Here is a 144179-nt window from a genome sequence, read left to right on the forward strand (position 1 = left end):
GTTTTAAAATAGTGATGGAAAAGGATAGACCTAAAAGTTGAAGTTCTAAATTGGAGAAAGGCCAATTTTGACGGTATTAGGCAAGAACTTTCGAAAGCTAATTGGAGGCAGATATTCGCAGATAAAGGGATGACTGGAAAATGGGAAGCCTTCAGAAATGAGAGAACAAGAATCCAGAGAAAGTATATTCCTGTCAGGGTGAAAGGAAAGGCTAGTAGGTATAGGGAATGCTGGATGACTAAAGAAATCGAGGGTTTGGTTAAGAAAAACAAGGAAGCATTTGTCAGGTATAGACAGGATAGATCGAGTGAATCCTTAGCAGAGTATAAAGAAAGTAGGAGTATACTTAAGAGGGAAATCAGGAGAGCAAAACAGGGACATGAGATAGCTTTGGCAAATAGGGTTAAGGAGAATCCAAAGGGGTTTACAAATATATTAAGGACAAAAGGGTAACTAGGGAGAGAATAGGGCCCCTCAAAGATCAGCAAGGCGGCCTTTGTGTGGAGCCACAGAAAATGGGGGAGATACTAAATGAATATTTTGCATCAGTATTTACTGTGGAAAAGGATATGGAAGATATAGACGGTAGGGAAATAGATGGTGACATCTTGCAAAATGTCCAGATTACAGAGGAGGAAGTGCTGGATGTCTTGAAATGGTTAAAGGTGGATAAATCCCCATGACCTGATCAGGTGTACCCGAGAACTCTGTGGGAAGCTAGAGAAGTGATTGCTGGGCCTCTTGGTGAGATATTTGTATCATCGATAGTCTCAGGTGAGGTGCCGGAAGACTGGAGGCTGGCAAACGTGGTGCCACTGTTTAAGAAGGGTGGTAAAGACAAGCCAGGGAACTATAGACCAGTGAGCCTGACCTCGGTGGTGGGTAAGTTGTTGGAGGGAATCCTGAGGGACAGGATGTACATGTATTTGGAAAGGCAAGGACTGATTCGGGATAGTCAACATGGCTTTGTGCATGGGAAATCATGTCTCACAAACTTGATTGAGTTTTTTGAAGAAGTAACAAAGAAGATTGATGAGGGCAAAGCAGTAGATGTGACCTATATGGACTTCAGTAAGGCGTTCGACAAGGTTCCCCATGGGAGACTGATTAGCAAGGTTAGATCTCATGGAATACAGGGAGAACTAGCCATTTGGATACAGAACTGGCTCAAAGGTGGAAGACAGAGGGTGGTGGTGGAGGGTTGTTTTTCAGACTGGAGGCCTGTGACCAGTGGAGTGCCACAAGGATCGGTGCTGGGCCCTCTACTTTTTCTCATTTACATAAATGATTTGGATGCGAGTATAAGAGGTACAGTTAGTAAGTTTGCAGATGACACCAAAATTGGAGGTGTAGTGGACAGCGAAGAGGGTTACCTCAGATTACAACAGGATCTGGACCAGATGGGCCAATGGGCTGAGAAGTGGCAGATGGAGCTTAATTCAGATAAATGTGAGGTGCTGCATTTTGGGAAAGCAAATCTTAGCAGGACTAATACACTTAATGGTAAGGTCCTAGGGAGTGTTGCTGAACAAAGACACCTTGGAGTGCAGGTTTATAGCTCCTTGAAAGTGGAGTAGCAGGTAGATAGGATGGTGAAGAAGGCATTTGGTATGCTTTCCTTTATTGGTCAGAGGTTGGGAGTTGGGAGGTCATGTTGCGGCTGTACAGGACATTGGTTAGGCCACTGTTGGAATATTGCATGCAATTCTGGTCTCCTTCCTATCGGAAAGATGTTGAGAAACTTGAAAGGGTTTAGAAAAGATATACAAGGATGTTGCCAGGGTTGGAGGATCTGAGCTACAGGGAGAGGCTGAACAGGCTGGGCTGTTTTCCCTGGAGCGTCAGAGGCTGAGTGGTGACCTTATAGAGGTTTACAAAATTATGAGGGGCATAGATAGGATAAATAGACAAAGTCTTTTCCCTGGGGTCGGGGAGTCCAGAACTGGAGGGTGTAGGTTTAGGGTGAGAGAGGAAAGATATAAAAGGGACCTAAGGGGCAACCTTTTCACGCTGAGGGTGGTACGTGTATGGAATGAGCTGCCAGAGGAAGTGGTGGAGGCTGGTACAATTGCAACATTTAAGAGGCATCTGAATGGGAAAAGAATAGGAAGGGTTTGGAGGGATATGGGCCGGGTGCTGGCAGATGGGACTAGATTGGGTTGGGATATCTGGTTGGCATGGACGGGTTGGACCGAAGGGTCTGTTTCCATGCTGTACATCTCAATGACTCTAAGAGCAGGGCAGGGGAGGGGTTCATCCCAGGAGCTGGTCCCTTTCTCATTCCTCAAGCCATAGCACTAAACCCGTCGCTGTGGTCATCGCTGTTTGGGGGAGCTTGTTTTGCACAAATTGGTCGCCATGTTCCTGACATTACAATGGTGACACTTGAACATGTAGTTTATTGGCTGAGAGGCACTTGGTGATGACCTGAGGTCAGAAAGGTGTCAGAGAAATGCAAGTCTTCCCCAGGTATACACAATGGAAGCAAGGTGAACATCAGTGATCTATTCTGGATGTCTGGTGTCACTGGGGAACCTGGATGCTGAGGTAGCCTAAGCATGATTTCAGAAGATTTCAGCAGATCAAGGGTACACAGAATCTGGGCTTCATGTTCAACTGTATCCCAAGGTTCAAAGTTTGTGAGAAGATTTGTAGCTCGGGTGCTCGTTGTTGTGGTTCTGTTCGCCGAGCTGGGAATTTGTGTTGCAGACGTTTCGTCCCCTGTCTAGGGGACATCCTCAGTGCTTGGGAGCCTCCTGTGAAGTGCTTCTGTGATCTTTCCTCCGGCATTTGCAACATCTGCAACACAAATTCCCTGTATCCCAAGGTGCTGTGAATTCTATATCCCAACTACTCATCTTCACACCTTGCAAGACTGCCACACTGTTAGGAAAATCAAGACCAGTGGCCATGCCCCTTCCTGAAGCAATGGTGTTAACTGACCACAACCAGTGCTGAAACACTGTGGAATTTCAAACCCACAACCAACTGGAAGGGCAAGGGCAGCAGATACATGGGAACACTACCCCCTGCAAGTTTCCTTCCAAGCCATTCCCCATCCTGACTTGGAAATATATTGCTGTTTCTGCAGTGTCACAGGGTCAAAATCCTAGAATTCCCTCCCTCAGGGCATTGTGGGTCTGTTTACAGCACATGGACTGCAGCGGTTCAAGAAGGCAGCTCACCCCCACCTTCTCAAGGGGCAATAAATGCTGACCCAGGCCATGATGCCCATACTCCACAGCACAGTGGCTCAGCAGTTAGCACTGCTGCCTCACAGTGCCAGGGACCTGGGTTCAATTCCCACCGCTGGCGACTGTCTGTGTGGAGATTGCAAATTCTGCCCGTGTCTGTGTGGGTTTCCTCCCACAATCCAAAGATGTGCAGGTCAGGTAAATTGGCTGTGCTAAATTGCCCACAGTGTTAGGTGCATTAGTCAGGGGTAAATATAGGTCTGGGTGGGTGACTCTTCGGAGGGTCAGAGTGGACTTGTTGGGCTGAAGGGCCTAGTTTCCATAGTGTAGGTAATCTAATCTAAAAAAAATCTGTCAATTTCAGTCTTGGGCATACTCAATGACGGTGCCTCCACAGCTCTCTTGGCTAAATCATTTTAAAAACTCAACAACCTCTGAGTGAAGAACTCCCTCCTCACCTCAGTTGGAAAAGGCCTGTGCCTTATTCTGATACTGAATCCCCTGGATCTTCGCTGATTTCCAAATGTCTGGTCCATACATGGGTCACCAATTGATGCTAATGTTGAAACGAGACATTCATAAAATACAATTTGCAAAGAGAGATTAAGAGGGGGGGCAAAATCTGTAACAAAGATGACTTTGTGTTTGTCTGGGCTGGAAGGTGGGTGCTGGAGTAATTAGAGTCATTATAGTTAATTATGAATGTTTCAAATCCAATTTTATTTTCATTTATTCAATTATTCATGGGATATGGACGTCACTGGCTGGGCATGCATTTATTGCCTGCCCCCAATTGCCTTTGAGAAGGTGGTAGTGAGCTGCCTTTTGAACCCCTGCAGTCCATGGGGTGTAAGTACATCCAAAGTGTTGTTAGGGAGGGAATTCCAGGATCTTGACCCAGCCACACTGAAGGAACAGCGTTATATTTCCAAGTCAGGATGGAGACCCTGGGGGAAGTACCTGTCAGGAACAAGTTGAATCTTTTGGAAACAGTAGAGACAGATGACACTGCCTGTCCGCAAGGCGGCCAGGTCTGTCAATCAAAAGTTGGCGTGGAGGCAGAGCGGAAGAGTCGGACATCACACAGAACCGTGGTAATAGGGGACTCCATAGTGAGAGGAACTGACCAGGGTTTTTGTGGCAGCAGGCGGGACTTAAGGATGGTGTGTTGCCTTCCTGGTGCCAGGGTTAAAGACATCACAGACAGAGTGCAGGAAATCCTGAAGGACAAAGGTGAAGAGCCAGAGGTGGTGGTACATGTCGGCACAAATGATGTCGGGAAGAAGAGGAGGAACATACTACAGCGGGACTTCGGAGAACTAGGAAGAAGACTGAAAAGCAGGACATCCAAGGTGGTTATCTCCGGTTTGCTTCCAGTTCCTCGGGCTGGTGAGGCCAGAAACAGGGAGATAATGGACTTGGACGTGTGGCTGGGGAATTGGTGCCGGAAGCAAGGATTTAAATTCTTGGATCACTGGGGTATGTTTTGTGGTAAGCATAAATTCTACAAGAGAGATGGTTTGCACCTTAATAGGTTAGGGACCAGCATTCTGGCAGGCAGGTTTGCTACTGCAACACAGCTATGTTTAAATTAAGTAGCGGGGGGGAGGGGACAAACTGGATATTTAAGAAGGAAATTGGAGGGAAAATTAGAACAAGGGAAGTCAAGAAAGACAACTGTATCAATGAGGCAGAAAACTCAGAAAGGGATCATGCTGTAAGGTTGAGTGAAATAGGAGTTGATGGGAAGGGTGAGGGCAGTAACAAATTAAAAATACTATACATGAATGCACGAAGCATTAGAAATAAGATGGATGAGCTTGAGGCTCTTTTGGAAATTGGCAGATACAATATTGTGGGGATAACTGAGACGTGGCTTCAAGTGGGCAGGGCCTGGGAAATGAATAATCAAGGCCACACGTGCTATCGTAAGGACAGACTGATGGGCAGAGAGGGTGGGGTGGCCATGTTGGTAAGGGATGATATTCAGTCCCTTGCACGGGGAGACCAGAATCAGGGGGTGTAGAGTCAGTATGGATAGAGCTGAGAAATATTAAGGGTAAAAAGACCCTCTTGGGAGTTATCTACAGGCCCCCAAACAGTAGTCTGGATGTCGGGTGTAAGTTGAATCAGGAGCTGAAATTGGCCTGTCGCAAAGATGTTACTACAGTTGTTATGGGGGATTTCAACATGCAGGTAGACTGGGAGAATCAGGATGGTATTGGACCTCAAGAAAGAGACTTTGTGGAGCGCCTCAGAGATGGATTCTTAGAACAGCTGGTGCTGGAGCCGACCAGGGAGAAGGCAATTCTGGATCTGGTATTGTGCAACGAACCAGAATTGGTCAGGGACCTCGAAGTGAAGGAGCCATTGGGAAGTAGTGACCATAATAAAATAAGCTTCAATCTGCAATTTGAGCGGGAGAGGGTACAATCGGAAGTGACAATATTTCTGTTGAATAAAGAGAACTATGGAGCTATGAGGGAGGAGCTGGCCAAAGTTCAATGGTGCAATACCTTAGCAGGGATGACAGTGGAGGAACAATGGCGGATATTTCTGTGTATAATGCAGAAGTTGCAGGATCAGTTCATTCCAAAAAGGAAGAAAGATCCTAGGAGGAGGCAGGGGTGGCCGTGGCTGACGAGGGAAGTTAAGAAACATATAAAATTAAAAGAGAAAAAGTATAACATAGCAAAGATAAATGGGAAAACGGAGGACTGGGAAGCTTTTAAAGAACAACAGAGGATTACTAAGAAGGAAATATGCAGAGAAAAAATGAGGTACAAAGGTAAACTGGCCAATAATATAAAGGAGGATAGTAAAAGCTTTTTTAAGTATGTGAAAGGCAAAAACATGGTTAAGACTAAAATTGGACCCTTGAAGACAGAAACAGGGAATATATTACGGGGAACAAAGAAATGGTAGAAGAATTGAATTGGTACTTCAGATCTGTGTTCACTGGGGAAGACACAAGCAATCTCCCGGAGGTAACAGTGGCTGAAGGACCTGAACTGAAGGGAATTTATATTTGCCAGGAATTGGTGTTGGAGAGACTGTTAGGTCTGAAGGTTGATAAGGCCTCCGCGGCCTGATGGTCTACATCCCAGGGTCCTGAAGGAGGTGTCTCAGAAATCGTGGATGCGTTGGTGATTATTTTCCAGAGTTCAATAGATTCAGGATCAGTTCTTGCGGATTGGAGTGTGGCTAATGTTGTGCAACTTTTTAAGAAAGGTGGGAGAGAGAAAGCAGGAAATTATAGACCAGTTAGTCTGAACTCAGTGGTGGGAAAGATGCTGGAGTCTATTATAAAGGATGAAATTAGGACACATCTGGATAGTAGTAACAGGATAGGTCAGAGTCAGCATGGATTTATGAAGGGGAAATCATTTTTGGCTAATCTTCTGGAATTTTTTGAGGATGTAACTGAAGATGGACGAGGGAGATCCAGTAGATGTAGTGTACCTGGACTTTCAGAAAGCTTTTGATAAAGTCCCACATAGGAGGTTAGTGAGCAAAATTAGGACGCATGGTATTGGGGGCAAAGTACTAACTTGGATTGAAAGTTGGTTGGCTGATAGGAAACAAAAAGTAGTGATAAACAGCCCCATTTTGGAATGGCAGGCGGTGACCAGTGGGGTACTGCAGAGATCAGGAGTGGGACAGCAGCTTTTTACAATATATGTTAATGATATAGAAGATGGTATTAGTAATAACATTAGCAAATTTGCTGATGATACTAAGCTGGGTGGCAGGGTGAAATGTGAGGAGGATGTTAGGAGATTACAGGGTGACCTGGACAAGTTAGGTGAGTGGTCAGATGCATGGCAGATGCAGTTTAATGTGGATAAATGTCTGGTTATCCACTTTGGTGGCAAGAACAGGAAGGCAGATTCCTACCTCAATGGAATCAATTTAGGTAAAGGGGCAGTACAGAGAGATCTGGGTGTTCTTGTACACCAGTCAATGAAGGTAAGCATGCAGGTACAGCAGGTAGTGAAAAAGGCTAATAGCATGCTGGCCTTCATAACAAGAGAGATTGAGTATAGAAGCAAAGAGGTTCTTCTGCAGCTGTACAGGGCGCTGGTGAGACCACACCTGGAGTATTGTGTGCAGTTCTGGTCTCCAAATTTGAGGAAAGACATTCTGGCTATTGAGGGAGTGTAGCGTAGGTTCACGAGGTCAATTCCTGGAATGGTGGGATTATCTTACACTGGAAGACTGGAGCGACTGGGCTTGTATACCCTTGAGTTTAGAAGACTGAGAGGGGATCTGATTGAGATATATAAGATTATTAAAGGATTGGACATTCTGGAGGTAGGAAACATGTTTCCGCTGATGGGTGAGTGCCGAACCAGAGGACACAGCTTAAAAATACGGGGTAGACCATTTAGGACAGAGATGAGGAGAAACCTCTTCACCCAGAGAATGGTGGCTGTGTGGAATGCTCTGCCCCAGAGGGCAGTGGAGGCCCAGTCTCTGGATTCATTTAAGAAAGAGTTGGATAGAGCTCTCAAGGATAGTGGAATCAAGGGTTATGGAGATAAGGCAGGGACAGGATACCGATTAAGGATGATCAGCCATGATCATATTGAATGGTGGTGCAGGCTCGAAGGGCAGAATGGCCTACTCCTGCACCTATTGTCTATTGCCTATTGGGAGTGGCTTGGAGGGGAACTTGCAAGGGGTGGTGTTCCCATGCTGGCCTTGTCCTTCTGAATGGTAGCGGTCAAGGATTTAGAAGGTACTGTTCAAGGGCCCACAGTGAATTTCTGCAGTGCACCTTGTAGATGGTACATGCTGCTTCGACTGATTGTCGGTGATGGAGGAAATGGATGCTTGTGGATATGATGCCAATCAGGGGGTTCCTTTGTCCTGGATGGTTTCGAGTTTCTTGAGTGTTGTTGGAGCTGCACCCATCCAGGCAAGTGGGGAGTATTCCATCACACTCCTGACCCATGCCTTGTCAATGGTGGAGCGGCTTTGGGGAGTCAGGAGACGAGTTGGCCATGACAGAATTCCCAGCCTCTGACCTGCTCTTGGAGCCATAGTACCAATATCATAGATTTTTAGACTCCCTACAGTGTGGAAGCAGTTCCCCATCCCTGTAACTCTGCATTTCCCCAGGCTAATCCACCTAACCTACACATCCCTGGATACTATGGGAAATTTGGCACAGCCAATCTCTCCTAACCTGCACATCCCTGGACACTATAGGACAATTTAGCATGGCCAATCCACCCGAACCTCCACATCCCTGGACACTATGGGGTAATTTAGCATAGCCAATCCACCGAGCCTACACACCCCTGGACATTATGGGCAATTTAGCATGGCCAATCCACCCTAACCTGCACTTCCCTGGACACTATGGGTAATTTAGCATGGCCAAACCAGCTAGCCTGCACGTCCCTGGACACTATAGGACAATTTAACATGGCCAATCCACCTAGCCTGCACATCCCTGGACACTATGGGCAATTTAGCATGGCCAATCCGTCGAACCTATTTGGCAAGTCCAGCTCAGTTTCTTGCAAATGGTAGCCCCCAGGACATTGATAGCGCAGGAAATCAGTGATAGCAATGCCATTGAATGTCATTTGAAGATTTCAAGGGAGATGGGAATATCTTAGGGAAAAGGCACTAAAGTAGCAGATATGCCATTGACTAGGTGCATAGTTGAGCAAGCCCTGGGGCTGAATGGCTCCTAGGAATAGAGCTGGACACCCTTGGAAACACTTTCTTTATCAAACTGTCTATTCTCAATCCGATTTTTGGCTGTGTCAGATTGATTCTAAACTGGGAAATAATCTTGAGTTCTTGTTGATGCGTCAATACCCCAAATCGCAGCAGGGTTCTTCAAGAGAAATCTGCAATGCTATTTCTCACATACATAAAGATTCTGCTGCAATCCACTTACATTTTTTAAAAAAATGACTTTGTCAGGAATTTGCCAGTTTTGAAATAAGATACCAGATAGAAGATATTATTGAAAATGTAACAAGTATTTTCAAAGCCTACATTGCTAGATATAAGGCTGTAATGCTGCTAAAGGCGTCTGATGAATTTAATAATGAGAATGAACCCAAGCGGCCAAAGTCAGTGATTACATAAGCACAAGGTATGTTTTCAGAGTTGTACCACTTTTGTTTGTCATTTATAGAAATGATTAGGATGAGAATATAAAAGCCATATTTAGTAGGTTTGCAGATGACACCAAAATTGGTGGGATAGAGTAGTGAAGAAGTTTATCTAAGATTCCAAAGAGACTTTGATCAATTGGGTCAATGGACTGAGGAGTGGCATGTGGTGTTTAATTTGGATTAAAGTGAGGTGTTGCATTTTGGTAATACAACCAAGGGTGGGAGTTATACAATTAATGGTAGGGCCTTGGGTAGTGTTGTAGAACAGGGGGACCTAGGGGTGCAACTACATAATTCTTTGAAATTTGCATCACATATTGACAGGGTAGTTAAGAAGGCATTTAGCACATTTGCCTTGATTGCTCAGTCCTTTGAGTATTGGAGTTGGGACGTCATGTTGGGGTTGTACAGGACATTGGTGAGACCTCTTCTGGAATACTGTGTCCAGTTCTGGTCGCCCTGTTATAGGAAGGATATTATTAACCTGAAGAGGGTTCACAAGAGGTTTACCAGGATGTTGTCGAGTATGGAAGGTTTCAGTTATAAAGAAAGGTTGGAACTTTTTTCACTGGAGTGTAGGAAGTTGAGGTGGTGACCTTATTAAGGTTTATAAAATCATGAGGAGTATAGATAAGGTGAATGACAAGGGTCTTTCCCTAGGGTGCGGGAGTTCAAAACTAGAGACATATTTTTAAGGTGAGAAGAGAACAATTTATAAAAGATTATGACGGATTGAAAGTAGCATGGATATTGCAGCTGCTCCTGAGTTGCAGGCTTTTAAAACTAGGTGGTGTATATTTAAGGTGAAAGGAGAAAGATTTAAAACAGACATATGGGGCAACTTTTTTACACAGAGGGTGGTTCGTGTGTGGAATGAACTGCTAGAGGAAGTGGTGGATGTGGATACAGTCACAAAGTTTAAAAGATGTTTGGATAAGTACATGAACAGGAAAGGTTTGGAGGGACATGGTTCCTGAAAGGTTTGGTCATCAAGCACCAGTGGTGTTGGGGAACAGAATAAAAATCTGCCAGGGGCTGGGCTTTTCAATTGTACTGTAAATGGCTGCTCACTAAAGGCCAAGAAACCCTTTCTCCGTTATTGCAGATACTGAAATCTTTACTGAAGACAATAAATGCTGGAGATCACAGCGGGTCAGGCAGCATCCATGGAGAGAGAGATTCTGAGTCTAGATGACCCTTCATCAGAGCTGATGGGAAGGGTGGAGGGGGCAGCATTTATGCAATAGATGGGGGGATGGGGGTGGAGTGTTGGGGAGAAAGGACGTTGACAGTTCAGATTAAGTGATGGGAATGTGAGAATGGCAGAACGGGGAGAGAGGACACAGTGACAGAGAATGGAACAGGTAAAGCTGAAAGAGAGGGGAGGAATGGGAGTGGAATGGGAGTTTGAAGGTGTTGAACTTAATATTAAGTCCAGAAGGTGACTCTATGAGTCTAAGGTTGTAAAGTGCCTAATCTGAAGATGAGTCAGTAGATGTGAGGCTGGAAAAGCACAGCGGGTCAGACAGCATCCAAGGAGCAGGAGAGTCAACATTTCAGGTCCGAGTCCTGACAAAGGGTTTCAGCCCGAAACGTTGACTTTCCTGCTCCTTGGATGCTTTCTGACCTGCTGTGCTTTTCCAGTTTCACATTTACTGACTCTGACTTGCAGTATCTACAGTCCTTACTGTCTCCCAGTCTCCTGAAGCTGAGATGTTGCTCCTCCAGTTTGTGCTGTGACTTGCTGGAGCATCGCAGGGGGCTGAGCACAGACGCATGGGCTTTCTCCGAAGCTGCCTCATCCTCAGCAGATGTTCAGGAGCCCGATGTCAGTTCAGTGCTGGTTGAAGCCACAGTGGGATTAAAAATTGGAGGCAAAAATGTTGACAGAGAGAAAGAGAGTATTAACATCCTGGGCTGTCAGGGCTCCCCTAGATTACAAGAGGTTACTGCTGTCTAACAGGAAACTGCACCTGGAATTCGACACGAGTGAAAGGTTACGAAACCTCTTGGACCTCACCAAATGTTAGTGCTGATTATCTATGAAGCAGGGTTTGGAATTCCGAGCACATCGTAAATCACCGGGGTTGTTTCCGAATGCTGACTGAAACCCAGGATGGTTAGCAGTGTTGAGAAAACATGGCTGTGTTTTTTTTTCCCCCTCTGTCTCTGTCTCTCTACTGTGGCTGCTACTCCTCAAAGCTGACTCAGCCTTGGTATCCCTCACCAGAGAGAGCAAGGCTTCACGATAGTCGTCACAACTGTGAGCTCTTGTCCTGTTCTGAAGTGCCGTCCTACTGCCAAAATTTGTCCTGGACTTGATGGAAGAAGGGCACTTTCTGTCGTTCCAAACAATAATTTGAATACCATTTATTTTCATTTTAATGCAGCCCTTTTTAAAGATTTCTTTTCATGGGACATCGCTGGCAAGACCAACATTTGTTGCGCATCCCTAATTGCCCCTTGAGCTGAGTGTTGTGCTAAAGGTATTTCAGAGGGTGGTTAACAATCAACCACATTGCTGTGGGTCTGGAGTCACAGGGAGGCCACACCAGGTAAGGATGGCAGATTTCCTTCCTGAAAGGATATGAGTGAACCAGATCGGGTTTTGAATTGATGATAATTTCATGGTTACCATCAACACGACCAGCTTTCAATTCTTGATTTTTATGAATTGATTTTAATTGGAACTAAAATTTAAATTCCACCCTGGTGGGATTTGAACCTGTGTCGCCAGATCAATAGGTTGGGGCCTCCGGATTACCACTATACTGTTATCTCTCTCATTTCTCACTAGAAAAGAGTCAAAGAGTCATCAAGATGTACAGAACAGAAACAGACCGTTCAGTCCAACTCGTTCATGCGGGCCAGACGTCTTAAATTAATCTAGTCCCATTTGCCAGCACTTGGCCCATATCCCTCCAAACCCTTCCTATTCATATACCCATCCAGATGCCTTTTAAATGTTGTCATTGTACCAGCCTCCACCACTTCCTCTGGCAGCTCATTCCATACCCGTACCACCCTCTGCGTGAAAAGGGGTGCCCCTTTGGTCCCTTTTAAATCTTTCCCCTCTCACCTTAAACCTATGCCCCCTAGTTTTGGACTCCCCTACTCTGGAAAAAAGATCTTGTCTATTTACCCTATCCATGCCCCTCATGATTTTATAAACCTCTATAAGGTCACCCCTCAGTCTCCAACACTCCAGGGAAAACAGCTCCAGCCTATTCAGCCTCTCCCTATAGCTCAAACCCTCTAACTCTAACAACATCTTTGTAAATATTTTCTGAACCCTATTAAGTTTAACAACATCCTTCCTATAGCAGGGAGATAAGACTTGTACACAGTATTCCAAAAGTGGCTTCACCAATGTCCTCTACAGCTGCAACATGATATCCTGACTCGTATACTCAACACTCCTGCCAATAAAGACAGGTGTACCAAACTCCTTCTTCACTATCCTATCTACCTGTGACTCCACTTTCAAGGAACTATTTACCTGCACCCTAAGGTCTCTCTGTTTGACAACACTCCCCAGGGCCCTACTATTAACTGTATAAGTCCTGCCTTGGTTTCAGCCTGACTGATTCTTCCCTCCTTTGTTTCAGGGCATGGAGCTGTCAAAACAAACTGACTTTCTCTGTCTCTGGGTGAGATCTGCTCATTCATTACAGATCAGAGTCAAATCTGGTGCCTTTTGACTCGCAGTGTTTTGCATGTTATATCATCTGTGCAGCATTGAGCTCCTTAAGTGTCTTTAAGTTGAAGTCACAGGCAGGTTCAAGGTTAATTGTCCTCCTCAAGCCTCTCTGCAGCCAAATGAACACACATTACCGAGTGGCGGATGACACTATTGCTGGAAGCATTGCTGAATGTTTTTTCAGCACTAAGCCAACAGCATGATGATCTTACAAACTGAAAGAACTGTGGATGCTGTAAATCAAAAAAACAAAGACAGAAGTTGCTGGAAAAGCTCAGCAGGTCTGGCAGCATCTGTGAAGAGAAATCAGAGTTAACGTTGAGAGACCCTTCCTCAGAATACTGCCAGATGCTGCCAGACCTGCTGAGCTTTTCCAGCAATGTCTGAGCACAATGATCTTGTCTACAACACTGATATTATCCCTCACAATATACACAGGACATCGCAATAACTTGTTCAAGAGTGGTCAGTGCAAAGGAGCTTTGCTTCAAGGGTCAATTACAAATGAACCAGGAAGGGCGAAGGTGAGAAATTATTTCGGTGAAGTGAGAAGCGATTGTGGAATGTGTTGCCTCCAAAGAGCAATTGTACCATTTAAACAGGAATGAAATGGATGTTTGCAAGGGAAACACAGACGTGTGTGGCGCTGTGCAAGCATGCTGTCATAGTGGCTAGTCTCTAAGATAAGAGTCACAGTACTGTAGAACAATTAAGCTCAGAAAGCGGCCATTCAGCCCTTCAAGTCTGTGCTAGCTCTCTGGAAAAGCAACTCCCCCTGCTATCTTTACCACATAGCCCTGAAAATGTTTGCTCTCTTCAGATAATTATTCCATTACCTTTTGAAACCCTTGGTTGAATTTGTTCCCACCTGGGCAGTGCACTCTACATCCTGATCCCTCACTACAGTTGGATCTTTGGCTTGCCAATGCTGTTAGCTGCTCATCCATTCTATCTTTACCTCTAGACCCACAGCGATGTGAGACGTCACACAACACCAGGTTATAGTCCAACAGGTTTATTTGAAATCACAAGACTCCCCCACCCCACCCCCTCAAACCCCACCCCCGCATCAACTACCCTCTGAAAAAGCTGCATTGAAATCCACAGAGATGCCAGTGCAGAATGGGTTTTGGGTGTAACCCTTCTTCAACCTGAAGAAAAGTTACACCTGTAATGTTGACTTTTCCACCTCCCAGTGCTGCCTGGCTTACTGTGTTCTTCCAGCCTCCTGCCTGTCTACTAGTGCAGAATGGATCCCAGTGAGAGAAGCAGACAGGCTAAGCAGCATGCTTTAAGCTGGGACAAGTGAAGGATGACTTCCTCTCAGGCTTACACACACTGAGTTCGGAAATGTGTCGTGACTGGGGTCTTATTTATTCAGGAATTGAAGGGAACAATGTTTGTTCCAATCGTGAATGAAAGCCAACTCGGGTATTCTTTGTAGCGTTGAAAAACACGGGATTGGCAGCTTTTACAACAAAAAGGCACCATAATTTCACTCAATTTCAGTTCTCTGCCTCTGAGGGGAAACACAGGCCTTCTCGAATACACTGCTCACAAAGGGGGGAATCACAACTCATAGTCTGGTGCCTCATGTCCAAAGGGGCTGGTGCTGACCGGAAGGTAACAACCTCCCCAGCTGAATGAGGAAAGGTCAAAGGCCAAGCAATAGCAGGTACCTCTCAGCCATCTATAAGGAGCAGTTTACCAAACTACGGGGGTGGACGGAGGCATTACTGGGTAGGATCTGGAATAGAGTCCCTTGCCATCAATGGTGTGTTAATGGCTGAGTACACAAGAAAATGGCTGCCAGAGAGGAAGTGAATGGGTGGGTGTACAGAATCAGCTTGGAGGATGGCACCAAATGGGGGAGTGGGTGGCTCGGATTGGCTGAACCATCATCCAATGAATGCTCAATTTCATTGCAGTCCATTGGATGATGGGCCAGCAGGACCTTCGACCATCTGCTTTGTGCCAGTTGCCCGTTGTATGTGGGAGGGAAATCTTCACCAAAGAGGGAAGACAAAGGTAAAAGACAGAGGGTGGTGGTGGAGGGTTGCTTTTCAGACTGGAGGCCTGTGACCAGTGGAGTGCCACAAGGATTGATGCTGGGTCCACTACTTTTCATGATTTATATAAATGATTTGGATCTGAACATAGGAGCTATGGGTTAATAAGTTTGCAGTTGACACCAAAATTGGACAGTGAAGGCAGTTCTCTCAGAGTACAACAGAATCTTGATCAGATGGGCCAATGGGCTGAGGAGTGGCAGATGGAGTTTAATTTAGATAACAGTGAGGTGCTGCATTTTGGAAAAGTAAATCAGGGCAAGACTTATACACTTAATGGTAAGGTCCTGGGGAGTGTTGCTGAACAAAGAGACCTTGGATACAGGTTCATAGCTCTCTAAAAGTAGAGTCGCAGGTAGATAGGATAGTGAAGAAGGCATTTGGTCCTTTATTGGTCAGAACATTGAGTATAGGAGTTGGCAGGTCAAGTTGCGGGTGCACAGGACATTGGTGAGACCACTTTTGGAATGCTGAGTGCAATTCTGGAATTCCTGCTATAGGATGTTGTGAAATTTGAAAGGGTGCAGAAAAGATTTACAAGGATCTTGCCAGGTTTGGAGGCTTTGTGCTATAGGGAGAGGCTGAATAGGCTGGGGCTATTTTATGTGGAGGGTTGGAGACTGAGGGGTGACCTTATAGAAATTTATAAAATCATGAAGGGCATGGATAGGGTGAATAGTCAAGTTCTTTTCCCTGGGGTGGAGAGTCCAAAGCTAGAGTGTATAGCTTTAAGGTAAGAGGGGAAAGATTTAAAAGGGACCTAAGGGGCAACGTTTTCACGCAGAAGGCGGTGCGTGTATGGAATGAGCTGCCAGAGTAAGTGATGGAGGCTGGTACAATTACAAATTTCAAAGGCATCCAGATGGGTATATGAATAGGAAGGGTTTAGAGGGATAAGGGCCAAATGCTGGCAAATGGGACTAGATTAACTTAGGATATCTGGTCAGCATGAATGAGTTGGACCAAAGGGTCTGTCACCGCGCTGTACATCTCTATGACTTTATTGCTCATAAGAAGGATAAAACAAGGAAAAGTAATCAGAGTAATTCTGAAGCTGGTTAATGAGGCATTAAATAAGCACATTCTTGGGTCACCCTTCTGCATTTTCTGTCCAACATTTTGTCTCCCGATTAGCAAATCAGCTAAGATCACAAAATGAAGGAATGGAAAATCATGGGTTACATGTTGGCAACCTCCTGATCTGAGTTGCAAGCACATGCCATTTAACTGTGTCCATGCATTTAAGGTAAGGCCTGCTCTATAGGGACTAGCTTTTCATATTTCCTGTACCTGTGGCATTACCATATGAAGTATGTTCCTTAAAAAGTAGCAACCTAATAAAAACATTGTAAAGCATCCAGTTAACATCTGGTATTTGTTAAAGGAAATGATTTGATCTTGTATTTAACCGTAAAAGCAGTGAGTGACAGCGATAATATATTTCATGAATACTTCTGTTTAAATGTGCCACTTACATAGCAGTAGAAAGTGAGGACTGCAGATGCTGGAGATCAGAGTCAAAAAAGTGTGATGCTGGAAAAGCACAGCCGGTCAACCAGCATCCGAGGAGCAGGAGAGTCGATGTTTCGGGCATAAGCCCTTCATTAGGAAGTAGAGCAGACTTAGTCTTACAGTCTTACAGAACAGGCTGAGAATTTCAAATTACTTGATTTCTGACTGACTTTTACTTGTATCAGTGTCCTCTAGCCTTCACTTCCCCGAGGTAAATTTGGTGGCCATCTTGTCAGGTCCCCCCTGCTATGTAGTGAGTGGGCAAAATAAAAGATGGCTGAAAAGAGGTACATATGGTTGAAACTTTTTGATCTTGTCACCCCATCAAGACCAGTGCAAGAATGCCAAATTTCAAATGCTCACAACAATTTATACCACATGTAATGTACCCGTATTAGGCAACCTCGGGACTAAAGCCATACCAGATTTCCAAATTTTGCCTCAGGCATTTTGGGCTGTGGGCAGTTCAGATCAGGTTGGGTTGGGTGGGGTCAAGGGTCTCATGAGTTAGCATGGCGTTCAAAATGGAGCGACACCACACCAATGCTCTTTGTCCAGATAGGTATGTTTCTATTTATGTTCAGTCAACATTGATGTGAAAAGTATCCAGTTTTTTGGACAGCTGGATTTGAAACCCTGTACGTGTACCCCCTATGCTGTCATACCCTCCTCCACCTTTTCACCTGCACTATAAATTGTGGTAATCATTTGAAATTTGGGATTCTTGCATTTGTCCTGATAAAGCTTCAAAAATATGCATCACTTTTCAGCAAGGTTCAAAGGTGACTGCTGTTATTAAATGATGTTGAGAGAACTAGTGTTCATTCAGCAATCTACTATCATCCACTCTCCCACCCACCCCTTGCAAAGAATGGAAGCTTAGTCTGACATATCCCATTACTTGACATTGCGACTGGGATTTTGTCAGCATTCTGAAGATGGGAAAATGGCTTAAAATGGCATCGGGGGGTTATCCCCATTGCAGTCCTGCTACTAGGCCAATCACCCAGTGACAGGAATGGCAGCAGCTTGGCCTCCCACCAACTGGAGGTGGGCTGGTAGCCATCTTGTCAGGTTTCCTGCTGTGTGGGGCCAATTTCAGCTGCAGTGAGGCAATCTGGGGAAGTGGGGCACTTTTCTTTTACAGAGGATCTGTACCTTGAGGGTAGGAGACCCATTGCTGCTGCTGAAAATGATTTGCCCTTTGATCTCCAAGACCGACTTACTTGGCCCCAGTGCAAAAACAAATGTCTTCAACTTGGCTGCTCAGCATACATACGCCTTCTCTTTTTCCCTGCAATGTCAGCAGTGGCCACCTCCAATTGGTAGTGCTGCTGAGGTAACAGATCCTAAGATTGGTTCTGCAGCTCAGCGAGGACTACCCACAGCAAATGGGGGCCTAGTTGGTAATGACACTGTTGGGAGAGGCTGAACAGGATGGGGCTGTTTTCCCTGGAGCGTGAGAGACTGAGAGGTGACCTTATAGAGGTTTATAAAATTATGAGGGGCATGGATAGGATAAAGAGACAAAGTCATTTCCCTGGGGTCGGGGAGTCCAGAACTAGAGGGCATAGGTTTAGGGTGAGAGGGGAAAGATATAAAAGAGACCTAAGGGGCGACGTTTTCACACAGTGGGTGGTATGTGTATGGAATGAGCTGCCAGAGGAAGTGATGGAGGCTGGTACAATTGCAACATTTAAGAGGCATTTGAATGGGTATATGAATAGGAAGGGTTTGGAGGGATATGGGCCAGGTGCGACTAGATTGGGTTGGGATATCTGGTCGGCATGGACAGGTTGGACCGAAGAGTCTGTTTCCATGCTGCACATCTCTATGACTCTATGACACTGCTCTGGTAAACTTGAGGCTTAGGTGAACAGTCTGGGGACATGAGTTCAAATCTCACCACATTGGTTACTCCTCACAAGATTGCGAGCCTGACACCTGTATTGATCCCTGTGACAAAAAAGTCCTGGCCAACGAGCTTTCCAGCTGCTGAATTGGCCAAATGGTCCTAGATTTCCACTCACCTCCTGAAGTCAAGGCTAGTAGTGGCTGGTAACATAACCCTAGCTATGATATGTGGTAGTTGGTGTTGAATTGAGTTGCTGCTGGGTGAATATCATTGATTTGTATCCACCGCTGCAGATATTAATTTTAGTAAGTGTTAGCTAGAGAGTCACAGAGCTGTACAGCATGGAAACAGACTCTTCGGTTCAACTCATCCATGCCGACCAGATACTCTAGATAAATCACGTCCCATTTGTCAGCACCTGGCCCACATCCCTCGAAACCCTTTGTATTCATATACCCATCTAGATGCCTTTTAAATGTTGTAATTGTACCAGCCTCCACCACTTTCTCTGGCAGCTCATTCCATACACGCACCACCCTCTGTGTGAATAAGTTGCCTTTTAAATTTTTCCCCTCTCACATTAAACCTATGCCCTCTAATTTTGGACTCCCTTATCCTGGGGAAAAGACCTTGCCTATTCAGGTGAAAGTGAAGACTGAAGATGCTGGAGATTAGAATCAAGAGTGTGCCGCTGGAAAAGCACAGCAGGTCAGGCAGCATCCGAGGAGCAGGAAAATCAACATTTCAGGCAAAAGCCCTTCATCAGGCATTCCTGATGAAGAGCTTTTGCCCGAAGTGTTGATTTTCCTGCTCCTCGGATGCTGCCTGACCTGCTGTGCTTTTGTAGCACCACACTCTCGACCTTGACTACTCACCCTATCCATGCCCCTCATGATTTTATAAACCTCTCTGAGGTCACCCCTCGGCCTCCATCACTCCAGGGAAAATAACCCCAGCCTATTCAGCCTCTCCCTATAGCTCAAACTCTCCAATCCAGTTGACAGTTCACATTTGTAAATAAATGATAACTTGCTGAGGAGCTGTATTAATTGACATGTATGAATGGTATTTAATTCCAGAGTTCAGCTTTTAAGAAAAAGCATGCAACATGGAGGTTAAACTTCAAATTAGCAAGCTCAGAATTTAACCGATTGAAAAAGATTAATTTAATATCTTGGGTGTGAATGTGCCTGAATAAATACAGGTTGGCACTGTCTCTCTTTCACTGGCAGTCTCAATGGACACAATTTACAGTCTGGTCTTTCTCTCCAATGTCAAGCAGAGCTTCATCTCACTTTTATTTTTTGCTCTGAGAGGTCACTGAGGTCAGGAATTCGAACTGTACAGAAGGGACACAGATATGCACAGTTCCCCACCAGAACACTGTCGAAATTCCTGTCTGTCAGCTAAATAACACTGGAAGCTCTCAAATTGGTGATTTTGTTTGTAAAACAGAGAGAAAAAAAATCATCTCAAGAGTCCACTAGATATTTTAAATCAAACTTTGGCAAACACAGTTCTTTAGAGTTAGTAGACACAGCACCAACAGAGGCTATTCGGCCCATCATTTCCCCTGTAGGCTTCTTGAAAGAGATTCCTTCCATTTGGCTCCACAAAGTTAATCGGTTGAAAGTAAGCATTGAATATGCCTCTTCAAGTCAGTGCATTTTCCATCAGAAGAACTTGCTAAATAAGAAAACTGGGACAATGAAATGGATTACTGCTTTCATGTCCTCTTATGTTGTGAATGTGAGTAGGAGAAATTTATATTGGCTCCAGGTTCGAGCAATGTTTGCCCTTGAATGTAACCTTCAAATGGGTTCATTTGTTACAAGTTGAGCAGGTCACAATGCCTGGTGCTCTGATGAAGTGGCAGTTCCCTCAGCGCTGTCAATGAGAAGCAAAGTGATGGACAGTAGGAAGCTCCTGCACCGGCAGGTTTTGAGAGATTAAAGGAAGAAAAGCAAGGCGGGGTGTCACAGAGGTGTGAGGACAATCAAAAGCTGCTTTGGATGCTGAGCAAATTGCAAGATTATTCAAAGGTCGGGGTTTGAGGAACACTGAGACCTTGGGAAGGTTGAGAGTTTGGAGGAGATTAAAGAAGTATAGGAGAACCAGGATGAGAGGTTTAAGACTGGGGCTTGGCTGGGAAACAGTGTAGGGTCAGTGAGCACCGGGTGAACAGGAGAGGAACACAAACACAGGGAACAGAGTTTTCTGTCGCACATCGCATGCGGGGAGGCTTTCTATGGCCAATAAAGGAGCAGCATTTGGTTCTCTGCAACCTGGAGCTTTGCACGGGAGAAAAGTGAGTGGTGCAAAACTGCAAGGACAGTTAGGCAACAGGCTCTACTGAAAAGGAGTCAAATAAAAGCAATTACTATGGATGCTGGCAATCTGAAACAAACACCAGGCTGATTCCTCGGATGGCAGGACTGAGGTCTGAAGAGAGACTGGATCAGTTAGGAATGTATTCACTGGAATTTAGAAGAATGAGGGGGATCTCATAGAACCCTATGAAATTCTAACAGGTCTAGACAGGGTAAATGCAGGAAGGATGTTACCGATGACCGGGGAGTCCAGAACCAGGGGGTCACAGTCTAAGGATCTGGGGTAGACAATTTGTGGCTGAGATGAGGAGAAATGTCTTCACCCAGAGTGTGGGAGCCTGTGGAATTCTCTGTCACAGAAAGTGTTTGAGGACAAAACATTGAATATTTTCAAGAAGGAGTTAGATAAAGTTCGTGGGGCTAAAAGGATCAAAGTGTATGGGGAGAACAGGGGACTGAGTTGGATGATCAGCCATAATCAGATTGAATGGGGGAGCAGGCTCGAAGGGCTGAATGGCCTACTCCTGCCTCAATTTCTATCTTCCTCCGACCCACTGTAACACAGAAGAGTCACACCAGACCTGAAATGTTAATTCCGTTTCTCTCACTCCACAGACCTGCTGAATATCTCCAGTGTTCTCTGTGTTCAAACTGAAAAGACAATGGGTTCAAGAGGGATTTAGGTTCCAGCAGAGGCTGGTTGTGTCCTATCCAAATTCAGAGCAACAACATCAAAATTGGGAGTCCAACCAGATTTCACTACTGCATAGTACACTTTAACCCCAGCTTATCTTCTTCAGTCTGAACCGCTGTCCTTTACCCAGTGTTGACCTCATTGAGTTACTGCAAGGTCACAGTTAATTTCAACAGAATGATACTTCTCTGTTCTTTTGTACTTTCTAAATTTCATCTACTTGCTCCCTTGTGTCTTCTACTGAAGATCCTAGCTCTGTGCCACAAAGCCATCATACCTCGGCAGTGGAATGACGTAGTATGATGAACTATTTATTCTTGTTCTGTGAAACATGGCTGCCTGGTGCCAAAACCCATCTGTCAAACATGATTAGCGTTTCTTGCTTTTTTCCTCCGACTTCTCAAATGAGGAAGATATTCCAACAAGATAAGTGCTACAGCCTTAGAGTCTTTTTGTTGGTGCATTGGAGAGATGCAGTTGCAATGACAGCCAACAATATAAGGGTATTTATTGGTGGACAAGCACTTGTCTGTTCTGGAAAGAAGCACAGCGATTGGCCAGTTGGTGACCCGACTCGCTTAACCTTATGTTAGGATTTGACCGATGCTAGATCCAAGACCAGATTCTGGATGACCAGATTCAGGCAGGTTCGCCAGACGAAGATTGATCTTTTGACTGTGAAATGGTTGAGGAGATTGAAGCCATGAGGCAGGGCTTGTTGTCATAGCAACACCATTATCCCCATAGCAACTTTTGAATGCAGTGATGGGTCCCAAGGCCCTCCACAGGAGGGTTATGGAACAAAAAGATATGACATATGGAAGAATTAGAAACAGAGGTAGACTATTTGGCCCCTCGAGCCTGCTGTGCCATTCCATGAGATTGTGGCTGGTGTGTTTGTGTTTCAGATTTGACCACCCCCCTCCATAAACCTTGTCTCACTTGTCAGAACAAGAACCTATCACTGAGCCACATAAGGAGATATCAAGCCAGGCAATCCAAGGAGCAGAAGTAGACCATTCAGCCCATCGAGTCTGCTTCGCCAATCAAAGTGATTGTGGTTGATCTGATCATTCACTTTCCTGCCTTTTCCCCATAATTCTTGATTCCCTCATAGATTTTTAATCAATCTCAGCCTTGAATATACTTAATGACCCAGCCTCGACAGCCCTCTGTGATGAAGGATTCCACACATTCACTCCCCTCTGAGAGAAAAAGATTCCTCCTCATCCATGTCCCCTTATTCTAGACTCTCCCACAAGGGGAAACAACCTATCCACATCTTCCTTGTCAAGTCCCTTAAGAAACTGGCCCTAAGGCACGTCCACCAACAGTGCAGCGACTGAAATTCAAAAAAAAAGCCTGAACTGGAGAAACAAAGTGACCTTCCCATCGGCATCACTGGGTCAAAGGTCTGAAACTCTTTCCTGAACAGCACTGTGGGTATCCCTTCACCACATCGACAGCAGCGGTTCAAAAAGGCAGATTGCCACCACTTCCTTAAAGGGACAGGCAATAAATGCCCACATAAATACCAGCAATGCCCACATCCCACGAATGAATAAAATAAAAAACAAATCTCAGAGGGTTGAAGGGCTAAACTAGTCGTGTCCTTGCTTCTGGTTTGACTTCAAGAGAAAGATCCACTTAATCTTACAATTTCCAAATAGATAAATGGTGGTGAAAACCTATGCCATGCTTTGGTACAGAAATGGAAAGAGATTGGGTACGATTTTTGTGGCAGATTCAGACAGTAAAGTCCATGTGGCACTCAGTACCATAAATGGATGAGTGGAAAAGGCTTTCATAATCTCAGCATGTTCCGGCCGGGATCAACGCCAAGGCATGTACTTTCCAATCAGACTGATGGGGCAGCGTATTGCCATAGGGTATTGGAGCTCCTGTGAACAGCACCCTCAGTTATGGTTTGCTTTTGGAGACACTTTTCAGATTTGAACCGTGCTGTCCTATTCATGATTGGATATGGGTTGTATTCTCTGTGCGCCATTCTCTCCTTCACTAGACAAATGCAGATGAGAGGAGGAGGGGCATTTTTTTTTTTAACCCCCCCCAAATTGGTCCATCCATAGCAAAAAACCGACAGTTCTCTCTGTTTGTCCTCCTCCTCCATTCCCCCCCCCCCCACCCCCACCACGAAGGGTAAGCGTGGATGCGATGGGCTGAATGGCCGGCTTCCACACTGTAAGGGATTCTACACCTTTGAACACAAATTCATCCCAGAAGCCTCAAAGAGTGTCTTTGGATCCCATCAAAACTGTTCATGTCATTGGGTCAGTTTCCTACCAATCTCTTCAGCAACTGGGTCAACTAAACATGAATGGTCAGGGGTCAAGGTTGAGCATCATGGAGTGGAGAGCTGGGCGCACGCAAACAGAAAACTTTCATTAAAGTGGTTTTCACTGTCCAAAGCCAATGAAACACTTGGAAAGTATTGGTAATGGTGGAAACATGGCAATCAACTGTTGCACAGCAATATCCCACAAATAACAATGTGACAATGACCAGATCATCTGCTTTAACTATGTCAACTGAGAGATAAACATTGATTGAGGCACAGGGGAAGAACTCCACAAATTATCTTTGAAATTGTGCCCTGGGAACTTTGGCATCCAGCTGATGGGGTGTCTGTTTAAATCTTACATCCACAGGCTAAGACCTCTCACCGTGCACCCTTCCCTGAGCATTTCACTTGGATTTTTCACATCTCTGACTCTTGCCACACTGGCAGAGGAAAAGCCAGCAAAAACCCATTCACCAGTGTGCCATAGTGCCATAGCAACCCAAGAGGCTTGCCCAGCTGCACGTACAATGGGATCCAGCAAACACTGGATGAGGGAAAAGAAGATTGTGGGTTATGACAGATTAAGGTCACAAAATTGTTTCGATTTCCTGGCCTGGTACATTCCAAGTTTTCAATGATCCTCTCAGCAGTAGGAAGAGTGAGTAGAGCAAACAGGGAGTAGTACAAAAGTCATAAATATATATTTTTAAAAATGCCCACCATTAAGAAGTGCCAATTACTACCAGAAATGCCAGAATGAGAATGAAATAAACACAATTTGTGGCATATCCTAGTTCGGATGACAAAACAAAAGTGCATTTCAATCCTTAGTTGGACAAAGAAATCAAGTACTTGCAATGGGGGAAATCTTTAAAGAGACAAAATGCAATTAAGGTCAGAAGCCAAACATTTCAGGCGCAGAACTGCTGTTCCTCCTTTCACAGACGCTAAGGCAAGTACACAGATGGAAATCATTTGTAAGCAAAATCTTCCTTGAACCAAGACCAAGACTGATGTTTGTGCATGCTTCGCATACCTTATCCTTTGTCAGCTCATTTTTAAATATCTTTCTTCTTGGGCACTGTTATCAGGTGCAAAAACACCACCACTTGTGGAAAGGGTGACAGAATCAAAGTGGGATTGTATGTTTTGTTTCAAAGATGCACAGGCTTAGAATTCCAACAAAAAAAATCCATCCCCTTCCCTCAATTTGCTTTAAGTTTCGTAGGGAGCGACCATCTTGCCTCTCTAGCCTGTTCTGCCATTCCGTGGCAATATGTCCCAATGCTAGTTGGCGCCGCCTCTCTGGGACCCTTCCTGAACTTCTAGCCCACATATAAACGGAAAAACGGACGCACACTTGCAGAAATTCCACCTGCATCCCTTTTTCCAGACTCATGATCGTCTTGGAATGGAGCCAAGTCTCACCATTGGTTCTCAGTGCCCAACAGCGCTCCAGTACCCTGTACAAGTGGCACTAGCCACACACCTGTTTAACAAGTTAAGACAGACTATTTGCCCAATTTTATCTAATGCTCACACACATTTCGTGCAAAATGGCACGAATTCCTGGCTGTCTCAGGAATGAAGGAGGTGCTATTTTGGCAACCGGTATCACAACTCCCTCTGACCATTAGATTATAAATTTGAATAAGATTTCGGTGGCATATCCAGAGTACAAGGAGGCTGGAAGATAAGAGAGATTCAGAAAATGTCAGTAAAGGCATAGTGGTATGGCATTATATTACAGGATCAGGAAGATCCCAAAATGATTTAAATCCAGCGAATCCCTTTGAAATCCTCTTACCGTACTCCTGACAAAGACAAATAAATCAGTGAGTGGTTTGAGAGTGTTATGTGAGGTTGCAATTCCATATGGGCAAATTCAGCAGGAAATAACTGTTACTCCTTTTGGATTTAGGATTGTTGAAAGCAAAGGGTGGCATCACCTTCAAATCCCAACTAGGCCCTTCCATAAAGAGGTCATGAAAAGGGAGCTGAAATCTAGAACATTCTTTTAAAAAGCTGCACAGGCTCAAGATCAATTAACAATTTCCAAACCAGATAGTCAAAGATTTTGGTCAGACACGGGCACTAATGATTACTTGATTTAATTTATTATAGTCACGTACATTTTGTTACAAACACAGCCTTCGACAGTCTCCAGCGCCATCTTGAAACGCCAAAAATAACCCAAGACATGGCAAGTAAAGAAATGCTCAATTTAGCTGAAGAGTTTAGCCATGGGCCTGGATCCGATCTCTTCCATTCCGATATTGAGACCAATACAAGCACGAAGCTGGCGGCCATCCTCGCGTCCCTTCGCCGCGCTGCCGGAACAGAGTCGCCATTCTTCGACGCCATGTTGCCTCCATCGATACCGGAACCACCATGATTCGTCGCTGGGCCGACCTCGCCGATGCCACCACGTCTTCAGGTCCGCATTGGGCCCAAAAACTCTCCACACGTTCGCGTTGGAGCAACATCACCACCACCGATACCACCACTCTTAATAAGTAAGCTTTTCTAAAAAAAACGAAGGAAAGGAGAACAAAGACAAGTGGACAGGCCTACCTACTCCGCCGCCATCTTGAATGAGTCCATCATGAAACCTAGGTAGAGTTAAACGGTTTTTTTAAAAATCGCAGGATATGCGTCACTGGCTAGACCAGCACTTATTGCCTATCCCTAACGCAACCGAATGGCTTCAGCAGAGCATCATCCACGTCACTGTGGGACTGGAGTCACCTGTGGCCTAGACAGACTACCAAAGTACTAGCTCGGGGTTCTGGATTCCTAACCCAGTGACAATACCACAACACTCCACCTTCCTTCAATCAGACGAGGTTGGCATAAAGGTTTTATTTGGGAGTGACCTCTCCCAGTGTTAACGGGACTGCAATTTATTGGTGCTGAAAATGTGTTGCTGGAAAAGCGCAGCAGGTCAGGCAGCATCCAAGGAGCAGGAGAATCGACGTTTCGGGCATCAGCCCTTCTTCAGGAATGAGGAAAGTGTGCCAAGTAGGCTAAGATTAAAGGAAGGGAGGAGGGGCGTTGGAAATGCGATAGGTGGAAGGAGGTTAAGGTGAGGGTGATAGGCCGGAGAGGGAGTGGGGGCGGAGAGTTCAGGAAGAAGATTGCAGGTTAGGAAGGCGGTGCTGAGTTCGAGGGATTTGACTGAGACAAGCTGGGGGGAGGGGAAATGAGTAAACTGGAGAAATCTGAGTTCATCCCTTGTGGTTGGAGGGTTCCTAGGCGGAAGATGAGGCGCTCTTCTTCCAACCGTCGTGTTGCTATGGTCTGGCGATGGAGGAGGCCAAGGACCTGCATGTCCTTGGTGGAGTGGGAGGGGGAGTTGAAGTGTTGAGCCACGGGGTGGTTGGGTTGGTTGGTCCGGGTGTCCCAGAGGTGTTCTCTGAAACGTTCCGCAAGTAGGCGGCCTGTCTCCCCAATATTGAGGAGGCCACATCGGGTGCAGCGGATGCAGTAAATGATGTGTGTGGAGGTGCAGATGAATTTGTGGCGGATATGGAAGGATCCCATTGGGCCTTGGAGGGAAGTAAGGGGGGAGGTGTGGGCACAAGTTTTGCATTTCTTGCGGTTGCAGGGGAAGGTGCCGGGAGTGGAGGTTGGATTGGTGGGGGGTGTGGACCTGACGAGGGAGTCACGGGAGGGAATGGTCTTTTTGGGATGCTGATAGGGGAGGGGAGGGAAATATATCCCTGGTGGTGGGGTCCGTTTGGAGGTGGCAGAAATGACGACAGATGATACGATGTATATGGAGGTTGGTGGGGTGGTAGGTGAGGACCAGTGGGGTTCTGTCCTGGTGGCGATTGGAGGGGCGGGGCTCAAGGGCGGAGGAGCGGGAACTGGAGGAGATGCGGTGGAGAGCATCGTTGACCACGTCTGGGGGGAAATTGCGGTCTTTGAAGAAAGAGGCCATCTGGATTGAACTTACACAATTAATAGTAGGGCCTTGGGGAGTGTTGTCAAGCAGATGAACATTGGGGTTCAGGGGTATAATTGTTTGAAATTTGCATCATGTATGGACACAGTGGTTAAGAAGGTGTTTAGCACCATTGCCTACATTGCTCAGTCCTTTGAGTATAGGACTTCGGATGTCATGTTGAGGTTTTACAGGACATTAAGGCCTCTTCTGGAATAATGTGTCCAGTTCTGTTATAGAAAAGATATTATTAACCTGGAGAGGAAATCAAAAGAGATTTACAAGGATGTTGCCGGGTATGGGAAGGTTTAAGCTATAAAGAAAGGCTGGACAGGCTGGGACTTTTTTCACTGGAGCATAGGATGTTGAGAGGTGACCTTATAGAGGTTTATAAAATCATGAGGGGCATAGATAGAGGTAATGAAAGTTGTCTTTTCCCTTGGATGGGGGATTTCAAGACTGGGGGCACATTTTTAAAGTGAGAGGAGAAAGATTTTAAAGAGAACATGAGGGGCAAAGAGGGTGGTATGCATGTGGAATGAACTTTCTGAGGAAGTGGTGGATGCAGGGACAGTTACAATGTTTTAAAAGACATTTGGATAAGTACACGAATAGGAAAGGTGTGGAGGGATATGGGCCAGGAGCAGGTGGGACTAGTTTAGTTTGGGATCATGTTCGGCATGGAGTAGTTGGACCGAAGGGTCTGTTTCTGTGGTGTACAACTCTATGAAGCAGCTAAATCACCTCATTACATAATTTTTAAGAAGTCCAAGCTGATGCACCAACAATGAATAGCCTCTTGGTGTGCGGTGTACGATGCAACCTGAAACATTTGGAAATCCTGGCCCAGTAATCCAGTCGGGATGGAGAATGATGGCCTAATGGGTGAGATGAAATATGCTGGGATAAGGCTCAGGTGGAGCATGAAGGACAGATCAGTTGGGCTGAATGGCCTGTTATTTCTATATGTAAAAGGATAAAACAGCAATGGGAAGGTTAGTAGGCACTTTGTTGATTAGAAGTGTTTTATCACTAGTTACTTTAGCAAAAACCTTCATCATATTGGAGAGCTAAACATATTACTCTATAACCTTCTACAACATTGCTTTCGCACAGAGAAATAATATATCTTACCTGGAATAAATCTGTTGTCGTTGGCATTTATTGAGAGGGGAATCACATATAAGATTATGGAAGTTATTTTATCATTGTACGTGGTTTGTTGAGACCACATTGCGAGTCTTAGAGATTTACAGTGCTGACAAAGGTCCTTTAACCCATTGGGTCTATGCCAATTGTGTACAGTCTTGGTCTCCTTATTTACAAGGGATATATTTGAAGCGGTTTATTGAAGGTTCTCCGGTAAGGTCCTAGGGAGTGTTGCTGAACAAAGCGACCTTGGAGTGCAGGTTCATAGCTCCTTGAAATGGAGTCGCAGGTAGATAGGATAGTGAAGGCGGCGTTTGGTATGCTTTCTTTTATTGGACAGAATATTGAGTACAGGAGTTGGGAGGTCATGTTGTGGCTGTACAGGACATTGATTAGGCCATTGGTGGAATATTGCGTGCAATTCTGGTCTCCTTCCTATCGGAAAGATGTTGTGAAACTTGAAAGGGTTCAGAAAAGATTTACAAGGATATTGCCGGGGTTGGAGGATTTGGGCTATAGGGAGAGGCTGAACATACTGGGGCTGTTTTCCCTGGAGCGTTGGAGGCTGAGGGGTGACCTTATAGAGGTTTACAAAATTATGAGGGGCATGGATAGGGTAAATAGACAAAGTCTTTTCCCTGGGGTCGGGGAGTCCAGAACTAGAGGGCATAGGTTTATGGTGAGAGGGAAAAGATATAAAAGAGACCTAATGGGGCAACATTTTCATGCTGAGGGTGGTACGTCTATGGAATGAGCTGCCAGAGGAAGTGGTGGAGGCTGGATTGCAATATTTAAGAGGCATTTGGATGGGTATATGAATAGGAAGGGTTTGGAGGGATATGGGCTGGGTGCTGGCAGGTGGGACTAGATTGGGTTGGGATATCTGGTCGGCATGGACGGGTTGGACCAAAGGGTCTGTTTCCATGCTGTACATCTCTATGACTCTATGATGCTTGGGATGAAACGGTTAGCCTATGAAGAAAACTTGGGCAAGTTGAGTACATGCCTCTTCGAATTGAGAAAGATGAGAGATTGTCTGATTAAAGATCTTGAGGGGAATTTGACAAGGCAGTTGATGAGAGGAGATTTTCCCTTATGGATGAGGCGAGAACAAGACAACACAATTCAGAGGGCAGCCCTCCCCTTTGGGCTGGATGCTGTGTGGTTCAGTTCAACTCCAAGGACGTGAATGTAAAACGCTGAACTCGGGGAGTGTTGCACAGACCCTAAACCAAGGCCTGGACTTCTCTGTCAGTTAGCTGTAAAAAGATCCTGTGGCACTTTTTCAAAGCACAGGGGATTTCTCCCGGATCAAACATATTGTATTCGCCAAACACTGTGAAAGCACGGGTTATCTGGGCATTATCAAGTTGCTGCTTGTGAGACATGCTGACTTTAAAACCTTTCAAAAAGTATTTCATTGGCTGTGATGGAGGATGGGAAAGGTGCGAAAGAAACAGAAACTTACATTTGTTGACTTCTTATGTAAATATGTCTTTTGCTTTGGTGAAGTAAGATTTGTGCCACACAAATGCCAGGCAATAACCATCACCAACAAAAGACAATCTAAGAAACACTCCTTGACATTCAATGGTGTTGCCATTACTGAATCCCCCACTGTCAACATCCTGAAGGTTATCGTTGACCAGAAACTCAACGGGACTAGCCATATGCACACAGTGGCTACAAGAGCAGGTCAGAGGCCAGGAATACTGTGGTGAGTAACTCCCCTCCTGACTCCCCAAAGCCTGTCCACCATCTACAGGGCACAAGTCAGGAGTGTGATGGATTCCTCCCCGCTTGCTTGGATGGGTGCAGCTCCAACAACACTCCAGAAGCTTGACACCATCCAGGATAAAACAGCTCGCTTGATTAGCACCACGTCCACAAACATCCACTCCCTGGCTCAAAGGTAGAAGACAGAGGGTGGTGGTGGAGGGTTGTTTTTCAAACTGGAGGCCTGTGACCAGTGGAGTGCCACAAGAATCGGTGCTGGGCCCTCTACTTTTTGTCATTTACATAAATGATTTGGATGCGAGCATAAGAGGTACAGTTAGTAAGTTTGCAGATGACACCAAAATTGGAGGCGTAGTGGACAGCGAAGAGGGTTACCTCAGATTACAACAGGATCTGGACCAGATGGGCCAATGGGCTGGGAAGTGGTTGATGGAGCTTAATTCAGATAAATGAGAGATGCTGTATTTTGGGAAAGCAAATCTTAGCAGGACAAAAACACTTAATGGTAAGGTCCTAGGGAGTGTTGCTGAACAAAGAGACCTTGGAGTGCAGGTTCATAGCTCCTTGAAAGTGGAGTCGCAGGTAGATAGGATAGTGAAGAAGGCATTTGGTATGCTTTCCTTTATTGGTCAGCGTATTGAGTACAGGAGTTGGGATGTCATGTTGCGGCTGTACAGGACATTGGTTAGGCCACTGTTGGAATATTGCGTGCAGTTCTGGTCTCCTTCCTATTGGAAAGATGTTGTGAAACTTGAAAGGGTTCAGAAAAGATTTACAAGGATGTTGCCTGGGTTGGAGGATCTGAGCTACAGGGAGAGGCTGAACAGGCTGGAGCGTCAGAGGCTGAGGGGTGACCTTATAGAGGTTTACAAAATTATGAGGGGCATGGATAGGATAAATAGACAAAGTCTTTTCCCTGGGGTCGGGCAGTCCAGAACTAGAGGACATAGGTTTATGGTGAGAGGGGAAAGATATAAAAGAGGCCTAAGGGGCAACTTTTTCGCGCAGAGGGTCGTACGTGTATGGAATGAGCTGCCAGAGGATGTGGTGGAGGCTGGTACAATTGCAACATTTAAGAGGCAACTAAATGGGTATATGAATAGGAAGGGTTTGGAGGGATATGGGTCGGGCGCTGGCAGGTGGGACTGGATTGGGTTGGGACGTCTGGTCGGGATGGACCGAAGGGTCTGTTTCCATGCTGTGCATCTCTATGACTCTATGACTCCAACACCGACGCTCAGTAGCAGCAGTGTGTACCTCCTACCAGATGTACTGCAGAAATTCATCACAGATCCTTAGACAGCACCTGCCAATCCATGCCCACTTCCAGGTCCCCTGAAGGGGCAGCGCTCTGAAAGCTTGTGATTTCATATAAATCTGTTGGACTGTAACCTGGTGTCGCGTGACTTCTGACCTTGTCCATCCCAATCCAATCCGGCACCTCTACATTTAACGCAGTTGGATTAAAATCCTGGAATTTCCTTCCCTAAGGGCGTTGTGGGTCTACCTACAGCACATGGACTGCAGCAGTTCAAGAAGGCAGCTCACCCCCACCTTCTCAAGGGGCAACTAGGGACGGGGCAATAAATACTGGTCCAGCTAGTGACGCCGACATACCACAAGTGAATAAAGAAAAAGTTGTGTGGCTTGAATAATGTGGCCAAAAACCAGAACAGACTGATTGAGGAGGGCAGCTTTTTTTTCCACTCAGTGGGTGGTGGTAGCTTTAAAGAGAGTAGGAGGAGAGGAGGGTATTTTGGGAAACTGGGTTGATGAGAATCATGAAAGTGGATGTGGCCAAGCGACCATTTTGTCGAGAGGGAGGTCCTTTGTTCGATGCTGAAAGAGGGAAAGAAAAGGGCTCATTCTCCTGCCAGATCTCAACCTTGATGAACAGAATATTCGCTTAACTTTATAAATATTAAAATCTGACAAAAGTTAATTTGTTGTTTGGAACTTTATCCCTCAGCTATGCAGTACCTGGGAATCTGAATCGACCATTTGCCTTTCTTCTTTGTCCAGGAGCCTTCATCATTAAGCACTCACAAACAACTCCTGGGCCCATTGCGCAAAGCTCACAACATGCTAATCGCTTACATGTAAAAGGAGGCAAATAAATGAACAGGCCATCCTGACCCTATAGGAGGTTTGAGTAAAGCCCCAGGGCTTTCAGTGTGCTTTGTTTGTCAGCCTGATGAAGTTTGCCTTGCGTTTTCTGTTTGTAAAAGATACCATGTCATGTGTCTACCAGATTCGTTAACAGGAAAACTTGACTCCCTCCCTGTGCAACAGAAGGATGTGGATTGGATATAGTCCCCAGGGTAAAGGGATCAAAGGGTATGGGGAGAAAGTGGGAACAGGGGACTGTGTTGGATTGAATGGGGGGGCAGGCTCGAAGGGCTGAGTGGCCTAATCCTGCTGCTATGCTCTGACCTCTCTGCGCCAGTTAAGCTACCTTTCTCATTTAACTCAAATCATGCAAATGTTTGCACAGTGCCCCCTCAATTGCACTGATGCTATCCAATTTACTACCTGTCGCAACAAGTTCCACATTCCCACCATTCTCCAGGTAAAGAGGCTTTTCCTGAATTTCTATCGAATATTGCTGGGGGAGTTTCGTTTATCGATGGCCTTGAGTTCTGTTCTTCCCCTCAGTTTCTCTGTGTGCCCACTCTAACCTTTCACAATTTGGACGGTTCTCCGTTAGATCACTCCTTGTCTGAATAATAAAATATAAGAGAGAGACCAGCCTGCCAATCTGCTCTCGTTCCAACTTGCATTTCTTTTGCGTCCTCTCGGTTGCCTGTATATCTTTTGAGAATATGATGACCAGAGATGCACACAGTATGTGGTGTAATGGAGGCACAATCACATTGACAAAAAAGAATGAGAAGGGCATAGATTTAAAGTGATGTGCCAATGAAGCAAGGGTGATGTGAGGAAAAGCATTTTCACCCAGCGAGCAGTTAGGGTCTGGAATGCACTGCCTGGGAATGTGGGGGAGGCAGTTTCAGCTGAGGCATCCTAGAGGGGCATTGGATGGCTATTTGGATAGGAATTGAGTGCAGGGTAAAGGCAGGAGATTGGCACTCGGGGATGGAACCAGCAAAGGGCTGAGTGGCCTCTTTCTGCACCGTAACAATTCTATTCAAGTCTGAGACAGATTTTTAATCAGGAAGGAAATCAAGGCTTAAAGAGAAAAGGCAGGAAAGCAGAGTTGAATGGTGGAGCAGACTCAATGGGCCGAATGGCCTACGTCTGTTCCTATGTCTTACGCCCTTTAATTCTGTGATAACCTTCCTAATTTTTCAATTCCATCCCTCCTGAAATAAACCCCAGTGTTTTGTTTGCTTTTTCCTAGAGCCTCATTAACTTGGGGCTGCTATTTCCTTTTGCAGTTTGTACCCTTTGGCCCCCTCATCCTATACAGACTCTGTAATCTTTCTCCCATCAGAATGTTATTTTGTCATTCAAATTCCCCATCGACTTCCTGCCCCCGAACCAGAAACTGATCCCTGGTGAATCTCCTCTCTATAATAACATGACCATCTAAAGGGGTAGTCAAAATGCCACCACTCATCCTATTCTCTCACCCAGTGGTGTATGCGATAGACAAAGCACATGCTTATGTTTGCCTCTATGGCTAGGTTTCCCTGGAACACGCATTAGCCATTTGCCAGAGGATGTAACTTAAAGGGCACCACTCTGCACCTAGCCTGGCTGACTCAGAGTCCTTTATGACTTGCCATGAAGTCGAACAGAAGGATTTCCAAGTTAATCATCACCTGTTTGGGAAATGCTCCCAATGTTTGGCTTTATGCACACGTCCATGTGTTTGGGTTTATGACTGACTGGTCAAGGAGAAAGCAAAGTCTCATAGAATCCCTACAGTAGGGAAACAGACCATTCAGCCCAACAAGTCCACACCGATTCTCTGAAGAGAATCCTACCCAGACCCACCGCCCTCATCCTATCCCTGTAAGCCCCCCGGCTGATCCACCTAACCTACACATCCTGGACACTGTGGACAATTTAGCATGGCCAATGCACCTAACCTGCACGTCTTTGGAGTGTGGGAGGAAACCAGAGCACCAAGAGGAAACCCGCACAAACACGGGAGAATGTGCAAACTCCACACAGACAGTCGTCCAAGGCTGGGCCCGAACCCAGGGTCCTGTGCTCTGAGGCAGCAGCACTAACCACTGAGCTACCATACCGATCTCAGGCTTGAACTTCTTTACAACACCATTTATTAGATATTAAGAGAAAAAAAAATTACAGTAAACAGTATTCAGAGATATAGCAGACTCATCTTACTGTTACCTAATTAAAAGATTAAAAATCATACAACACCAGGTTATAGTCCAACAGGTTTAATTTGGAAGCACTAGCTTTCGGAGCGCTGCTCCTTCATCAGGTGATTGTGGAGGACACAATTGTAAGACAGAATTTATAGCAAAAGTTTATAGTGTGATGTAACTGAAATTATACATTGAAAAATACCTTGATTGTTTATTAAGTCTCTCATCTGTTAGAATGATCATGTTCATTTCACTTCTTTCATATGTAAACTGCAAAGTTTTTTTAAAAAAGTTACATTCTCAGGTGAACTTTAACAATTGGTGTCAGCCCAGATAATATGTTGAAGGTGTTAGCCCCCTGTGTGTTGCTGTCTGTGCCATAATGTTTAGACTGATTCTAATCTAAAAAATGAGTTAACAGAATCTTATGTGGATTCATGCAGTTTTTGAGCAAAGTACAATGTAACTCTGCAAGTACAAATTCACCCTACAAATGTATATGTGCATGTGTGGGGGGAGCGGGGGGGCTGGAGGGAGGGGGGGGTTTGTGAGTGTCTGTGAGAAAGAGAGAGAGTGTATATGTGTATGTGTGTGTAAGTGAGAGTGTAAAGGGGTCTAAGTCTGTGAAAGGGTGCATGTGTGAGTGAGTGAGTCCAAAAACCATTATTAAAAGACTACTCCACAACCTCTCCTGTTTAATATTAGTCAGTCTACTCCATATGCTTCCCTGAATGTGTTTCTAACTTCTTCACCTCCCCCTTTATTTTGAACCCCACTCACACTGTGCTATTTACCCAGTGAGGAGCATCTCTGTGAAATCATCTCAAGGTTACTCCTGGGTCCTAAAGCTCTCACCCAACACCCTTCCCCATGTAGAACTCTGAGCTCAAAAACTGCATGAATTTATGTAAAACTCTGTTATCTCACTTTTTAGATTAGAATCAATCTAAACATCAGGTCATAGACAGAGAACACAGGGGGCTAACACCTTCAACATATTGTCTAGCTATCACCATTGTTAACAGCTAACCCAAGAATGCAACTTTAAAAAAAGGGTTTTGTGACTTACACATGAAAGAAGTGAAACTATCACTGTATTCTAACAGATGAAAGGCTTAACAGACAATCAATTTTTCAATGTATAATTTCAGTTACATCACACTGCAAATTTTTGCTGTAAATTCTGTGTTACGATCGAGCCCTCCACTATCACCTGATGAAGGAGCGTCGCTCCGAAAGCTAGTGTGCTTCCAATTAAACCTGTTGGACTATAACCTGGTGTTGTGTGATTTTTAACTTTGTACACCCCAGTCCAACACCGGCATCTCCAAACCTTTCCCCATGGGACACATCAGTTTAGAGGCAGAGACTCTAACCCAGTGTGCCACAAGATTTCTCCAAACCATGACCATTGCTTTCTGTAACTTGATCATCAACTCTTGTACACTTACTTGTAAAAGGTAATAATTATTTCATATAAAACAAAATAAAGACAGTTATTTTTGAAAAAAATGTGAGGCGGTAGTAAATACGAACGTGAGGGCCACTCAACCCAACAAGACTCCTCCAATCTGTATCTCACTTGCTGAGTTATCAAGAGGTTTGCAAATTGTAAACATGTTTGTTAATAAACAGTCTCTTGAATTTCTTCCCACAGTTGAAACTGCACCCCCATATCTCCCAGACCCTTCTCTCTCTCTCTCTCTCTCTCTCTCTGGTTCCCACTTGAACCCACTTCTGTTCAGGTAAATGGCCTTCCTGTTAACATTCCAAGCTTCCATTATCCTCTGCTGCTGTTTAACTTCCTGAGATAAAGCAGCTGTCTCTCTTCTTAAAGGAACCCTGTCTGACAGCCATTCTGGCGGGCCCTTGCCAAACGTGTCCTTTTTCCCCAAGTGTACCTGCCGAGCAGACTTTCCCTGAGTTAGTGACGATACCAATTCGAGCTTTTGCTCACTGGATTTAGGGGCTATGTAGTACATTTACATTGTAACACCAACATTGCTGGGAGTGCCTTCCAAAGGAATTGAAGGCTTACATTTTGATAGCGCCCTCAGGATGTTTTGATCACTTCCCGGCCAACTAAACCCCTCTGAAGAGTCACCGCTGTTGCAATCTGGGAAAGGCAATCTTTTGCACAGCAAGCTCCCACAAATGTAAATGAGATAAATGACTACTTAAACTCATTATTTTATGAAGTTGGTTGAGAGAATGGGCAGCACGGTGGCTCAGTAGTTAGCAGTGCTGCCTCACAGCACCAGGTATCCAGGTTCAATTCCACCCTCTGGCATCTATGTGGAGTTTGCATTCTCCCCCTGTCTGCGTGGGTTTCCTCCCACAGACCAAAGATGTGCAGCTTGGGGTGGATTGGCCATGCTAAATTGCCCCATAGTGTCCAGGGAAATACAGGCTAGGTGGGTTAGCCATGGGGAAATGTAGGGTTATGGGGATAGGACAGGTCTGGGTGAGATGCTCTAAAGAGGTTCAGTGTGGACTCAATGGGTTGAATTACCTGCTTCCACATTGTAGGGGATTCGATAAAATAACTGACTGGATTTCGGGTGACCTCAGAGGTGATCTGTTCACACGTTCCCAGTTACCCTCTCCTTGAAGCAAGACCAGGGGCTATGACTCATGTCCAATAACAAAGTGAATAATTAACTTGTGGCCTCTAGCATTCGTGGAAGATTGCGACAGAATATTTGCACGACAAAAAATAAATCAAAGTCATTCCCCATGTGCAATTTGGAGATAATGTGTTGTGGAATAAATCACGTCAAACATCCCAACTTTCAAGCCCTGACCTTAAACATTGAGCTTTATCTCTTTTGCATGTACAGCACAGAGACAGGCCATTCAGCCCAAATGCCCCATGAACCTTTGGCCATCCTAATTCATCCCACCATAACCTTTGTCCCTTGTAAGTGTTCCCTGGAAAGTAGCCGTACGTTATAACAACAGACCAGAGCCCTGGATTAGTTATGAATTTCTTTTTGGTTTAATGAGATCCTGACACCTCACTATTGAAGGTGCTCCTTAACCCCCACTTTTTGCGTAAACCTTTCGTCACTGGTTTCTTCTTAAGATGCTCAGAGTCAAGTTTCTCCTTATTCATTCATGGGACATAGACATCGTGGGCAAGCTTTCATTGCCTGTCCCTAATTGCCCTCGAATGGGGTGGCTCGCTCTTCTCCCTCAGAGTCAACCACTTGGGTTAGGAGTCACCTGGAGACCGGGTAAGGATGGCAATTTCCTTCCCTAAAGGACATTAGTGAACCAGATGGGTTTTTACTGCAAGGATTCGATGAGTTCCATGAGGCTAACGTTTGTAAAAGAAACATTAACTCTAATTCAATTTTTACCACCTGCCACAGTAGGATTTGGTCCCATAGCCTTGGAGCATTTGCCTGGACTTGTAGCTTAAAAGCCCATTGATGTTACCACTACACCAGCTCATTGCTTAATAAAGGCCTTGTGATGGCTAAAAGGCACTATGATGCTGCACATCTTGAACTGTCTGTCTCCTTGATCACGACGAGCTCAGAACTACCATGCAGCACAGAAGCATTCTGTTATCTCCGTAGAGATTAACGCCAACGGAGCATTGAGTGTTTCAGTTTGGAGTCTGCTCCCTGCAACATGCTCCTGTGAAGATTTTTCGTGAAAGAAACTCTCGGAAGGCACGCAGTGAAATGGTGCTTCATGTTTGACAAAATGTCCCAAGGTGCTTTGTGGGAGATGGGACAATAAGCAGGAATTAGGGAAAATTCCACTGGGTGGTCACAGAAGTATGTTCAAAAGACTTATGAAGTAGAGCCACAGGGGAGAAGGAGCTAGGGAGAGGGTTTGAGATGACAGTGGGTGAGAGAACAGGGCCAAAGACTACATTGCATCATTAGAGGTGCACAAATTTGGGAAGGGCTCAGGGATTTCCATTCACTTGCAGCTATGTGTTTGGACAGGCAGAAAACTAGCTACCAGGATACATGAACATCAGCTAGCAACAAAATGACATGACCGTCTCTCACTAGTATCCTTACATACACATAAGGAAGGACACCACTTTGGGGCAACACATCCATCCTAGGACAATCCAAACCGAGATATGCACGAGAATTCCTAGAAGCATGGCATTCCAATCGGAACTCTCTCAACAAACACATCAAGTGAGACCCCATCCACCACTCCTCGAGAAAAAGATTAGGAAATGACATCACCAACCCAAAGAAACCCAAACATACAAATAGAAACCAGGAATTATCAGTATTGCTTCGCCTGAGGCCCACTGAAGATGTTACCTAGTATGGTGATGAAATGTCTGGAAATGAACCTTCCAGCTCAGTGAGCAAACCTACATCCAGAACCTTAACCTGAGCTACAAATCTTCCCAAAACCCGCTTGGACAATATGGCACATACAAATTGGAAAAATGAAAGAAACAGCAAAGGATGGATAGAATGATGCAAATCATCACCCAAACCCACCTTCTGTCCATTGGCTCCCTCTACACTTCCCACTGCCTTGGGAAGGCAGCCAACATCATCAAAGACCAGCCCTCCCCCATCCCACCCCGGTTATACTCTCTTTCAAACTCTTCCATTGGGCGATATAAAAGTTCGTATGCACATCCGAATAGATTCAAGAACTGCTTCTTTTCCGCAGTTAGCACACTTCTGAATGGACTGCTCCTATTTCAGATTTAATGTTGACCTCGCTCTCTGTGCACCTTCTCTGCAGCCATAACATTGTATTCCTCGTCTGTTCTATTACCCTCATGCACTTTGTCTGGTACGATCTGCCCTTGTACTGCATGCAAAATGAAACTTTTCACTGTATCTTGGTACAAGTGACAATAACAAATTGAATCAAACGGAGAGCGAAATCACTGGTCTGCATTGTATTGAGACCGATCTGTGTTTGCATACTGGCAAGTAGAATTCTTTTGTTTTATGAGATGTAGGCATCAGTGGCAAGGCCAAGACCAGTTGCCCTTCTCTTGGACTGAATGGTTTGCTTTGCCAATTTCAGACAGATTTCAGAGATAACCACGTCAGGTGTGTAATTATATAGAGGCCAGGCAGATAAGGAGAGCAGAATTCTTTCATTCTCATTCCTTTACATTAACAAACCAGATGGGTTTTTAAACAACTGCTCCACAGTCTGCAGATTTAGGAATTGAATTAAAACTCCACCAGCAACCTGTGCTGGAAATTTGACACACAACATTTACCCCCCCCCCCCCCCCCCCCCCCCGCCTCCCCAATCAGTCTACTACTACACTGCGATCTTCATACAATTACATGTGGAGTATGGACACGATAGAGACTTTGGAAGAAAGCTACACCAAGGGGTCTGTTCTTGACAGTGATTTTGAACACCGTGGGAGAGTTTGGCACGAGGAAAAGGGTCATAGACTTTGTGGACTAATGAGTGCAAAAAAGATTCAGTGAAAGTGTGTGTGACACCATCTTTAATGTACTTCTGTAGAAAGTTTCAGCAAGGACTTATAAAATGGAATCAAAAGCCATCATACTTTGCAAGCCACTATTTTACTTTCAACATTTTACTAAAGCCGAGACTATGTTGGGCGTGTGAACACATTAACTTCGTAGTTTGTGTTTGAAATTGCACCCAACAAAAACTTTTTGTTTAATCTCAAAAATATATTTTATTCACAAGAAAAATCTCTTTATACATAGAGATTGTCACAAATGCAGTTTGATTCTGTACAGCATACTAAGTAAATAAACACCCAGCAAAAACTGTGTAAAAAAACAGGAGCTGTTTTGGGATTTGACAGGCTCTGCTATAACTTCATAGTTGCAGCTTTCAGTCAGGCTTTTATTGTTCCTCATCGTTATCCTCCAACCTTCACTGGACAGGGTACTCTTGTGTGGGTGTCCAGCCAGCCAAGACCTATGGAAATCCCAGCGGTTGAAGCTCCATGGGGGGGGGGGGGGGGGTGGAAGCGGAAAGGAAAATGAAGAAGGTGCATTTATATAGTGCCTGACATGACCTTAAGACGTACCATCCCCCCAGGCACTTCATTGGCAATGAAATGTAGTCACGGTTGGGGAGAAGATAGTCTAGGGGTGTTATCACTGGATTATTAATCAGAGACTCAGGTAATATCCTGGGGAGACAGGTTGAAATCCTGCCATGGCAGTTGGTGAAATTTGCATTAAATAAAAATTTGGAATTAAGATCCTAATGATGACCATGAATCCATTGTCAATTGTTGGAAAACCCCATCTGATTCACTAATGTCCTTTTTAGGGAAGGAAACTGCCATCTTTACCTGGGCTGGTCTACACATGACTCCAGACCCACAGCAATGGGGTTGACTCTTAACTGCTCTCTGGGCAATTCGGGATGGGCAATAAATTTTAAAACAAGTGGAGGAAACAGAGGGAGGTCAACTCATGCACCGCAAGTTCCCACGAACAGCAACGTGACTTCGACAAAATGGTTAGTTTCAGCAATATTAGCGGAGCAATAAATATTGGCCAGATCCCTTGGATCAATTTAACATCTCAGCTGAGAGACAGGGTTTCCCATCATCCCCTCAGTAGTTGGGCTGTCAGCTTGGATTTTGGATTGCAGTCTCTGGAATGGATCTCAAACTCACAAGTTCAATTTCGGGGGTGGGACAGGAGCGGGGAGGTGGACAGAAGTGTGCCGAAAGGCCTGTTCCTGTGCTACATTGGTCTGTGTTCTATGTATTAAATGGAGACCAGTGCACACGTCAGAAACTTTGTCCTGATAGGCGGCCAGTCCGGGTAAAATGAAACTTCTCAGCTCAGTGGGAGGCCTGAGCATTAGCAAGCGACTTGCAAAGTAGTTCCAAAGTACAGTCAGACTGAAAGCAGAAGTGAACGTGAATTCAGGCGAAATGTTGACGTGTATGGAATTACAAAGCTTTACTTACAGCTTTGACAGAACACAACAGCTGGATTCCAACATGGTCTCTCTCTCTCTCTCTCTCTCTCTCTGACACACACACACACACATACAAACATTCACATACACACACGCACGCAGATATAAACACACACACTCTCTTTCAAACACACACACACTCTCACGCACAGATACACACACACATACACAGATACACTGTCACTCACTCACTGATATTTGCACAGATACACACACACACTCTCTCATACTCACCCCATAGATACATATGCACAGATACACACACGTGCAGATGCACACACAATCACAGACACACATGGACACGCACAGACACACACACAGAGCCAAGCACGGACACATACATACACAGATTGACACACTCTTACACACAGACACATACATACACAGCTTGTAATAAAAGGCAGCACGTTCTCGCACACAGCATTTGATTCAGAGGCAAACACAAATGGTCAACAAAACTTTTCAAACAAATGAAGGGCCCACAGGTCAATGGGCACTCGGGCGAGAGCTTCATTCTCATAACAAAAGAGACTTATTTATCCTGGAGCTGTGTCCACAGATTAAGAAAGCAAGTTACACTTCAGCAAAAAAATTCCTTACTCAATTCAGCCATTTCCTTCCATCTTACCGTTCCAGGTGAGGGGCTGGTCCCAATGGACCTTAATTGTCGTAACTTCTTAAAGTTATACTGCCTTACCTTCATCAGCTGGCACTTTAGAAAATGTCTTAAAGCTCTTCCCCTATCATGGAGATTGAGCTCTCAAATACTGATGGCTTACATTTGTTCGCCCCCTCACTCTTAAATTGCTTACTGAAGTTTTATCTCCTTCAGAACTTATTTTACGACTCACCCATCTCACCCTTCACTGAGACCATGTCCTATTCTGGGAAGGACAATAATCACATTGTAAAGGATTTACAAAAGGTCAGACAGTCACAGGGTTAACTTCTGTCTGAATGTCTTGGGATCAACGAAGGCAATAAAGGATTGGACAGATTCCAGGCTACTCTGCCTCTATTCCTGATGAAGGGCTTTTGCCCGAAACATCAATTTTCCTGCTCCTCGGATGCTGCCTGAGCTGCTGTGCTTTTCCAGCACCACTCTAATCCAGAATCTGGTTTCCAGCATCTGCAGTCCTTGTTTTTACCCTACAGTAGGAGTGAGACAGAAGGTTCCCAATCAGGGGCGAGCCAATCTTAGTTATGCTTCTAACTTCCTTATGGGCCATTCCTGGAGTTCTCTGATAGGATTCATTGGGTACTTGTTACTGCCTGCTTAGCAACGGATATCTGGTCAGCATGGTCGAGTTATCCAACAGACTGGGTGAGGAGAAAGGTCCTCCAATTCAATATTGGGAAGACTGAAGCCATTGTCTTCACAAACCCTACCCTTCTGCCATTGATTCCATCCCTATGTCCAGGCAACAGTCTAAGACTGAACCATTCTGTTCATAAATGAACACAAAGAACACTGGGGAAACTCAGCAGGCCTGGCAGCATCTGTGGAGAGAGAAACAGAGTTCATGTTTCAGGTCTGGTATGACTCCTTCAGAACTGTCTGTTCGTAACCTCAGTGATGGATTTGACCTTGAGAGAGGCTTCTGGTCACAAATCTGAACCACCATTTATAGTGACTACTTCTATATCTGTAACATCCGTTGTGTACCACATGTGAATCCAGTCAGGACACCAGGGCACAGTCTCATTCAGTCTTCACACAAAACCTCCACGTTTTCTCTCTGGGATCACTGCACAGTCATCAGGAAAGGGAATCCTGGCTGAGTTTCCTCCTCCCGAACCCATTGACAGACCCCAGCTTGGTCAACTCAGCAGGGACCACAGAAGGCCTCAGCAAAGACAGCTGCCATTTTAGCCCTTTTTAAGGAACAATTCACTTAATGTCACTTTTTCCAGTAACCCTGCACATTTTACCTTTTCATTTATTTGTGCATGAAGGGTGGGCGTTGCTGGCAAGACCAGCGTTTGTTTCCCATCCCTAATTTCCCCTTGCACTGGGCGTCTTGGCAGGCCCATTTCAGAGGGTGGTTAAGTGTCAACCGCATCGCTGTGGATCTGGAGTCACATGGAAGCCAGACCAGTAAGGATGGCAGATTTCTCCTCACTAATGGGGCACGTGAATTTTTACAATTGATGAGAGTTGTTATGGTCACTATTCCCGAGACAAGTTTCCAATTCCAGATTTTAAATTGCACCATCTGCCATGGTGGGATTTGAACCTCCATCCCAGGAGAATTAGCCTTAGTCTCTCGTTTACTAGTCCACTGAGATTACCAGTATGCCACCATCTCCCACAGCTAATGATTCAATTCGCTTTCAAAAGCTTCAATTAATGCTGCCTCCCCCATGAGCTCAGGCCACACAAACCACATCCTAACTACACCCTACGTGAGGTTTGTCCTCCTGCCACCATTGCCTGTCACCTTAAATCTCTGTCCCTCTCGTTCTAGATCCTCCCACCAATGGCAACAATTTCCCCTGGTTCCCTCGTGATTTTGAACTTCTCGATCAGATCTCCACTCAGCCTTCTCCAAGGGGAATAGTCCCAGCTGCTCCACGTAACTGACCTTTGGTCCCTCTGGCCTATGTAGTACAGTCATAGAATCATACAACACGGACACAGACCCTTCACTCCAACCAGTCCATTCCGACCATAATCCCAAACTAAACTAGTCTCACCCTCCTGCACTTGGCCCATATCCCTCCAAACCTTTCCTATTCATGTACTTATCCAAATGTTGTACTCACATCCACCACTCACTCAGGAAGTTCATTCTACGCATGAACCACTCTGTGTAAAAACATTTTCCCCTCATGTCTTTTTTTAAAATCTTTCTCCTCTCACCTTAAAACTATGTCCTCTAGTCTTGAAATCTCCAACCCTTTGGAAAAAGACACCTATCACTCACCTTATCTATGCCTCTCATAATTTTATAAACCTCTATAACGTCACCTCTTAACCTCCTACGCTCCAGTGAAAAAAGTCCCAGCCTATCGAGCCTCTCCTTATAATTCAAACCTTCCAAACCCAGCAACATCCTGGTAAATCATTTCTGAACCCTCTCCAGCTATAACGGGGTGATCAGAACGGGACACAGTATTCCAGAAAATGTCTCACCATCAACATGATGTCCCAACTCCTACAATCAATGGTCTGAGCAATGAAGGCAAGTGCTTTCTTAACCACCCTGTCTATATGTGACACAACTTTCAAAGAATTATGTACCTGAACCCCGAGGTCTCTCTGTTCTACAACAATATCCAAGACCGTACTTTTAATTGTGCAAATCCTCCCCTTGTTTGTTTTACCAAAATGCAATACATCGCATTTATCCAAGGAGAGTATGGAGTATGATGTCTTTGTCAAGACAGCAAAAGATCACTGTAACTGACTAAATTTTCTGGCATTATACACAGAAACATCCGCTACTTCTGCAGCAAACGTTTGTAAAATCCGCAAAGTGACTCCGAGTGCAGTCCACAAAAACCATTCACTGCACTCATTCTGTCTGTGGCCATCAACTTTAGCCAGTGCCATGAATCATGCACATTGAATTAGAACTAAAACTTGGAACCTATTCGCTTGGAAAGCAGACAGGCCGCAGAGCATTCTTGGGATGCGTTCCACTTATTCCACAAGGTTGTGTAAACCTCTTAAAAGTTTGACATGTTTTGCTTTTGATTTGCAAGTGACAGCCCTTGGAAACTAGGTATGCCAACTTCACTTTCCCACCTTGGGCATGGTCATGGGATCGAGGGTGTTCAGCTGGGGCTGTGTTCAGGTATTTGCTGAGGGTTTAATACGATCAGAAACTTGTACCTGCATCTCACAATTCACTCTTTGCTGATTTCAAGAACTATTTGCCAAGTTGCTGATCATTGGTGACCATGCCAACCAACAATGCCAACTGGTCATCACTCTCTGGCTCTTAATCACAGGAAGGATTGCAGAGGCCCGTAACTAAGGTGATTTTAAGTTTGAAAAAGCTGAAGGAAATTGGGCTGCCCTTTCCTTTTTGGGGGTTGAGAGGCAGATGAGGACAATTTGTGGGTATCGAATTGAGGCTTTGAGGTTTATGAAGGAAAGCAGCAGAAAGTGAGGACTGCAGATGCTGGAGATCAGATCAGAGCCTCATTCCTGATGAAGGGCTTATGCTCGAAATGTCGACTCTCCTGCTCCTCGGATGCTGCCTGACCGGCTGTGCTTTTCCAGCACCACAATTTTATGAAGGTAAGTAGCCCACTCAATTCCTGGTGGAATATGCAGTAGAGCAGGGGGGTAAATGGCAGGATACACAAGTGAAAAATCGGGGAGCTGGGAGTGATCCAGGGAGTCACGTGTAATGTTTACATCCAAAGGTTAATTGAGTTGTGGGAAGTGTTACTGAGAAGGACAATGAAATAGACAACAGAAATGGCATGGGGGATGGCAGCTTCGATCCTGGAAATTGTTGTGCTACTAAAGAATATTTCCTGAGTCGGCTGAGGTGAGGAAAATAGTAATTTTCTTTCAGAAACATCTTATTGAGGCTTCATCTTACCTCGAGGCTGCAAGGGCGAGTAAAACATTGTGTCACTTCCTGCAATCTTATTAGCATATCACAGACTTAACCTCTTATTGGATCTCCCTGAAATCTCTGCTTCTGTTCTTTTATACCACATCTCCCTCCAAGCCTCTGATCCAACCTGTGAAACCAGATTGATTCCCAAGCCTCATCCTACCCATGAGACCAGATTGATTCCCAAGCCTCTGATTCTATCCATCTTGTTAGAGTTCCTATTGTTGCTCATTTATAGCAAGATGGGAAATGGATATACGGCTTTGCAATGAGAAGCAAATCAAGACAGTCCTTCCCTGTGAATGTCTCTGGTTGTAGAGAAGTATTTGATATTGGATACAAAGACAAAGCAGTTTGATGAAGCTGATTTGGGGAAAAAGGAACTGTACTGGACTGATTGGGCTGAGCCATCTTCTTCAAAATCCTCCCATTTGTGCAAAGCAGTGATTCCACTCGCCCATGATGTGACTCAGCCACCCAGAGTTACTGAACTGGTAATGTTGATCAGTGTCCTGTCCGTCATGTCGCTCAGTTTCCCACTGACCCTCACCAGTCAGCAGCCTTTCAGTGGGCAGACAGTGGGATCAGCTGGCTTTGAGCCTGCAAACTGAGTTAATGCTTCTGTCAGGCTGATGGAGCTCATGGGTGGCAGATTGCATTGGAGACAGGATGCTCTATGTCCAGTCAATGCTCTAGAAGGTTGCAGTACATGGAGACATACAGCACAGAAACAGACCCTTCGCTCCAACCAGTCCCCACTAATCATAATCCCAAACTAACCTAGTCCTACCTGCCTGTTCCTGGCCCATATCCCTCCAAACCTTTCCTGTTCATGTATTTATCCAAATGTCTTTTAAACATTGTAACTGTACCCACATCCACCACTTCCTCAGGAAAATATTCACCCTTTATGTCTTTTTTAAAATCTCTTTTCCCCTCAATTTAAAAATGTGCCCCCTAGTTTTGAAATCCTCCAATCTCGGAAAACGACAACTACGATTAATCCTATCTATGCCACTCATGATTTTATAAACTTGCGAACTTCTCAACCGCCTACGCTACAGTGAAATAAGTCCCAGCCTATCCAGCCTTTCTTTGTAACTTAAGCGCTCTATTCCTGGCAACATCCTGGTAAATCTTTTCTGAACTCACTCAAGCTTAATAACATCCTTCCTGTAACAGGGCGACCAGAACTGGACGCAGTATTCCAGAAGAGGCCTCACCAATGTCCTGTACAACCCCAACATGACTTTTCTATGCCAATGATTTGGAGGTGCCAATGTTGAGTAGCGCTCTGAAAGCTAGTGCTTCCAAATAAACCAGTTGGACTATAACCTGGTGTTGTGTGATTTTTAACTTTTCTATGCCAATTTGAGTCAGAAAATAGAGACCCAGAGGCTAAAATATCAGGGATAGAGATGCTAATATTCCAATCAGTAGCCTCAATACTCAAGCCATGATTCATGAGTATGTTGTAATTATGGGGGAAACAGGCACAGGCCTTCTCTCAATCAGCTTTCAATTACAATGCACTGAATCTTTGGTGCTTTAGTCACATTATGTATGCCAACAGTAATTGTACAAATGAAAATAATTAGTGCTGGAGCTGCTTCTCACTGTGATGTTCTTCCACATCAGTCACACGCCTAGATTTTATTGGACACAAGCAGGTCTTGCACTTTGGCCTTCCCTGAGCATGCTTGGTCCAATGCTTCCCGCACTGTCTGCTGTGTGCTCTCGGACTTAAGATCTCAATGCTTCCAAAGGGTGAGCCGGTTTCAAAAGAAAAGCATTTGTCGTGGCTTTTTAAACCTAGTTTGCAAGCCATGTTTGTGTTACCTGCAAAGAAGCAGCAGTGAGGAAATAATCGTTGGACTTGAGTCCACAGTTGCTTGTTTCTGGGGGCTCCTGATGGTCTTTAAAAGGCCATCAACAGTATTCTCTTCCAAACTTACCTTGGAATGGCAGTGACATCATCAGAGTAGCTGAGGTCTGGAGGCCTGGAGTGGAATGGAGCAGAGCAGAGTGGCATGGAGTGGAGTGGAGTGGAACAGAGTGGCGTGGAGTGGAACAGAGTGAAGCGGGCTGGAGGCCCGGAGTGGAGGGGAGCGGGCTGGAGACCTGGAGTGGAGGGGAGCAGGCTGGAGGCCTGGAAAGGAGGGAAGTGGGCTGGAAGCCTAGAGAGGATCAGAGCAGGCTGAAGGTCTGGAGTGGAGGGAACAGACTGGAGGCCTGGAGTGGAGTAGAGCTGGCTGAAGATTGGGCATGGAGGGAAGCGGGCTGAAGGCCTGGAGTGGAGGAGAGCGGGCTGGAGGCTTGGAGTAGAGGGGAGCAGGTTGGAGGCTTGGAGTGGAGGGGAGCAGGCTGGAGGCCTGGAAAGGAGGGAAGTGGGCTGGAAGCCTAGAGAGGATCAGAGCAGGCTGAAGGTCTGGAGTGGAGGGAACAGACTGGAGGCCTGGAGTGGAGTAGAGCTGGCTGAAGATTGGGCATGGAGGGAAGCGGGCTGAAGGCCTGGAGTGGAGGAGAGCGGGCTGGAGGCTTGGAGTAGAGGGGAGCAGGTTGGAAGCTTGGAGTGGAGGGGAGCAGGCTGGAGGCCTGGAAAGGAGGGAAGCGGGCTGGAGGCCTGGAGTGGAGGAGAGCGGGCTGGAGGCCTGGAGTGGAGGGGAGCGGGCTGGAGGCCTGGAGTGGAGGGGAGCGGGCTGGAGGCCTGGGGTGGAGCAGAGCAGACTGGAGCCCTGGAGTGGAGGGGAGCGGGCTGGAGGCCTGGGGTGGAGCAGAGCAGGCTGGAGGCCTGGAGTGGAGCGGAGCGGGCTGGAGGCCTGGAGTGGAGCGGAGCGGGCTGAAGGTCTGGAGTGGAGGGGAGCGGAGCGGGGTGGAGGCCTGGAGTGGAGGGGAGCGGAGTGGGGTGGAGGCCTGGAGTGGAGGGGAGCGGGCTGGAGGCCTGGAGTGGAGGGGAGCGGGCTGGGGGCTTGGAGTGGAGGAGAGCGGGCTGGAGGCTTGGAGTAGAGGGGAGCAGGTTGGAGGCTTGGAGTGGAGGGGAGCAGGCTGGAGGCCAGGGGTGGAGCAGAGCAGGCTGGAGGCCTGGAGTGGAGGGGAGCAGGTTGGAGGCCTGGAGTGGAGGGGAGCGGGCTGGAGGCCTGGAGTGGAGGGGAGCGGGCTGGAGGCCTGGAGTGGAGGGGAGCGGGCTGGAGGCCTGGGGTGGAGCAGAGCAGACTGGAGCCCTGGAGTGGAGGGGAGCGGGCTGGAGGCCTGGAGTGGAGGGGAGCGGGCTGGAGGCCTGGAGTGGAGGGGAGCGGGCTGGAGGCCTGGAGTGGAGGGGAGCGGGCTGGAGGCCTGGAGTGGAGCGGAGCAGACTGGAGCCCTGGAGTGGAGCGGAGCGGGCTGGAGGCCTGGAGTGGAGGGGAGCGGGCTGGAGGCCTGGGGTGGAGCAGAGCAGACTGGAGGCCTGGAGTGGAGGGGAGCGGGCTGGAGGCCTGGAGTGGAGGGGAGCGGGCTGGAGGCCTGGAGTGGAGGGGAGCGGGCTGGAGGCCTGGAGTGGAGGGGAGCGGGCTGGAGGCCTGGAGTGGAGGGGAGCGGGCTGGAGGCCTGGAGTGGAGGGGAGCGGGCTGGAGGCCTGGAGTGGAGCGGAGCAGACTGGAGCCCTGGAGTGGAGGGGAGCGGGCTGGAGGCCTGGAGTGGAGCAGAGCGGGCTGAAGGTCTGGAGTGGAGGGGAGCGGGCTGGAGGCCTGGAGTGGAGCGGAGTGCGCTGGATGCCTGGAGCAAAGCAGAGCGGGCTGGAGGCCTGGAGTGGAGGGGAGCGGGCTGGAGGCCTGGAGTGGAGGGGAGCGGGCTGGAGGCCTGGAGTGGAGGGGAGCGGGCTGGAGGCCTGGAGTGGAGGGGAGCGGACTGGAGCCTTGGAGTGGAGGGGAGCGGGCTGGAGGCCTGGAGTGGAGCGGAGCGGGCTGAAGGTCTGGAGTGGAGGGGAGCGGGCTGGAGGCCTGGAGTGGAGGGGAGCGGGCTGGAGGCCTGGAGTGGAGGGGAGCGGGCTGGAGGCCTGGAGTGGAGGGGAGCGGGCTGGAGGCCTGGAGTGGAGGGGAGCGGGCTGGAGGCCTGGAGTGGAGCGGAGCGGGCTGGAGGCCTGGAGTGGAGGGGAGCGGGCTGGAGGCCTGGAGTGGAGGGGAGCGGGCTGGAGGCCTGGAGTGGAGGGGAGCGGGCTGGAGGCCTGGAGTGGAGGGGAGCGGGCTGGAGGCCTGGAGTGGAGGGGAGCGGGCTGGAGGCCTGGAGTGGAGGGGAGCGGGCTGGAGGCCTGGAGTGGAGGGGAGCAGACTGGAGCCCTGGAGTGGAGGGGAGCGGGCTGGAGGCCTGGAGTGGAGCGGAGCGGGCTGAAGGTCTGGAGTGGAGGGGAGCGGGCTGGAGGCCTGGAGTGGAGGGGAGCGGAGCGGGGTGGAGGTCTGGAGTGGAGGGGAGCGGAGCGGGGTGGAGGCCTGGAGTGGAGGGAAGCGGGCTGGAGGCCTGGAGTGGAGGGAAGCGGGCTGGAGGCCTGGAGTGGAGGGAAGCGGGCTGGAGGCCTGGAGTGGAGGGGAGCAGGCTGGAGGCCTGGAGGGGAGGGGAGGGGAGTGGGCTGGGGGCTTGGAGTGGAGGGGAGTGGGCTGGGGGCTTGGAGTGGAGGGGAGCGGGCTAGAGACCTGGAGTGGAGCGGAGCAGGCTGGAGGCCTGGAGTGGAGGGAAGCGAGCTGAAGGCCTGGAGTGGAGTGGAGGGGAGCAGGCTGGAGGCCTGGAGTGGAGTGGAGGAGAGCAGGCTGGAAGCCTGGAGTGGAGCGGAGCAGGCTGAAGGCCTGGAGTGGAGGGCAGCAGGCTGGAGGACTGGAGTGGAGTGGAGAGGAGCGGGCTGGGGGCCTGGAGTGGAGCGGAGCAGGCTGAAGGCCTGGAGTGGAGGGCAGCAGGCTGGAGGCCTGGGGTGGAGCAGAGCAGGCTGGAGGCCAGGGGTGGAGCAGAGCAGGTTGGAGGCCTGGAGTGGAGGGGAGCAGGTTGGAGGCCTGGAGTGGAGGGGAGCGGGCTGGAGGCCTGGAGTGGAGGGGAGCGGGCTGGAGGCCTGGAGTGGAGGGGAGCGGGCTGGAGGCCTGGAGTGGAGGGGAGCGGGCTGGAGGCCTGGGGTGGAGCAGAGCAGACTGGAGCCCTGGAGTGGAGGGGAGCGGGCTGGAGGCCTGGAGTGGAGGGGAGCGGGCTGGAGGCCTGGAGTGGAGCGGAGCAGACTGGAGCCCTGGAGTGGAGCGGAGCGGGCTGGAGGCCTGGAGTGGAGGGGAGCGGGCTGGAGGCCTGGAGTGGAGGGGAGCGGGCTGGAGGCCTGGGGTGGAGCAGAGCAGACTGGAGGCCTGGAGTGGAGGGGAGCGGGCTGGAGGCCTGGAGTGGAGCAGAGCGGGCTGAAGGTCTGGAGTGGAGGGGAGCGGAGCGGGGTGGAGGACTGGAGTGGAGGGGAGCGGAGCGGGGTGGAGGCCTGGAGTGGAGGGAAGCGGGCTGGAGGCCTGGAGTGGAGTGGGCTGGGGCCTTGGAGTGGAGGGGAGTGGGCTGGGGGCTTGGAGTGGATGGGAGCGGGCTAGAGACCTGGAGTGGAGCAGAGCAGGCTGGAGGCCTGGAGTGGAGGGGAGCGGGCTGGAGGCCTGGAGTGGAGGGGAGCGGGCTGGAGGCCTGGAGTGGAGGGGAGCGGGCTGGAGGCCTGGAGTGGAGCGGAGCAGACTGGAGCCCTGGAGTGGAGCGGAGCGGGCTGGAGGCCTGGAGTGGAGGGGAGCGGGCTGGAGGCCTGGAGTGGAGCGGAGCAGACTGGAGCCCTGGAGTGGAGGGGAGCGGGCTGGAGGCCTGGAGTGGAGCAGAGCGGGCTGAAGGTCTGGAGTGGAGGGGAGCGGAGCGGGGTGGAGGTCTGGAGTGGAGGGGAGCGGAGCGGGGTGGAGGCCTGGAGTGGAGGGAAGCGGGCTGGAGGCCTGGAGTGGAGTGGGCTGGGGCCTTGGAGTGGAGGGGAGTGGGCTGGGGGCTTGGAGTGGATGGGAGTGGGCTGGGGGCTTGGAGTGGAGGGGAGCGGGCTAGAGACCTGGAGTGGAGCGGAGCAGGCTGGAGGCCTGGAGTGGAGGGAAGCGAGCTGAAGGCCTGGAGTGGAGTGGAGGGGAGCAGGCTGGAGGCCTGGAGTGGAGTGGAGGAGAGCAGGCTGGAAGCCTGGAGTGGAGCGGAGCAGGCTGAAGGCCTGGAGTGGAGCGGAGCAGGCTGGAGGCCTGGAGTGGAGTGGAGAGGAGCGGGCTGGGGGCCTGGAGTGGAGCGGAGCAGGCTGAAGGCCTGGAGTGGAGAGCAGCAGGCTGGAGGCCTGGAGTGGAGTGAAGAGGAGCGGGCTGGGGGCCTGGAGTAGAGCGGAGCAGGCTGGAGGCCTGGAGTGGAGGAAAGTTGGCTGGGGGCCTGGAGGGGAGCAGACTGGAGGCCTGGAGTGGAGCGGAGTGCGCTGGATGCCTGGAGCAAAGCAGAGCGGGCTGGAGGCCTGGAGTGGAGGGAAGCGGGCTGGAGGCCTGGAGTGGAGGGGAGCGGGCGGGAGGCCTGGAGTGGAGGGGAGCGGGCGGGAGGCCTGGAGTGGAGGGGAGCGGGCTGGAGGCCTGGAGTGGAGGGGAGCGGGCTGGAGGCCTGGAGTGGAGGGGAGCGGGCTGGAGGCCTGGGGTGGAGCAGAGCAGACTGGAGCCCTGGAGTGGAGGGGAGCGGGCTGGAGGCCTGGAGTGGAGGGGAGCGGGCTGGAGGCCTGGAGTGGAGGGGAGCGGGCTGGAGGCCTGGAGTGGAGGGGAGCGGGCTGGAGCCCTGGAGTGGAGCGGAGCAGACTGGAGCCCTGGAGTGGAGCGGAGCGGGCTGGAGGCCTGGAGTGGAGGGGAGCGGGCTGGAGGCCTGGGGTGGAGCAGAGCAGACTGGAGGCCTGGAGTGGAGGGGAGCGGGCTGGAGGCCTGGAGTGGAGGGGAGCGGGCTGGAGGCCTGGAGTGGAGGGGAGCGGGCTGGAGGCCTGGAGTGGAGGGGAGCGGGCTGGAGGCCTGGAGTGGAGGGGAGCGGGCTGGAGGCCTGGAGTGGAGGGGAGCGGGCTGGAGGCCTGGAGTGGAGGGGAGCGGGCTGGAGGCCTGGAGTGGAGCGGAGCAGACTGGAGCCCTGGAGTGGAGGGGAGCGGGCTAGAGGCCTGGAGTGGAGCAGAGCGGGCTGAAGGTCTGGAGTGGAGGGGAGCGGGCTGGAGGCCTGGAGTGGAGGGGAGCAGACTGGAGCCCTGGAGTGGAGGGGAGCGGGCTGGAGGCCTGGAGTGGAGGGGAGCGGGCTGGAGGCCTGGAGTGGAGCAGAGCGGGCTGAAGGTCTGGAGTGGAGGGGAGCGGGCTGGAGGCCTGGAGTGGAGTGGAGCAGACTGGAGCCCTGGAGTGGAGGGGAGCGGAGCGGGGTGGAGGCCTGGAGTGGAGGGAAGCGGGCTGGAGGCCTGGAGTGGAGTGGGCTGGGGCCTTGGAGTGGAGGGGAGTGGGCTGGGGGCTTGGAGTGGAGGGGAGTGGGCTGGGGGCTTGGAGTGGAGGGGAGCGGGCTAGAGACCTGGAGTGGAGCGGAGCAGGCTGGAGGCCTGGAGTGGAGGGAAGCGAGCTGAAGGCCTGGAGTGGAGTGGAGGGGAGCAGGCTGGAGGCCTGGAGTGGAGTGGAGTGGAGGAGAGCAGGCTGGAAGCCTGGAGTGGAGCGGAGCAGGCTGAAGGCCTGGAGTGGAGGGCAGCAGGCTGGAGGCCTGGAGTGGAGTGGAGAGGAGCGGGCTGGGGGCCTGGAGTGGAGCGGAGCAGGCTGAAGGCCTGGAGTGGAGGGCAGCAGGCTGGAGGCCTGGAGTGGAGGGGAGCAGGCTGGAGGCCTGGAGTGGAGGAAAGTGGGCTGGGGGCCTGGAGCAAAGCAGAGCGGGCTGGAGGCCTGGAGTGGAGGGGAGCGGGCGGGAGGCCTGGAGTGGAGGGGAGTGCAGGGGAGGGGAGCAGACTGGAGGCCTGGAGTGGAGCGGAGTGCGCTGGATGCCTGGAGCAAAGCAGAGCGGGCTGGAGGCCTGGAGTGGAGGGGAGCGGGCTGGAGGCCTGGAGTGGAGGGGAGCGGGCGGGAGGCCTGGAGTGGAGGGGAGTGCAGGGGAGGGGAGCAGGCTGGAGGCCTGGAGTGGAGGGGAGCGGGCTGGAGCCCTGGAGTGGAGGGGAGCAGGCTGGAGGCCTGGAGTGGAGGGGAGCGGGCTGGAGGCCTGGAGTGGAGGGGAGCGGGCTGGAGGCCTGGAGTGGAGGGGAGCGGGCTGGAGGCCTGGAGTGGAGGGGAGCGGGCTGGAGGCCTGGAGTGGAGGGAAGTGGGCTGGGGGAGTGGAGGGAAGTGGGCTGGGGGCCTGGAGGGGAGCGGGTTGGGGGCCTGGAGGGGAGCGGGCTGGAGGCCTGGAGTGAAGGGAGCAGGTTGGAGGCCTGGAGTGAAGGGAGCAGGTTGGAGGCCTGGAATGGAGGGGAGCAGGTTGGAGGCCTGGAATGGAGGGGAGCAGGTTGGAGGCCTGGAATGGAGGGGAGCAGGTTGGAGGCCTGGAGTGGAGGGGAGCGGACTGGAGGCCTGGAGTGGAGGGGAGCAGGCTGGAGGCCTGGAGTGGAGGATGGAGGCCTGGAAGCCTGGAGTGACGGGAGCAAGCTGGAGGCCTGGAATGGAGGGGAGTGGGCTGGAGGCCTGGAGTGGAATGGAGCGAGCTGGAGGCCTGGAGTGGAATGGAGCGAGCTGGAGGCCTGGAGTGGAGGGAAGGGGAGTGGGCTGGAGGCCTGGAGTGGAGGGGTGTGGGCTGGAGGCCTGGAATGGAGGGGTGTGGGCTGGAGGCCTGGAATGGAGGGGAGCGGGCTGGAGGCCTGCAGTGGAGCAGAGCAGAGTGGGCTGGAGGCCTGGAGTGGAGGGGAGCGGGCTGGAGGCCTGGAGTGGAGGGGAGCGGGCTGGAGGCCTGGAGTGGAGCAGAACGGGTTGGAGGCCTGGAGCAGACGGAAGCGGGCTGGAGGCCTGGAGTGTAGGGAATGGACTGGAGGCCTGGAGCGGGCTGGAGGCCTGGAGTGGAGGAGAGCGGAGCAGGCTGCCACTCTGCTCCAGGCCTCCAGCCTGCTCCGCTCCAGGCTGCTTGGCCGTCTTGCTGATCTCCACTCCAGGCCTCCAGCCCACTCCCCTCCAGCCCAGTTTTACCTCTGCAGTTTTTCTGAGCTGTAACTTCTTGTCATTACTAGCATGTCTAATCTGGATGGCATCACCTCAGTGACAAACCCACTCCCTCACGCTCACCAAAGTCCACCAAGGACAAGAGACAACTGGCTCCGTATTTGCAGAAAGAACATAAGAACAGAAGTAGGCCATCCAGCCCATCAAATCCTCTGAAAAGGCTCAGCAATGTAATGGGGTTTGGAGGTAAGTGAGTGTGAGAGAGTGGGGGTTGGGGGGCAGTGAGTGTGAGGGAGTGGGAGTTGGGGGGCAGTGAGTGTGAGGGAGTGGGGCTTGGGGGCAATGAGTGTGAGGGAGTGGGGTTTGGGGGGAGTGGGTGTGAGGGAGTGGGGTTTGGGGTAAGTGAGTGTGAGGGAATGGGGTTTGGGGATAGTGAGTGTGAGGGAGTGGGGTTTCGGGGACAGTGAGTGTGAGGGAGTGGGGTTTGGGGGGAAGGGAGTGTGAGGGAGTGGGGTTTGGGGGGCAGTGAGTGTGAGGGAGTGGGGTTTGGGGGGCAGTGAGTGTGAGGGAGTGGGGTTTGGGGGCAATGAATGTGAGGGAGTGGGTGTGAGGGAGTGGGGTTTGGGGGCAGTGAGTGTGAGGGAGTGGGGGTTGGGGGGCAGTGAGTGTGAGGGAGTGGGGGTTGGGGGGCAGTGAGTGTGTGGGAGTGGGGGTTGGGGGGCAGTGAGTGTGTGGGAGTGGGGTTTGGGGGGCAGTGAGTGTGAGGGAGTGGGGTTTGGGGGCAATGAATGTGAGGGAGTGGGGTTTAGGGGAGTGGGTGTGAGGGAGTGGGGTTTGGGGTAAGTGAGTGTGAGGGAATGGGGTTTGGGGATAGTGAGTGTGAGGGAGTGGGGTTTCGGGGACAGTGAGTGTGAGGGAGTGGGGTTTGGGGGGAAGGGAGTGTGAGGGAGTGGGGTTTGGGGGGAAGGGAGTGTGAGGGAGTGGGGTTTGGGGGGAAGGGAGTGTGAGGGAGTGGGGTTTGGGGGGCAGTGAGTGTGAGGGAGTGGGGTTTGGGGGCAATGAATGTGAGGGAGTGGGGTTTGGGGGTGTGGGGTTTGGGGGAGTGGGTGTGAGGGAGTGGGGTTTGGGGGCAGTGAGTGTGAGGGAGTGGGGTTTTGGGGCAGTGAGTGTGAGGGAGTGGGGTCTGGGTGGCAGTGTGTGTGAGAGAGTGGGTGTGAGGGAGTGGGGTTTGGGGGGCAGTGAGTGTGAGGGAGTGGGGTTTTGGGGCAGTGAGTGTGAGGGAGTGGGGTCTGGGTGGCAGTGTGTGTGAGAGAGTGGGTGTGAGGGAGTGGGGTTTGGGGGGCAGTGAGTGTGAGGGAGTGGGGTTTGGGAGGCAGTATGAGGGAGTGGGGTTTGGGAGGCAGCGAATGTGAGGGAGGGGGGTTTGGTGGGCAGCGAGTGTGAGGGTGTGGGGTTTGGGTGGCAGTGAGTGTGAGGGAGTGGGGTTTGAGGGGAAGTGATTGTGAGGGAGTGGGGTTTGGGTGGCAATGAATGTGAGGGAGTGGGGTTTGGGGAGCAGTGAGTGTGAGGGAGTGGGGTTTGGGGAGCAGTGAGTGTGAGGGAGTGGGGTTTGGGTGGCAGTGAGTGTGAGGGAGTGGGGTTTGAGGGGAAGTGAGTGTGAGGGAGTGGGGTTTGAGGGGCAATGAGTGTGAGGGAGTCGGGTTTGGGGGGCAGTGTGTGTGAGGGAGTGGGGTTTGGAGAGTGAACGGGACACTGGGGGGGAATGTTTTTCCAGCAGTCTATTCAAATAGCGAGAAACACTATTGTCCTTTATAATCTCAATGCACCTGAACAGTGGGTAGAGTAAAACAGTAGAACGTTTTATTTCTCTCACGAGCTAAATGCCTGCTTTTCATCGGTCAATCTTGGCTGTTGCATATCACCTGATGAGAATCATCGTTTAGCCCCGTTGACAAAGATATCTTGCTGAGTGGCACATGATTTTCTGGCATCAGGTAACCGTTAAGGTGCCAGGAATTCCCATTGCCACTGGAGCTTGGGGATATTGGTATTACGGTGAGTGCAAAATGGAGATTGTTGTGTTACGATGTGGGGTAAACCCTCCTGCTTAATTTCATCCAGCAACACAGAAAAGATTTATCCTGCGCAGTAATCTATGAAAATTTGAGATACCAAGGACTACGCCAAAGTAAAAAATTAACAACTTTATTTCTTAAAGTATAACAGAGAATAATTAACGAACAACTATTTACAACTCCTTCCTCTTTTACCTTCCCTTCTATAATACCAGTCTGATAAAACCCCCTGATTTAAGATTTACCAAAAATTCAAGTTTTCAAAACCAGCCAGCTTTTGGATCTTCTATTTGGATCTTCCTGTGTCGTCGTCTTCTTAGGGATTATGCTTCACCAGTCACAGAATGATAAAGGTACCTTTAAGAGAGCTATTTTTTGGGCAGTCTTTACATGCTGGTGGCATGGCAGTTCTCCTCCCAACTGTTCAATTTTCCCTGGTCTTATACCCCAAAAGCATTGGATTGTGTCATTGGCTTTTAAGATTGTCAATATACTAAGTTCAAACTGGATTGGAGATTGTTATTTTGTTGGGGTATAATTTAAACGGATTAGATTAGATTCCCTAAAGTATGGAAGCAGGCCCTTGGGCCCAATTAGTCCACATCGACCTTCTGAAGAGTAACCCACCCGGACACATTCCCGTATATTTACCCCTGACTAGTGCACCTAACACTATGGGCAATTTAGCATGGCCAATTCACCTAACCTACACATCTTTGGATTGTGGGAGGAAACCGGAGGAATCCCATGCAAACACGGGAAGAATGTGCAAACTCGATTGGCCTAATTCAAATCTGTTTTTGTATCCAGGCAACCAGCTACCCTAACTGCTGGACCACATGTTACATTGTACCTTGTTGGGAACACTTGGTGCTGTTAGATAGTTCTACCAGCTTTTAACTTTCTTAAAGGTACAGTACACCCACATCTTCATAATAGTGGAGACCAAACTGCTCTCTCTTTCATTGGAGCTGCTCTGCTGTTTGCAGGCAGAGAAAAACGGCAAGTCAGCTTCTGAATTAGCAGCTTGCTGTCGACTGCCCCTTTTTTATGAAGCATTAGCTTCACCGCAATCAGAGTGTATGTGCTGCCTGCACTAACTTCTAGATAGCATTTGGTGGCGAACTTGATGCTCTTTTCACTCTTTTTGGGAGCAACATTGCCTTTCGGAGACACAGCTGTGACATCACGGTGACAGCACAGGCGCTGGGCTCATCAAAAGCTCCCAGACAAGAGCTGAACACGTGACCCTCTCAAACCCACGAATCGCCTGAAGCCTTGGTTTAGTGATTAGCATATACAGTTTATCTGATCACCTTGAGAGCTGTCTTGGATGTGAGCTCAGAACATCCCAAAACATGTCAAGTAAGCATGTCACTGGCGTAATGGAGGACAGCCAGCAGCTATTTGGCACACAGCAAGATTCCGCAGCTTATCTGTTCCCGTGATGCTCGCTGAGGGGGGGTGAATATTTGCCAGGGCAATTCCCCTTGTCCTCTTCAAACAGCGCAACATGATCTTTGACGTCCCCAGAGAGGGTAGATGGAGTCTCAAGTTAATGAGGTCCCATCAGAATGACAGCATTTCTGATCATCGTCAAAGGGCTTATGCCCGAAATGTCGATTCTACTGCTCCTCGAATGCTGCCTGACCAGCACCACACTCTCGACTCTAATCTCCAGCATTTGCAGTCCTCACTTTCTCCATGTAAGAGAGAGAAAGAGATAGAGCGCGCGGGAGAGGCACAATGAGAATAGGACATGATCAAGGCTGCGATCGATTGAGAGGCATTTGCTTGGCACCCTGCACATCCTCAGGTGGATTGAAGGGAGGAACCTGTAATGCCATTGCAAAATATTGCCGATGTTGGAAATTGGAAGTGAACTAATCACTAGAACTCAATAACGTAGGGGCGGAAAGCGAGTGCAAGGCAGAGACAGCCAAGTGATTTGTCCCTGAGATTTAGAAAACATTTCTGGGCTCAGAGGCTGGTCCCCCTGTGGAATTCTCACCCACAGAAGGCTGTGGAGGCCTACTCCCTGAATATATTCAAGAAAGAGAGATTTTAAAAGCATCAAGGGGTATGGGGAGAAAATAGGAATATGGCATTGACAAAAGGGATTAGCCATGATTCTATTGAATAGTGGAGCTGAATGGCCTACTCCTGCTCCTCGTTTCTATGGTTACACAGGTGTGCAAGATTGTGAGCTGTCATTCACAGATTAAATCCAAGTTGCCATTATTTTGCAGATAGCTCTCGGGATAGGGTCAATGTGGGGATTTGTCCATTATTGTTGACTAGTATTGCCATCCCTTTCCAAATCTCTTCATCTTTTCAACTCCAATAGGACCATTAGCAAATGGAAGGTATCAGTGAGGTTCCAAGGATTTGAGGGCCGGATCGTCAAGGCCAAGAGACTGCAGGCTGAGCAGTTTATTGGAAACAGGCAAGTTTACAAGCCAGGGGGAAGCAAGGTTGCTTGTAGCCTGTCCCGGTTCCTTATTTTCGAACAGGTTGGTTGAAATCCAGACATTTAACAACAACACCTTAGTGTCACAGCGGTACCGAGACTCCAGACTGCAGCTGAGGTCTTACAAGGTAACTCCCACCCTGAAGGAGACATGACCTGGTCCTGTTCCTGGCCCTGCTTTCCTTGATCTTCAGTTCCAGCCACAGGAGTAGTGATTCACTGTGAACCAGTCACCATAGGACAGAAAGATCCAGTGTCACCAGCTGGGATTTACTGGCCCCGGGAAACTGCAATGTATGTTGGGGTGTCTGCACTGCATCACGCTCCACCTGATTTCAGTTTTGATTCTTTCTTGGTTTATTCTGCTTTTCTTGCTGTCTATGCCATTACACACTTCCGTGTCCTTTTTCAATCAGGCTTGCTGCGAATTAAAAGAACAATAGGCAAATATTGCTCAGCAAGAACACTCGCCACACTTAGAATTGTGGTCTAGTGAAGATGAGGAGAGCCACTTCTGGTCTGGCGAGAAGAGTCTCTTTATAGTAAATCCAATATCGTTTATTCTGTTTCTACAACTATTTCCAGGTTACAAGGGTGGGCTATACATTACTGCAGAGACTGTAACAACGGGTATAGAAGGTTTGAGTTAGAAAGCAAGGTTGGATAAGTTGGGACTTTTTCACTGGAGTGTAGAGGTTGAGAGGTGACCTCACAGAAGTTTGCAAAATAATAGACTTGATGGTAGGTGTTTTTTTCCCTATGATATTTGAAGACCAGGGACAACATTTTTAAGGTAAGAGAGAGATTTAAAAAATACATTAATGTTTTACACAGAGGATGGTTTGTGTGTGGAATGAACTTCCTGAGCAAGTGATGGATGTGGGCACAAATACAACATTTAAAAGACATTTGGATGGATACACGAATTGGAAAGGTTTGGAGGGATATGGGCCAGGAGCAGGTAGGTGGGACTAGTTTAGTTTGGGATTATGTTCGGCATGGACTGGGATTGGACCATGCTGTCTGACTCTATGACCTAATCTTAGATCTGAGTCTTGAAATCTTTAATTACTGTTCCCTCCAGTGCTGTTTGCAAAGGACAAGGCTTATGCAACTCATTCAGGATGAACCCTTTCAGACCCTTACACAGCATCTACCTTCGACAGTTTTGGGTTTGTTAAATGGGATGTGGGAGTCGCTGGCTGGGCCCAGCATTTATTGCCCATCCCTTGTTGCCCCTTGAGAAGGTGGTGGATGAGCTGCCTTTCAACACCACTCTTTGAGTCATACCAAACTGCAGAGATATACTGAACATGGACAAGTCTCAACCTGCAAACAGAGGGCAAGTATGGTTCTAAGCTCAGCATTTGGAGAATTCACACATTCTGTGCTTATCACCAGCCAACCTGGTGGGAAGGACCTGGAGAATGCGCTCAGTATTTGAGAACTGGTGTCTGTGGGTCTGACAAATAAAGCCTACTCTGTGAATCAGATATCTGCATCTGAGTTCCCAAACTATGTGCCTGCTACTCTGCAGGCTGGAGGATTCACTCAGCATATTTACTTCAGGGCATAGCTGTGTTGTAATCATCAGTAAACCAATATCCCTTTCAAGGAAAGAAAATCTCAAAGGGTTACACTATTCCATTCAGGCTGTCTTCCACAACAGACCAGTCAGTCCCCTCCTCCTCTATTCTTGCAAGTTAAGTTCCCTCAAGTGTTTATCTAATTTCCTTTTGAAATCATTCATCACCTGCTTCCACCACCCTCTCTGTAGACTCATCACCACTCGCTGTGTTTTTCAAAAAAAAGCTCTCCCTCACATCCTTCCTGAATCTCTTGCCTAAAATCTTAACTCAGTGTGCCTGAATCCTTGTACAATCTGATAATTGGAAGATTTTTTTGTCTCTCTTATCTAAGCCTGTCATAATCTTGCAACTTCTTTCAAATTAACCCCAGCTTCTCCCACATAACCTTGTTGCTCAAATCCCTCATCCCTCAAACCATTCTGCTCAATCCCTCTGAGCTCTCTTTGGCACTCACATCCTCCCTGAAGTCTGGCAACAGTCACTGGATGCCAGTTATGGCCTAAGCTGAGTTTTCTGTAGGTTCAGAATAACTCACCTGCTTTTCGACTCAATACCTCTATTGATGAAACCAAGATCCCATCGGCTTTGCTAACCACTCTCTCATATGTCCTGCCATCTTCAAAGATCAATGTATATCCATCGCAAGTCCTTCTGCTCTTGTATATGCTGTGCCATTAAATTTCTATCACCTCTCCCTATTCATTCTGCTAAAATGCTTCATCTCACAGTTCCTTTTTGTTAGAATAGAATCCCTACAGTGTGGAAACTGGCCTTCAGCCTAACAAGTTCATACCGACCTTCCGAAGAGTAATATTCTTCTACCCTATACTTACCCCGTAATGCATATAACCGACACATGCCTGAACACTATGGGCAATTTAGTACAACCGATTCACCTAACCTGCACATCTTTGTGACTGTGGGAGGAAACCCAAGCAGACATGAGGAGAACGTGCAAACTCCACACAGATGGTCATCCAAGGCTGGAATCAAACCTGGGTCCCTGGCGCTGTGAGGCAGCAGTGCTAACCACTGAGCCACCATGCCATCCTCTGTATTAAACTGCCCGCTCTAATAGTCTACCCCTGACCTGTTGCAATCAAATTGAGTCATCCTCATTGTTTATCACACTTTCAAGTTGTTGGTATCATTGGAACATTTAAAAAATTCATATCCAAGTCAATTTTAAATGAAAACAAAAGTGTCCTAGCACTGACCATTAGGAACTACCAGGGCCTCCCATCTGGCAGTCTGAAAGACAACTTTTACCATGATCCTGTTTTCTGTCCTTAAGTCGAGTTATTTTATCAAACTGTCCAATTCTATGGTCCTCCATTTTATTAATCAGCACTCTCTGTGGTACTTTGTCAAAGGTTTGCTTAAAATGCCCAAAGACACCACTGGATCCAGTGGATTGTCGATGAGGTGGTTGTAATGGAGATACTAAAGGTTGTGACAGGACTTGCCGGCTAGATGCCGAAAGGATGTTTCTTCCTATGGGAGAGGCAAGAACAAGGGGATACCCTTTAAAAATAAGGCCTCTCCCATTTTGGACTTGAGGGCACAGGTTTAAGGGGAGAGGAGCAACTTTATCACACAGAGTGGTGTGTGTATGGAATGAGCTGCCCGAGGAAGTGATTGAGGCAGGTACAATAGCAACCCTTAAAAAGCATTTGGATAGGTACATGGATGGAAAGGGTTTAGAGGGATATGGACTAAATGTGGGCAATTGGAACTAGCTGAGTGGGCACCATGGTCAGCATGGACCATGTTTGGGCCGAAGGGCCTGTCTCCATGCTGTATTACTCTGTGACTCAATGCCTGAAATGAGGAGGACCATTTTCTCTTGGATGGTCTCTTCCCCAGAAAGTGACGGAAGCACTGGAGACAGCTTCCTGACTAACAAGGGAGTCCATAGGCATTGGGAGTAAGTAGCAAAGTGGGGTTGAGAGTACAAATAGATCAGCAAAGAGGAGATGAAATAGGGGAGCAGGGTTGAGGAATCTACTTGCACTCTGAATCTGTATGGTCGTAATCGTGTCTGCTTACATGAGCGCAGTTTAAGTCATTTTCTCTCCTGGATGATGAGTCTCTCACATTTGCAAGACCCTTCCAAGGGAATCACCCCCCTTTAGAACACTGGGGAGGTGGGGGGGAGCGGGGATAACTCCCAGAGTTTTTAGCGGAGGGTGCAATGTTCTCCCTGGCTTCTGGAAACTGCAACTGGAATTGAGTCATCCTCATTGTTTGAGGTGTCTCACATAGGAATGAGGTGGAGTGAGACACAGTGCCCAATACAAGGGAGAGAGGAAAAAAACAATGCAGCTGATGTTGAGGGGAGCAGTTAGGTTGGAATAATGTGATTTCAGCTAGAATTGTACAGTGTGTAACAGGAATATGTGTGTGTGTGTGTGTGTGTGTGTGTCTTATCATTGCCTTCCATTAATCAGAACAGAGGAAGTTTCTGCAAATTGTTGATTCAGCTGGCTTCACTTAAGTTGTTCAGTGCACCAGTTAAAATCAAATTTGTCTCTGTATTAAACAACTGCTTGAATAATCGGTCATTTTTAGCTCCGCCGTGTTTTGCAGACATCAGCTGAATCAGTTGTAAATGCCTGATGCAGTAATCCCTTCCCACCAACTGGCCTTCAGCAAGGAGGCTCCATTTCAGCCATGAGAGATTGCCAAACCAGCTCAGTTGCTTACACGATGAGCAGGCCTCACCTTCGCTCTGTCTTTGTGCCAGGCTTTGAGACAACCGTTGCATGGGATGCCATACAATGGAGGGTCAGGAGACTGGTCCCTGGGATGAGAGGGTTATCCTTGGGATCAGAGGCTGAGTAAATTGGGGTGATATTCTCTGGCATTTAGAAGAATGAGAGGGAATCTCACCGGAACAGACATGATTATGAAGGGTCTTGTCAGGGTCGATACTGAGAGATTGCTCATAGAATGTGGAAGCAGACCATTCAGCCCATCAAGTCCACATTGACCCTCCAAAGAGTATCCCACCCAGACCCAGCCCCTTGTAACCCTGCATTTCCCATGGCTAATCAACCTAGCCTGCACATCCCACAGCTGGAATACGGTGAACGATTTTGGGCCACCTTTTCTAAGAAAAGAAAGACTGGCATTGGATGCAGTCCAGAGAAGGTTCACTTGGCTGGTACCATGTATGGAGGGACTGTCTTATGAGGAGAGATTGAGTAGGTTGGGCCTGTACTCATTACAGTTTAGAAGAATGAGAGATGACCTTATTGAAACATACAGAGTTCTTAGGGGACTTGACAGGGGAGATATGGAGAGGTAGTTTCCCCTTGTGGGAGAGTCTAGAACCAAAGGGCATCATCTCAGAATAAGAGGGCAGGGATGAGGATGAATGTCTTCTCCCAGAGGGGAGTGAATCTGTGGAATTCTTTCTCACAGAGGGCTGTCGAAGCTGGCTCATAAGTATATAGAAGGTGGAGACAGATAGTTTTTTTTTAATCAGGAAGGGAATCAAGGGTATGTGGGGAAAAGGCAAGAAAGTGGAGTTGAGGATTATCAGATCAGCCATGACTTCATTGAATGGTGGATCAGACTCCATGGGCTGAATGGCCTATTTCTGCTTCTATGCCTTTTGGTCTTAATTGATCAGTTGTAAAGAGCTCTAGGACATTCATGACATCACCAGGTCAGGAATTATCCATTTGGGGACGTGGGAAGGTGAAGCAAAGATTTGAGTGCACCTCCAGAAGTCATAAGGTCCGCATAAACCCCTGGCTTCGCAATGGAGGGCTCGGCCTGCACTACTCCGTAACAGGAGTTCATGGTAGATACCAGAGGGAGGCCCAAGAACTCTTTGAGTGGCCTGGGTTTGGGGGCTGGTGGGGATGGAGTAATCCTGCTTCTTGTGGCCCACTAGGAATGTCAAAAACAAACTTGAGAAGCTTTCCTGACCCAATCCTGTGGAAGTGTCCTCGTGTCAAGTTATTGGGGCACCTCCTACCTCGATGAGAAGATTATGTTACAGTATTAATGGCATAATACAGCTGCAACAGTTGAATGTCAAGGAGCTGCTAGCATATTTCTGGCTGGAATGGCCAAGGGGAATCCAGGTTGGAGGTTAGATTTGATTTCTTAGGATTTCAAATCCACATCTGACCCTTTCCTGCCTGTTAAAGGAGCGAAAGGTGTGGGTGTTTAAAATCAAGATCAACTTTTATATCTGTTTTTCTTTTTTTTTGTCTGATTCTCTTTTGAATCAGCAAATGATGTCAACACAGCTCATATTTTCACCAGTGAAAATGTCAATAATATTTGAATTGGATTGAACAGGTGGTTCAGTTGAGTTCACATAAACAGGTTGGGATCCAAACATAACTTTGATCTGAGCATGGAATGCTGATGCTCCAAACCTTTTGCTGTGCAGTACCATTGTATAAAACCCTGTTGTCTCAGCAAAGAAAACAGGTCAGATTTAATCTTCAAAATTATCTGTACACTCACCTGTCTCTGCTGATAATTCTTTTCTATCTTGTTTTGGAACAACTTCTTGGAGTCATCCTGTGAGGTGTTACCATTTAATAATTCTGCTTCAGGGCCACATTTTCCTTCAAATGACAAAGTAAACCAGTCAGCCTGTTCCAGGCTGTTCAGGAGGGGGGGGGGGGGGGCGGGGTTCAAGGTCATATCCAACCAGAGTCCCAAGGGCTGTTGTCACCATTACACCACCAGCTCAGGAATTATCCAGGGGGGGGTTTGGAGGTGGAGTGAAGCAAAGACTTGAGTGTATCTCCAGAAGTCATAAGGCACACATGTCCTCCATTGCGAAGCTAAAGGTCTTAGGCCTGAGCGACTCTGTAACAGGAGTTCATGGTAGAGGCACCAGAGGGAGGCCCGACAATTCTTTGAACATCCTGGGTTTGGGGAAGTGGCCTCATGATAAGTTGCCTGGGTTCAGAGCATGAAGGCACGAGGAACGGGAACAGCATTCTCATGGTCTACGATAAACTGAAAAACAGGCAAAGTCCTAAGGATTTACTGGACTGCTTCAGGCCAGTCAACAATATAAAACAAAGGGAACAACTCAAAAGGAGATGGAGCAGCAGAGGGCCGTAGTTGGATAAAATCATTGAAGGTGACATGACAAGTTGAGAGAGCCATTAGCAAAGTATCGAGCATCCTGAGCTTTATCAATAGGGTCTGGAGTCCAAAAGCAAGGGAGTTATATAGTAAATACAGATTGGCCTCAACTGGAGTATTGTGTCCAGTTCTGGGCTTGCCACTGTAGGAAGGATGTGAAAGTATGAGAAAAAAGCGCAGAAAAGATTCATGAGAATGGGCCCGGGGTGAGGAACTTCAATGACGTGGATAGATTTGAGAAGTTTGGACTGTTCACCTTGGAGAAGAGGAAGTCTGACAGGAGATTTGATCGAGGTGTTCAAAATCATGAGGGATCTGGACACAGAGAGAAACTGTTCCCATTGATGGAAAGATTGAGAGCCAGCAGGACACAGATTTAAAGTGAGTTTTGAGAAGATTTGTAGCTCACTTTGAGGTTCTGGATGTAGGTTTGCTCATTGAGCTGGAAGGTTCATTTTCAGACGTTTTGTCACCATACTAGGTAACATCTTCAGTGAGCTTCCGTCCAGAGGCTCACTGAAGATGTTACCCAGTATAGTGACGAAATGTCTGAAAATGAACCTTCCAGTTCAGCGAGCAAACCTACATCGAGAACAGATTTAAAGTGATTATCAAAAGAGACAAGTGTCATGGGGGGAAAGGCATTTCCACAGCGAGCAGTTAGGATTTGGAATGTACTGCTTGAAAGAGTGGGAGAGCTGAGTTCAACTGGAGGCTTTGCTGGAGGACATTGGATCTTTATCTGAGCAGGAAGACTGTGCAGGGCTTTAGGGTGAAGGTAGGTATGAATTGATCCTTCAGACAGCCAGCACAGATGTGACAGGCTGAATAGCCTGTGCTGTAACCATTCCCTGATTCGGTGACATAATCCTGTGCCTTCACTGCTGCAGGGTTCAGCTCTATCTGATGTCAGAAGAAAAGCTCCCCACCTTTCGCAACACATGCTTGGAATGGAGCAGTCTATAAACGAGGTATTGCCAATGGTGCTCTCATCCTGAGAATCAATAAAGAGAAAGTAGTGTCTTATCCTGTTGCTAAATAGTGTAGCACCAACATGGAGTACAGCAATATCACAACAGTGTCACAAAGGTCTAAGATATGATTTGTAGGAGCTTCTTCCTGTCCTCCTGGTCAACATTTGCTCAAATCCACATTAAAAGGGCAACGGGGTTCTTCAAATTTTGCAATGCTTGCAGAGAGGACAATTGTAATGTTCATTCAAACCATGAAAAATACATCATAAGATGGCTTCATCTTTTTCTTTTTGTCTCTCTTCACACTATCTCTACTGAACAGCTACAGACAACGGCTGGAGCCAGACCGGAGTGTGAAACTGTATCTGTTAATAACATGATGAGTTTTAGACACATAGATGGTCCAAAGATCATGAATAGGGATTCTTTACGCCACTGGTGTCAGGTCTTTTCTAAGCATTAAGAATAAGTAATGTTAAAACTGGGAAAACGGTGTATTTACAATGTACTAAGCTTGTAATCATCATGGTTGAGGGATGCTGCCTGTCTGTCAGACAAAGACACCTTTTCCTGCAGAGAGAGCCCACATGTGTGATTGAGCTCACCTACTTCAGTGACCTCCCTAACCAACGCCACCTACTGCTGGTGGTTCCATTATAGTGATGTATGTAATGACAACATATGAGCATGGTATTACATAGATTACTTAATGTATAATTGGGTTTGTTGGATCTCCTGAGAGTCAGACAATAGTCTCCTTCAGAAGGAGCAAGTTACTGCAAATGCTGGAATCTGTACTGAAAACAACTTCAGCTCTGGTGAAGTGTCATGTAGACTCGAAAAGTTAGCTTGCTTTCTCTCCATGGATGCTGTCTGACCCGCTGTGATCTCCAGCGTTTTCAATAGTCTCTGTCAGGTAAGGCAGCACACTCAGAGTAGAGACAGGACAATGTAAGGCTGTCAGCTGCGAGGACTGATCAACTGAAGGCTGTATCAGAATAGACAGACCAAACCACAGAGCAGCGAGAACATCACCGTGAGTTGGGGCTGAACTTAGGTAAATTTTGCAGCACTGGTCAGACAGCATGAAGTTTGAGAGTTATTGGTTCATGGAGGTAGGCAGGATGGCAAGGAAGGATGAGAGTGGGGGATTCGTCTTGTTTGGAGGTCTACCGATAGAGCAAGGAAGGGGCACAATGAGTGATTAGAGGGAAAATGAGCAATGCAGCATTCGCATGAAGGGAGAAAAAGCAGGATAATGAGCCTTTACTTGCGTCCTGTGTGGGAGTAGCAGAGAATAATCACTTTGTAAGTTTAAGTCAGTGATTTTGTTCCGATTGAGTTCCCGATTGATAAATTATGCATGGGACAAAACATTGCCAAGTGGTTCAGGCTTGAATTCGAGCCACAGAAAGCCTGATCTTGGTGTTCAATTTCTTGGCACAGTTGCCATGTGTTTATTAGGAGTTAATGGAACCAGATTTCCCGTAGGCACGAGATGAATCCTTTGTACAAGAGATACACACAGCTTGGAAACACCTCAACAAAATAGACACCATCCTCACTGCTCTGCCAAATCGACAACACAGTATGGTGCCAGCAAATCCAAAGCTTTGATGATGCCAAGCTACAATTTATCAAGCCTTACCTGTAAAAATGAAACATCTACGTGCAATGGTATAGCACCTTGAACAAGGAACTTTATCTGATGTAATTTGGCAGAGCATGTGTGAAGAGGCATGGGGAGAGGCAATGACCTTGTAGTATTATCACTGGACTGTTAATCCAGGGATCCAGGTAATGTTGTTGTGGTTCTGTTCGCTGAGCTGGGAATTTGTGTTGCAGACGTTTCGTCCCCTGTCTAGGTGACATCCTCAGTGCTTGGGAGCCTCCTGTGAAGCGCTTCTGTGCTGTTTCCTCCGGCATTTATAGTGGCCTGTCTCTGCCGCTTCCGGTTGTCAGTTCGAGCTGTCCACTGTAGTGGCCGGTGTATTGGGTCCAGGTCGATGTGTTTGTTGATAGAGTCTGTGGATGAGTGCCATGCCTCTAGGAATTCCCTGGCTGTTCTCTGTTTGGCTTGCCCTATAATGGTAGTGTTGTCCCAGTCGAATTCATGTTGCTTGTCGTCTGTGTGTGTGGCTACTAAGGATAGCTGGTCGTGTCGTTTCGTGGCTACAAACACATCGACCTGGACCCAATATACCGGCCACTACAGTGGACAGCTGGAACTGACAACCGGAAGCGGCAGAGACAGGCCACTATAAATGCTGGAGGAAACAGCACAGAAGCGCTTCACAGGAGGCTCCCAAGCACTGAGGATGTCACCTAGACAGGGGACGAAACGTCTGCAACACAAATTCCCAGCTCGGCGAACAGAACCACAACAACGAGCACCCGAGCTACAAATCTTCTACCAAACTTTGAATCCAGGTAATGTTCTGGGGACCCAGGTTTGAATCCCGCCATAGCAGATGGTGGAATTTGAATTCAGTAAATATCTGGAATTAAGAATCTAATGATTACAATGAATCCATTGTCAATTGTCAGAAAAAAAACCCACCTCATTCACTAATATCCTTTAGGGAAGGAAACTGCCATCCTTATCTGGTCTAGCCTACATGTCACTCCAAACCCATAGCAAAGTGGTTGACTCTTAACTGCCCTCGGGACAATTTGGGATGGGCAGTAAATGCTGGCCTAGCCAGCGACACCGTCATCCGGTAACTGAATTAAAAACAAAGACGGGTGAGATAAAGTCTGGTCAAGGAGCACCTTTAAAGGAGGAGACAAGGAGGTATTGAGAGGGAATTTCAAGATTGAACACACAGCCACTAATGGTGGAGCGATTAAAATCGGGAATACTCAAGAGGTCAGAATTAGGATCACAGATATATTGGAGGGTTTTCGGCTGTAGGAGATGACAGAGATCGGGAGGGGTGACACCCTGGAGAGATACTGTAGTGATTGACTCGAGGGGCTGAAAAGTCTTTCTGTGCTCCTAATTCATGTGAGGATATTTACCTCAAGGTAGATGAGTTTCCTTTCATCAACCAGTTCATTCATGTGTTTGAGGAAGGTGGGATTTGAACTCCAGCCTCCTTAATGAGAGGTAGGGTCACTACTACCATGCCATAAGAACTCTGTATCTGCAACATATGATAGGGATTAATGGACAGAGATGGAAATCAGATAAAAAATGTTCAGAAAAAGAGACAAGTGTAAGATCAGAGAGAGTGAAAGGTTCCACGTGACTGCCTCAGCGCTGGATTGAAGATTCGTAATTCACATCCTTTCAGAGATTTCAGCCATTGAATCTTTTTTTTCTGATACAACGTACATGACCTTTATTGACGTCTGACAGGTGGATCTCATGGAATATGAGTTCTCTGATTGGGGGCTGTTAATCTAGCTGACAAATATAAACAGGAGGGTAATGCCCTCTGAGAAGGGTACTGCTTGTCACTGGCCACTTGGGTATTTCCTTTCTTCCTGGTGGTGGAAATTGAATAAAGATTTGTACACCTTGGGTCTTTCACCGTGTCTCACACCTGCACACACACATGGGTGCTGGAAAAAAATAAGCACTACCACAGTTAGGCTGTAGTGAGGGTAAGGGGGAAAAAAAACGAAAAAAAAGGAGCATCAGAGGTTCTGCTCACTCTAGGGACTGGCTTGGAGCTGGCTGGTCACAGTCCATGTACTAGGCACGGGTAAGTAGAGGGTGACATGGTGATGTGATACCATCTTCCAAGGCCCCCAAGTCCTTAGAAAAGAATAAAACTCCCCAAAGCAATGGCTTACGGGCTGAGTTATATTAGGCTCTGTGGGACCTAATTGGCCAGGGCCTGCTGGAGGTGTAAGACAATATGTTTCTGTTAGAAAGCACGTGCGAAACCATGAGGAAAGATATCATCATCCTCATCTACAAGTGAAAGGGTGAGAGAGAGAAAATTAGAAATTGGCGACCAATTTCACTGCTGAGTGGATAGACCCGTCTGGCCGCAACCAGGTGTATTTACGCTCTCAGTGACAGGTCATACCCTCCCTCGACCTCCCCCTCCCAAGTTCCTGTCAGTGATGCTGCCTGCCTGTCAAATATGCGCCCCCCCCCCCCAGACCGAGCACAATTTGAATGTTAAGTTGAAACACCCTCTGGTCTTTCAGTAAAAGCTGTCAACATCGGGGCAATGGGCAGCACGGTGGCTAGCACTGCTGCCTCACAGCACCAGAGACCCAGGTTCAATTCCCGCCTCAGGCGACTGACTGTGTGGAGTTTGCATATTCTCCCCTTGTCTGTATGGATTTCCTCCGGGTGCTCTGGTTTCTTCCCAGAGTCCAAAAATGTGCAGGTCAGGTGAATTGGCCATGCTAAATTGCCCATAGTGTTAGGTGAAGGGGCAAGCGTAGGGGAATGGGTCTGGGTGGGTTGCGCTTAGGCGGGTCGGTGTGGACTTGTTGGGCCAAAGGGCCTGTTTCCACACTGTAAGTAATCTAATCTAATGTGCTGTAAGAGTGAGGTCAGAGATTTGATGCTGACCAGTGCAGGTAATAAGTCCTTTTCAAACTACACAGTTGTGCATCAAGCTAGCTTACAAAATGAGCAGGGGACAAGCCTGACAACTGTGCTTAACTACAATGCACCAAAGGATTCCCTTTTGCACAATCATTTCAATTCTGGCACCAACTACTCTTTATGGTCTCTCCCCCCTCTCTCTCCATACGTGTGAGTTCACACTGGATTACACACAACAAACAAGAGCAGGCCCATCAAGCGATTTCCATTGTTCAGCACGGCTTTGGACTTCAGGTCCAGTTTCCCGCCAGCTTCCAATATTCAGTGATTTTCTAAAGACTTAAAAAAACTCTGTCTATCCCCAGCCTTGAATATATCCACCAAACAAACACCTACGACCCTCTGGGGATCAAGAATCCAAACGATTCGTCGCCGTCTCGGTGAAGAAATGTCTCTCCACCTCAGCCCAAAATGGCCACCATCAGACAGTGTTCAGAGAATCCCCCAGTTGGAGGGGAAACAATGTCTCAGTGTTAGAGGGCAGCTCGGGCACTGAGAAATGCGATACCAAGTGGGCAGATTTCCATCAAATTGCTGCTGTTAACGAAGCAATAAAATGGCGGTGGGAGGGTGGCGGGGTGTTTGGAGGGGGGTGGAGAAAATGGCAGTGCGAAGCAGAACGTGCGCGACTTTGTGGAACCCATTTACACCGTCGGCCCTTCGGAGGATTAACTTTCACATGGAATTGCGCAAACACCTGATTAGGAAAGGGGCTGCAAGATTTTGGGACTAAGTGCACGCATTGATAATAAATACATCGTAGCATTCTGCAGTTCCAGGTCCCTGTTGGGAAACCTGGAAATGGCATTTGTGGAATGCAAGCAGTTCAGGTTGAATAACATAGATTGTAATCCTGATGTTTTTCCTTAATTACTTTTGGGAGGGCTGTTGGGGGGGGGGGAGGGTGAAGGAGATTACCTTCCCTCGTCGTTCACAATGTTTAGCTGCGATCGTGTCACTTTTCTTTAGAAGCTTAATTTATGAGCAGGAGTGAACATTGTATGTGGTCTGGGGAGGTGACGGACTGGCGGAGATCATTTTGTCTCTGCCTATTGAGGTTCCTTTGAACGAAAGAGATTAGGACGAAAATAAATTAGGAAAAAGAAAGGAGGGAGAGAAACAGACAATATAGAGATGTATGAAAACAAGAAAAAAGAGGCGTTTGCCTCAAAACAATTATTGTCACGTGTTGTTAGTGGAAGACTGATCAATCCTGTCAAGAATTATGGGGAAACCACTAAAGGCAGAGAGTGAGAAAACAATGTACAAACTCTCAGAAATAGTTGGGGTGAACAGCAGAGGCGCATTTAAAGAGAAATTAAGAAAGAAATTTTTAAAAAAGTTCGAGAGGATAGTTTTTCTTTCAGACAGTAGTAAACCTGGGAAGTTCTTTGTCACAGAGGCTGGGTAAGGCTGAGACATCTTTTTTAATCAGGAAGGGAATCCACGGTTTATGGGGAAAAGGCAGAAAAGTGGGATTGAGGATCGGATCAGCCACCATCTCATTGAATGGCGGAGCAGACTCGATGTACCTTCTCTTGGGGGAGGGGGTTTAAAGTCTTGACTGGGTCACTATATACAGTATACAACAAACTCTGTTTTAACTGGCACTCTTGATAAACCGGCAAAAATATATACCTTAGATACCATGAAGTTTACTGCATTGTTATTCTGTCCAATTATCAAAGTTTAAAAAATGTATTTACCTCAATGTAAGCATACTTGTTGTTCAATCGAATGGCCGCACGAAATATCAACAGTTGAGATTCAATTTCACGTCAATTTCTCCTTCAATACCTCGATGCGCGAGTGGTCAGTTGAGGGTGTGAGTGAGAAGGCTCTCTGCCAGTAAGTTTTATTTAAGGCAACGTCGCATTATTATTTAAGTGATTTATGCTGTGAATAAAGTATAACAGTAATGTGTGTACCCTCTGCAGTACATTTCTATTACTTAGTGTGTGTTTTTACATTGATTATGTAGACCTCTTGATTATCCCGAATATTTTTTAAATGTTGTAACTGTGCCTGCATCCACCACTTTCTCAGGAAGCTCGTTCCACATGCGAGCCACCCTCTGTGTAAAGAATTTGTCCCTCATGTCTTTTTTTTAACACATTCCGGGTCTCATAGGTTAATATAAAGCTTACTGTATTCAAGGCCAAGCCAGACTGACCAGGGAAGTAGAGTTGAAACCACATGATCATCGTGAATGGTGGCGGGGGGGGGGAGCAGACTGGAGGGGCTATAAAGTCTTTCTGAGCTCCTCATTCGTGTGAGGATATTTACCTCAAGGTAGATGTGTTTGAGGAAGGTGGGATTTGAACTCCAACCTCCTTAATGAGAGGTAGGGTCACTACCACCATGCCATAAGAACTCTATATCTGCAACATATGATAGGGATTAATGGACAGAGATGGAAATCAGATTTTAAAAGTTCAGAAAAAGAGACAAGTGTAAGATCAGAGAGAGTGAAAGGTTCCACGTGACTGCCTCAGCGCTGGATTGAAGATTCATAATTCACATCCTTTCAGAGATTTCAGCCATTGAATCTTTTTTTTTCTGATACAACGTACATGACCTTTATTGAGGTTGCCCAGGACGTTGGTGAGGCCGCTTCTGGAATCCAGTTCTGGTCGCCCTGTTATCGGAAGGATATTATTCAGCTGGTGAGAGTTCAGGAGAGATTTACCAGGATGTTGCTGGGTTTGGAAGGTTTGAGTTATAAAGAAAGACTGGATAGGCTGGGACTTCTTTCACTGGAGCATAGGATGTTGAGAGGTGACCTTATGGAGGTTTATAAAATTATGAGGGGTATAAATGGGGTTAATGGTAGGTGTCTTTTCTCTACGATGTATGACTGAAAGCCTAGGGACACATTTTTAAGGTGAGAGGAGAGAGATTTAAAAAAGACATGAGGGGCAATTTTTTTATACAAAGAGTGGTTCACATGTGGAATGAACTTCCTGAGGAAGTGGTGGACGCAGGCACAGTTCCAACATTTAAAAAGTGTTTAGATAAGTACATGAATCGAAAACGTTTGGAGGGTTATGGGCCAGGAGCAGGCAGGTGGGATTAGTTTAATTTAGGATTATGTTCAGCATGGACTGGCTGGACCGAAGGGTCTGTTTCCATGCTGTATGACTGTATGACATAAGGCTCACTGTGTGCGGTTAACATCCAGCCAGGATAACATTCGCCCAAATGTCATGGTGGTCTGGCTCCATTTGTTGCTGTTAGGATTTTAATTTCGAGGGTAATGGCGGACTTGATGGCAAACTTGTCGAAAACAATTTCCATGTTTGTATTTCAAAATGGATAAACAGGCTGGTTTGGGGTGGAAACACAGACTGTTTTCTCAACACTTTGATACCTGCTGCAGTTTGGTGATGTTACCTGATGTTGTTCAAGGAGGCGAGGTGATGTTCTGTTCTCTTGCCTGAGGAAAGACCATCCAGAAGACGAGAGAAGGGGATTGGAGGGGAAGGTGCCTTCGGTGCCTGGAGTTATGGATGTGGCTATGGATGATCCTTTTTAAAGACACTGCACACTTTTCTATGTCAAAAAAAAACAGACCTAAGGATATCCAAAATCACTTCAAAGCAACTGAAAATCTTTTGAAATGCAGTCACTATGACAAGGTAGGAAACGCAGCCTACGAACTGCACAGAGCAGACTCCCACTAAGAGTGATGGGGTCCTCTTTTTTTCATCAAGGGAATGTAAACCTTGATGGCCCCATTCTTTGATCCATTGACCTCCCTCTGCATCTTATAGCCTCCTTCTACCTACAACCCCATGCATTTTGCTGTTGTCAGCCCAACGCTCTGCACAAATCTAAGATCAATCATTAACCTTGAAGCCTGAGACATATTTTTAAAAAATTCATTCATGGGATGTGGGCGCCTCAGGCTGGGCCAGCATTCATTGCCCATCCCTAATTGCCTAGAGGACAGTTAAGAGTCAACCCCATTGCCATTGGTCTGGAATCACATGTAGGCCAGACCAGGTAAGGATGGCAGATTTCCATCCCTGAAGGGCAGCCAGATGGGTTTTTTGTCCAACGGTTGACAACGGTTTTATGGTTATCATCAGAATGTGAATTCCAGACTTTAATTGAATTCAAATTCCACCATCTGCTATGGCGGGATTTGTACCCAGGTCCCCAGAACATTACCTGGGTCTCTAGATTAATAGTTTAGCGATACTACCACGAGGTCATCACATCCCCTCTATTAGAGCCACAGGGCGATTTTTTAAAAAATTGACTCATGGGATGTAGGCATCTCTAGCAGGGCCAGTATTTATTCCCCCTCCCTAGTTGCTCCTTGAGAAGGTGGTGGTGAACTGCCTTTTTCAACCGCTGCAGTCCACAATCAAAGTGCCAATGGGAAGGGAGCTCCAGGATTTTGACCCAGCGACAATGAAGAAATAGTGACAGATTTCCAAGTCAGGATGGTGAGTGGCTTGGAGGGGAACTTGCAGGGGGTAGTGTCCCATGTATCTGCTGCCTTTGAACCACTGCAGTCCATGTAGTGTAGGGACACCCACAGTGCGACATATGCTGTTGTCCTTTTCTGACCTCAGTACCTGAATTTGACAGAAAAATGCCAGTTTCTGATCTGTTCCAAGCCATAGCACGTTGCTGAACTCATAGGAGCAGGAGCAGGCTATTCAGCTCTGGGTAGCATTCATTTGTATCATGGCTCGGATCACAAAATCATACAGTACAGAAGATGCTCTTTGGCCCATCTAGTCTGTACCATCCAAAAATACCCACGCTAGTCCACCTTCCCACACTAGGCCTTTGGCCTTGGATATTTGGACGCTTCACATGTCCATCCATCCAAGTACTTTTTAAAGGTTGTGAGGTTACTGCCCTCCCAGGCAGTGCATTCCAGACCTCCCACTGCCCTCTGGGTGAAAACTGTTCCCTCATGGACCAGACCAAACCCCTCAAAATATATTAAGAAGATAGCCTAGACCCTAACCTTGTCTTACTTTAAAGGTAAGTTAAGGCATTGCGTTCCAGATGCAATTTGATTGGTCAAACTCCTCAACTTTAAGCAAAACACATTTTATGTTTACACAACAATTAAAATGCCACAAACTAAAACTAGAAGAATTGGCTTAACTATTGAAATGCTTAACAAAAGAATATAGATATTAACTACTACTAATTAACTGTTCCAATGTAGTAATGTCCCATAAGCACACCCTTGGCAAAGGCAAATTCAGTAAAACAGATTGTCTCACAGTCAATTCTAGCAGCAGGAATCGAACCCCAGCTTTTAGTTGTTACAGAGAGAGGAATAACAGCTTCCACATCCAGCTTCAAGACCCCAGCAACAACTGAAAGTTAAACTGAAATCCTGGTTGCTCAGGTGCATAACCCCACCCATTCAGGCTGCTTCTATTGTTTCCTGATTTCCTAAAGAAGGGCTTATGCCCGAAACATCGATTCTCCTGCTCCTTGGATGCTGCCTGACCTGCTGCGCTTTTCCAGCAACACATTTTTCAGCTCTGATCTCCAGCATCTGCAGTCCTCACTTTCTCCCTGCTTCTATTGTTTCAACTTTTAAAAAAACCCAAGACCTCACAAGCTGTTTACTGTATTGGCATTGAGCAGACTGCCTGGCACCTGTGTCTGAACATTTTTTCATAACTAAAAACAAGACAAGGTACACCTCTTGAAGACATAGTGTTGTCACAGTGCATTGTGACTCTATTTAGCTGCCTTGCTTCCATAACAAACCCTCATGTAATTAAATAAAAAACTCCCTGAGTTGTTTGTGAAGATATACATCCAAACATTACCTCTGAGTGGCCTACGTTTAAAAATTGTGGACAATGTTAAAAATGACACAACACCAGGTTATAGTCCAATAGGTTCATTTGGAAGTACAAGCTTTCCGAGTGCTACTCCTTCGTCAGGTAGCTGGGTGAACATCAGGAACACCAATGCGGGACACAAATCTCTGCCAAGCAAGGGAGGCAGTTTACTTCGGGGATGAAGTTTGGCCCTGAACAAGCACATGGACCACATGAAAATTGCAAACTCACAAATGGGGCAGGAGCAAAACATACCCGGCCCCTCAGAATATCCAGAAAGGCTGTTGGAAACCGTGGGTTCTCCCCCTCCGTCTAGTGTCAAAGAAATCTCGAAACCTGATATGGACATTGTGTATGTCACCGACTTGACACCTCTACAGCCTGAAGAAGAGAATGAGTTTCTTCCGAGATGCTCTGGGCACAAGAGGCAGGCTACGGTCTCGTACACACTGCCTGTATCCAAGGCTGAGTTGGAGAAACCTGACCCGGTGCTAAAACACCTCAGGAGGAGCTACAAGAAAAAGGACCAGCCTATGTGCTCGGACTCAGAGGGGGAGGGATGTAGTGATTGTAACAAGGTCAGCCAGGTGGACCTCATAGAATATGTGCTCTCTGATTGAGGCTGTTAATCTGGTTCAATCAGGGAGACCTGGCTGACAGAAGTAAACAGGAGGGTGGGAGGGGCAGGTGGGTTTGCTGGGTTGCCAGGGTGTCTGTGACATAAGGGCTGATGCCCGAAACGTCGATTCTCCTGTTCCTTGGATGCTGCCTGACCTGCTGCGCTTTTCCAGCAACACATTTTCAGCTCGTGTCTGTGACATATGCACTGTTTTATTGTTCGGTTTATTAGACTTTCTGTATATATTGCGTTTACTGTTTCTTTTTTGACATGATAAGGTGGGATTTGAAGCTTGTCCTTGTTTTCCTGTGAACTGGTTGTACAGTGGGGTTTGGGGACTGAATTTGCTGCCCCTTTCCCCTGTAAATTGTTGTTTCTTGTATATGGCTGTTCACGTTAACTGTTTGTTTGTAATTTGTACTCGTTAATAAAATAAAAAATATATAAATATGAGTGTCAGCAATTCTGCTCACTCTGAGAGAGCATGATCAGTGAGAAGGACTCTCCATGTGTAAATAAAGGGGGACTCGGTGACGGGATACTGGCCTCTGTGGAGTTATTTCAGAAAGAAGGTGTTAATTCAGACTCAGTTGATACCTTTCATAACAAATTGAATCACCATGTGTTGCAAAAGAGGAAATGGTGAGCATCATCAATTGAGCAATTCACTTGATGGTTACAGAAGGGAGACAGGACTCAACTCCTAATATTTCCCAGCAAATATCATCCTGTGACCGCCTAGCTCATTCCTTACGCACCCACCCTTCCCCAGCATATTCCACCATTGTTTACTTACCATGCCCATCCTTCGCGCTCACTGTGTTTTCACACCAATCAGAACTCACCCTGACCGCAGTCAGTCAAACAAGCTGCTTAATTGCAAATCTTCGATCGTTTTTCAAAGTAACAGGCAAATTAGTTCAAAGACCATTCTTAAACAATATCTTTGTTTAACGTCTCTCAGACTTCACTCCTGGAAGTTAAGTCATATTATCCTGGAGATTAATCTCTGGAGACTTGGGGACAATCCTGAAAGGGGTGGGGGGATTGTAACCATGAAAATCTGTTGAGATTGGGAGTGTCAACTGAAAATATCTGAACCATGGGGTAGCACGGTGGCTCAGTGGTTAGCACTGCTGCCTCACAGCACCAGGGTCCCGGGTTCGATTCTAGCCTCAGGTGACTGTCTGTGTGCAGTTTGCATGTTCTCCCTGTGTCTGCGTGGGGTTTCCTCCTGCAGGCCAGATGAATTGGCCATGCTGAATTGCCCATAGTGTTAGGTGCATTCGTTTGGGTGGGTTAGTCTTTGGCGGGTCGGTTTGGGCCGAAGGGCCTGTTTCCATACTGTAGGGAATCTAATCTAATGACTGATAGATTTGTTTGCTTGTCAGAAAGATTAAGCCTTTACAGAACCACGGTGTCCTGGTGATCAATTATGAACTAAATGAAAGAGCAGACAGGCTGTTAGGGGCTGAATGGCCTCATCCTGTCCTATTGATTGAGAGAGAATCCAAGTTTGAATCATTTGGAAGTGGACTGTGGAAGAAACGGGTTTGAGGGCCTTCTAAATGTTTCTCCTAGTTTGATCAGTGTGCCTACAAAGTGTTTCACTGGGGAATACTATGATAGGAGGACAATGTTGATCAGAGGTTCCGCATCAAAGTGTCAAAAAACAATCCCTCTCTGCTCGCCCTCCTACAAAAATAAATTTCCCAGCCTCCTTGGAAGAAGCGCCAACAGAATTAGCCCAGTACAAGCTAGCTGAACATTGCAGCGATGACAAATGGTTGCTAGATGACAGGTGACCTACAGAGTTAACAAGTTTTGCTTTCTGGGAAATTAGCTGTCCTGTCAGTCTTCCAGTCGGCTGATGAAACGGTTTTGTTTTTCTAAAATAAATCCTGGAGCCCTATCGCAGATGTACTGGAGTCCTGCCAATGTCTGTCTGATGGTGAAAGGTACTTGTACCATGTGTTACTTTGTGGTGAATGTGAGAATGGCAGAACATTGGTGTGTCTATCTGCCAGACTGAAAAGGACAGACAGTCCCACTGAGGCCGGGGGGAGAGGAGAGAGGACGCGGGGACAGAGGATGGAACACGTAAAGCTAAAAGAAAGGGAAGGAATGGGAGTGGGTTCGCAATTTGAAGGTGTTGAACTCAATTTTTAAGTCCAGGAGGTTGTAAAGTGATTGTCTCTGAGGTAGCTAGTTGGCTGTCAATGAGAGTTCTAAGTAGTTGCTCAGTTGTTATTTCCACATTCTACAGTCTGCTGCTACATAACATGGATCTAATTGCTATCTCTTTGCAGATAACAGTGTCTAGTGTTAATGTAGTTAACCAGTCTGAAGTTAAGTTAATTTGTTATCTTATGATTATGTAATAGACTTTTGGAATTAGTTGTTATGCAGTGTGTCTTCCTGCTGAAGACGTATTAATGGTTAATCCTTCAGAATTTAACACTAATAAGCCCCGTAGAGTAGGATTAGGAGGAGGATTGGAGACAGTAAATCTACCCACGGGGGATCCTAACACGACTACGTGCCAACCGCAGATATCTTTTACACCCAGATGTGGACACAATGATGAAGCTGCAATCGATCCAGCAAGTCATGAATCGTTGGGTTATGTCTTGTACTCAGTCCACCTTTAAGAAATGAGCAGATGAGATGGTCACTTCATCCTGTCATAGAACCCGAGGACATGCTTGACTTCATTGGAAGGTGCATTGAGCATAAGGATAGGCAAGTTATGCTGTAGCTTTATAGGACTTTAGTTAGGCCATACTTGGAATATTGTGTACAGTTCTGGTCACTGCACTACTATGTGGATGCTTTGGGAGAGGGGACAGAAAAGGTTTACCAGGATGTTGCCTTGTATGGGGGGGATTTTAGTGATGAAGAAAGGTTGGACAGACTGGGTTTGTTTTCACTGGAACGCAGGAGGTTGAGGGGCAACCTGATGGACATTCATAAGATTGTGAAAGGCGTGGATAGAGTGGGAAGTATGAGGCTTTTTCCCCAGGGTGAAGGGGTCTATTACTTGGGAACTCAAGTTAAAGGTGCGGGGGTTGGGGGAATTTAAAAGAGATGTACGAGGCAGGTTTTTCACACAAAGGGTGGTGTGTGCCTGGAACACGCTGCCAGAGGAGGGGGTGGAAGCAGACACAATAGCAGTATTCAGGAAGCACCTGGATGAGTACATGAATAGGAAGGGATCAGAGAGCTATGGATCCTGTAAGTGAAGATAGTTTTAGTATTGAAGGGCAAAATGTGTCGGCACAGGCGTGGGGGGACCAAAGGGCCTGTTCCTGTGCTGGATTGCTCTTTGTTCTTCTATAAAGATCTCAGACTACATCTCATTTCAGATCTCTTGAAGCATGTCACTCTACTGGAGGCATGCTCTTCTGCTGTCAACTAAAAACTTTACTAGATGTTAATGTGCCTGAGGAATGTGATGCTCCGCAAGGATCTGTTTTGGGACCATTGCTGTTTGTCATTTTTATAAATGACCTGGAGGAAGGGTTAGAAGGTTGGGTGAGCAAGTTTGCGGATGATACGAAAGTCGGAGGAGTTGTAGACAGTGAGGAAGGATATGGCAGGTTACAGCGGGATATAGAGAAGCTGCAGAGCTGGGCAGAAAGGTGGCAAATGGAGTTCAATGTAGCTAAGTGTGAAGTGATTCACTTTGGTAAGAGTAATAAAAAGATGGATTACTGGGCTAATGGTAGACTACTTGGTAGTGTGGAAGAGCAGAGGGATCTTGGTGTCCATGTACACAGATCTCTGAAAGTTGCCACCCAGGTAAATAGTGCAGTGAAGAAGGCATATGGCGTACTGGCTTTTATTGGTAGAGGAATTGAGTTCCGGAGTCCTGAGGTCATGCTGCAGTTGTATAAGACTCTGGTGCGGCCGCTTCTGGAATATTGTGTGCAGTTTTGGTCGCCATACTATAGGAAGGATGTGGAGGCACTGGAACGGGTGCAGAGGAGGTTTACCAGGATGTTGCCTGGTATGGTAGGAAGATCCTATGAGGAAAGGCTGAGGCACTTGGGGTTGTTTTCTTTGGAGAAAAGAAGGTTTAGGGGTGATTTGATAGAGGTGTACAAGATGATTAGGGGGTTAGATAGGGTTGACAGTGAGAACCTTTTTCCGCGTATGGAGTCAGCTATTACAAGGGGGCATAGCTTTAAATTAAGGGGGGGTAGATATAGGACTGATGTTAGGGGTAGGTTCTTCACTCAGCGAGTCGTAAGATCATGGAATGCCCTGCCAGTAGCAGTAGTGGACTCTCCCTCTTTATGGGTATTTAAGCGGGCATTGGATAGGTATATGGAGGATAGTGGGTTAGTGTAGGTTAGGTGGGCTTTGATCGGCGCAACATCGAGGGCCGAAGGGCCTGTACTGCGCTGTATTGTTCTATGTTCTATGTTCTATGTTCTAATAGATTGTTATAAGAAATATCTGTTGGATTCTTCAATACCATGTTGCCGACGTCCAGCTTCTTATGTTACAAAGGATAACAGAAGCATTGGTGCATCAGGTAAACTACCCTGTTGGTAGCAAAACTCACACCATAAATGTGCAGCATCAACTTTATTTATACTCTATACTTCACTTTATAAAGCCAGAAATCATGTCTGCCTTTTTAACAACTGTCTCCACTTGCCCTGCCAACCTGAAAGGTTTTTGAATGTAAAACCCCAGGTCTCTCCATTTATCTGGTCTCCTGTCATTTTAACTTCCAAACTGCAGATCCTTTACAAGCCAACCTTGCACAGATATGTTCTAATTATCTGCACGCACATTTTCCATTACGTACACAAACCTCTTTTGTTCATTAAACACCCCATCAGATAGCAAATAAATGGGATTATCTCCAAGGCTATAATCTAATTGTGGGATTCAGGGAGCATCTGTGAGTATAAAGCTCAAGTGGTTTAATATCATAACTTGAAATCCAAGATTAGATTATAGCTTTTGAGTTGCTTGAAGGTATTTCTTAACATTTAAAAATGACACACTTTTGATTTCATGTGGGGGGGGGTCTCTTGTGCCCACAGTGATTAGCAAAGATGGTGCCAACCTGCCCGTTTACCAGACTGATTCCTGGGAGGGCAGGACTGACGTCTGAAGAGAGATTGGATCAGTTAAGACTGTATTCACTGGAATTTAGAAGAATGAGGGTGGAATCTCATTGAAACCGATAAACTTCCAACAGGACTAGACAGGGGAAACACAGGAACGATGTTCCCTGGGAGTCCAGAACCAGGGGTCACATATAAGAATATGGGACAGACCACTGACTGAGGTGATCAGAAATGTCTTCACTCAGAGTGTGGGGAGCCTGTGGAATTTTCTGTCACAGAAAGCGTTTGAGGCCAAAACATTGAATGTTTTCAAGAAGGAGTTAGATATATTTCTTAGGGATCAAAGGGAATGGGGAGAAAGCAGGAACAGGGACTGAGTTGGATGATCAGCCATAGGGTGGCACAGTGGTTAGCGCTGCTGCCTCACAGCACCAGGGTCCCAGGTTCAGTTCCAGCCTCGGGCGACTGTGTGGAGTTTGCTGCTCTGGTTTCCTCCCACAGTCCAAAGATGTGCAGGTCAGGTGAATGGGCCATTCTAAATTGTCCCATAATATTAGGTGCATTAGTCAAAGGAAAATGGGTCTGGGTGGGTTACTCTTCAGAGGGTCAGTGTGGACTGGTTGGACTGAAGGGCCTGTTTCCACACTGTAGGGAATCTAATCTAATCATATTGAGTGGTGGAACAGGCTTGAATGGCCTACTCCTCCTTCTATTTTCTATCTGTACCTTACTGCGAGGAGGACAAACCTACATTAACTTGATTAGCAGGCCCCAGGATGCACTAGGAGCTTTTTTATCCAAACAGACTTGTGCAATTCATTTCTTCCCTTTCAAATTAAAGATGGCGGAAAGGTTTGTTTTGCAGGATGCCATTGAGTTTGTGTGCAAATCAGACAGAAGGCTGGAGTGAGGTGGCTTTTTTAAAACAAGTCTGAAATGACAGTGGGTACTGAGTGCCGATATTCAGTTAGCATTGTTCTGCATAAACCCCAGCAGGGCACCCTAAAAATGGTCGAACCGTGAATGCGGCATCCATGCCTCTTTCAACACTTCCCGATGACAGCGGAGAGCAAAAATGCTGTGAATTCAGACGTGGGGCCGTGCAGCATTCAGCTTGGGAGATTTTCTGTTTGCAAGATGATATGGTCCCTGTAATCCACAGTTGACAGAAATCACTGTGAGATCCGCTGCGTAGCCCAACCTTTCCCTTGGAGCTGAAAGAGCAAATTCTTCCGAAATTTGTCACAGTCTCACGCTGAAATGAAACTGTGTTTCCTTCACAGTCAACAGCAACTTATTCATGAGCTTGGCTTGGGTTTATGTCAAACTTGAGGAATGGTTCGACAAGCCCAATGTGCATTTTAATTATCCACTCCATTCTATAAAAGTTCAGCAAGTTCAAAAAGGAAATTGAATAGAAACACGATTGAAACAAAAAGAGTTGGCAAGGGTAAAGAGTCTGGGTGATGGAGGGGACCGATTCGACAGCTTTTTGAAAAACCCAGTCGAGGCACGATGGAACAAGTGGCCTCCATCAGCGGTGAGTCGATGATAGCTTGTATTTTCCACCCAAATGCAGAGAAAGAACAGCAGCATATTGATTAACGCTTGAAAGGTACATGTCCCAGTGTTGGCAAGTTCTTTTCACTCTGCTTTAATAATAAATTTTCACTTGTGTCGGATTTACAGGACTGAGTTAGAAATGGCTTTTCATCAGTTTAGAGGGGTTAGTTCAACTGACTGGGAAGGTCTGACATGAACCTAGTTCCCATTGGAAGGGAGACTGTGACTCAGGCCGATATCGGAAAGGCGGGAGTTGAGAATGTACTGTTCTGTGGGAACTTTGGGGCATGAAAAGAATGCCCCTCTGTCTGTTCTGCTGCTTCAGAAATGAAAATGGAATCATGTCTCGGTCTCCAGGGCTGCCCCCCGGCCCCCACCAGCCAACTGAAAACAGGCCGATCCACTGTTCTTCACTGCAGTCTGCAACATGCTGCTGTGCACAACGCAGCAGCCATCTTGGCCTGCAGACCAGGCAGGACCCACGACAGATTACTTTGCAAGGCCCTTTTCAGACATTCTTGAGCAATAAGGAAAGCTGCTCTGAAATTGCAAGTCTCTCTTTCAAACAGAGTCAAGCTCACTCCCAGGTCAATGCCCTGGCACAGAGTCACTGAATTGTTACAGTGTAGAAAGAGGCCATTCTGCCCATTGTGCCTGTCCTGGTTCTATACCCTTGTGTCAATATTTTCCCCATTCCCTTACACCCATTTCTATCCCAATAACCATCCAACGCCCCTCTTGAATACTTCAATCGAACCTGCCTCCCCCACATTCCCAGGCAGTGCATTCCAGACCCTAACTACTCGCTGGGGGAGAAAGGTTTTCCTCACCTCCCCCTCACTTCATCCCTTTCAATCTCTGTCCCTCTCGTTCCTGTCCCTTTTCCATGTGGGAACAGTTTCTCCCGATCTACTCTGTCCAGCCCCCTCCCCCCATGATGTTGGAACCCCCTCTCAGATCTCCCTCTCCGCCTCCTTCTGTCCAAGGAGAACAGTCCCAACGTCTTCAATCTATCCTCCTCACTGAAGTTTCTCAACCCTGGAACCATTCTGGTAAATCCCTCCTGCCCTCTCTCTCTCCAATGTGTTCACATTGTTCCTATAGTGTGGGGCCCACAACTGGACACAATCCTCCAGCTGAGGTCTAACAAGGGTCTTGTACAAGTTCAACATCACCTCCCAGCTCTTGTTCTCTATGTCCCTATTAATAAAGCTGAGGACACTGTGTGCTTTATTAACTGCTCTCTCCACCTGTCCTGCCACCTTAATGATCTGTACCAGATAGACCCAGCTCCCTCTGCTCCTGCACCTTCTTTAGAATTGTCCCCCTGATTTTAGATTGTCTTTCAATGTTCTTCCAACTAAAGTGCATCACCTCACACTTCACTGCATTGAACCTCATCTGCAGAAGGTGGTGCATGTATGGAATGAGCTGCCAGAGGAAGTGGTACAATTCCAACATTTAAAAGGCATCTGGATGGGTATATAAATAGGAAGGGTTTAGAGGGACATGGGCCAAGCGCTGGCCAATGGGACTAGATTAGGTTAGGATATGTGGTTGGCATGGACGAGTTGGACTGAAGGGTCTGTATCTGTGCTGGACATCTCTATGACTCTCCACCCACTCCACCAACTTGGAGTTCCACACTGTCTCACTCACAGTTTGTAAAACCTTCCAAGTTGAAGTGTGTTTTGTTGTTATGTCAACTTTTCGACCCCTTCAGGTTCAATCCCCAGTTGAGAACACAATTTTGCCTGTGGTCACGATCACTTCACTTGCTGCTTGCTCAGAAGATGTTCCAGAGCAGGCCTGGGGTGGCTTCCACTATCTGTCACTGATATCACTGCCTCGATAACAACATGAGCCACCAGTGTAGGCCATAGAGCCCTTCGGGCCTGCTTTGCCCTTCAGTAAGATCAGCTCCACTCTCCCAATGTTTCCCCCATGTCTTTCGTACTGGGACTAAACAACAATCCTGCCTCAGGCGACTAACTGTGTGGAGTTTGCACGTCCTCCCCGTGTCTGCGTGGGTTTCCTCCGGGTGCTCCAGTTTCCTCCCACAGTCCAAAGATGTGCGGGTCAGGTGAATTGGCCATGCTAAATTGCCCGTAGTGTTAGGTAAGGAGTATGGGTGGGTTGCACTTCGGCGGGGCGGTGTGGACCTGTTGGGCCGAAGGGCCTGTTTCCACACTGTAAGTAATCTAATCTAAAACAATTCAAAGACAAATTCTCACATGTGGGCAATGGAAGAGTAAGAAGGTGCAACCAGAGAATTGGTGAGGCCACTTTTGGAAGACTGTACTCAATTCTGGTCTCTCTGCAATATAAAAGATGTTGTGAAGCTTGAAAGGGTTCAGAAAAGATTTACAAGGATGTTGCCAGGGTTAGAGGATTTAAGCTATAGGGAGAGGCTGAACAGGCTGGGGCTGTTTTCCCTGGAGCGTCGGAGGCTGAGGGGGGACCTTATATATGTTTATAAAATCATGAGGGGCATAGATAGGATAAATAGACAAAGTCTTTTCCCTGGGGTGGGGGAGTCCAGAACTAGAGGACATAGGTTTAGGGTGAGAGGGGAAAGATATAAAAAGAGACCTAAGGGACAACTTTTTCACACAGAGGGTGGTGCGTGTATGGAATGAGCTGCCAGAGGAAGTGGTGGAGGCTGGTACAATTACAGCATTGAAAAGGCATCTGGATGGGTATATGAATAGGAAGGGTTTAGAGGGATATGGGCTAAATGCTGGCAAATGGGATTAGATTAGGTTAGGATAGCTGGTTGGCATGGAGAAATTGGACTTAAGGGTCTGTTTCTGTGCTATATAACTCTATGACTCTGAAACATGGTGGAGTGAAAAATGGAGTAAAAGGTATTGGGTTGTGGATTTAGTGAGTTCCTTTTCCTTGAACTCAGTTTAATCAATTAAACCCCTTTAATCTTCACACCTCCTGTTTTGAAAACCCAATAAATTCCTTTGTTGCTGATTAATGTGCAGTTTTATAAACACTGTTTCCCTGAGGGAATGGGAACAGTTAGAAACCAGCGCTCCATGGCTGACTAGGGAATCGAGCTGAACATTGTTTTGGGATGAAGACAAGTTTTTGGTGCATTTTGACAATATCCTTCTGGAACACTGAGCCCTCTGTCTCACTGTTACAGCCTCCAGCTGCTCCCACAATGGATTCTCTGGCCTGGGCCCCTTCCCTCCATCAGAGGGAGCTGGGAGATTCACATCGACACAGAGTTGAGTCCACCGGAGATTCAGGTCAGTGCCAATCTTCACCATGCCCTGTGCATCCTGCTGCTGCCTGGCTATCAGGCTGTGGGTACAGTGCCTGGGGCTGGCATTTGGTGCCTCCATCTGGGCAGGGATGGGCCTTCCCGATGCCCGGTGTTGCGCCAGTTCTCTGTGCCAACACACATCTATTTTCATGGAGGGCAAGGGAAGGGCAAAATCAATTATCAGGCAGTGAAGGGTCATTAGAAGGTGCCTAGGGGTGACCCTCCTACCGCACAAGTAAGAACAGTCCCTTAGTTCCACATTTGAATCAAATTATGAATCAAAATGAACTATTATCGTAGACAAAAACAAACTTACTCTCAAACACGGAGCCTCTGTATCGCCTTGTCAAAAACTAATGTTACTTTAAGCTGACTTATTCACTCAAGAGATGTGGGCGTCACCGGCTGAGCCACCATTTATTGCCCCCGTCCCTAGTCGCCCCTTGAGAAGGTGGGTGTGAACTGCCTCCTTGAACCGCTGCAGTCCTTGTACTGTAGGTTGACCCACAATGCCCTGAGGGAGGGGATTCCAGGATTTCGACCCAACGACACTGAAATATATTTCCCAGTCAGGATGGTGAGTGGCTTGGAGGGGAATTTGCAGGGGATGATGTTCCCATGTATCTGCTGTCCTTCTAGATGGAAGTGGCCGTGGGCTTGGAAGGTCCTTCTTGATGAACTTTCCAAAGCAGTCTCTTAGTTTCAATCAGGAGATTGGCAAAGCTGGTTACTTGGTGCAGGCTGTGGGGCACATGGCACTCACTTGCTGGACACGTCCTTACTTGCAGAAGCCAGAGAAAGCAGATGATGGCCTGTACCGCCGCCCAGACCAACGTGTGGAGCAGAGCAGTATCTCCTTGCTATCAGCAGCAAACTGACAGCCTGTGGGCAACACCTCGAGTGTCGGGGAAGAATAAATCCCTTCAGAACCACAGTACACCTCAAAGTGCTCCACACTTGGCTGCATTAGTTTGGTAGTGCAGGCATATGGTATCTTGAGCACTGCAAGATCCCACAAACAGTAACCCCTCACAGCAAGGTAATCTGCAACATCATGGAATAGTGTAGGTTGGATGGGTTTCAGATTGGTTTCACAGGTTGGTGCAACATCGAGGGCCGAAGGGCCTGTACTGCGCTGGAATGTTCTATGTTCTATCAATTGAGGGATAAGCATTGGCCAGGCCTCTGTTCATTTTTGCAGGAGGGTCCTGGGGCCTTTTACATCTACAGTCAACAGGGGCTTCATTTTAGTATCTGATCTGAAAGACTGAATGTACTGTGCTGGGGCCTTAGACTGAGCTCATCTTTAGTGATTCAGAGGCGAAATATTATCAACAGAGTCATAGCTGACACAACACAATGCACTGATTACCTGTGACTGTGAAAAATTTGGAATATTTTCCAAAAATCTCAAAGCTTCATCTTTCCACACGATAACGTATCCTGAAGTGCTGTTTGACTGTGAAGTCGGCAAAGGCAGCAGCCATTTTAGAACTGCAAGGTCTGAGGAACAAGCGAAGAAGGCTCACTTAACATTTCACAGCTAAAGAACAAAGAACAAAGAAAATTTACCACCCAGAAAAAGGCCCTTCAGCCCTCCAAGCCTGAGCCGATCCAAATCCACTGTCTAAAGGTGGATGCTAGGAAATTGTTTCCGTTAGACGAGGAGACTAGGACCCGTGGACACAGCCTTAGAATTAGAGGGGGTCATTTCAGAACAGAAATGCGGAGACATTTCTTCAGCCAGAGAGTGGTGGGCCTGTGGAATTCATTGCCACGGAGTGCAGTGGAAGCCGGGACGCTAAATGTCTTCAAGGCCGAGATTGATAGATTCTTGTTGTCTAGAGGAATTAAGGGCTACGGGGAGAACGCTGGTAAGTGGAGCTGAAATGCGCATCAGCCATGATTGAATGGCGGAGTGGACTCGATGGGCCGAATGGCCTTACTTCCACTTCTATGTCTTATGGTCTTATGGTCTAAAACTGTTGCCCAATTCCTAAGCATCTGTATCCCTCTGCTCCCCACCTACTCGTGCATCTGTCCTGACGCACCTTAAATGAATCTACTTTGCCTGCTTCGAGTACATCTGCTGGCAACGCATTCCAGGCACCTACCACCCTCTGTGTAAAGTACTTTCCACATGTATCCCCCTTAAATGTTTCATCTCTCACCTTGAGGATGTTTCCTGCCTGCTTGATGGTCAGCAGCGATGAAGCTGAAACAAAATATTTGGAACCTGTTATTGAGAGCTTCCATCTCACAGTGCAGGATTCAAGTCAATCCACATACAACAACATGCTCTGAAACCCTGCTCACACTTTGACTGCCCACATTTTGACAGCACCATGAGAAGTTCCACTACAGCAGCCAGGACTATCCACAAAGATTAAAAAAAAAACAACCCACACGCAAAAAAAAGAAGTCACCCTCTGGTCACCCTCAGATTAAACTCATCAGTACATCTGCGGGTGGCACAGTGGCACAGTGGTTAGCACTGCTGCCTCACAGCGCCAGAGACCCGGGTTCATTTCCCGCCTCAGGCGACTGACTGTGTGGAGTTTGCATGTTCTCCCCGTGTCTGCGTGGGTTTCCTCTGGGTGCTCCGGTTTCCTCCCACCGTCCAAAAATGTGCAGGTTAGGTGAATTGGCCATGCTAAATTGTCCATAGTGTTAGATGCAGGGGTAAATGTAGGGGAATGGGTAGGGGTGGGTGCGCTTCGGCGGGTCGGTGTGGACTTGTTGGGCTGAAGGGCCTGTTTCCACACTGTAAGTAATCTGTAAAAGGTAGGGGTCTCTCTCTCTTCAAGAGAGCAGCTTATGGCTTTTGTCTATAAAAATCATTCATGGGATGCGGGCGTCACTGGCTGGGCCCAGCATTGATTGCTCATCCCTAATTGCCCCAGAGAAGATGATGGTGAACTGCTTTCGGGAATCACTGCAGGCCATCTGTTGTAGATGCACTCTCTCTTTGAAAGAGGTGGCACAGAGTCAATGGGTCAAGTAGCTTCAATGGAGAAACCGAACCCCAAATTCATCCAGACATCCCATCAAAGAAAAATCCAATGCCCCTTAAAAAATTTGAGCCCTTCCACACTCAGAACAGAAGATACCCACCCGAAACAAAATAATGTTCTCCCATTTACTAAAATCCCAATGTATAAACCTCAGAATTCCTCAGAAACCTTATGGGGCAACACGGTGGCTCAGTGGTTAGCACTGCTGCCTCACAGCACCAGGCACCCAGGTTCAATTCTATCCTTGGGTGGCTGTCTGTGTAGTGTTTGCACGTTCTCCCTTTGTCTGTGTGGGTTTCCGTCGGGTGCTCCGATTTCCTCCCACAGCCCAAAGATGTGCAGGTTAGGTGGATTGTCCAAGCTAAATTGCCGATAGTGTCCAGGGATACATAGGTTAAATAGATGAGCCACAGGAAATGTAGGATTACATGGATGGGGTGGGTCTAGGTAGGATGCTCTTTGGAGGGTTAGTGAGGACTTGATGGGCTGAACAGCCTGCTTCTGCACTGTAGGGATTCTATGAACCCTAATGTAGGACTCACAAAGAAATGAATCTCTTCTTGTGTAAAGCTTCCAACTGCCTACTCCAGCCTCTACCTGATGTATAAGCATGTAGAACTTGACATTGTAAGGCTTTGGGTCGTGAGTGGCGTGCTGGAAAAGTCCAGCAGGTCAGGCAGCATCCGAGAATCGACGTTTCGGGCATAGGCCCTGCATCTGGCCCTCATTCCTGATGAAGGGCTTCTGCCCGAAACATCGACTCTCCTGCTCCTCAGATGCTGCCTGACCTGCTGTGCTTTTCCAGCAACACACTCTCGACTCTGATCTCCAGCATCTGCAGTCCTCATTTACCCCATTGTAAGGCTTTGGCCTGAATCATCTGAATCCTTAAGGTTCACCTCCTAGCAGGTCTTTATGGGCCCAGAACGTTTACAGAACTCAGGGCTATGGGCAAAGATCAAAACATCCTGTCTGCATAAGTGCATCAAAACATATTGAAGAGATGCAGCAGAGGCCTCTCAGATTGAAGGAAGGGAGTTCACAGGCAATGTCCCAAGCTTATACTCACTGCCAAGTAGGTCGTAATTTTCTTCAGGCAAATTGGAAGCAACATTCCAAAAATGTGCTGCTTTCTGCTAATCTTTTAAAACATGACAGTCTGAGATTAAGCCAGCCATTGGTTGCTGCTGGAGGTTACGGGCCTAGTTTGTTGAACTTCCTGCAGCCGTGTTTGCTTGTGTCGGTCACTGAACATCGCAACATTGTGCCTGAGTTTCCACTGTAGCCTCAGAGCATCCTGTTTCCTGGCGGAAGCTGGGGAGATAGGTATGACCTTGTATTCAGGCCTCAGTGCCCTCCCAGAACATAAACATGGGAACACGTAGGAATCAGACTCGTTCTGAATATGAAGAAAGTCGAGCCTGTGAGGCCAGTTAGCGGAACTGAGGAGTGCCCAGAAAATGAACTACTAAAGACAAGCTGTTGAGAATTCTGCTATAACGCCTGTTGCGTTAACATGATTTTGTTGTAACACAGTTGACAAATTGGGGGCACTGTTACTCAAGGGCAAACTTTTAAAACGTGTGTTGGTTGTAACGCGATGATACTGCCAACACTTTGAGTGCTGTGTCTAAAGTGCGATTTTTCTATAACACATGGTTGCACAAGAACACAACCATCATGTTATAGAAGAACTACCCGGCGATGGTAATATGGGTGAATATAGTGTGATCTGATTGCTAAATTGGACTAGTCATCGTATGATTGAGTTATATTTGGCTGTGGCAGGAAGACTTCACCAATGTATAACTAGACATTGTGTGAAGGTACCAATGTTGGACTGGGGTGGACAAAATCAGAAGTCACATGCCACCAGGTTATAGTCCGACAGGTTCATTTGAAATCACAAGCTTTCAGAGCGCTGCTCTTTCATCGGGTGAAGTCCTTGGCAGCGCTCCGAAAGCTTGTTCCAACGATTCCTCTTGCCGTTGGCCAAGTCAGAAAATATCTCCCAGAGCATTGAGTACAAGAGTTGGGAGGTCATGTTGCAGCTGTACAGGACATTGGTTAGACCACTGTTGGAATATTGCGTGCAATTCTGGTCTCCTGCCTATCGGAAAGATGTTGTGAAACTTGAAAGGGGTCAGAAAAGATTTGCAAGGATGCTGCCAGGGTTGGAGGGTTTGAGCTCTAGGAAGAAGCTGAACAGGCTGGGGCTGTTTTCCCTGGAGCGTCGGTGGCTGAGGGGTGACCTTATAGAGGTTTACAAAACTATGAGGGGCATGGAGAGGGTAAATAGGCAAAGTCTTTTCCCTGGGGTCGGGGAGTCCAGAACTAGAGGGCATAGGTTTAGGGTGAGAGGGGAAAGATATAAAAGAGACCTAAGGGGCAACATTTTCACACAGAGGGTGGTACGAGTATGGAATGAGCTGCCAGAGGAAGTGGTGGAGGCTGGTACAATTGCAACATTGAAAATGCATCTGAGTGGGTATCTGAATAGGAAGGGTTTAGATGGATATGGGCTGGGTGCTGGCAGGTGGGACTAGATTGGGTTGGGATATCTGGTCAGCAGAAAGGTCTGTTTCCGTGCTGTACATCTCTATGTCTCTATGACTCCAGAAGGAGATGTGTGCGGTCAACGGGAGGCTGTCTCTGTCCTGTATGTGGCAATGGTAGCGCACGAAGATAAGCCACCCCTTACTGGCCAGCGCTGAAGAAGTATCATATTTGTAAAGTGAGATTTGAAAACACATATGGCCCAGAAGCCGTGAAGTAGGGATGCTTTATTCCACTGGCATCAGGTCATTGCAAACACAGAGGGGAATTAAGGAATATATATACACTGTCTGCATTTTGTGGGTTACATTGAAATCAGGAATTCCTTTGTTGGTCTCTCTCTGTCTTTTCTTTCAACCAAAGGCATTTTCTTCCCCAGTGAGAGTCCATTCGACTGCTCCTGCTGCCCTCCATGGTCTGAGGCTGTTGTGAAGACAGATTATCTGGTTGTTACCATGTTGCAAACCACATTGATGATGATTAAAAACAAAATGTTATTGAAAAATGAAGGTTTATCTGTGATGTGACACAACTGAAGCAGACTACTGAACAGGTCATGTGACCTCCCCCTTGCCACTTACTCCCTATTTTAAAGAGATGGTCCCAAAATGTAACGATCTTACCAACCTCAGAATGTCAAACTGTCCTGACCAGGATGCTCCACATTGGGAGAGGAATGGCTCCGTGCCTCCCGGCAACAGTTCCTCTCCACCAATCACTCTTCTTGGTCTCCAAAGTGAATGGTGGCACCTCAGAGGGCTTTGGTACCAAGCCCAATTCGGTCACCAAGGTGTGCTCACCTTCTAGTGAAGGGGATGCTGAGGAGAAAGGGGGCCTGGGTTGTTGTTGGGGTGGGGGCGTAGTACTGTGAGGTGGGTTTTGGGCTGGCTTTTCACAGTCCAAGGATAGTAACAAAATTCAGGAACCCTGGTTCATTTTGCCACCTCTTCTGATTTAAATGAAGGAAACGCGTCTCTGAGGGGGATCTTAATAAGCGCTCAGATGTGAAAATATTTTGTGGATTGGGAAAAGAGAGGGGAGTAGGTTGAATTGAGTGCCTCTTTGGAAGGGGCTGACACAGCGGAATGGCCTCTTCCTGTTCTGATGTCTCTATCCAGTACTGCTTTCGCGGAGTGAGTTCAATCTAATTGTGATTCAGGCCTGAAACCTTCTGGTCTGTGTGGTTCAGTGGTACACCACTGAGGTTCGATCAACCTTTGTGGTTCACTGAAACATTCCGACCTCTTCCATTTCCCCACCCGTCGATGAAGAGCAGAGGCCTGTGAAAATCAAGGGTTCCCCTAACTGCCGTGCCTCCTCTTGTCTTTATCCTGGTGTAGTTATGAGCCTGTCATTTTAATTTTCGAAAATGAAAGCATCCTGCCAGAGGAGGAGGCCAACATTTTTGAAATAAAAATGGCCGCCGATGACTGTTGCCAATGGCAACAGCTGCCATTGAAGGCGCTTTCCTCATTATTTTCTTTGATTCCTTTGTGAAACACCTATGAACCTCGCCTGACCTGCCTGCAGGCATCGCTGTTAAATGTCATGCAAAGGATGCCATTTGTCTAATTTATATGCAAATGCAGGATGGCTGGAATCACAGCTGACCGTCACAACAAAGCTGTTTCGCTGCTGACCTTTCCCCCCAAAACAGGATGTGAATTTGCAGCCAATTTAGAGTTGGATATCTGAGGGGCCCACTAAATTATTTCTAACTGTGAATTGGTTCCACAGACCGGTAAATAGCAATAGTCAGCTTCATCCAGGAGACTGGAAAGTTCGGACATCTAACACAGCCCACGTGGCCTAACTAACGGGGCACACATTCAGCTTGCAACACAAGCACTTTACTTGAAGTGACCTCATAGAGAGAATGGAAAGCAGATTTTGAAAATGTGAATCATGTGAATCGCACCAGTAAATGCCCCAAATCATGGTTATCTTACGACTTCTCTATACGTCTGTGAATCAAATGTGTATTCTAATCATCCCAAATGGACCACATCGAGCCAGGGATTCCAGCAATGATCCAGTGACTCCAGCTGTAACCCAGTGATTTTACCAATGATACAGTGAATCCAGCAGGGACGCCAGTGACACCAGCAGGGACCCAGTGACTCCAGCAGGGATACAGTGACTGCAACAGTGACCCACTGATTCCAACAGGGAGCCATGATTCCAGCAGGGACCCAGTGACTCCAGCAGCGACACAGTGACTCCAACAGTGTCCCAGTGATTCCAGCAATGACCCAATGATTCCAGCAGGAACATAGTGACACCTATAGTGACCCAGTGACTCCAGCAATGACCCAGTGATTCCAGCAGGAACACAATGACTCCAATAGTGACCTAGTGAATCCAGCAATGACCCAGTGATTCCAACAGGAACACAGTGACTCCAATAGTGACACAGTGATACCAGCAGGGACCCCGTGAAACCAGCAGGGACCCAGTGACACCAGCAGGGACCCACTGACTGCAGCAGGGACCCAGTGACTGCAGCAGGGATACAGTGACTGCAACAGTGACCCACTGATTCCAGCAGGGACCTAGTGACTCCAGCAGGAACACAGTGACTCCAATAGTGACCCAGTGATACCAGCAGGGACCCAGTGAAACCAGCAGGGACCCAGTGACACCAGCAGGGACCCAGTGACTGCAGCAGGGACCCAGTGACTGCAGCAGGGATACAGTGACTGCAACAGTGACCCACTGATTCCAGCAGGGACCTAGTGACTCCAGCAGGGACACAGTGACTCCAATAGTGACCCAGTGATTCCATCAGGGACCCAGTGACACCAGCAGGGACCCAGTGACTGCAGCAGGGACCCAGTGATTCCATCAGGGACCCAGTGACACCAGCAGGGACCTAGTGACTCCGGCAGGGACACAGTGACTGCAACAGTGACCCAGTGATTCCAGCAATGACTCATTTTTTGTTTTCAATTTCTCTCTATACATGCACAGAGACTGGAGGCTCTGCCAGGTGGATGGGGGTCTTGGGGACAGCAATGATAGGAGCAGAAGTGGGTGGCGGTTTGAAGACTGGTGAGCTGGGGGGGGATGAAATAGAGGTGGAGTGGGCAAGAGTATTGGTAGGGTATCTTCAGGTGATGTCTCTGGGCCCACATCCAAGCAGCAGCCCTTTTATTTATTCACAGACGGAGAGCTTTAATGCCCAAACTGCACCGTATAATAATTTTATGGCCAGTGAGTTCTGGCAGGCTGTTCGACTGCGTGGGGCTTCAGTATTCAACCTGAGCATGCCTGGACTCTGGTTGCAGAGACCGCTGTTATCTCCTGATGGAATTTTCGGATGCTCAGAGTCACATGCCTTGCATGAGTGCGGCATTCTTGTACGAAGAACTCACTTCGAATTGATTACCACAGAAGAAAGATTGGAAGCCACTCCAATGGTCTCCTCAACCAGTCTGGTTCACTGTAGCCCAGGGTGGAATGTGTGAACAGGCCCTCATGCCTCGTACCTCTCCAGCTATCTCGAGCAATTTAATGTTTTCCTTTTAATGACTCTGAGGATCATTCAGGGTTTGGTGACAATAGATGTTAAATTTTAATTGGGAGAAGAACTGTTTGGGAGCCCTGGCTCTGAGCCAAGCTTGAACATGAATGTCAGAAGGTTTCAGTGCTGTGCTTGAAGTCACGGTGAGAGCATTTGCTATCAGTGAAATTTTTTTTAACTCTTTCAGGAGAATGTGGGCGACCCAGGCTGAGTCCAACGTTTATTGCCCCATCCCTAGTTGTTTCTTGAGAAGGTGGGGGTGAACTGCCATATTGAACCACTGCAGCCCATCTACTGTGGGGTGACCCACAATGCCCTGAGGGAGGGACCACCCCCCCCCCCCGTGAATACTGACACAGTCCCCCCGGGGACACCCCCTGTAAATACTGACACACTTCCCCCGGGTACCCCCTGTAAATACTGACACACTCCCCCCTGTGACAGCCCCTGTAAATACTGACACACTCACCCCTCCCCCCGGGGATATCCTCTGTAGATACTGACACACTCCCCCCGGATAACCCCCCTGTAAATACTGACACACTCCCCCCTCCCCCCGGGGACCCCCTCCCATAATTACTGACACACGCCCCCCCAAGGACCCCCCTGTAAATACTGACACACTCCCCCTGGGAACCTCCCTGGAAACACTGATACACTCCCCCCTCCCTACGAGGACCCCCCCCTGTAAATACACACACTCCCCCCTGCCCCTTGGGGACCCCCCCCTGTAAATACTGACACACTCCCCCCAGGGACCCTCCTGAAAATACTGTCATACTCCCCCCTCCCCCCTGGAGACCCCCTGTAAGTATGGACAGACTCCCCCCTCCCCCTCGGGACTCCCCCCGTAGATACTGACACACCCCCCCTTCCCCCGGGGTCACCCCTGTACATACTGACACATTCTCCCCTCCCCGTGGGGACACCCCCTGTAAATACTGACACATGCCCCCCCGGGGACTCCCCCTGTATATACTGACACACTCTCCCCCCCACCCCCTGTAAATACTGACACACACCCCCCTCGGGACTCCCCCTGTATATACTGACACACACCCCCTTCCCCCGGGGACCCCCCTGTACATACTGACACACTCTCCCCTCCCCCCGAGGACACCCCCTGTAAATACTGACACACTCCCCCCCCCCCCCCCCCCCCCCCCCGGGGACTCCCCCTGTAAATACTGACACACTCTCCCCTCCCCCCAGGGACACCCCTTCTAAATACTGACTCACACCCCCCGGGGACCCCCACTGTAAATACTGACACACTCCCCCCTCCCCCCCAGCGACCCCCTGTATGTACGGACACACTCCCCCCTCCCACTGGGGACTCCCCCTTGTAAATGCTGACACACTCACCCCTCCCCCTGGGGATGCCCCTTGTAAATACTGACACACGCCCCCTCCCGGGCACCCCCCCTGTAAATACTGACACACTCCCCCCTACCCCCGGGGGCCCCCCTGTAAATACTGACACACTCCCCCCTACCCTCAAGGACAACCCCTGTAAATACTGTAAATACTGAGAGAATACTCAGAGACTCCCCCTAGGGACCCCCCCTGTAAGTACTGACACATTCCTCCCCCTGGGGACTTCACTATAAATACTGACACACTCCCACCTCCCCCCGAGGACCACCTTGTAAATACTGACACACTCCGCCCTCCGCCCAGGGACTACCCTGTGAATACTGACACACTCCCCCCAGGACCCCCCTGTAAATACTGACACACCCCTCCCTCCCCCTGGGGACCCCCCCTGTAAATACTGACACATTCCCCCTGGGGACCCCCCTGTAAATACTGACACACCCCTCCCTCCCCCTGGGGACCCCCCCTGTAAATACTGACACACTCCCCCCTGGCACCCCCCTGTAAATACTGACACATTCCCCCTGGGGACCCCCCTGTAAATACTGACACACTCCCCCTGGGGAGCCCCCCTGTAAATACTGACACACTCCCCCCTGGCACCCCCCTGTAAATACTGACACAGTCCCCCTGGGGACCCCCCCTGTAAATACTGACACACTCCCCCCTGGCACCCCCCTGTAAATACTGACACAGTCCCCCTGGGGACCCCCCCTGTAAATACTGACACATTCCCCCTGGGGACCCCCCTGTAAATACTGACACACTCCCCCTGGGGACCCCCCCTGTAAATACTGACACACTCCCCCTGGGGACCCCCCCTGTAAATACTGACACATTCCCCCTGGGGACCCCCCCTGTAAATACTGACACATTCCCCCTGGGGACCCCCCCTGTAAATACTGACACACTCCCCCTGGGGACCCCCCCTTTAAATACTGACACACTCCCCCTGGGGACCCCCCCTGTAAATACTGACACATTCCCCCTGGGGACCCCCCCTGTAAATACTGACACATTCCCCCTGGGGACCCCCCCTGTAAATACTGACACATTCCCCCTGGGGACCCCCCCTGTAAATACTGACACACTCCCCCTGGGGACCCCCCCTTTAAATACTGACACACTCCCCCTGGGGACCCCCCCTTTAAATACTGACACACTCCCCCTGGGGACCCCCCCTGTAAATACTGACACATTCCCCCTGGGGACCCCCCCTGTAAATACTGACACATTCCCCCTGGGGACCCCCCCTGTAAATACTGACACACTCCCCCCGGGGACCCCCCTGTAAATACTGACACACTCCCCCTGGGGACCCCCCCTTTAAATACTGACACACTCCCCCTGGGGACCCCCCTGTAAATACTGACACACTCTCCCCGGGGTTCCCCTTTAAATACTGACACACTCACCCCTCCCCCACCCCTCGGGACCCCCATTATAAATACTGACAAACTCCCCCCTCGGACCCCCCTGTAAATACTGACACACTCCCCCCAGGGACCCCCCTGTAAATACTGACACACTCCCCCCGGGGTTCCCCTTTAAATACTGACACACTCCCCGGTCCCCCCAACTAGGGAGCACCTGTAATTACTGACACACTCCTCTGTCCTGGGGACCAAACTCTTTCCAGCACTGAGCTGCTGGAATGTGATTTGAGCAGACACTGGATAGTTAGAGGCAACTCTATAAAATATACACCATGAAGTAGCAGAACACACAACAGTCTGGGAGGCAGGTTGGAGCTGGTTTACGCAGCACAGGAGGGTGACTGCAGTGGAGGCACTACAGCATCACCCCTGGCAAGAGGCTGTAATAGCAGCGTGACATGTTTACATAGGATATTCACATTGTAACGGTGGCTGCAAGTTCTTAAAAAAGACTTAGTTTCTTTTTGCAACCATGGGATGTTTCAAAGACGATTACACTCAGCTTTTTTGAAGTGTTGTCATAGTGCATAGCTAACTCCCACAACAACAATGATAATGACCTTTTCCCTGGTGCCAGGATCAAGGGATCAGAGAGGGTGCAGAATGTTCTTAAGGGCGAGAGGGGCCAGCAGGAGCTCATTGTCCACACTGGAACCAATGACATAGGAAGGGAAAAGGTTGAGATTCTGAAGGGAGATTACAGAGAGTTAGGCAGGGATTTAAAAAGGAGGTCCTCGAGAATAGTAATATCTGGATTAGTCCTGGTGCTACGAGCTAGTGAGGGCAGGAATAGAAGGATAGAGCAGATGAATGCATGGCTGAGGAGCTGGTGTATGGGAGAAGGGTTCACATTTTTGGATCATTGGAATCTCTTCTGGGGTAGAAGTGACCTGTACAAGAAGACTGGATTGCACCTAATTTGGAAGGGGACTAATACACTGGCAGGGAAATTTGCTAGAACTGCGTGGGAGGATTTAAACGAGTAAGGTGGGGGGGTAGGACCCAGGGAGATAGTGAGGAAAGAGATCGATCTGAGACGGGTACAGCTGAGAACAGAAGTGAGTCAAACAGTCAGGGCAGGCAGGGACAAGGTAGGACTAATAAATTAAACTGCATTTATTTCAATGCAAGAGGCCCATCAGGGAAGGCAGATGAACTCAGGGCGTGGTTAGGAACATGGGACTGGGATATCATAGCAATTACAGAAACGTGGCTCAGGGATGGGCAGGACTGGCAGTTTAATGTTCCAGGATACAAATGCTACAGGAAGGATAGAAAGGGAGGCAAGAGAGGAGGGAGAGTGGTGTTTTTGATAAGGGAGAGCATTACAGCTGTACTGAGGGAGGATATTCCCAGAAATACATCCAGGGAAGTTATTTGGATAGAACTGAGAAATAAGAAAGGGATGATCACCTTATTGGGATTGTATTATAGACCCCCTAATAGTCAGAGGGGAATTGAGAAACAAACTTGTAAGGAGATCTCAGTTATCTTTAAGAATAATAGGGCTGTTATGATAGGGGATTTTAACTTTCCAAACATAGACTGGGACTGCCATAGTGTTAAAGGTTTAGATGGAGAGGAATTTGTTAAGTGTGTACAAGACAATTTTCTGATTCAGTATGTGGATGTACCTACTAGAGAAGGTGCAAAACTTGATCTACTCTTGGGAAATAAGGCAGGGCAGGTGACTGTGGTGTCAGTGGGGGAGCACTTTGGGGCCAGCAACCATAGTTCTGTTAGTTTGAAAATAGTGATGAAAAAGGATAGACCAGATCTAAAAATTTAAGTTCTCAATTGGAGGAAGGCTAATTTTGACGGTATTATACAAGAACTTTCAAAAACTGATTGGGGCAAATGTTTGCAAGTAAAGGGACAGCTCGAAAATGGGAAGCCTTCAGAAATGAGTTAACGAGATTCCAGAGAAAGTATATTCCTGTCAAAGTGAAAGGAAAGGCTGGTAGGTATAGGGAATGCTGGATGACTAAAGAAATTGAGGGTTTGGTTAAATAAAGAAGGAAGCTTATGTCAGGTACAGACAGGATAGATCGAGTGACTCCTGAGAAGAGTATAAAGGCATCAGGAGTATACTTAAGAAGGAAATGAGGAGGGCAAAAAGGGGACATGAAATAGCTTTGGCAAATAGAATTAAGGAGAATCCAAAGGGGTTTTACAAATACATTAAGGACCAAAGGGTAACGAGGGAGAGAATAGGGCCCCTCAAAGATCAGCAAGGCGGCCTTTGTGTGGAGCTGCAGGAGATGGGGGAGATACTAAGTGAGTATTTTACATCAGTATTTACTGTGGAAAAGGACATGGAAGATATAGACTGTCGGGAAATAGATGGTGACATCTTGAAAAATGTCCAGATTACAGAGGAGAAAGTGCTGGATGTCTTGAAACGCATTAAAGTGGATATATCCCCAGGACCTGATCAGGTGTACCCGAGAACTCTGTGGGAAGCTAGAGAAGTGATTGCGGGGCCTCTTGCTGAGATATTTGTATCATTGATAGTCACAGGTGAGGTGCCGGAAGACTGGAGGTTGGTTAACATGGTGCTACTATTTTAAGAAGGGTGGTAAGGACAAGCCAGGGAACTATAGACCGGTGAGCCTGACCTCGGTGGTGGGCAAGTTGTTGGAGGGAATCCTGAGGGACAGGATGTACGTGTATTTGGAAAGGCAAGGACTGACTAGGGATAATCAACATGGCTTTGTGTGTGGGAAATCATGTCTCACAAACTTGATTGAGGTTTTTGAAGAAGTAACAAAGAAGATTGATGAGGGCAGAGCGGTAGATGTGATCTATATGGACTTCAGTAAGGTATTTGACAAGGTTCCCATGGGAGACTGATTAGCAAGGTTAGATCTCATGGAATACAGGGAGAACTAGCCATTTGGATAAAGAACTGGCTCAAAGGTAGAAGACAGAGGGTGGTGGTGGAGGGTTGTTTTTCAGACTGGAGGCCTGTGACCAGTGGAGTGCCACAAGGATCGGTGCTGGGCCCTCTACTTTTTGTCATTTACATAAATGATTTGGATGTGAGCATAAGAGGTATCGTTAGTAAGTTTGCAGATGACACCAAAATTGGAGGTGTAGTGGACAGTGAAAAAGGTAACCTTAGATTACAACGGGATCTTGATCAGATGGGCCAATGGGCTGAGAAGTGGCAGATGGAGTTTAATTTAGATAAATGTGAGGTGCTGCATTTTGGGAAAGCAAATCTTAGCAGGACTAATACACTTAATGGTAAGGTCCGAGGGAGTGTTGCTGAACAAAGAGACCTTGGAGTGCAGGTTCATAACTCCTTGAAAGTGGAGTCACAGGTAGATAGGATAGTGAAGAAGGCGTTTGGTATGCTTTCCTTTTTTGGTCAGAGTATTGAGTATAGGAGTTGGGAGGTCATGTTGCAACTGGACAGGGCATCGATTAGATGAGGGCTTTACTTTAGATGAGGGGAGATCTTCCCTTTTGCCCTCGAGATGGCAACGCTATTGTACAAAGCACTTTATTTGACCGTCAGCAAGTTTGAGGCATGCACCTCAATCTCTTGGTGTATGTGATGTGCCAATCCATCTGGCGGATTGCAAGCTGAAGCCAAAGTGACTGGAAGGTTTTTTTGTCTGTGCAAACATGAATGGGCCAAAGGGTCTCTGCTGCACTGTATAGCTCTCTGACTCAGAGATCAGAGGAAAGCAAAGCAGTAGTGGGCCATTCTGTCCACTGAGCTTGCTCTGCCATCAATAGGAACATGGCTGATCTGCAACCCAACTCCATTCTGCTGCTTTTGCCCCATATCACATCATTCTTCGCGTGAACCAAAAATCCTTTAAACTCAAATTTAATCAAACATCAAATTGTGGGAGAGAGTTCCAAATTCCTATTATATTTTGTGTGCGCAGTGTTTCCTAATTTCACTCCTGAAGGGACTCGTCAACTTGGTTTTTCTCTGTATGGGTGTTTCTAGACCAGCCGAGCTTCTCCAGCGGTCTTGTTTTTTTTTGTTTCAGATGTCCAGCATCTGCAGTTTTTATTGGCTCATTCTCCAAAACCTGACCTGAGATTCTGGGTTCTTACTTTTGGACATGACCAGTACACCAGCACCTCCCTCGAACTCCCGGCCTCAGTGTGGGACTCGAACTCCCGGCCTCAGTGTGGGACTGGACCTTCCGGCCTCACTGTGGGACTGGAACTTCCGGCCTCACTGTGGGACTGGAACTCCCGGCCTCACTGTGGGACTGGAACTCCCGGCCTCACTGTGGGACTGGAACTCCTGGCCTCAGTGTGGGACTCGAACTCCTGGCCTCAGTGTGGGACTCGAACTCCTGGCCTCAGTGTGGGACTCGAACTCCCGGCCTCAGTGTGGGACTCGAACTCCCGGTCTCAGTGTGGGACTCGAACTCCCGGCCTCACTGTGGGACTGGAACTCCCGGCCTCACTGTGGGACTGGAACTCCCGGCCTCAGTGTGGGACTCAAACTCCCGGTCTCAGTGTGGGACTCGAACTCCCATCCTCAGTGTGGGACTCGAACTCCCATCCTCAGTGTGGGACTCGAACTCCTGGCCTCAGTGTGGGACTCGAACTCCCGGCCTCAGTGTGGGACTCGAACTCCCGGTCTCAGTGTGGGACTCGAACTCCTGGCCTCAGTGTGGGACTCGAACTCCCGGTCTCAGTGTGGGTCTCGAACTCCCGGCCTCACTGTGGGACTCGAACTCCTGGCCTCAGTGTGGGTCTCGAACTCCCGGCCTCAGTGTGGGACTCGAACTCCCGGTCTCAGTGTGGGACTGGAACTCCCGGCCTCAGTGTGGGACTGGAACCCCCGCCCTCAGTGTGGGACTCGAAGTCCCGTCCTCAGTGTGGGACTGGAACTCCCGGCCTCAGTGTGGGACTGGAACTCCAGCCTCAGTGTGGGACTGGAACTCCCGGCCTCAGTGTGGGACTGGAACTCCCGGCCTCAGTGTGAGACTGGAACTCCTGGTCTCACTGTGGGACTGGAACTCCCGGCCTCAGTGTGGGACTGGAACTCCCGGCCTCAGTGTGGGACTGGAACTCCCGCCCTCAGTGTGGGACTCGAACTCCCGGCCTCAGTGTGGGACTCGAACTCCCAGCCTCACTGTGGAACTGGAACCCCCGGCCTCAGTGTGGGACTGGAACTCCCGCCCTCAGTGTGGGACTGAAACTCCCGGCCTCACTGTGGGACTGGAACTCCCAGTCTCAGTGTAGACTCAAACTCCCAGCCTCAGTGTGGGACTGGAACTCCCGGTCTCAGTGTAGACTCAACCTCCCGGCCTCAGTGTGGGACTCGAACTCCCGGCCTCAGTGTGGACTCGAACCCCCAGCCTCAGTTTGGACTGGAACTCCCGGCCTCAGTTTGGACTGGAACTCCCGGCCTCAAGGTGATGCCCAGGGTTGGAAGGTCTGTTATTCTGAACTCTTCTTTATTTTCCTAATTTATTGCTAGATTTTAAAATTTCTTTGTTTTCGTAATGTTTTTCCCCAAGAATTTGTACTTAAGAATCTGTATCTGGGTACCTTTGTACCTAAGATGGTGCCATAAGTGGCAGCTTGTAAGCTTTTCACTGTACTCATGTGAATAACATGTGACAACAAACCTAATTCTAAAGCTAATTCCCCCCCCTCAAAATTAATTTCAACCATTTGCCCACTACTGAAGTGAAACGGACCCGTCTGTAATATTCAGTGTAACGCTCACTCCTTGACCCAATTTATATCCATTGACTCTCGACAGGGTTACAGCCAGTGTTCTGATCATTAAAATGACTTCACACAACCTTCCTGCAGCTACACTATTTGTCAAACATCAACTAAAATAAAGCTTCACCTCATTACCTCAGAGCAGATTGGTGACAAATATCTTTCCAGATTATTTCAAGGGGAGAAGGATTTGGTTTTTTATCCACACGGATGAGAGAAATGTAGCATGCAGGTACAGCAAGGAATTAGGAGGGAATATTGTGCACTGGCCCTTATTGCGAAGTATGAGAACAGAGATAAAATCTTCTGGCAATTAAATATAGCTAAAGAGCAAACTGCAGTTCTGTGTTAAGTTTTGGTCTCTGTACCCAAGGGAAAATACACTTGCCTTTGAGAGAGTTTGACTGGGTTGATTCCTAGGTTGTCCGATTAAAGGAGACTGAGTAGAACATCCCCTATACAGTCTGGAATTTAAAAGATTAAGACAAGAGCTCAGTGGAAAGTATTAAGTTCTTGCGGGGGACTTGAGAAGTTAGATGCTGAGAGATTGCTTCCTTTCGGCTGGGGAGGCTGGAACAAGGGAGAATAATCTCAGGATAAGGGTTTGGCCAATTCGGCACGAGATAAAGAGAGCATTCGTCCCTTTCATCCTTGGACTTCTCCAGTCCCCTCCCCCATCCCCAGGGAGCAGTGGATGTTCACTCACTGAGTATATTTAAGACTGTAATCACTCTCCTGCTTCTTATGTTATGAGCTCTGCATCCCCTTCTCCAACAACTTTTTTGGAATAATCCCTGATTCACTTCGGAGCACTCCCCCTGGCTTGGCTTAATGTCCTCATGAATCTTTGCTTCAAGAATGGCTCAAGACTTTTTTTTGAATAACCTGAAGGCAATGCGAGTTGTAACAATTTTGCTTGCAGTCACAGCTTCTCCTATAGCAGGATTATCCTGCCTCTATACAAACTGGGAAATGGATCAGTATTGATGCAATTACTCGTGTAAGAAATCCTTATGTGCTCCTTTGAAATTTGATTGCTACTTTGTCAAAGATACAACCACCTGATGAAGGAGCAGTGCTCTGAAAGCTAGCGCTTCCAATTAAACCTGTTGGACTATAACCTGGTGCTGTGAGATTTTTAACTGTTGGACTGTAACCTGGTGTCATGTGATTGTTAACTTTGTCAAAGATATTAGCGTTAACACTTCTTGTAAAACAGTGAACAGAGGGGGAGGTAGTGGCGAAGGATTTTGTACAAACTTGCAAAGTGCCTGACTGTGAAATATTCGCACAGCATAATAAAAAGCTTCCTCTTTTTAAAGCTGGCTGGTTTTCCCCACCGGTCTTTACCCTCTGTTCCAGATCAATGACCCTTTTTGTAATGGGACATCCCAGTCCCTGAGAAAATCAGTGTCTCCAATATTGAAGGAAGACGGTGCACTCTTCCCAAACTTTATCACCTTCCACCCTACAATCGCACCTTTGGTAGAATCGGACAGGCAAACCTATTAAAGATTTAACAGGTAAGCGAACAACAGTCAGTCCAAACAATACTCTTACATCAGCCATTAATCTTACCTCAGAATGTCGAATAAACAAAGAAATGTCTTCAATGGCTATCCATCTATACAAATTCCTCAGCTTAATCTTATACTTCCACATTTTCATGCAATAACACCCAAGATAAAGCCTAATCCTTTAGAATAAATGGCATAGAACAGGTTAACAATAGTTAGACAGTCACAAAGTATTTACCCGCGCTCCCCCCCACCCCCCACACAAACCCAGGTAATGCAATCAGCCTCATGGGTGGTCTAGAATGGAATGACTGATTTGACCCATTAATCTGCTTTAAACGCATCCACCAGCCTGTGAAATGCGCCGTTCAAGGCTAGCAGCAGTAATCAAGACATTTATATCAAAGCCTTCAACATAATCGGAGCAGCACCGACGTATTAAACACCTTGAACACAGTAAAATGTCCCAAGGTATCTCACAGGAAAGATTATCGTGCAAAGTTTGACAGTGAGCCACATGAGGAGATACGAGGCGAGGGGACCAACAGCTTGGTCGAGGCAATAAGTTTGAAGGATGCCTTCAAGGCTGAGAGGTAGAGGGGATGAATTGCTGAGATTAGGGCTCGGGGCAGCTGAAGGCATGGCTATCCATGGTGATGGGATTAAAACCAGGGAGCTGCAAGAGGCTGGGAAAGGAGAGCAGAGATGGCCTCCATGCAATTGACTGTTTTGTGTATCTTAAACACAATTTATACACACACATGTATCTGCAATAGGTGCAAACTGTTAACAGGAGCCGAATGTAACCCTCTGCCCACGGGCAAGGGCAAAGAAAGAATCCAATACGTAGTCTGTTCCAAAGCAGAATGCTTCATTTATATCAGAGGAGCCAGTTTTAAATGATTCACAACTGCAAGTCACGAGTCGTGTGAGATAGCAATTCGGGAACGCAGGCGTTGAGATTGTTGGCAGTGAGCCTGCTGCGTGTCAGCACACAAGAACGGCCAGTTTCTTAGCATGACCCTCACTTCAGAATCCGAGAACACAGCTTGGCTTCCCTTTGGATCGGTGACACTGGCCTGGTCGGAATGTTTGCCGCAGAACCTTTTGACAAGTTTGAAGTGAGACCAAGCAGCTCCCAGTCAAGCCTCAATGAACACTTCCTGCCTTTGGGAGTCATTTATGTCCATATTCATTCAGTTCTCCCTCGTTTGTCTTTTCCCAGAAATCGTTTCAGGTATGGTGGTATATGTTTGGGATCTTTGTCCTCAAGTGGCTCTTGCACTTGTACCTATTAACCAAGAAGGCCAATGAGGTGGAATTGGTTGCTTTAGTCACACCTCCCTACCTCTGGTCCTGCCCAATCCCAACTCCCCTTCTCACCCACATTCATGGAATTCATTTAAGATGACCAGCCAAGCTCCAAATCTGGATCAATTATGCTCACTAGAAGTGACATCGTCTCTGGAAACAAAAGAAATATGTCCAGGCCCTGTATTCTTTTTGAGTTACTGAGGAGTTTGGGGAGCTCATAGATCCCTTCCCCCATTGCTTTCTCCATGGCAACCCTCCCCTCCCCCCCATCAACAATCAGAATCTATTCGCCAACCAGTCAGCATACTGTCCTCTTGTCATTAAAATTGTCGTGACCATTTGAAATTTGACATTCTTGCATAGATCCTGATGGGGTGACAGGATGAAAGGCATCAGCAAGGTTCAAGTTCTGTATGACTGACCGCTTCGAGGTGTTTGTCTTGAAATCCCTCCAGCATTAAAGGGAGGCCTTTGTCCCAAACTATTGGGGAAGGTAAGTCATCTATTGAAGTTCACCCTGCAAACCCAACCACATTTCCCACTTCGTTTTCACACGCAAATATTCCCTCAACTGCAATTTAGTAAAGAATCAGACAGCCGCAATTTTGGTCTTCAGGGAAAACTTAAACACGGCAACAGAGAAAATATGAACAGTTAATTGAGCCAAGTCAGATGAAGTCATTATTGAAAACAAGTATGCTTCAATACCAAACCAAACCACAGTGTTTTCTACATTGTAACAGTAACTACAGTTCAGTGGCTGTACAACACCTCACAATGTCCAGAAGTCAAAACTGTAACATCTGGCTCTGAGGGTGGTACGGTGGCTCCGTGGTTAGCACTGATGCCTCACAGCACCAAGGGTCCCGGGTTCGATTCCAGCCTTGGACTACTGTCTGTGTCTGTGTGGGTTTCCTTGGGGATTCTCCGGTTTCCTCCCAGACTGCAAAGATGAACATGTTATGTAGATTGGCCATGGGAAATGCAGTGTTAATGCAGTGGGGAATAGTCCCCACTTGCCTGGATGGGGGCAGCTCCGAAAAAACTCAAGAAGCTTGACACCATCCAGGACAAAGCAGCCCCCGCTTCATTGGCACCACATCTACACACATTCAATCCGGACATTCAGTAGCAGCAGTGTGTACTATCTACAAGATGCCCTGCAGAAATTCAAAGATCCTCAGACAGCACCTTCCAAACCCACAATCACTTCCATCTGGAAGGACAAGGGCAGCAGATACAGGGGAACACCACCCCCTGCAAGTTCCCCCCCTCCAAGCCACTCGCCATCCTGGAAATACATCACTGTTCCCTCAGTGTCGCTGGGTTACAATCCTGGAATTCCCTCCCTAAGGGCATTGTGGGTCTACTTACAGCACACAGACTGCAGCGGTTCAAGAAGGCAGCTCACCCGCACCTTCTCAAGGGGGGGCAACTAGGGATGGGGCAATAAATGCTGGGCCCAGCCAGTGGTGCCCAAATCCCCATGAAAGGATTTAAAAAACAAGCCTGAATCATAGCAGATGTGCTTATCGTGACTTCAAGCACAGCACTGAAACCTAACCTGCATGTTCCTGGCCACTCCTTCCTAACCTGCATATCTTTGGACTGTGGGGAGAAACTAGAATACCCAGAGGAAACCCACACAGACACAGGGAGGATGTGCAAACTCCACACAGACAGATGGCTGAAGCTGGAATTGAACCTGGGTCCCTTGGGCTGTGGGGTAGCAGTGCTAACCACTGAGGCACTGTGCTGTCCCTCCTATGCACGAGGGAATCATTCAATGTGAACTAGAGACAGAGAGAAGCTATTTTCTTTGGGAAGAATCTGGAACAAGAGACAATAAAATGAAAAACCAGTGCTGATTCCACCTCCCCCCCCCCCCCCCCCCTCCGCCAAAACACTGTTGTATCTCGGGGAATATGGAATATTTCAAAGGTTATCAGTTCTTGGTAAGGGATATTGAAAACCAGATGGGTAGGTAGCATTAAGGAACAGATCAGTTCTGATCGAACTGAATGATGGAGCAGATTTAATCCTTGGATTCCAAGCTCGCCCCATTTGAAGCCCAGTTGAAACCTAAGGTAGGTGCTGCTTCAGTAAGAGGTGCTTAGCCTGTTCTAATGGCATTACAATGGTGAGCTTTTGGCCAATCAAAATCATCAGTCTCCCCACCAATTTACATTCTAAACAAATATTTCAGAAAACAAATGATTTAAAGTTGACAGCAGAGAATCAGTTCCACTGATTGTCACTAAACTCCCCATCAGAAGACATCATACAGCACAGAAACAGGCCATTCGGCCCAACTACACTCTGCCAGCGTTTCTGTTCCACACAGCTCTCCTTTCCACCCTTCTTCATCTGATCCCATCAGCAGAGCCTTTCTCCCTGATATGCTCAATGAGCTTCCCCTTAACTGCACCAATAGCTGGGCAGACGATGGCCTAGTGGTATGGACTGCTGACCCAGATAATGTCTGGGGACCTGAGTTTGAATCCTGCCATAGTAGATGGTGGAATTAGGAGTCTAATGATGAATCCATTGTCAATTGTTGGGGAAAAACCCATCTGGATCACTGGTGCTGGAAGAGCACAGCAGTTCAAGGAGCAGTAAAATCAACGTTTCGGGCAAAAGCCCTTCATCAGGAATAAAGGCAGAGAGCCTGAAGCGTGGAGAGATAAGCTAGAGGAGGGTGGGAGTGGGGAGAGAGTAGCATAGAGTACAATGGGTGAGTGGGGGAGGGGATGAAGGTGATAGGTAGGACAGGTCATGGGGACAGTTCCCTCCGTGACTACCTGGTTAGGTCCACACCCCCCTACAACCCACCCTCCCATTCTGGCACTTTCCCCTGCCACCGCAGGAACTGTAAAACCTGTGCCCACACCTCCTCCCTCATCTCCTTCCAAGGCCCTAAAGGAGCCTTCCACATCCATCAAAGTTTTACCTGCACATCCACCAATATCATTTATTGTATCCGTTGCTCCCGATGCGGTCTCCTCTACATTGGGGAGACTGGGCGCCTCCTAGCAGAGCGCTTTAGGGAACATCTCCGAGACACCCGCACTAATCAACCAAACCTCCCCGTGGCCCAACATTTCAACTCCCCCTCCCACTCTGCTGAGGACATGGAGGTCCTGGGCCTCCTTCACCGCCGCTCCCTCACCACTAGACGCCTGGAGGAAGAACGCCTCATCTTCCGCCTCGGAACACTTCAACCCCAGGGCATTAATGTGGACTTCAACAGTTTCCTCTTTTCCCCTTCCTCTGCCTCACCCTAGTTCCAAACTTCCAGCTCAGCACTTTCCCCATGACTTGTCCGGACCTGCCTATCTCCTTTTCCACCTATCCACTCCACCCTCTCCTCCCTGACCTATCACCTTCATCCCCTCCCCCACTCACCTATTGCACTCTATGCTACTTTCTCCCCATCTGCAGTCATTGCTTTTACCTTGTTGAAAAACCCATCTAGTTCACTAATACCTTTTAGGGAAGGAAATCTGCCATTGTTACCTGGTCTGGCCTAAGTGTGATCCCAGACCCACAGTGATGTGGTTGACTCTTAACCACCCTCTGAACAATAAATGCTGGCCCAGGCAGCGATACCTTCATCCCGTGAATAAATAAAAAGAAAACTTGCTGAGGTAGTGAGTCCCACATTCTCCCAGCTCTTTGGATACAGATCATAGAATATAGTCATAGAGATGTACAGCACGGAAACAGACCCTTCGTTCCAACCCGTCCATGCCGACCAGATATCCCAACCCAATCTAGTCCCACTTGCCAGCACCCAGCCCATATGCCTCCAAACCCTTCCTATTCATATACCCATCCAAATGCCTTTTAAATGTTATAATTGTACCAGCGTCCACCACTTCCTCTGGCAGCTAATTCCATACACATACCACCCTCTGTGTGAAAAAGTTGCCCCTTAGGTCTCTTTTATATCTTTCCCCTCTCACCCTAAACCTATGCCCTCTAGTTTGGACTCCCCCATCCCAGGGACGATATTTTGTCTGTTTATCCTAGCCATGTCCCTCATGATTTTATAAACCTCTATAAGGTCACCCCTCAGTCTCTGACGCTCCAGGGAAAACAGCCCCAGCCTGTTCAGCCTCTCCCTGTAGCTCAAACCCTCCAACCTTGGCAACATCCTTGTCAATCTTTTGCGAACCCCCCAGACGTATCAATCTTGACTTTCTGAGAGTGAGTGCTCCTCTCTCCGTAAATGGAAACATTTTTCGCACGTCCAGAATATCAAACCCTGTCTTAATTTTAAAGGCCCCTTCTGGATGATCCCTCAGCTTGCTCTCTTCCAGAGCAAAGAGTGCCAACAGGTTCCAAATAACCCCACAGTGAGAGCCACTAGAATCTCTGGTTCTGCTCTCGTAAAATGGCAGGCCAGTTTTGCTTCCCTCACTATGTCTTCCAAACTGAGTTCAGGATAAAAAGCAGCATCGGAGAATTTTACTGCCTGGAAAGAGGCCTTTCAGCCCAGGTAACATCCCTCTGTTCTAATCCCTTGGCCCATAGCTTTGTATGTTGTCACATTTCAAATGCCCGTCTAAATACTTTCGAATCCCTACAGTGTGGAAGCAAGCCATTTGGCACATTGAGTCTACACCAACCGTCCAAAGAATATCCCACCCAGACTCACCCCATCCCTGTAACACTGGCCAACTCACACATCCCTGGACACTATGGATAATTTAGCACAGCCAACCCACCCAACCTGCACCTCTTTGGACTGTGGGAGGAAACCCACGCAAACACAGGGAGAAACTGCACACAGGCAGTTGCCCAAGGGTGGAATTGAACTCAGGTCCCTGGCACTATGAGGCTGCAGTGCTAACCACTGAGCCACCCTTCTTAAATATCTTCAGGGTTTCCACCTCTACCACCCTTTCAGGCAACAAGGTCCAGACTCCTACAACCCTCTGGATGTATGAAATCTCTTCAAATCCCCACTAAAGCTCCTGCCCCTTCCCTTCCCTTCCCTCTGTGCCACTGGTTATCGATGAAGACGTATTAAAAGTGAAGGAGCACTACGCACAGATAAGGAGGGTGAGATTTAAAAACACAAATTCCTTTGTACTATATGGGGATCATTGTTAAGGGCAACATTTATTATCTGCTTCTCAGTGACGTTGAATGAAAGCAGCCATTTCAGAGGCTGGTTACGAGTTAGCTACACAGCTGGGGGTCTTGGAGTCACTAACATGTAGGCCAGACCAGGTCAAACTGGCAGACTTGCTCTCCCTGAAAGGATATTCATGAGCCAGATAGATACTTACAACGACCCGTAAGAGTCAGCATCATTGAGACAAATCTTATATTCCAGATTTATTAATTGAATGGTTGGACTAGAGGCCAGCTCTCCAGACTTAGGAATTTGATAAAAGTAGCAGTACAGCACAGTCTCCTCTGTGGCTGAAAGGAGCAGGAGCAGTTTCACCAGACAGAGTACAGGCACCAAACTGGCCAGTGCTGAGTTTGAGGAGTAAAAGGGCAAGTGGAAAAATTGCGTGAGTGTGTGAGTATGTGTGTGTGAGAGAGTGAGTGTGTGTGTATGTGTGTGTGTGAGAGAGACCGTGTGTGAATATGTGTGAGCGAGTCTGAGTGTGTGTGCTCTGAGAGTGTGTGACGGTGTGTGTGTGAGTATGTGTGCTCTGCGAGTGTGTGAAGTGTGAGTGTGTGAGTGAGTGTGTAAGTGAATGTGAGTTAGTGGATGTGTGAGTGAGTGGGTGTGAGTGTGATTGTGTGTGTGAGTGAGTGTGATTGTGTGTGTGAGTGAGTATGCTCTGAGAGTGTGAGTGAGTGAATGTGAGTGAGTTAGTGGGTGTGAGTTAGTGTGTGGGTGTGTGAGTTAGTGTGTGTGTGTGTGTGTGTGTGTGAACGAGTTTGAGTGTGTTTATGGTACTAGAAGAATGCGAAGACTTAATCAAAGTGCAGGGTAAACAGGCTGTGAAGGAGCTGAGATCAGATGCACTGTTTTGCATGTGACTGGATTATGGATTGGAGCTGCCATTCCTTGGTATGTTGAAGCTGTTTCTGAAGTGTGCTGCAAATCTAATACTTCCCCGACTCACTCACACACACACTGTCACACAGTCTTCGAGCACACAATCTCACATTGTCACACATTCTCACCCACACACACATTCACACTCAGACTCGCTCCCAAGCACCTCCACATCACACACACTCCTCTCCCTGTCTTTGATGAGCGGTGCAGCTCGCAATCAAAGTTAATATTTTCCACGCAGACGTGCATTACCTCCGACTCAGTCATGCTAAACAACATTTGACAACCATTAGCGATAATGTTGAGAGCCTTTCACATCCCTTTGAACAGAGCCTGCCCATGAACTTTGCCACTGCACAGAATTTTGTCTCTTTTTTTTTGACCCATTCACCCAGATCATTTCCGCAGATTATGAAAGTATCTGTCCAAGGACTGACCCCTGGGGAACACCACTAATTGCTTCTCCCCTACTCAAATAACACTCATTTATAATTACCCTCTGTTTCCTATTGCCTAGCCAGCTTTTGATCACGACAGCATTTACCAGTAACCAGTCTCTTGTGAGCTATCTTATCAAAAATGCCTTTTGAAAGTCAGCAGTTCACCAGATTTCGGCTCTGTGATTGCAAAACAAAGTTCAGGTTCAGTCTTAGAGCCACAGTTTGCAGGGACAGCCCCTTATATACGGCATGCAAGGTGATGAGGCCACAGTTTAATGTGTAAGAGGTGGCCCTCCTTGCTAATATACAGCCCACTTTGTAAGGCTCCAGTGGTGTGCCATCACATTTCAAAACAAAATCGAAGCAGGCGCAGGCCATTCGGCCATTTGGGTCTGTTGTAACCATTCAATCTGATCATGGCTGATCATCCAACTCAGCTTTCTCCCACATACCCTTTGACCCCTTTGACTCTAAGAACTATCTCTAACCCCTTCTTGAAAACATTCAATGTTTTGTCCTCAAACGCTTTCAGTGGCAAAGAATTCCACAGGCTCCCCAATCTCTGAGCGAAGACATTTCTCCTCATCTCAGTCCTAAATGGCCTACCCTGTATCTTTTTAGCCTATGAGCCCCTGGTTCTGGACTCCCCAGTCATTGGGAACATCCTTCCTGCATTGACCTTGTCTCGTCCTGTTGGAATTTTATAGGTTTCTATGAGATTCCCCTCCCACCCCCCACTCAATTCTTCAAAGTCCAGTGAATATATTCCTAACTGATCCATTCTCTCTTCATACGTTAGCCCTGCCATCCCAGGAATGAGTCTGGTCAACCTTTGTTGCATTCCCTCTATTGCCAGAACATCCTTCTTCAGGTAAAGAGACCCAGACTGCACACAATACTTCAGGGGTGGTCTCACTCTGTCCAATAGCAGCAAGACATCCCTGCTCCTATGCTCGAATCCTCTCACTATGAAGACCAACTATTGGAGAAAATCTTTTGAATAAATCTCGTACACGGGGCTAAAGCTGCACAAGTTGCCCTAAGGCCTGCCTATTATCCTATAGTTAACAGTCAGCTAATTGTAAGACTATAAAGACCCGTGGAACTCTGTAACCTGTTGGAGTGATTCGGGATCATTCATTCATGTTGGTCTCCTTCTCTGTCCCCATGATATATATCATGAAATAAATTTGTCAATACTCAAGGTCTGTGTATGAGATTTATTCAAAAGACTTTCTCCAACATCAACATACCATTTGCCTTCTTCATTGCTTGCTGTACCTGCAACGTTTAATTTCAGTGACTGGTGTACAAGTCTCATTGCACTGCCCGCTTTCCCAATCTATCACCAGTCAGATAATAATCTGCCTTCCTGATTTTGCCACAAAGTGGATCACCTCACATTTATTCACAGTATACTGTGTAGTGGCCAATCACTCACTCAACGTGCTCATAGAAGCCTGTATGGAACAGGTCAATTGATCTGTTTGCCACCTCCATGTTTCCCATTGCTTAATCCAGAGAATACTTGCCTTGGACCTTCTCAGGAAGCCTGCCCTCTGCTGGATGGTGGACAGTTGGCAGGGAGGGCAGGGTAACACAAGGTCTGGAGTGGTGGGAGAGGCGCAACTTGGATTGCTTCAACCAGCTTGTGGGTCCGTGAATGTGCGGGAGTGTGTCCCGAGGACTGGAAGCTGGGCTGTTGGGCATAGGATTCAAGTTACGATGTGGCTCAAGTCACCAAACTTCAAACAAGGCTTGGGCATTAAAATAATTTTCTATGAGTGCACGGTGTTACGACGCGGAGAAGGGTATTTGAATCAAATCAGCCTTCCTACCTCTGTATTTGCAACGGAGTAAAGTTAAAACTGTCAAAGACCCTCAAAATTGACCTCAATTGTGCCAAACCAGACATTTTGAATGACCAATCCTGACTCTGTGAATAATCAGTTCTAGAAACTGTAGTTGTGTACGGTAATTTTAGCAGAGCAAAATTAAACAACAAAGCCAGCTAATTGATGTCAATGATTTAAACCCAATAATCTTTGTTTACAGCTCTATTCACACAAAAGACAGACAGACCAACACAGTTAAGGGCTGAAGAAAACTGGCCAGATTACTGAAACGGTTTTCACGATCTGTTGTCCCACAGGTACGGGTGATTGTTCCTTGGTTGATTTTCTGAAGATATTGAACAGGACCACCTTTCCAGTTCACTCTGAGGAAGTTTCAGCAATACTTGTACCTTAGTTTCTATGCTCTGAATTTCCAATGGTTGTTAGTGGGAGGTTAGGCAGGGAGCTTTCAAACCTTCATGCTGTAGCATCAATAGTCAAACTCCTTCTCCCTGAAACACAGTCCAAAGAACAAGCTCCTGCCTCTGTTTGATGATTATGGTCCCTTCCCAGACTCACTGACATCAAGTGCCAGGTACTGACCTTGTTAGTGGCCAAACAACCACTTTCCCAGGCGGTGAAACATCTTTGAAGCACTTTGATCCAGAACCAACTTGCAATGAACTTTCAGACCTGGCCTCGTTAGCAAAAAACTTTTATTTAACACAAGTTGCTGCCCACAATCCACAGGTCATCTTTAGCTGCTAGCTCTCGGCTCGCAGCTCCAAAGCAACGTTGAGAACAGAATAAAATTAAATACTGAAAAATCAGCAAGGGTTCTAACGACAGAATGGAAAACAGTTGAGGCCATGGAATGACAGAACAGTCTTGAACAGAACAGTCCAGTCGAATGACAGAACAGTCTTGATGGACTGAATGACCTCCTGGTCCTATTTCTAACACAGGACTGGATTGTGATCATGTGGGAACACATCGCGGCTCTACAATTATAGGGAACTCAAACCAAAATTTCACCCAAGGCTTGCGATGGGCATGGTCCTTGTGACCTGTACACAGTTTATGATGGGACTGAGCTCCATTCACATTTCCTCTCAGTTTTATAACCAATTGCTGAATTTCTGACAAATTGCTAAAACGCCTCTTATTTAACCAGAAGTCCAAGTAATGGAAACACTTCCAAATTAGGTAACAATTCTGCACACTGGCCCCAAATTCCTCAACCCTACATCCTCAACCCTACATCCTCAACCCTACTTTCTCAACCCTACATCCTCAACGCTACATCCTCAACCCTACATTCTCAACCCTACATCCTCAACCCTACTTTCTCAACCCTACATCCTCAACCCTACATCCTCAACCCTACATTCTCAACCCTACATCCTCAACTCTACATTCTCAACCCTACATCCTCAACTCTACATTCTCAACCCTACATTCTCAACCCTACATCCTCAACTCTACATTCTCAACCCTACGTTCTCAACCCTACATCCCCAACTCTACATTCTCAACCCTACATTCTCAACCCTACATTCTCAACTCTACATCCTCAACCCTACATCCTCAGCCCTACATCCTCAACCCTACATTCTCAACCCTACATCCTCAACTCTACATTCTCAACCCTACATCCTCAGCCCTACATTCTCAACCCTACATTCTCAACCCGACATTCTCAACTCTACATCCTCAACCCTACATCCTCAACCCTACATCCTCAACCCTACATTCTCAACCCTACATCCTCAGCCCTACATCCTCAACCCTACATCCTCAACCCTACACCCTCAGCCCTACATTCTCAACCCTACATCCTCAGCCCTACATTCTCAACCCTACATCCTCAACCCTACATCCTCAGCCCTACATCCTCAACCCTACATCCTCAGCCCTACATCCTCAACCCTACATTCTCAACCCTACATCTTGAACCCTACATTCTCAACCCTACATCCTGAACCCCACATCCTGAACCCCACAATCTCAACTCTACATCCTCAGCCCTACATCCTCAACCCTACATTCTAGGGTGGCACGGTGGCTCAGTGTTTGGCACTGCTGCTTCACAGTGCTAGGGACCCGGGGTGAATTCCAAGCTCAGGCGAATGTCTGTGTGGAGTTTGCACATTCTTCCCCTGTCTGCGTGGGTTTCCTCTGGTTGCTCTGGTTTCCTCCCACAATCCAAAGATGTGAATTGGACATGCTAAATTGCCCATAGTACTCAGAGATGTGTAGGTTAGGTGCATTCGTCAGAGGCAAATATAGAATAATAGTGTCGGGGAATGGGTCTGAATGGGTTACTCTTCAGAGGATCGGTGTAGACTTGTTGGGCTGAAGGGCCTGTTTCCACACTGTCGGGATTCTATTTTCCGACATCCTCAACTCCAAAGGAATAGGCCATTCCGACCCTGGAGCCTGCTTCACCATTTAATACGATCATGGCTGAATTCACTTTGTCCTCAACTCCACTTTCGTGCCCACTCTCCATAACCTTTCAGTCCATGACTAATTCAAATCCGTCTATCTCCTCTTTATATTTATTCAGAGCGCCAGCATCCACTGCACTCTGGGGGGGGGGAGTGAATTCCACAGATTCATGATCCTTTGCAATCAGTCATTTCTCTTCATCTCTGTTTTGAATCTGCTACACTTTATCTGAAAGCTATGACCTCTCGTTGTAAACTGCCCCACGAGGAAACGTCCTTGTGACATATACTTTGTCAATCTCCCTCGAGCATCTTACAGACCTCCATTAGATCTCCATAAACCTCGCTTTGATGATTATTTTTAAATGAAGAAAGGTTCAGGCTGGGGAACAGCGGGGACAGTGGCACGATGTGTAACCAATGGTGTGCCACAAGGATCGGTGCTGGATCCACTACTTTTTGTCATTTATATAAATATTTGGGTGTGAGCATAAGAGGTACAGTTAGTAAGTTTGCAGATGACACCAAACTTGGAGGTGTGATGGACAGCAAAGAAGGTTACCTCAGAGTACAACAGGATCTTGATCAGATGGGCCAATGGGCCAAGGAGTGACAGATGGAGTTTAATTCAGATAAATGTGAGGTGCTGCATTTTGGGAAAACAAATCAGAACAGGACTTATACAGTTAATGATAACATCTTGGGGAGTGTTGCTGAACGAAGAGACCTTGGAGTGCAGGTGCATAGTTCCTTGAAAGTAGAGTCACAGGTAGATAGGATAGTGAAGAAGGCGTTTGGTATGCTTTCCTTTATTGGTCAGAGTATTGAGTACAGGGGTTGGGAGGTCATGTTGCGGCTGTACAGGACATTGGTTAGGCCACTGTTGGAATATTGCATGCAATTCTGGTCTCAAGGATGTTGTAAAACATGAAAGGATTCAGAAAACATTTACAAGGGTGTTGCCAGGGTTGGAGGATTTGAGCTATAGGGAGAGGCTGAACAGGCTGGGGCTGTTTTCCCTGGAGCGTCAGAGGCTGAGGGGTGACCTTATGGAGGTTTATATAATCATGAGGGGCATGGATAGGGTAAATAGACAAGGTCTTTTCCCTGGGGTGGGGGAGTCCAAACTAGAGGGCATAGGTTTAGGGTGAGAGGGGAAAGATATAAAAGAGACGTAAGGGGCACCTTTTTCACACAGAGAGTGGTACGTGTATGGAATGAGCTGCCAGAGGAAGTGGTGGAGGCTGGTACAATTATAACATTTAAAAGGCATTTGGATGGGTATATGAATAGGAAGGGTTTAGAGGGATATGGGCCAAGTGCTGGGAAATGGGACTAGATTGGGTTGGGATATCTGGTCGGCATGGATGGGTTGGACCGAAGGGTCTGTTTCCATGCTGTACATCTGTATAACTCTGTAATGCTTGATTGGGGAACCAGTGCAGACATAATGGGCTGATTGGCATCCTTCTGCACTGGAAACAATTTTTTTGGCTCTGCGATTCTACTTTACACCAATTAAATCCATTGAGTGCTCATCACATTCTCAGCAATCTTTGCACTGCCAGGAATGTTTTCAACAATGCTGTTGACTGAACCGGCTGAAAACATAGGAATGGAGTCATTTATGGTACAGACGGATTCTGTGTGGCCCCTCGAGATCATGCTGGCCCTCTGTTGGCAATCCAGTTTGTCCATTCCGTTGCTCCATTCCTATAGCCCCGCAGGTTTCTTATTCCTGTGTCTATCTCTATGCCGGTTAAATTCGCCATCTCTGCTTCCACCACCCTTGGGGCTGTTCCTGCTCTTTGGGTGAAATAATTCTTCCTCACATCTCTCCTCCATCTCTTGTTTTCAGTCTGTGTCTCCTAGTCCCTGTACCATCCACCAAATGCAGTTTTGTCTCCCTTGTCTTGTTATAATCTGGTGCACCACTATCAAATCTCCCCTCGATCTGCTTTGCTTCAAGAAGAACAAACCCAGGTTCTCCAACCTTCTTTCATTTTGTTTGAAAAACATACTTTATTCCTAAATATATCTTTATATACATACATAGTCACTAAAGCAGTTCTGTTCAGCACAGTAGTGTACGAAGAAACAAACAAACATTGGAGGTTGACTCTGTCCAACAAGCAAACCAAAGGCAACTCTTACTCGTACAAAGCAATATTTACATATATTTAAGTCCAATGGACTTTCCCCGGTGTGCCATGGCGGTAGCTGGCCCAGGCTTTAGTGCGTCCCTCAGCACATAGGCCTGGACCTTGGAATGTGCCAGTCTGCAACACCCGGTCAAGGGTCAACTCCTTGTTCTGGAAGGCCAACAAGTTTCAGGCAGATCAGAGAGTCTTTCACTGAGTTGATGGTCCTCCAGGCGCAGACGATGTTTTTCTTGGTGTGCTACCTGGGGAACAGACTGTAGAGCACAGAGTCCTGAGTCACGGGGCTGCTCGAGATAAACCTCGACATAAACCACTGCATCTTTCTCTCAACTTCTTTTGTAAAAGCACATTCCAGCAGTCTCTGCCCTCCCCGCAGCCGTTTCGAGGGCAGCATGCAGACAAACCAGGTGTTCAGGAAGGATCTCACAGGTAGTGCCCGTCTTGCCACCAGCCAAACGATGTCTTGGTGCTTGTTGGAAAGTTTTGGTGAGAAAACATTCTGCGAAATGACTTTGACCGTCTGCTCAGGGAACTACATGACAGGGTCCACCCTCTCCTTTTCCTGCAGGGTCTTGAGGACACTGTGTGTTGACCACTTCCTGATGGACTGGTGTGCAAAGGTGCATCCAACCTTCAACTTGTTGCTAAAATCCCTCATCCCGCAAATCATGCTGGTTAATCTCCTCCTGAGGAGCCTTCCTGAAATGTGGTGACTGCGATATTCTAGTATGGTCTAACCAGATCTTCAGAAAGATTCAGCATCAGATCCCTGCTTTTTTGCATTCGTATACTCTATTTTTGTCAAGGGGCCTATTCAGCCCAATCTAATTCGATCCGATCCCAATTTACCTGACTTTGTTCAATCTCCCTCAATACATTAATCTAATAGAAATCAATTTGTCTTTGTCTTTAAATCCCCAATTCACCTTCAACAGCCTTTTGGGGTGAAGAGAATTCAGAATTTATAATAGGCACAGTGTTTAAAAAAAGGTGATAGAGTCATATAGCATGGAAACAGACCCTTCGGTTCAACCAGTCCATGTCAACCGTAATCCCAAACTAAACTAGTCCTACCGGCCTACTCCTAGCCCACATCCCTCCAAACCTTTCCCCTTCATGTACTTATCCAAATGTCTTTAAATATTGTAACTGTACCCACATTCACCACTTCCTCAGGAAGTTCATTCCACACACAAACCACTCTCTGTGTAAAGAAATTGCCCCTCCTGTCTTTTTTAAATCTTTCTCCTCTCACCTTAAAAAGTATGCCCCCTAGAACTGAAATCCCCCACCCTAGGGAAAAGACACCTGCCATTCACTTTATCTATGCCCCTTATGATTTTATAAACCTCTATAAGGTCACCCCTCGGCCTTCAACACTCCAGTGAAAAAAGTCCCAGCCTATCAAGCCTCTGCTTATAACTCAAATCCTTCATTCCTGACAACATCCTGGTAAATGTCTTCTGAATCCACTTCATAATATCCTTCCTGTAACAGGGCGACCAGAACTGGACACAGTATTCCAGAAGAGGCCTCACCAATGTCCTGTACAACCTCAACAACACATCCCAACCCCTATACTCAAAGGGCTGAGTGATGAAGAGAAGTGTGCTAAACACCTTCTTAACCACCCTGTGATGCAAACCTCAAAGAATTATGTCCCTGAACCTCTGATGGTTTCATTTCCAAATGAATGAATAAAGGAGAAAAAGCACTCTTGGGATAGGGACATCGAGGGGTTAAAATGTGGAACAAACATTTCTCAACAAAGTAACTGTCCCCATGGCTCTTCCCCGGGGTGGGGTCAAAATTGAAACAAAGGTAAAATAAGACTTCCCTCTCCCTGGGGCACCAACCCGAAAACAAACACAAGTCAAAAGTCAAAAGTCAAAAGAGAGACTTTTCTCAGAGCTTAGCCAATAGCAAGCGCAGTCAGTATCAACAGTAAACAGACTTGCATCATGAAATACAGAACAATGTGACGTTGTTGTTGGGACCTGGAATTCATGTGCGTGAGCTGTCAGGCCGTGTGTTGAAAATCTGAAAGTCTGGCAGCGTTCGCATCCATCCCGTTCCCCCTTGTGTGTTTTCCTAGCTTCCCCTTGAATGTATCCACACTATCAATTGAAATGGCGTGCCTGCTCCATTTATCACAATGTCATAAATCTCTCTCAGTTTCTTGGCTTACAGCTGATCCACCCACGTAAACTCTCTCAAGTGACTTCTTCTATCTAAAGTGGAAAAGTTTTGTTCAGCTTCAGTGAAACATTTAAAAAGTCTCAAGGTGATGCAGCAGACCGAATGGAAAAATAAATTAATCTTAATTTCAAGACACTTTTTAAAAATAAATTATGTAACGCAAAGCAAAGATTGGTCAGGGCTTCACTGATGTTCAAAATCAGGCAGTGGTGCACTGACGTCTCGAGAAGTAAACAACCTTTTTAAAAATATGTTTGTTCATGGGATGTGGATGTCGCTGGCTGGGCCCAGGATTTATTGCCCTGTCCTTAGTTGCCCCCCTTGAGAAAGTGGAGGTCAGTTGCCTTCTTGAACCGCTGCAGTCTATAGGTTAACCTGTAGGTTAACCCACAATGCCCTGAGGGAGGGAATTCCAGCTTTTTGAACCAGTGAAGAAACGGCGATATATTTCCAAGTCAGGATGGTGTGAGGCTTGGATGGGAACTCGCAAGGGGGTGGTGTTCCCATGTATCTGCTGCCCTTGTCCTTCGAGATGTAGTATTCCATCACACGCCTGACTTGTGCTTTGTAGATGGTGGACAGACTTTGGGGAGTGAGGAGGGGAGTTACTCACTGCAGTATTTCTAGCCTCTGACCTGCTCTTGTAGCCACTGGGTTTATGTGGTGAGTCCAGTTCAGTTCTGGTCAATGGTAACCCCAGGATGTTGATAGTAGGAGATTCAGTGATGGTAACACTATTGACTGTCAAGAGGTGGTGGTTAGATTGTCTCTTACTGGAGAAGGTCATAGCCTGGCATTTGTGAGGCATGAATGGTACTTGCCACTCATCAGCCCAAACCTGAATATTGTCCAGGTGTTACTGTAGATGGGCATGGACTGCTTCACTGATGGAGGAGTCACGAATGGTGCTGAACATTGTGCAATCTTTGGTGAACATCCCCATTTCTGACCTTATGATGGAGGGAAGGTCATTGACGAAGCAGTTGAAGATGATTGGGTCTAGGACATTACCCTGAGGAACTCCTGCAGAGATGTCCTGGAGCTGAGATGACTGACCTCCAACAACCATAACTCCAGCATAATCTATACCCTCACATTCTGGTATATCCCCCACCCAACCATTACCATCAAGCCAGGGGATCAACCCTGGTTCAATGGAGAGTGCAGGAGGGCATGCCAGGAGCAGTACCAGGTGTACCTGAGGTTGAGCTGTCAACCTGGTGAAGCTACCAAACAGGACTACTTACAAGCCAAACAGCATAAGCAGGAAGTGATGGACAGAGCTAAGCAATCCCACAACCAATGGATCAGATCCAAACTCTGCAGTCCTGCCACATCCAGTGGTGAATGGTGGTGAATGATTAAACAACTCACTGGAGGAGGTGGCTCCACAAATATCCCCATCCTCAATGATGGAAGACACAATGATGTGTCAGGTATGACTCCACCCACTGGAGAGTTTGCACCCCCCCCCCCCATTACCCATTGATGCCAGTTTTGCTCGGGCTCCTTGATGCCACACTTGGTCGAATGCAGCCTTGATGTCAAGGGCTGTCACTCTCCCCTCCCCTCTGGAATTCAGCTCTTTTGGCCATGTTTGAACCAAGGCTGTAATGAGGTCAGGAGCTGAGTGACCCTGGTGGAACCCAAACTGGGCGTCACTGAACAGGTTATTGCTGAGCAGGTGCTGCTTGATAGCACAGTGGATGACACCTTCCATCACTTTACTGATGATCGAGAGTAGACTGATGTGGTGGTAATTGATCAGGTTGGGTTTGTGTACAGGACATACCTGGGTAATTTCCCACATTGTCGGTTGGATGTCAGTGTTGTAACTGTACTGGACCAGCTTGGCGAGGGGAGCGGCAAGGTTGGGAGCACAAGCCTTCAGTACACTTGCTGGAATGTGGTCAGGGCCCTTAGCCTTTGCAGTATCCAGTGTCTCCAACTGTTTCTTGGTATCATGTGGAGTGAATCCGATTGGCTGAAGATTGGTTTCTGTGATGTTGGGGACCACTGGAGGGGGCTGAGATGGATCATCCACTCAGTACTTCTGGCTGAAGATTGCTGTGAAAGTCTCAGCCTTATCGTTTGCACTGCTGTGTTGGGCTCTTCCATCATTGAGGGTGGGGATATTTGTGGAGCCACCTCCTCCAGTGAGTTGTTTAATCATTCACCACCATTCACCACTGGATGTGGCAGGACTGCAGAGTTTGGATCTGATCCATTGGTTGTGGGATTGCTTAGCTCTGTCCATCACTTGCTGCTTATGCTGTTTGGCTTGCAAGTAGTCCTGTTTGGTAGCTTCACCAAGGTTGACAGCTCAACCTCAGGTACACCTGGTGCTGCTCCTGGCATGCCCTCCCGCACTCTCCATTGAACCAGGGTTGATCCCCTGGCTTGATGGTAATGGTTGAGTGGGGGATATACCAGAATGTGAGGGTATAGATTGTACTGGAGTACAATTGTGCTGCTGTTGGTGGCCCACAGTGCATCATGGACGTCCAGTCTTGAGTTGCTAGATCTGTTTGAAGTCTGTCCCATTTTGCATGGTGATAGTGCCACACAACAGGATGGAGGGTATTCTCAATGTGAAGGCGGGACTTTGTCTCCACAAGAACTGTACAGTGGTTGCTCTTACCAATATGTTAGGCATCAGTGTGTATCCAGCAGGAAGGCTTGTCTGTGCTGACTCTGCGCCATTGTGAGGAAGTCGTATTTGACTTTTGAACTAGTGACCTGGACTGCTCACTGCGAACCTGAAAGAATGGCCTCATAAACATCGTTCTTACCTGCTCACGTACCTTATCCCATCCCAGTTCCAGCTTGCTAACGATCTCTGCAAAGGATTAAGAGTGTCACTCTCTCTCTCCTGCCAAGAACGCTGAGAAAATGACATTGAGCCAGGAAACAGGGAGGAAAGATGCAGTGTTTCGTTCGAGGCAAACTTCATAAACACAGATCGTTAGTCCTTCTGGAGTGGCGCAACTTTTCTTGAGTGCCAGAATACAAGGTAGTTGCCATGGATACTGACCACCCTCGCTGCAGGTGCTCAATGCCCAGGGTATCTTGGTTGCTGTCTTTTCAGACTGCCTTTTGAGATTGGGAAATAATGTTTTATGTGGCGGCCATTCACTGCCAAAATAAATGGTGTCACTGACATATCAACGCAAAGAAAACAAGAAAATGTTTCAATGTTGCAAGGTATTCCTCAACCTGAGGTGGAACCTACCTTCTGAAGGATTTCTATTAACCTGCAATATATCTATAAAAGCTTAAAGTAGCTTTAGATAAATGGTACAAAGTATTGCAAAATACTGCCTGCCAACAACAATTTGCATCGAAAATCTCGATGTTTGCCATTGGTGATACCACTGCTTTGTGCTGGGTTTTTTAAGGTCCACGACAGTGCTGCTGAGATCTTCAACCAACTGACTGAAGTATTGTTCACACACTGACCTCTCTGTCTTTGGCCAGTAGCAGCCTTCCAACAATTCTCAATGCAAGTTTAGGGAGCATCACATCACCTTCTGATTTCGCACGTTTCTGCCCTAAGTTAAGCCCAATAATTTCAGACCATGACCTGAATTTCCATTTGTTTCAGACAGCTTTGCCTCCTCTAGCCCCATCTTGTACTGTGCCGTTTGCCCCTTGACCATCCCATTTGGCCTTGCGCCACCATTCCTGGAGTCATTTCATCTCTCCTCTCCTCCACCCGATCACAAAACCTTCCTTTCGTCCTTTCCTCCCTCCATTTCTGTATTTGCTTACCATCTCTCACATCACTAACACCCCCCCCCCCAGCTTTGATAAACAATTGAGTTGAAATACTGGGCCAGATTTTAGTGCAGCAGGAAGCCTGGATCTTTACAAATGGTGGCTAGGATCCAGATATGGAAGGACCCATCCCAGTTCCAATTTCTGCTGGAAAGAGGAAGGGTTGTGATTCACATAGGGTAGAAAACTAAACTTTAGCTGGGCCATTCGAACTGTGCAGCAAGGACCTTAACCCATGTTATGGGAGTCATGAATTAGGGAAGGAAAAACAGCAGTCGGCAATTCAGCCCTTTTAGCCTGTCCAATCATTCAATATGATCAGGGTTAATCAAATGGGTCATAGAGTCATACAGTATGGAAACAGACCCTTCGGTCCAACCAGTCCATAATCCCAAAGTAAACTAGCCCCACCTGCCTGCTCCTGGCCCATATCCCTCCAAACCTTTCCTATTCATGTATTTATCTAAGTGCCTTTTAAATGTTGTAACTGTATCTGCATCCACCACTTCCTCTGGCAGTTCATTCCACACATGAACCACTGTCTGTGTAAAAAATGCCCCTCATGTCTTTTTAAAACTCTCTCCTCTCTCCTCACCTTAACAATGTACCTCTTAGCTTTGAAATCCCCCATCCTAGGGAAAAGAAACCTACCATTAACCCTATCTATACCCCTCATGGTTTTATGAACCTTTATAAGGTCACCTCTCAACCTCCTAAGCTCCAGTGAAAGAAGTCCCAGCCTGTCCAACCTCTCTTTATAACTCAAACCTTCCATTCCCGGCAACATCCTGGTAAATCTCTTCTGAATCCACTCCAGCTGAATAATATCCTTCCTATAACAGGGCGACCAGAATTGGACACAGTATTCCAGAAGAGGCCTCACCAACATCCTGTACAACCCCAACATGACGTCCCAACTCCTATACTCAAAGGTCTGAGCAATGAAGGCAGGCGTGCTAAATGCCTTCTTAACCATCCTGTTGATATGTGAGGCAAACTTCAATGAATTATGTACCTGCACCCCTCGGTCCCTCTGTTCTACAACACTACCCAAGGCCCTACCATTAACTGTATAAATCCTGTCCGTGTTTGCTGTACCAAAATGCAACATCTTGCATTTTTCCAGATGTAAATGCTCTTGAAGAGTGGATACGTTCTCTATATCTGTCATGACCTGAAGATTTTTGGAAATGTTCCTTGCTCTTTAACTTGGAGCACACAGGCTGCACTTACCACTCAGAGTTGAGGAAATGCCCTCTTCCCAACTGCTTTGATTGACAGGCCATCTGCTGTAAGTGAGGAAAGAAACATTAGCATCAAATTAACAATTCAATACAGCTCTTTGTTAATGTTTCCCAAAGGACTTGGATAGGATAAATAGACAAAATCTTTTCCCTGGGGTGGGGGAATCCTGAACTGGAGGGCATAGGTTTAAGGTGAGAGGGGAAAGATATAAAAGAGACCTAAGGGGTAACTTTTTCACACAGAGGGTGGTACGTGTATGGAATGAGCTGCCAGAGGAAGTGGTGGAGGCTGGTACAATTGCAACATTTAAGAGGCATTTGGATGGGTATATGAATAGGAAGGGTTTGGAGGGATATGGGCCAGGTGTTGGCAGGTGGGACTAGATTGGGTTGGGATATCTGGTTGGCATGGACGGGTTGGACCGAAGGGTCTGTTTCCATGCTGTACACCTCTATGACTCTAATTGTCATTATGAATGCTTGGCTGAGTCTCAACACCTACAATTATCTCACCATTCACAGTTTAATGGTTTAAAGAGCTATCAAAGAATTAACTGGCATGGAACCTGAATACAGCTTTATTTGTTTCTATAATAGATTAACTACTTGTGAAATTTCCCTACATAGGCTATGCACCACAAAAGCAATTATCTGACCAGTTAACTCTGTTTCTCTCGATAGTTGTTGCTTGACCTGCAACATTTTTATATTTCCAGCATTTTCTCTCCTTGGATTCTCCCAGTGAGTCCTTAACCAAAAGCAGCAGAAAGCTGACTATCTGATTCTCGATCTCATTGCTTTCTCGTGGAGCTTGCTGTGTACAAATGGGCTGCTGTGTTGTGTCTATGAGAAAAAAAGAAGCAAAATGATGACAATTAATGAGCTGGCTATAAAATACATCAGGATGTCCTGACATGGGGGCCACTTAGATAATCCTTTCTCAACAAAAAAGATACACAGAGGCAAATATGGTCCAACATACTGCAGTGAAAAAAAGAATTGGAAAAATGTGGTGCTTTCAGAAACTCAGTTCATTGCCTGCAAAGTGCTTTCCCTTGAAGTGCTCTCGTCACGGTCAGAAACATGGAGGCCGATCTGTGCACAGTAAGCTCCAAACAACAGCATCGTGAGATTGTTTATTCTTGTGAAGTTGATTGGGGGATACATATTAGCCAGAACACTGGGCAGAGCTCTCTGTTCTTCCTCAAATAGTGTTGTGGGCTCCTTTTCTAGTCATAGTGGGGTGTAGCACTCTCTCAGTACTGCCCTGAGGTCTCAGCCTGGATGGGACCTCAGCTCTCTCACTCAGGAGTTCAGAGTGCAGCCTAATGAGGGCACAGCCGTCCCAGTCTGTTTTGAGTTATCCTTTGCTGGAAAGGCTAGCATTCACTGCTCATCATTAATCGCCTTGACAGCGCGGTGCTAAGTTGCTTTCTTGAAATGCTGAAGAAAATGTGGCGGAGCTTCCTCCTCCGACAGTGCCTTTCTCTGCCACTGTCTCGTTGGGCCTCTAGAGGGCAGTTAAGAGTCAACCATGTTGAGTATGGGTCTGGAGTCATATGTAGAGGAGAAAGTGAGGACTGCAGATGCTGGAGATCAGAGCTGAAAATGTGTTGCTGGAAAAGCGCAGCAGGTCAGGCAGCATCCAAGGAACAGGAGAATCGACGTTTCGGGCATCAGCCCTTCTTCAGGAATGAGGAAAGTGTGTCCAGCAGGCTAATATAAAAGGTAGGGAGGAGGGACTTAGGGGAGGGGTGTTGGGAATGCGATAGGTGGAGGGAGGTCAAGGTGAGGGTGATAGGCCGGAGTGGGGTGGGGGCGGAGAGGTCAGGAAGAAGATTGCAGGTTAGGAAGGCGGTGCTGAGTTCGAGGGATTTGACTGAGACAAGGTGGGGGGAGGGGAAATGAGGAAACTGGAGAAATCTGAGTTCATCCCTTGTGGTTGGAGGGTTCCCAGGCGGAAGATGAGGCGCTCTTCCTCCAACCGTCGTGTTGCTATGGTCTGGCGATGGAGGAGTCCAAGGACCTGCAAGTCCTTGGTGGAGTGGGAGGGGGAGTTGAAGTGTTGGGCTACGGGGTGGTTGAGTTGGTTGGTCCGGGTGTCCCAGAGGTGTTCTCTGAAACGTTCCGCAAGTAGGCGGCCTGTCTCCCCAATATCGAGGAGGCCACATCGGGTGCAGCAGATGCAATAGATGATGTGTGTGGAGGTGCAGGTGAATTTGTGGCGGATATGGAAGTGTCCCTTGGGGCCTTGGAGGGAGGTAAGGGGGGAGGTGTGGGCGCAAGGTTTGCATTTCTTGCGGTTGCAGGGGAAGGTGCCGGGAGTGGAGGTTGAGTTGGTGGGGGGTGTGGACCTGACGAGGGAGTCACGGAGGGAGTGGTCTTTTCGGAACGCTAATAGGGGAGGGGAGGAACCTTGCGCCCACACCTCCCCCCCTTACCTCCCTCCAAGGCCCCAAGGGACACTTCCATATCCGCCACAAATTCACCTGCACCTCCACACACATCATCTATTGCATCCGCTGCACCCGATGTGGCCTCCTCGATATTGGGGAGACGGGCCGCCTACTTGCGGAACGTTTCAGAGAACAACTCTGGGACACCCGGACCAACCAACTCAACCACCCCGTAGCCCAACACTTCAACTCCCTCTCCCACTCCACCAAGGACATGCAGGTCCTTGGACTCCTCCATCGCCAGACCATGGCAACACGACGGTTGGAGGAAGAGCATCTCATCTTCCGCCTAGGAACCCTCCAACCACTAGGGATGAACTCAGATGTCTCCAGTTTCCTCATTTCCCCTCCCCCCACCTTGTCTCAGTCAAATCCCTCGAACTCAGCACCGCCTTCCTAACCTGCAATCTTCTTCCTGACCTCTCCGCCCCCACCCCACTCCGGCCTATCACCCTCACCTTGACCTCCTTCCACCTATCGCATTCCCAACCCCCCTCCCCCAAGTCCCTCCTCCCTACCTTTTATCTTAACCTGCTGGACACACTTTCCTCATTCCCGAAGAAGGGCTGATGCCCGAAACGTCGATTCTCCTGCTCCTTGGATGCTGCCTGACCTGCTGCGCTTTTCCAGCAACACATTTTCAGCTGGAGTCATATGTAGGCCAGACCAGGTGAGAATAGCAGATTTCCTTCCTTAAAGGACATTAGTAAACCAGATTTTGTTTTCTGAAAAGCTGGCATTTTCATTATTTATCAGTTAAGCAAATTTAAACTTCCCCAAATATGCAAACGGTAACCTTTCACTAGAAGGATCGAGTGAGTCTGTCTTTCTGAAGGAATTAAAAAAGCTGCAAGTGCAAAAATGACAGACCTGCGCTCCAATATTCATTGAGAGTCTTTTCAAACAAACACTAATTGCACTCTCTCAAACTTTCCAAAAACTTGCTGCAAATGTAACTTTCATGTGGCATGTCTTTGTGACTTCTACAGAGAGGGAACGGGTCTGCAGTGGCTAATTAGGAGAAATTCTTACGCAGCATTAATATTCCTTCTCCAAGACAACCTGTAATCAGTCCCAAGTGAGCAGCCATTTATTGAGGAGCTTCCTTGTAATTAAGTAAAAGGCCACTATTCCCGCGAATCTTCACCAGTCCCATTGGATTTTAGAGTCAAACGGTCAATGCTTCGATCATTATGATCCCACTCTTTGGTTTTCTTGCTCTCTCTCGTTCTCAGGAACACTTTGCTTCGATATCTTTTCCCAATTCTCCAACAGGCTCCTAAAATACCTCTTTATTCAACTGTGTCTTCAAACCCCTTCCCTGGCAACGTTACTGTCTTCTGTACAGTTAGAACCTCCTGCTTTATAAACTGCTCCAAGATATTGCGCCATGTGGGGAAGGGGAAGGGGCAGGGGCGGGGAGGGGGATGGAGGCAAGATAACTGCAAGTTGTCCGTTGCAAAACCTCCTTCAGGATTAGGAGCTGCCACTTACAGAAGCAAACAAAGGAATATCAATTCTCCCACTTTTGCTTTGCATCCAAATGATGCTGGTGATATTTGAAACATAGAAATGAACAGTTGGCTATGCTGCCCCTCAACTAGGCGGAGGTGGGTACTACAGATGCTGAAGGTTAGAGTCAAGATGAGAGTGGTGCTGGAAAAGCACAGCAGGTCAGGCAGCATCCGAGGAGCAGGAAAATCGATGTTTCGGGATTTTTGCCCGAAACATCGATTTTCCTGCTCCTCGGATGCTGCCTGACCTGCTGTACTTTTCCAGCATCACTCTCATCTATTCTGCCCCTCAAGTCTATTCCACCATTCAACAGGATTAATGACTGATCCTGTATCTCCACACCACATTCCCACTTTCTCCCCATACCCCTTGGATGTCTTTTAAATCTAAAAATGTATCTACCTCGTTCCTGAATATATTCAGTGACTTGGCCTCCACAGGCTTTTGTTGGAGAATGTCACATGGAGATCACCCTCTGAGTGAAGAAATGTTTCCTCACCTCCATCCTAAAGGACGATCCTGTTTCCTGACACTATGACCCTGGTTCTAGACTCTCTAAGGAGGAGAAACATCCTCGTTCCATCTGGTCTTTCCAGACCCTGTTAGAATTTTACACATTTCAATCAGAGCCCCCCCTCATCCTTCTAAACTCGAGGGAATATAGGCCCAGTCAAACCAATCTCTCCTCATAGGTCAGTCCTGCGGTACCAGCCTAGTGGTTCTCCAATGCACTCCCTTTATGGCAAGGATATCCTTTCGTAGGTAGGGAGCCCCAAACTAATGACCCGTGTGTAGTCTCACTGAGGCCCTGCATAACTGCAGTAAGGCATCCTTACGTCTGAACTCAAATCCTCTTACAATGAAGGCCAATATACGATTTACATTTTTAATTGCTGACTGCAGCTGCCTTTCTATTTTAATTGTCTGCTACACAAGGATACCCAGATCTCTCTGTACACCCACACTTCCCAGTAGATCACCGTTTAAATAATACTGTGGCTTTCTGTTTTTCACACTGATGTGTATAACTTCCCATCTCACCATGTTGTGTTGTACCTGCCAGGTGTTTGCCCCATTTTCTCCATGGGCATTGCTGCCAACACCAGCATTTGTTGCCCATCTTAAATTGCCCTTTGAGCCGAGTGCCCTTCTAGGCCATTTCAGAGGGCAGTTGAGAGTCATCCATATTGTTGTGGGTCTGGAGTCACGTGTAGGCCAGACCAGGTAAGGACAGTTGGATTTTCCTCTTGAAAGGACATTACTGAACCGGATAGGTTTGTATGACAATCGATGATAGTTGCCATGGTCACCATCACTGAGAGGAGCCTTTTCTTTTATAATCCAGATTTAATCACTGGATTCAACTTGCACCAGCTGCAAACACTTGGTCAAAGAGGTGAGTTCTTAATGAATATTGTGAGAGAAGAGGTGGACAGACAGAGAAGCTCTGACTTTGGGCCTTGTCAGCTGAAGGCCCAGTCACCTCGTTGCAGGCCAATTGAAATCAGGGGAGGGTCGAGAGGCCCTGAAAGGGTTTGAAAGCACGGCTGAGAATTTAAAATTGAGGCATTGTTCAATCGGGAACAGGGGTCTTGTAGGGAGGGCGGGGGGGTGTAGTTAAGGATGTGGGTTTGCAGGATGAAAGTCAGTGTCCATTTTTGCTGTGGCTCAATGCTTTTGGTGTCTCCCTGAGCCTTTTGGGGGGGGGAGGGGAAGCGATGTAAGAAAGTAGGAAGACAAGAGCTTTCATTTGTTACGTCTCTTGAATTGAGGCATTTTTCTGCGATGATGTCTCTATTCAGTTCCTCGACGATAAGACATCCCAGGCCAGAAAATCGGACTTAGATCTTGACTGAACTGAAAGAGGACTTTGGTGTGCACAATAATCTGGGACAGCATGTCCTGGCCAGACAATAGGCCTTTAGGATTACATGGACAATTCAAATTTTACACCGAGACAGCAATTACAACCAAGTAGTCATGCTTACTACTCAGAGAAGAGGTTGAACCAACAAATGGGTTCATTCATTGATAGAATCTTCCGCCGTAAATAGCCGGTTCTTGGAATCATTTCCAATAGCTTTGAAACCAGCACATGAAAGGGTTGGCCCGATGGATCAGGGAGCTGAAATCTTTGGTCACTTTCCCTCTGGAAACAAAACAAATGAAGGTTACAGACAGTGACATTGCAATCCTGGCTGGAATGGAGACGATTGGTTCATTCTGCTGTCCATTAGGCAGCAGGGATTGGTTTCCTGAGTGACATCTTGTCGAATACAATTGTTCTCCACTTCAGGAAGAATGCTGCTTTTAATCAGGAAAATGCTGCTGTTGTCCCGGTAACGAACTCAGTTTACTGGCGTTTGTGTCGACTTTGGCTAAGTAGACTTTGTTTCGTGATGGCTCTGAGGTTTGCTATAACGTTTGGCCTTTACCAACTCATCACGGTGCTATCAATACTCACTTTGGGATTAAGCATTCCTCCGAATCCCAATGCATACTGACTTACTTGGATCTGCAGAACTATTCTCCCCATCGAGTTGAAAAGATCAAAACCGCAACACACTGATATTTTATACCTGTCCAATCCTGAAAGTAGAAAACATTTTGAAGAAACCATTCTGCAAGATTGGATGTACTTCACTTGAACCCTCAACAGCAAACTCCAGCCAGCACACACACCGGAATGGCAATCACTCCCTGTGGTGTCTGATATGTGCAAGCAAAGTTAAGGCCATCACCTTCAGTGGGTGTTATGGGCTCTTGTTGACTTCACAATTAAAAATGAGCACATTTAGGATCCCATTCCACTCACTGTTTTGCCACTAGATAGTGGCTTAAGAACGTAAAGCACGAGAGGAAATAGGAAGGGTGGGACATTCGGCCCATCAAGCCTGCTCCCCCATTCCATATAATCATGGCTGACCTTGGCCTCCATTTTCCCTTCCACTCCCCATAGCCTACTATTCCTCAAGAGACCAAAAAGCTGTCTCTCCCCAGCCTTAAATATATTCAATGTGTGATCATTCACAGTCCTCTGGGGGAGAGAATTCCAAAGATTCACTCCCCCCACCCAAAGGGAAGCAATATCTAGTCATCTCAGTCCCAAATGATCAGCCTTTTATCCTCAGACTGTGCCACTCTTCTTGCAGTCAGAGGGGGAAACAATCTCTCAGCATTGACCCCTGTCAAGAAACCCTTCAGAACTGTGTCTGTCTCAATGAGATTTCCTCTCATTCTTCTAAACTCCAGGGAATGTCACCCCGATTTACTCGGTCTCTCATCAAAGGATAAGCTACTCACCCAGGGATCAATCTGGTGACCCTTTGCTTTACCATCTCCGATGTAAGTACATCCTTCCTTAAATATGAGATTAAAACTGTGCACAGTAGCCTAGGCACACACACAATAACCAAAGCCCTTTACATGTGTAGCTAAACTCCGTTATTCCGTTCCTCCGATCCCTATAATCAAGGCCAGCCTGCCTCATTGCTTGCTGCACCTGCGTGCTAACTTTGTAGCCCTTGCACAAGTCCCTCTTTTACAACTTGCATGCCTTTTCAAAAATATTCTGTTATTCCATTCTCACAAGCAAACTGAATAACCTCACACTTCCCCACATTATACTCCCTTGCTGCCCACTCACTTTCACCTGGCTGGATCTCACTTTGCCATTCCTGTGTCCAGCTTACATTCCCACCCAGTTTTCCACCATCTGCAAACTTTGGTACATTCCTTTCTGACTCCTCATCAAAGTTCTTCATATCGGTTGTAAGTATCTAAAACCCAGCAGTGATCCTTGCCACACTCTCCACCAGAGTCATACAGTCATTCAGCACGGATACAGACCTTTGGGTCCAACCAGTCCATGCCGAACATAATCCCAAACTGAACTAGTCCCACCTGCCTGCTCCTGGCCCATGTCCCTCCAAACCTTTCCTCTTCATGTCCTTATCCAAATGTCTTTTAAACATTGTAACTGTACCCACATTCACCACTTCCTCTGGAAGTTCATTCCACACACAAACCACTCTCTGTGTAAACAAAATGCCCCTCATGTCTTTTTAAAATCTTTCTCCTCTCACCTTAAAACTATGCCCCCTAGTCTTGAAATCCCCCACCCCAGGGAAAAGGCACCTGCCATTCACTTTATCTATACCCCTCATGATTTTATAAACCTCTCTAAGGTCACCCCTTAACCTCCAACACTCCAGGGAAAAAGGTCCCAGCCTATCCAGCCTCTCCTTATCACTCAAACTCTTCATTCCCGGCAACATCCTGGTAAATCTCTTCTGAATCCTCTCTAGCTTAATAATATCCTTCCTATAACAGGGCGACCAGAACTGGACACAGTACCCCAGAAGAGGCCTCACCAACATCCTGTACAATCTCAGCATGACGTCCCAACTCCGATACCGAGTAATGAAGGCAAGTGTGGTAAATGCCTTCTTAGCCACCCTGTCAAACGTGATACAAACGTCAAAGAATTATGTACCTTGGTCTTTCTGTTCTGCAACCCAAGGCCCTACTTTTAATTATATAAGTCTTGCCTTTGTATGTTGTACCAAAATACAACACCTCGCATTTATCCAAATTAAACTCCACCTGCCACTCCTCAGCCCATTGACCCAATTGATCAAGATCTCTTTGTAATCTTAGATTACCAATTTGACAATGCCACATTTATTCAATTTGCTGCTTCCTGCCCATTACCCAATCCTTTGTCTTGTGTGTTAACATTTTGTGAGGCATGTTTTATTGAATGCCTTTTGGAAATACATGTAAACTACATTCCCCCCTCTTCATTTACCCTTGTTAGAAAGCCTCTTAACAAATTCGCCAAATGCCATTTTCCCTTTCATCAAACCAGGCTGACTTTGCACAGTCACAGTACAATTTTTGGAGTCTATTCTTAAAACTTTGATAATAATAGTTTTCAGGATTTTTCTGACAACTGATGTGACTTAATGAATGCGCACCTTCTGGGGTGAATGCACTACATCTCAAGGGACCTATTTATAACTTGTAAATAGAGTAATGGTGTAAAAATATAGCAGGAACAAATCACTCCTGCTTTTGTCACGGTGACACTCGTTGTGTGCTCTGTAAACAGCTCAGACAGGCTGAAGTGTCACAGACATGGGAGCAGGGAGCTAGTCACTTGTTAATAATCACACTCGCTCAGACTCGGAGCAAGGTCAGCACCCAGCTTACCTTGGGCTTTGGACAGTAATTTGGATAGAAATGCGGTGCGGGGATTATGGGGAAAAGGCAGGAGATTGGCACAAGGAAATAGAATCAATGCAGACACAAGGGGCTGAATGGGCCTTCTTCTGTGCTGTAAAAATTCTGGAAGCCATTCAGACATGTCATCATACTCCTCTGGGGTAGCTGAGATTTGAGCCCAGAGCTTCTAGCTCAGAGCTAGGGACACTATCACTGCACCACCAGAGCACCTTTTTTTTGTGCTGACTATGTGGTCCTGTCTGATTGACAGCATTAGGGGGTTGGACTATCATTGGCTCTTAATGAGAACAGATACTTGCCTCAACATTTAATGTCATTTGTTGCACGACAGCGATGGGTGCAAGTTAATCGGACTACTTTGGCTCGATGAAGACCACAGGGACCAGAAAAGACACATTTATCTCCATTTGGAATGCTGAACGCCTCCTCTCCACCCTGTGGACCGTGTGACAGCACCGAACATACGGAAACACCACCCTCCTGCCAGATCCCTTCCGAAATCTCCTGACTTGGAAATATAACGCCGTTCCTTCTGTGTGGCTGGGTCAAAATCCTGAAATTCCCTGTGTAATAGCACCGTGCTTTTTGTTTTCCTTTATTTATTGCCCAGAGGCCATTTAAGTGTCAACCACATTGCTGTGGGTCTAAAGTCACATGTAGGCCAGACCAGGTGAAGACGGCAGTTTCCTTCCCTAAAGGACATCAGTGAAGCAGATGGGGTTTTCCCCAACAATAGATTCACCGTCACCATTAGAGTCTGAATTCCAGATATTTCTGGTATTTAAATTTCACCATCTACCATGGCCAAATTTGAACTTGGGTCCCAGCATTAACAATCCAGCAATAATACCACTCAGCCATCACCTCCCCTGCACCAACCGATTTAAGATGGAGGCTCGTTCAGTGTCACCCACGCCCCATGCATGAATTAACAAAAATCTTCCGACTGATACAATCTCCAAGGTTAACCCTTTCAGAACCATCCCCTTATGAAACAGCTAACAATTCGGTCTCCTGCAGCTCTGGGGGCCAAAATACGGCCTGAACGCATTCAGACCCTTTGACCCATCTGTGGGAGTTTAAGAAAGAAAATTGCATTTGAATTTTCGGATGCTCCATGGCGAGCTTGTCCGACAGTTTCTGCAGGAATCCCTTAATTGCTTGGAATTGTTTCCGAAAGGACTTGCAGTCTCTTGTTGATGCAATGAGGCTTGTTGGCAAGCTGCCAATTGCCGGCTTGGAGCCATTCCTTGCAACTGGAGCAAGTCCATTTTAACTCAAGGTGTTGTTGCTGATAGAGATTGTAACGATTTTGGGTTTTATTTTGTGCACGGGGCTTTGGTCTAGTTCCGAGTGGGAATGTTGTGTTAATTTTTGAGCACTCTGCCTCAGGAAGGGTCCATTGGCTTTGGGAGGAGGTGCACCTATTAAATTCACTCACGGGATATGAGAATCGCTGGCTGGGCCCAGCATTTATTGCCCCGTCCCTAGTTGCCCCTTGAGAAGGTGGGGGTGAACTGCCTCCTGAACTGCTGCAGTTCATGTACTGTATGTAGACCCACAATGCCCTTAGGAAGAGAATTCCACGATTCTGACCCAGCGACAGTGAAGGAACAGCGATATATTTCCAAGTCAGGATGGTGAGTGGTTTGGAAAGGAACTTGCAGGGGGTGGTATTCCCATGCATCTGCTGCCCTTGTCCTTCTAGGTGGGAGTGATCGTGGGTTTGGAAGGTGCTGTCTGAGGATCTTTGGTGAATTTCTGCAGGGCATCTTGTAGATAGTACACACTGCTGCTACTGAGCGTCGGTGGTGGAGGGAATATGAAGCACAGAGCGAGCTTTCCTTTGCTCTGGGCTTTGTGCCGAATGTTAAGGGACTCAGTTCCTGGCTCGCAGCTTCGGAAGCTGGACCTTAAACAGAAGATTCTGGAAGGAATGACTACTTCCGCCTCTCTGACTGCACCATTCCCCAGGAAAGACCCGGCTTGCAGAACGAATGCGGTGAAGAATGGGAGATTCAGAGAGAGAACATGCTCCAAGTCAAGGCAGAACCAGCCATAAATCACACAAAATAAACATGGTAACTGAAAATGGGAAAATTCCACCCATTCTCACCTGACTGGCTAATGCTTCAGGCACATGGGTTCAAATCCCACCGAGGTATCCGGTGGAATTTAAATGCAATACTGGAATGTAAGGCCAGTACACAACCATGTTGGTGATGGTAACCATGACAACAATCATCGATTGTTGTAAAACCCCATCTGGTTCACTAATGTCCTTTAGAGAAGGAAATCTGCCGTCCTTACCCGGTCTGGCCTACATGTGACTCCAGACTCTTTACCTCCAGACCCACAGCAATAAGGTCGATGCACCGTTTAAGATGGTTGAGCAAGCCTCTTGGTTTAAGTGGCAATTAATTTTGATTTGTGTTGATTTATTATTGTCACATGTACCTAGGTACAGTGAAAAGTTTTGTTTTGCTTGCAGGATAGGCAGATCATACCATACAAAGTGCATTAGGGTAATAGAACAGAGTGAGGAATACAATGTTACGGCTGCAGAGGACGTACAGAAAGAGTGAAGTCAACATTAAATTTGAGAGGTCCATTCAGAAGTCTAATAACAGCGGGGAAGAAGCTGTCCTTCAATCTGTTGGTATGTGTGTTTAAACTTTCATTTCTTCTGCCTGATCGAAGAGGTTGGAAGAGATTGTAACCGGGGTGAGAGGGGTCATTGATGATGTTGACTGCCTTCCCGAGGCAGTGAGAAGTGTAGATGGAGCCAATAGATGGAAGGTTGGTTTGGGTGATGGACTGGGCTGTGTTCACAACTCTCTGTAGTTTGCTACAGTCCTGGGCAGAGCAGTTGCCGTAGCAAGCCGTGACGCCTCTGGAATGCTTTCTGTGGTGCATCTGTAAAAGTTGGGGAGAGTCCTTATGGACATGTTGAATTTCCATAGCCTCCTGAGGGAGTAGAGACGTTGTTGTACTTTATTGACCATCATATCAATGTGAGTGGACCGGGAGAGATTGTTGGTGATCGTCACTCCCAGAAACTTGATGCTCTCGACCCTCTCCACCTCAACTCCACTGATGCAGACTGGGGCGTGCTCTACTCCTTGCTTCCAGAAGTCAATGACGAGCTCCAGTGACACCCACATCTGATGAAAGCTATAAAAAGGAGTAATATCGGGCATGGTATGCTTGCCTTTATTGGTCAGAGCATTGAGTACAGGAGTTAGGAGGTCAAGTTGCAGCTGTATAGGACATTGGTAAGGCCACTTTTGGACCACTGCATGCAATTCTGGTCTCCTTGCTATAGGAAGGATGTTGTTAAACTTGAAAGAGTTCAGAAAAGATTTACAAGGATGTTTCCAGGGTTGGAGGATTTGAGCTATTGGGAGAGGCTGAACAGGCTGGGGCTGTTTTCCCTGGAGCATCGGAGGCTGAGGGGTGAACTTATAGAGGTTTATAAAATCATCAGGGGCATGGATAGAATAAATAGGGAAGATCTTTTTCCCAAGAGTTGGGGGAGTCCAGAACGAGAGGGCAACAATGTAAAAGGGACCTGAGGGGCAATGTTTTCACGCAGAGTGTGGCGTGTGTATGGAATGAGCTGCCAGAGGAAGTGGTGGAGGCTGGTACAACTACAACACTTCAAAGGCATCTGGATGGGTCTATGAATAGGAAGGGTTTAGAGGTATATGGGCCAAATGCTGACAACTGGGACTAGATTAATTTAGGATATCTGGTCAGCATGGACGAGTTGGACTGCAGGGTCTGTTTCCGTGCTGTATGACTCTATAACTCTGAGACTCTATATGCATTGAGAGACAAATTGCTTTTCATGATCCAATTGAATGGCAGAAGACGTACAAGGGGCAGAAAAGCCTCTGCCTGCTCCTATCTTCAGACCTGACCAGAGACTGGAGTGGGACCAGTGATAAGCACAGAACACTTTGGTCTCCAATCTCTTCTTCCTTGTTGTGGTCACACTGCACATTCCCGTTAGTTGGTTTGTCTGAACTGCTGAGAATATGCATTGCCATCAGGCATATCGAAAATGGGAAGATGCATCTGGAAACAGTCCCTGGGGGAGCAGAGACATGGTTTAATATGTTCACATCTGTCGAGTGCAGAATCGTGAGCATTGTTTGCTTCAGCAGTGTCCTTCATAACTATCCAGAAACATTGAAAAATTCAATTCCAGTGTTTGAGCTTTGAAGGGTGTTAAACAGTGCCTTGCAAACATCTTTGGTATTTGGAAGTCTCACCAGCAGCTGTAATCGTGAGTAATGCAGTTTTCAATGTGTTGTGTTCCCATTTACAAATTAATTTTCCAGCCACATCATGCACTGAAAGGGATTAGTTCATCCGTCAGTCTGAAGCCATCCCAGGCAAGGTCAGGACATCCATGATTGCACTTCCGAACGAAAGACGCAACATTGAGTGTGCTGCCGATCCAGAGAAGAATGAGAGAGTCTGTGTTACCTGCAAATCTTCTCCGTTATGTTCAATGCTCTTGACTTTGATGGTCGTGTCCAACAGGTTTGCCTGTTGGTGTAAAGCCTGAGCCACAGCCAGTGTAAAGGCGGTTGGCTGCTGCTGTCAGATACACCGCAAGTTGGATTGCATTCCTGGGGACTGACCTTGATGCTGCACAGGGGTAGTTAGATTCTCACTCGATGGGGCAGGGTGAAATCTGCCCACTGCTGTGCCCAACCAAACTCACAGCAAATGACAGAATGCAGCCATTTGGCCGATCATACCAGCTTCTGAAACAAGCATCATTAACCGAGTGCCGATCTCCTACCTTTCCCCCAGATCCCTGCACTTCATCCCCATCCAATTCACCATCCAATGCCCCTCTTGAATGCCTCAATTGAACTTGCCACCCCCACATTTCCAATGAATCTCTAGAGTGAGGAAGGAAGCCCATACTGGCCCACCAGAGAGCAACTAATCCTCCACCTTGCACCTGTAACCCTACTTTGCCCAGTGCTAACCCACCCTAACCTGCATATCCCTGGGCACTATGGGACAATTTAGCATGGCCAATCCACCCCAAACCTACACATCCCTGGGCACTATGGTGCAAATTAGCATGGCCACTCCACCCTAACTTGCACATCCCTGGACACTATGGGCAATTTAGCATGGCCACTCCACCCTAACTTGCACATCCCTGGACACTATGGGCAATTTAGCATGGCCAATCCATTCTAACCTGCACACCCTGGGCACTATGGGGCAATTTAGCATGGCCCATCCACCCTAACCTACACATCCCTGGGCACTATGGGGCAATTTAGCATGGCCAATCTACCCTGACCTGCACATCCCTGGGCAGTATGGGGAAATTTAGCATGGCCAATCGATTCTAACCTACACATCCCTGGGCACGAAGCGACAATTTAGCATGGCCAATCCACCCTACCCTGCACATCCCTGGGCATTATGGGGCAATTTAGCAAGGCCAATCCACCCTACCCTGCACATCCCTGGGCACTATGGGGCAATTTAGCATGGCCAATCCACCCTAACCTGCACATCCCTGGACACAATGAGCAATTTAGCATGACCAATCCAGCC

The 144179-nt window shown here is 47.5% G+C and overlaps 1 long non-coding RNA gene across 1 annotated transcript; it reads right to left on the reverse strand.

The window, feature by feature from the left end:
* Window positions 1–25891: 25891 nt before the first annotated feature.
* LOC140471324 (uncharacterized) lies at window positions 25892–74388 on the reverse strand. The gene is made up of 2 exons (XR_011956969.1): window positions 74109–74388; window positions 25892–26322 (listed from the first exon to the last, which is right to left on the reverse strand). It is a non-coding gene; the product is annotated as an uncharacterized lncRNA (long non-coding RNA).
* Window positions 74389–144179: the final 69791 nt, after the last annotated feature.

Source organism: Chiloscyllium punctatum, chromosome X, assembly GCF_047496795.1.
Source record: "Chiloscyllium punctatum isolate Juve2018m chromosome X, sChiPun1.3, whole genome shotgun sequence".
In the NCBI taxonomy this organism is placed as follows: Eukaryota; Metazoa; Chordata; class Chondrichthyes; order Orectolobiformes; family Hemiscylliidae; genus Chiloscyllium; species Chiloscyllium punctatum.